General features: G+C 44.8%; 7 protein-coding genes across 8 annotated transcripts; 4 read left to right on the top strand and 3 right to left on the bottom strand.

Moving 5' to 3' along the window:
* Nucleotides 1–34,384: 34,384 nt before the first annotated feature.
* Nucleotides 34,385–35,461, bottom strand: LOC128710001 (innexin inx2). The gene has a single exon (XM_053805041.1). It carries the CDS (start codon nt 35,459–35,461, stop codon nt 34,385–34,387), a length of 1,077 nt encoding a protein of 358 aa, XP_053661016.1.
* A 1,394-nt stretch (nt 35,462–36,855) lies between these two features.
* Nucleotides 36,856–37,572, bottom strand: LOC128708356 (leucine-rich repeat-containing protein 57). The gene has a single exon (XM_053803331.1). It carries the CDS (start codon nt 37,570–37,572, stop codon nt 36,856–36,858), a length of 717 nt encoding a protein of 238 aa, XP_053659306.1.
* Nucleotides 37,573–38,123: 551 nt separating this feature from the next.
* LOC128707329 (lipid scramblase CLPTM1L) lies at nt 38,124–40,267 on the top strand. Its single transcript, XM_053802281.1, has 7 exons — nt 38,124–38,377; nt 38,446–38,638; nt 38,776–39,132; nt 39,195–39,263; nt 39,335–39,744; nt 39,812–40,063; nt 40,129–40,267. Exons 1-7 carry the CDS (start codon nt 38,124–38,126, stop codon nt 40,265–40,267), a joined length of 1,674 nt encoding a protein of 557 aa, XP_053658256.1.
* Nucleotides 40,268–50,678: 10,411 nt separating this feature from the next.
* LOC128709953 (homeobox protein unc-4-like) lies at nt 50,679–108,221 on the top strand. Its single transcript, XM_053804988.1, has 4 exons — nt 50,679–51,069; nt 89,558–89,736; nt 105,684–105,823; nt 107,873–108,221. The coding sequence occupies exons 1-4, from the start codon at nt 50,679–50,681 to the stop codon at nt 108,219–108,221; spliced, it is 1,059 nt and encodes a 352-aa protein (XP_053660963.1).
* A 7,653-nt stretch (nt 108,222–115,874) lies between these two features.
* Nucleotides 115,875–119,829, top strand: LOC128707425 (uncharacterized). The gene is made up of 5 exons (XM_053802376.1): nt 115,875–116,517; nt 116,579–116,655; nt 116,721–117,853; nt 117,914–118,346; nt 118,624–119,829. Exons 1-5 carry the CDS (start codon nt 115,875–115,877, stop codon nt 119,827–119,829), a joined length of 3,492 nt encoding a protein of 1,163 aa, XP_053658351.1.
* Nucleotides 119,830–121,868: 2,039 nt separating this feature from the next.
* Nucleotides 121,869–122,402, top strand: LOC128709252 (uncharacterized). The gene is made up of 2 exons (XM_053804239.1): nt 121,869–122,171; nt 122,262–122,402. The coding sequence occupies exons 1-2, from the start codon at nt 121,869–121,871 to the stop codon at nt 122,400–122,402; spliced, it is 444 nt and encodes a 147-aa protein (XP_053660214.1).
* Nucleotides 122,403–123,441: 1,039 nt separating this feature from the next.
* LOC128709027 (alpha-actinin, sarcomeric) lies at nt 123,442–136,059 on the bottom strand. 2 transcript variants are annotated; one of them, XM_053804011.1, is made up of 10 exons: nt 135,943–136,059; nt 131,701–131,862; nt 127,799–128,053; nt 127,569–127,722; nt 127,322–127,407; nt 125,793–125,885; nt 125,185–125,714; nt 124,315–125,119; nt 123,908–124,237; nt 123,442–123,832 (listed from the first exon to the last, which is right to left on the bottom strand). In XM_053804011.1, exons 1-10 carry the CDS (start codon nt 136,057–136,059, stop codon nt 123,674–123,676), a joined length of 2,691 nt encoding a protein of 896 aa, XP_053659986.1. In that variant the 3' UTR covers nt 123,442–123,673. The 2 variants fall into 2 exon arrangements, with proteins under 2 accessions (XP_053659986.1, XP_053659987.1); XM_053804012.1 differs by lacking the exon at nt 127,322–127,407 and adding an exon at nt 126,352–126,437.
* Between the last annotated feature and the right edge of the window lie 8,120 nt (nt 136,060–144,179).

Genomic DNA, 144,179 nt, shown 5'->3' with positions numbered 1-144,179 from the left:
CCACCGCCCGGGGGACACTGCACTCACTTTAAAGAATGTTTTCCCGGCGGGCGGAAGGAAAAGCTGTGGGGAGCAGGGGGGATTGGGGAAACCGGGGAATTTTCCCACCCTACCCTGTCAGCGATGTGGAGAAGGTGTTCCACTAATGCCACAGTCGGCAACTCATGAATGGCAAGAAACATGCAGCGAGACATGCAAGTCCTTCCTTCGTTTCTAGGTTTGGTTAAAGGTTGACATCGAAACTGACAATAGCAGTGTGGGCGAACTGATCCGAACGGGCGACTCCGATGGGACACGTGTCGGGCTGGTGGTGTTTGACATCGCGAAACGCGTCTCACAGCTCGAAGGCATTTCTGGAGCAGTCGACTGAGGTCGTAAGAAGTCAATCGTTCGTAAAACGGTGTCAATTGGCTGTGTATTTTCGATTAGTTACCGTTGCCGAAGGTGTATACCCACACACCTCAACCTATCGTGATGAGGTTTTAGATGGAAGGGTAGATGGAAAACGCTAAATAAATAGTGGCAGAATGAAGAACTTTGCGAAACGATCGCCCAAACACCTTTCCCAACAACACAAGGGGAGACGAAAGGGATTTACTGTACAAAGTTTACTTTTCTTTTGGACACTGTCACAGACGATGATGCACAAAGGATGATATCCAGTTGGGCAAAAATAGAATAGCTTGACCGAAGCTTCTTCCAGCCGGACATGGTCGCGTTCTTGCACACTGCATCCAACGAGAATGCACACAGACACACAGGCGTGATATCTGTCACCCAGCAGATGACACACGTGCAGAAATAAAGCAAACGAGCAACATTTTCTTCCCGAGCTTTGTCATCGTAATCACATGATTGTGACCGACAGGACGTGTGTTTCTGTCGCAAAACATGTTTGTATCTTAACCGTGGTGACGTACCTGGGGCAAGGCGTTGCTCCTCGGTTTAAAAAGGAAAACTCTTCCTGTGCAAGCAGTTAGCAGCTTTGTTTCCAAAACATTAATGAACCAGGCGAGCGAAGAACGGTTGCTCAATTTTTATGACACAGTTGAGCGGTTTCTTGCATCATTTCATTTCGGGACTTCCAATGCACACTCGCCGAAATTACCATTACCGTTTTCATACTTTGCATATCAATCATTTATGCACTCGCTTCGTCTGTCAGCTCCAACCATTTTATGCGAATAATGGCCGCTATTGCTATGCGCCCGGGGAAGAGGAACGCAAAAAAAAATGTTCGGTATCGAGATTTTATGATGCAGGCACGACTTGAATCAAATATGAAAGATTTCATTTTCGCTACCGCAACCGGTGCGAGACAACCAACCAAAAACCGAAACCAAATGTCGGGCGCACTGGCCCCCCCCCGGGCGAAATCGACGAAACGGCCAGGAAATCGTCGTCGTCAGCCCGTCTACCGAGACACCACCAACAGCTTGATTCTCTTTAACTTTTTATGGTACAGTAGATGAAAGAAGGAACTGGTGTGAGTGTGTGTGTGTGTCACAACCACCGGCCCCGAAAGGAAACCACCGTTTTCCATCAACGCTTTGGCACGGTGAAACCCCCCCCCCCCCCCCCCCTCCCGCCCCATCCCACCCAACCTGACCGTATCGCTATATACACATAGATATATTATAGCATAATATTATTTCCTTCATCGAGGTTTTCCGCGAAACCGGGCCGGATTTGGACGGCAGCATTGGATTTCGCATTTTTGTCCCCTCCTTCACACGGGGTGATTTTCCCTCCCCCCTACCCCCTGCAACATCGAGGCCCAAAACCCCAAACCAACCAAACCCAATCATCATCTCATTTCGGTTTTGATGTGGTCGTGAAACTCGCGAGTGGTCACGTCACACCAGAGCACGATTACGTTTTCTGATCTGATCTCAGGAACTCCATCCCTTGTAGGGGGAGGAAGAGGTAGGTAGAGGAGGGGAAGAGGAAAACACATTTCTTGAAACGGGTCCTTCCAGCGATTGGGGAATTGATTATGGCCGGTTCTAGCTGTCGCGGTCGAAATCCATATCCTCGGCGCACTCTCTAGAGGCAGGCTATAACTTCTCCATCATTGAGCAGACCCTTCTTCCTCCCCCGCCCACCCACTCAGTGTTCCAGTGTGTGTGTGTGTGTGTGTCTGCGTTTTTTTCATGACCACTTCCACAGCACAGTGCACCAAAGGTTCGACTCGAAAAACGTTGGCCTTCGACCGCATAACGGTTGCGGTACGTGCATTCTCGAGGCATCTTCTTTTCGCCAGGTCTGGTGCCGCGTTCGTTCGACCGCACTTTTAGACAGCTTTTTGGGGGAACACAGGGGGGGGTGTTTGCCGTTTCACCTACATTTCCTTTTCACCCACATTTTCACGATCGACCGTTAAGGTTGCTTGATTTTCCTGCACTTTTCCCAGTACCAGGGCCACGAACTCTAATGTCCGTTTGTCCGTTCTTTTTTTATATTGTTGAGTTGCGCTTCACGGACGTACTTCACGAACTCACTCACTCGCCTGACCCACCAACGCGTGCCTTTTAGACCACGTGCCTGTATGTGTGTGTATGTGTGCCTGTGTATGCACATGTGTGTATGTGGATAACACTGCAGGGATTTGCTCGCTTGTTCAACACTGTTTCAGTTCCGCTTTAAAATCCCCAAACGGAATGAGTTTCTTCCTGCAGAAATCCTTTCGCGAATTGTCCTTCCGCAGCATAACCTTTGCACTTTCAGATGCGTTTCCTTCATTACAGTTTTGACACATTTTTGGTAAGAAAAACTATCGTATAACATTTTGCGAAAAACGTAGTTAAAGCTACAAAAGCTCACACATTAAACTGCACCATGATATTCAGGATGTTCAGAAGAATTTGTCACCAAGACTGTTGGATCTCGGTGACCGGTCTTGAGGTCTTCTGCACTTCTCTCTCCATCTATCCTTCTGATCCTTGGTAACATGCACACACACACACAATGTACGCACACCTACGAACGCACGCACGCACGCACGCAAGGACCCACTGGACCGCCAATTTCCCTACCGCACCACGTGTGTACGGTTTTGTGTATATGTATAACTACGTGTGTGTATGTGTGTTTTTTTATTTTATTCAAACACCTCCTGGTCCTCTCCTTCTGCTCCTTTCTCCTCCGCCCTTCCCAAGCAGGGATCCTGGAGCCCGGTAGCTGATGACGGGATCGGTGCGGTGGAGGCGCGCGAGCGAACGCCAAAACGCAAAACGCACCCGGTTACGCGGAACGAACGCAAAAACCGAACAAACGGAAACACCGAAACACAACACACCAACGGACGACACAACAACGTGCACACACTAGAAGACCAAAAAAACAATATCTATGTACCGCATCGCACAGAAAGTTTCGCGCGGCCTGCTCGCCGTAACACTGCTCGCCACACTAACAACTTCTTCGGCCACCAGGCGGCACGGAACGGCACTGCTGCTACCGAAATGTCCCGCATACATACGGCCACCACACACACAACCGAACCGCGATCCGAGAGTGCCCACTCAAACACACACACACGTTTTACCTTCGTGAACGCAGACAAGGAGGGTACGATGCTGAGCGATGGTGAAATGGAAAATGAGGGAAACAATTTCACACAGAAGTCCACATCCTAGCCGTTTGATCCAACTCCTGCACCGACGGGTCTGCTCTGCTCTGCTCTGGCAAATGCGGTGTGGCCTTTGTTCGTGTTGCTGTCGGAGATAGAGCTTGGCACCACTGACCCCCTTTTTTCACCCAACCCCCGCGACAACGAGCGAACGGAAGGCGGGAGGAAACGGAAATGATAGGGAGCCGGAAACGGTACACGAAGGGCCCACTGGAGCTGGTGGAAAACATTGGGACGGCATGGGAGCGAATCCGCCAGGCGCTCGAACAGATCCGCAATGCCGCTCTCTATCTTTGTTGCACAACCACGAACCGCGTTGGGGTATCATTTCACTCGCTCATCCATCCGCAGGTGAGAAAAATGTCTCACTATGCCCGAGCGCCTTCTCACTTTGCACTTCCCACCTCGCATTCCCTGTCCCTTCGTCCCAAACAACCACGTCACGCGGTGAAATTCCATCACTGGATTGCCAAAAACTCGCTCTCTCACTCACTCTCGGTCGTTCTCACTCCGTTATGCTTTTCCAAACGGTTGAGTTTTACCGAAATTTGCTAGCTCCGGGGCGCCCGCTCACACATTCGCTCCTGCTCCCTCATTCCCGATTCCCAATCGTCCACGCTCAATCTGTGCAATTTCACCAAACACTCATCCTCACCGACCGAACCTTCGGGGGGGCTTTATTGGCTAAATATTCATGTGCTGGTGTGTAATGCGTGCCACGCTGCTCTACGGTGCTTGTCTCGCTGAGCGGAGTTTTGCTTACTCGAGCGAGCAAAAATAAAAAAAAAAAGACGGAGTTGCAAGAGTTCCTGCTCTGTTCACTGGAACTTAGTGGCATAGGTTTGGAATAGATCATTTGTGAATGGTTCCACATTGAACGGGCACGGTTGTTACGTGAAATGAATGTACCGTCGAACGCAAGCTCGATAATGGTGCGGGGAAATCGGATCCGCAAATCAAACAAAGTGAGAGAGGACCCAAGAGAGAAGCGGCCATATTTGCACACAGCATAAATAAATGGATAAATAAAAAATCAGCCCACCATATACGGTGGAACAGACGGACAGAAGTCTCCCGAATGTCCTACGGGGACATGCATTTTATGGGCGAAGGAGCCCGAAAGGCACGACTCCTCACACAGTAGCGCTGTAGTAGATCAAGCAGCTAAGCAGTGTGTCCTAGAGTACTACAGTAGAGTACAGAGCAAGAGCGCATCATAACATACCGAGCGGGAAAGAGAGCTACCGAGTGTGTGAAGCGAAGAAGATAATTAAAACGATCCTAACTACTTGACGGTGGAAGGTTTGCGAAGGTCCTCGGGAATATCTTTCGAACGACGTGGCTGCCGATGTCCTGGCAGAACTCAGGCGATAGTGAGACGGAATACCGAGCCAGGGCCTGTATGTTTAACGGACAAAGAACGCTCGAAACAATGCTCAATAATAATAAAAATCTCACGACACAATTGCTCGCTGAAGGGCTTCGGCTTCACATACTACCACCACTACCAGTGTGGTGGAATTAGTATCCTTTTTCACTGTTTCGCGTGCTCTCTCTTTCTATATCCCTCTCTCTCTCTCTCTCTCTCTCTCTCTCTCTCTCTCTCTCTCTTTCTCTTTCATTAATAGTCCTTCCTTAGTCCGGCTACTACTGCTCCAACAGTCGGGGAGGTGGTGAGGATGTCCTTTCATTCAAACTTCACTATGCACACCAGTACACCCCGTTGCGACACTACATCCAAACACACACATACAGAGCAGTATGTAAATACACAAAATATGATGCGTGATGAAAAGAGCACTAAGCCTGGTGCCGGAAGAAGACAAGAGAAAGATAGTCACTCCACCACTGGTTTGAAGCTACTCGTTGGTTGGCAACACTGCCACTGCCTGCACGATATACGCATACACGAGCGCTAACACACACACACACGTAAACAGATACATGAAAGCACGTAAGTCGCACACACCGAAACACTGTCCTTATGCGAAGAAGCGCATCACGCTGCATAAACGCGTCGGAAGGGGGCCATAGTAGCCGAGCTTAAATCGTTCTGCAAACTCCAACAACATTCCTCTGTCACATGGTTTCCCTGGGCACACAACGCACTTCACCACTCGTACATACACTCACACAAAAAGTGGGGGGAGGAGGAGAGATGAGCACATACAACGATCAATCGCGTAAATCCTTGTGATTGTCTGAGGATTTCCATTTTCCTTTAGCTTTATTACTTGTTTCACAGGTACTTCAGAAGTTTCGGAACATTCGGGGACCTCCGTTCCGCACGAAGCTTTCGGTGATGAGATCGAAGTTATCCCCCCTCCAACAATAAAAAAAAACTCAAGCGATGTACATATTGATGTCAACTTTTGTCCTCAAAGAAAAGTTTCGATGCTTTAACTTGCGCTGTAAGAGCTTACTTGGATGATGGCAAAAAGTGTTGTCTGAAGTGGTGTCGTGTGACGTTCCTCGTCCATACACACGCACAAGCTGAATACTCGACGTTGGTCGAAAACAGTCGTTTAGTAAATCTTGGATTACTTATTGGGGATGAGATTTGAAGTTTTGGTTCACTGCCAACAAAAAATGTTCCCATATGACACTGTCAGAAGTCTTTTGATTGTTCCTCACAGGTCGAAAGGTGTTAGGGGCCGTACGATAGACAGGTCGGCTTTAAACGAGCACTAAATCGTGGTCACGAATTATGACTCTGTCTGTAAAACGGGGTCTTGGCACTTATTCGTACGACGTGCCCACTGTCCAAACCGTCCGGAGCCAACGGGGCCGATCTTCGTTTGTTGGCGCTCGGTGTGGTGGACCTGGCTCGCCCACACTATTCGACCCCGCAACTGGCCAACAAGCGTGAGACCCTCTCGTACGTTTTGTTAGCCAAACGATTTATAATGCTGCAGCATAAACCCTCGCTCGTTTTCCCTACGCAGGGCGACCGCCCTACTGCAGCCTGCGAGCATGTAAAAAGCCAACAGCCATTGCTTACAGTGAGGGCGATTCATAACTAAAATCTAAACAAAACGATAAACCTTGGGACCGTGTGAGAGCTGGCACACAAAAAAAAATAATAATAAGAGAATAGTCACTGCGATAACATAACGAAACCTGATCGTCCGTCGGCAAGGCGTCCCGTCGCGTTGCAACGGGTGCAACACACGGCCGGGGCCGCGCGTTCGTTACACGACCCGAGCAGCACAACATGTCGAGAATTATAATTATTGATCCTCGGCCAACACGCGGACGGCAGCGACAGCAACTTAATCCAAACTGTCGTCATCGTGCATGGTCGCCGTCTTCATCGTCTTTGTTGACGGGGCGATAATATTTTTGGAACCCGAAAGGTTTCCTTCTCATCGCGGTTTCGAGCTGGCGACGTACGGGCAGGAGACGACGGGCTAGAACTGCCACTAAGGTTTGCCGTGCTCGGTGTATGCCGGTGCACCATTTGGACGTGGCGTTTGCTTATTTTACTGCACGAACAAAGCTGAACCGAAAAGACACAAAATCCCTTTTTCCCGATTACCCAACGACCCAATGGCGGCGATGCGAGCTAATAAAAACAGTGGACACCTATTCGTTTTTCTCGGATGCCTGCTGATAGCCTTTTGGGTTTACCGATGTAGAACGTGTCCAGGGTCCCACCAAAACAGACCCCTCGAAAGGACGTGGAGTTGAGAGAGAGAGAGAGAGAGCGAAAAAGTAAAAAAGGCAAACATTACAACGATTGACGACGATTTGAGTTTTCCACCCCGGGAAAACACCGTCCTCGCGCGATGGTGTCCGTTAGTGCGACACCGTTCGGGGTGATTTGTTTACCCGTACACCAGCGTTCCCCACACAGCGCCGGGCACCCGACAACACGCTCCGCAAATAAATACAGCAGCGGATGTTGTTGCAGCAACAGCAGTAAGTTGCCTAACGATCGTTGCATTTCATTGCTGCCATCCTGCCTCAGTCGTGGTCCTCCGCCACCACCGGAGCACGGCTGCCGGATGATGAATGTTTACACTTTTTTGTGTCCTGCCCCACCGGGAACTTTCCCTTTGGACTTGTGGTTCTGGAATGTGATGCTAGTCCGGCACGGTTGCGGTTAACTCGCGCGAATGCCGCAGTTGCAACTTGCGACGGTTCATCGGACGATGGGCAGTCGGCAACACAGCGAGCGGAAGGTGTTAATAAAGTACTGCAGCTGCTTCCCGGCTGGTCAGGGCTCTTGCGGACCAATGTGCAATGTGCAAAGATATATATTTCACCCCAAGAATGGGGGCGAGTGGGTAAGTGAGCAGTTAGTATGAAGTAACTGGTAACTGGTTAGTTGACCAGACGATTGGAATACATTGGACATGAAGAAATGGGACACATCGCACGATATGCAAGGGCAAATGTTTACTTCCCAAGCGGTGTCACAGTCTGAGCTTGATCACTCTCCAGTAGTAACGATGATGATGAACTCGGAGGACCCCTTACTCGGCTGGCTACAAATAAAACCGTATAATGCTAGCCCCTGCAGCAGAGAGCATCAGTAGTGTGCCTCTGCATAATCGCTCGGTCCCTATTTTTATTCGCCGTGTATGTACGCCTTTGTCAGAGTGGAGCTGTGGGCGAGTGGGTGGACACTCTTCCCCCCTCCCGGCCAGCCTCATCCTCCTCCTCCCCCCCCCCCCCTCCTTTGAGAACCTGAGAAAATTGCAAACCCGAGGCAGATGACCCGTAATTCGGGTGCGAAATTCATACGATCCGGGGTGAGTTCGGGTGTGGGTGATGGTGGGTGGTGGCCGGTGGTGCTGAAGAACGGGTTTGGAATTAATATCATAATGCCATTGCACCAAAACTAACAAGCGACCGAGTTAATGGGACCTGGGGACCGAAATGGGGAAAGACCAGGCGGTGACTGTGTCGCAAAAGAATGAATTATCCGACGACATGCTTCGAAAGTGCCACGTTTTATGCACCCGACAACCCGACACAAGACACAAACTGTGCACCGCCCGCATCCCCGGCACAACGAAGACACTTTGCTACTGCACGTTCGCCCTGTCTCGCTCGCTCGACTTGGACGCGTTCCATCTGTCTGTCGCTTTCTTTTTCACACATACTCTCGCACAGAAACACATCGCAATGACATCCTTTTTTTTCTTCCATCCTTGCTGCTCCTGCTGCTCCTGTTGCCGTTCGTCGTGTGCAGGAACATTTGCCACTGTCCCCAGGACACAAAAGGGGATCTCCCCACTCGCAGACGAACACGATGGAGGTGACATGTCGAATTTGTTTGGTTATGTTGTTCGATTCGATTGGAGCTGCTCGGTTGTCTTGAAGCTCTCGTACATTTGGCATTCTCTGGGCCCGGGGTTCAGGAATGTCTCAGCGGTGGCCAATCGATCGGATCACGTACACGCGCTGCTCGGGAAATTGGCAATGAGTGCAATGCAGTGCAAGCGCTTCTTCTCGTACGATGCGAATCGAACACACCGGAGAGCACCGGAGAAGCAAATGCCGGAGGAAATTCACCCCCACACACACACACACCACGGACACACCACGGACACACATAGCAGCATGGAATGGATTTTCTTGATTAATTCATTAAACTCACATCACTTACACGTCGGCTTACTGAAAACCTTTGACACGGGCAGAAACTACCCGGCAGTGTTGATACCAACAAGTGAACGTCCACTGTGTCCCAACTTTGGTGGAGATCCGTATCCGACTAGGGCTAGGGTCGTTTACAGACTGTTTTGGCTGTCTGTATCGTAGCTCAAAACCCAGCTTCTTCATGCTACGCTTTCCTTGAAGCAAAAAGGTACACAAGTATGTCCGTGTTTACGCTTATGTGTGTGTGTCTAGGTACAGCCGTGAACCCAACCGGGACCGAGATCCACGGATACGAGCACCGATCTTACAGACATTGACGTCTGCTTCGGTGTTTTCCCCGTTCATCGTACAAACATACACGCTCTATTCTAATTCTGCGATGGGAAAATGAAAATCCAAATGGGGGGTGGAAAGTGTTTCCACTCAAATTCCACTTCAATCCGGGACGTCATTCCACTCCGGCTTGGTCTGCGGTTCCTATCCTCCTTTACTGATGTTTCCTATTTCTCCCTCTCTCCCACCCATCGCGTTTACTGACTTTTCCGCGCCAAATGAAAAATCCACCCCCACACTCCCTGCCCGTCCAATGGAGAAACGTCCGAAACGTTGTTTAGTCTTTGGCAGCGCGTAAAATATCCAATGCGTATGCATGGCTCAAACGCCCCGGCCGCTACCGTTCTCGTCGATCACACGCCACCGATCGCCGTGCGGTTCCAACGGAAAACCAAAAGCTTCAAATCAGGAACGGAAAACACATTGCGTTGGCGTTATTTGCCGAACCAATTTTAAACCGCCGTCCATTCGCCGTTTACAAACCTACAGGGGCGCGAAGGGTTTGGAACGGTTGGGCCAGCGACACGGGCGCGGAAACTCGTTGGCGTTGGACGTCGTATGGCGATGGCCAATAAAATCATAAGCATGTTTTGAGATGTTTACATCTTCGTACTAGGGGTTGGAGGGGGAGTCGGGGGGAGGTGGGAATGGGGAGTCAGTGTCACGAGTATAGGAAACCACGGCAATCGTAAGTATGGATGTTCTGGCCGTGTGACCTCCTCCCCAACCAAACCGATCGACGGGCGGCACGCTTTCCCTAACAGCGACTATTTTCACTCCACATTCACACTCCGTAATGCATCATGCAGGGACGTTACTTTGTCGGTTTTCAGGTGTTAGGCAAAGAAACCCACCGGAGAAAAAGCGGAACGGATTGCCGCTTGAAAGCAGACATGAAGCAGATGGGATTAACGGTTGCTCCCTTAATGGGACGGAAAAGGGTTCGAACAAATTTGTTGTCCATATTTTACGGGAAAATGGTACACAATTAACCCACGGGCAAGCGGTGCATGTTTTGGACCCTTCCTATTCGCGCCGTAGGGGGGGGGGGGGGGGGACCGTCGTTAACACTGTGTCGGGAACTTTGTGCTCGGGGAACGGAAGTTCCAGTTCCAGCCAGGGAAAAACGAGCCAAATGAACCGCACGAACCAGACGCCCTGTGCCCAGTTAATTTTCCTGGATTACCTTGTGCCCTTAGTCCGCCTCTTCACCATTTACGGTCGGGCCGAGTCGTGGAAATGAACAGGAAACAAGGAAAAACAATAACAACAGCACGCGATTATCGGAAAAAGGGAAGAAATGACTGTCTGACCGACCGACCGACCGACCGAACGACCGACCGAACTGACTGACTGACTGACTGACTGACTGACTGACCGCCGGTCGTAGCACAGGTCGAACCGATGGAAAACCACAACACACCCACACCCTTCGCCCTCCCGCCCTTCCCACCACCTTCCCGCGGAGACACCACGACACCAACCTACGACACACAACACTACGCGAGCGTTTTTCGCGGCGGGACCCACGCAGCACCGGTACTCTCTGCCAGCAGCTCGAGAATGAAATTATCGGCAACGGGTTTTCGGTTGCTCCCCAGGCGCGATATCGGTCTCGGTTCTTTCGGTCGGTCGTGTGGAACGTCCTCGTTTTTCCTGCAGCTTCTGCTGTCCTCAATGCACACACGCACACACAGAGAGAAATGATGATTTTCCACCGACCTCCGCCAGGGCGTTCCATCGGTCGTCATCGCCAAAAGTGCCAAGGTTGTGCCCTATCCGTAAGATAAAGACAGAGCGAGAGAGTGGGAAAGAGAGAGAGTGAATAAAGCGAACCAAGAGAGCGGGAAGACGGCTCATTCCGTCCCTGTTTGACAGCGGCATATCCCAATGCGGTGTCCGGTTCTCTTGTGGTGAGTGCAGCATGCGGAAAACGCGCGACTCCATCACGTGTCGTGGGGTGGAGTCGAAGGAAGGGCAGAGGAGGGACGAGTTTTCCATCTTCCTCCTCATTAGCACCGATGTTCGCAGAGCCGTAGCGCCTTTGCGTAGCGCCGAATTTGAATCAAATGACCCTCGACGTCGCGTTTCGCCGCCGTGTGTGGGTTGTGCAAAAAGTCAATAATGTTTTTGTACACATCAAATTTTTCTCAAAGCAAATGAACGGTTTTTACTTCGTTTTCACTTGCTTTTAACGCAATTTTTTGTTTCGGGTGAATAGGTGGGAGAAACTTTTTGACCCACCTTACACGAACAGCCGCACGGCACCGACACGAATAGCAGCAAATGTCAATTCTCCTTTCCGCTTCGCCTTCCCCTTCCTCACCCACCTGCTCCCACCCATCAACCATCGTCACCACAAACGATTTTCCTGTTAAGTGCCCGCTTTACGACGGCTTTTCCACGGCTTTTCCACCCAAAAGGCACGTTTGTATTGATGCGCTTCATCCCCCGTGTACCGTTCCGCTTCGTTCCGGTAGCTGCCCGAGAATCCGGTGTAGTCGGAGCGAGTAAAGGTGGGGAGGGGTGGGGGGATGTTTTCCCGCTGCCTAGCGTATCGATTTCCATCATTATACGGCATGCTTTCCTTTTCTGGCGTTTTGCATTCTAGACTCAAAAAAAAACAGAAAAAAGCAACTCCCCCCCCCCATCCCCCTTCTCCTCCCTCAGTCAGCTTCCTTTTCACAACCGTATGTGGTCTTTTTCCTGCACGCATGTATCTTGCCTTATCTCACCAGAGCTTCAGAGGGTAAATATTTTCCCACATTTTGATATTGCAACAAAAAAAAAACAGAGCACACACACACACACGCTCACATACGACCAATTTCCTTCCCGCTCTGTCGTAGAACTCTCTTTCTGGCAGCGAGTTCTCCACTATTTAGCCAGTCAGGATACATCGCATTCGATAGGCTCGCCTCACACACGTTCATTGCATTTTGGGTTGCCTGCTGCTAGCTGTGACCGTGCTGTCTTGTCTTAAAGATGTACCTACCCCATGCCTTTCAGGCTACTTTAAGTGATAAGACGGCTTTTTTGTTGGATGGGAGAGGAGAGGCGATGTTTCGGGAGGAACTCCATAAAACCCCACCACGCCACCAATTCCAACCACCCGCTCCAGCACATGTGTGCTTAGTGTGGAAAATGAAGTTCGCATTGCAATAGGAAGTTAGCCTCCTTCTTCAACGGGTACTCTGCCCGTTGTCATTTCCTTCCACAGTTCCATCCTTTTATGAACTGGCCACTGTTTTCCATCCCTACCTTCGGGGGGGGACTCGTTGGGTGGTGGAAAGCTTTTTTTTGCTTCTCGCTTTTGCATGGACGGGACGTGGAAATTCCTATGTGAAGTTGGTAAAAAGTGGAAAATGATTCCGAGAAACACACATACACAGTGCACGATTTCTTGCTTTTCCCACCACCGTGCTCTGTTCCCATGCTCGACCGTGATCTGCATCACGTTTTTCCACCATTAGCAGGGCGAGGATGTGACTTTGGAGTTGCTGTTTTTCTTTTTGCTGTTCTCCGCTTCCATCAGAGTAGACCGAAAAGGAGATCCTGATTCTGTGTGTCTGTGTGTGTGTAACGCAGGGGAGGTGGGGTATACGATGCATCGTCATCTTTCATCGGTATATTCCGTCAGCGTTTGCTTCGCTTTGAAAACATGCAAGCTTTAATGCTCTAGCCCAGTAACTCATGTGTAATATCAACCGCACACACGGTTATGCATCACTGTTTCACGACGGCGAATATAATTGCTGACGAAAGGGAAAATTTAAAAAAACTGACACACACAAACTCACATTCTTCGGCAAGATTAAACGATGCGAAGCGCCGGCTGGTTTTTGTGCCATTTTCGCGCCTTACGATTTCCTTTCCAGGGGGTTGTTTTTTATCCTTTATTTTGGTCCAAATGTTTCTATTACCTTATTTTAATAATGCTCTTCCTGGGCCCTTTGAAGCTCGTAAAACAAGCTCTAATTAAGCTTCTCTCTCGCTCTTTGAAATCTAGCCTGCAGACAAAAAAAAACAACTCACCCAACAAATCTAATGCAGCTCCTGTCCGCAAGCAATTATTGCTTCAGGGACGCTGATATGTACATTTGCTTCGAACGAACTTTTAGCGTTTGTGAAGTATGTGTTTTTTGCTTTCCTTTTTTATGTTATGCTGCTACTCGTTTCACGTATGTAAAACGGTGGGTGGACGCCCTCCCAACCTCGTGAAAAAGGCCACGGAATGGTGGCCACGCGCAAAACAACGGTACGGACGATTATTAAACGCTGTTTGATGTTGTGCCCCACACACACACCGTCCAGGATTACGACCCACCCTCCACCCTGTTCCACCCAAAACCGCGTCATCAGCCCTGCGTAACGTGAAACCATACGCGCGTACAACAAAAGAAAAATAAAGCAGCACACGTGGGCACCAAAAACAAAACAAAAAACGGAACAGTTTCCCACTCCCATCGACCTTCTCACACTCCTCCAAGAAGAAAAGAACTGCAACCGATGCCGAAATCGGAGCACGGCCCAAACTGTCGTCGAAAGGAAGAAGCGAACATGCTCCACCGTAAATATTCTGCTTTCATTTTGCCTGTTATGTTTCGGCCCGGAGGTTTGAGGAATCGCATTTTGTGAGGGTTTCAAACAAGTCAAAACTCCGGGCAGCAGCAACGTAACAAAGATCCTACTCGAGCAAAACAAAAAAAAAAAAGAACACGAAAATCGGTCAACAATTTTGAAGCAGAAATTTGAACCAAACCCGCTGCAAGCACACCGTTCCCGAATTCATCGATATGTTTTCCTTCGTTTGACCTAAACAAAACCCAACGGCCCGCGATTTCGGGAATCCCATTTTCCTTGCTCCAGGGGTGGGGTACGAAAAAAAAGGCGAATGATCTTTTCACCTTCAGGACAACAAACAAAACAACGACGGCACATTTCGGTGGAAAAGCACACACAGCGATACGCGGTGGGACACACCGCATCACACCGGAATGGCCATGATGCAAACAACAGCAAGAACAATCCCTTATCCACCAGCATTTTAGACCGGCGTGTTGTTGTCCAAATGGTTCCGATTTTGGCGATCATATGCAAATGCCCGAAATGAACCAAACCGGAGATGGGACAGATAGACACACACACACACCCTGCTTTGTGACATGTGACCTGTGCATGCGGGTGGAAGATGGGTCTGGCCGTTCCAAACATCCCCTCCATACCGGAGGATGTGTTGTTTTCCCATCACCTGTATTTTAGACCGGGTCGGATGTCTTTTTTCATTTTTTTTTGCTTGTTGTTTTGTTCCCTTATGCTGCGGGTTTTAAAATCTCGTTTTATCTCGACACATGGTTTACCTGGCCCGGTTCCTCCCCCCACCTCCCTCCCTTCCCCCTCGCCCATCCTTGCCTGTTATGTGGCGAGGTTCATAGCACGCATTTTTTTTTGTTCGTCAGAAAATTTACGCTCATATCATCCGCCCAACTCAGAAAACTTGCCTTTGTTTGCTTTCGTAAATTTGCGCTTCTTTCGGTTAATAACAATTCTTTGCCGTCGAGCGTTCGGGTTTATTTCTCCATCCATCCGGCGTACGATGGACCGGTTACGTGGTTACGGTAAGTTCTAAAGACCACGGACCATGCTCACGAACAATTCCCAGCAAGGTGCTATGCTGCTTACCTGCCGGGGGATTTGCAGGTTGCCTCCACTTCCCCAACTAGTCTGAGATTGATATTTCACCCGAGCGTCACTTTTCGCTGGCTCATGCACACGGTTATGCTGCTGCCACTGCTCAGTTTCACCCCGTATCGTGTGCTATTGAATCGCTGTTTTTGCACCACACACATTCCACGAATGCCCCTTAATGCTCCGGTGCAGGTTGAAGCATAATTGTTAAAAAATTACTAAAATTAAGGCCATCTTCCATGCGAGCTGCTGGGTGCGGTGGTTGCTGGGTGGAACTTGGGCAGGCTTTTGTTCTCTTGTGCGCACGCTAAAGATCAAACGCCTTCCCTGTTGCCCCACCCGAACACGATGAAGGCGCAGATGGAGCGAAAAAATTAGAATACAAACGAGCTTTGCGGCAACAAGAAACGGTTTCGGGGGGTTTTGTTGGAAATCATGGCAAAAGTTGTTATTAAATCGGGGATACCCATGCTTCTGTAGTACTGGGAGGATTTTTTTCATTAATTATTTCTTTCTTCAATTCAAGCAATAATTAATATCTATTATTGATGTTTGTTACGTGTCGGCACATGTTATGGCGACCTACTTGCACGTCTGTTGGTTGCTGTTTCCTATGAAGATGTTAAAATATGTAAACTTTTAGTATAAATGTCGAACGCTACTCCATGGTCCTCAAATTGTCGATATTCTTTGCTGGCCATGCCTGAAAGTATGCAGTATTCGGAATTAACGCTTTATAACAGACTGAAACTACAACGAATTGCATACTTTCAGGCTAACATAACTCAACAAAGTCTCTTGGCCAATCTGAAGGATTATGCTACATTTCTAATTTTACTATAATTTCATTCCATGCTATTTTTAATATTATTATAATTATTGTAATAAAAAATTAAACTTTCATTGATAAATTAAAAGCTCAAGAACTTATAATGAGAAATTAAAGTTTAGCTTATATCACGAACGCATTTTAATTAACTTCTGTCGAAGGAAATGTATTCTTCATTTTCTTTAGCTGTAGCTTTCATTTCATAGCACCATATCCCCGCTTTCCGCGAAAAACGCTCGAGCTGTTTCACCAACTTCACCTAATTATACGTCATTGTTTGTGCACTCGAACGTCATTGTTGACGTCATTCGGCAGTGCATGACCCCGCCGCGCGCAAAGTGCATTTGCAAACCCGGAAATGCTTTATCGCTTGTACCATCCCCGTTACCCACTGCCCGACAACAACAAAAACAAACGAAACACCCCTCTGGCAAAGAAAACTTCAACCTCGTTACAGCAAAAAAAAAGCAAAAAAAGAAACATTACTGCCAAGTTTAGAAACGAACCAAACTTTTTTCCCTTTGAAGGGTAAACATTAAATAAAGTGAAAGAACTTTTCGCTTACACGCTCTGCATGTACTTACAGCTCCACACACACACGCACATAATGCAGCAAGAAGGAAGCTGTCTTCTTTCTTCTCGCTTTTACTACATCGTTTTGCACATTTATCTCATTGTTGGTTGGCCTTCTATACGCTCGTTCATTAGTGTGCGCAATGGGCACCAGATGGCGCTGTCCGTACTTTAGCTTTCCTTCCCGCGCGCTTGAATGGGAAGTGAAGTAAAACCGAATGGAAACTGCAATTCATGAGCAGCACACACACACACATGAGAGGACTATGGTTACTAACCGCAGCCTACCAGGGATGTAATATTTGGCAATGTGTAGCGAAAGCAGTGGCACAACGAAAACAAAGCAGCATGGTTTGGTCGGGTTTGATGTGGAAGTGCTTTAGGGCAGGGGAAAAAAGGCCTCTTTCATGTCCCTTCCCACCTCGGCCACCGGTTTCACTCCATTCCTGCTGGAAGCTGGGCTTTGTGGCGGGATTTACTACGCACTACGTAAGGAGCATTAAACCTCTTCATCAGCCCACACCAAACCTTCCTTGGCTACTACAATCCCTACACTGTTTCTTTCTCGCTTACTCGTGGTGGTAATCTCTTCTCGTGACGTTCTTTAGAAATGCACGTCACTCCACGAAGGAAGAGGAAATGGTTGAGGAAGTGGGGCTCATTATGCTCTTCTTTTCTGGACCATACACCACCACAACTAAGCATCGACATGCGCATTTTCCCGGTGCTTGAGTGTGACAAGGAAGGATACAGGGAATGCCACGTATTCTTCCATACGGCTCCCCTCGGTCCTTCCCTCATTCGACAAGCAGCTCTGTTCTTGTTCTGTTTATTTAAAACTTTCCTTCTTTTCTTTTTTAACTCATAAGACCTCGTGCCGAAAGTTTGTGCTTTCTGGGTTGCTTCACGATGTGCACGAACTTCCACGGCAATGCGTGCGGTGCCTGCGTATGTTCACCCCGTTCTAAGATGAATTCCCATTTCAATGCAAATGTGGCCAACAGTGGGAAAACAAACGAAATGTGAAAAGAATCGAGCTGGGCGGGAAATGATGGCAGCGCAACGCAAAGAGAAAGGAAAATGCACGGGGAACCCCGGAAGCGTGCTGCAGGATATTAGAAAGACCGCAGAAACTGTTCGCACAAGCGGGAGCCTTTTTGGGGGAAACCAAGCAAAAACCGTCCGAAGGAAGGGACAAACCCCTGAGGTTGGGTTAAATCAAAGTGAACTGCAAAAGGGACCGGTTTTCTTGGAACCGGAGCAGCTGAGGGCAAATTTAGTTTCTTTTCCAACTTTAACGATTGAAATAATTTGCGTGTCCTGCGCTGTTCCGTCCCGTACGGCACATCAAAAGCGATCGACACAGGGCACAGCAGAAGCGGGGAAGAAAGTATTGATTGGGATAATGAAGGGATGATCGTGACCATTCGCAAGATACGCTTGTTTCGGTGCGATTTAATGCATTTTTTTGTTGATGGAGAAGATGGCAAGGCTTTGTTTTTAATGGATTTTGTCTTTATCTGAGCTTCAATGCTTACCAACTTGAATGTACTTTAATGTAGCTCAAAAAAAAATCCAAAATACAAAAGAATCCCATTTGGCTAGATTGCGCTCTTCTTACTTAAACACTTCTGCAGCCACAGACCACAGACAACACGAAAGTTATTGCGGTTGTTTTTTTTCACTCCACCTTTTCTTTCTGTGTCTCTATTCAGCCCAACCTTGCTGTTCGCCGGTTAGCAACCGGGGCTGGAGAGTTTCTGTCCACTTGCTGGCTGGCGTCGGTGTCTGGATGGGCATGGATAGTTTTCGTCTTGAAAACCCATCTCAACCGTTCATTCCATCCCCATCTGTACCACGCCGAAACCCCCTCTTACGATTTCCCAAACGATGAATGTGAAAGTGAAAACACTAACCTTCACACGAACCACCCACTCGCACAGCACGGACGAAAAACTATACCCAACGTGGAGGAGGGAGTGGACGAAAAGCAAAAAGGAGAAAATGCAACCAAACCGACGCGGCGTTACCGACCTCAAATTCTAGGGCACGCTACAATAATTCATTTGTTTTGCACCCTCGAAAAAATAACAGATCGCCCACCTGTTTTCCCGCGCGGTATTTTTATATTTTCCACTTAAAGGTGGCGATGTCTTGTGTTATTTGCCCTTCATTTTTCTCCCGTTGGCCGCAAGCTAAACCCCCCCCCCCCCCCACCCGCTCAAGATGCCATTGCAGATGACGTGTCACGATCGGTGTTATGGAACACCTTACCGGCGATCATTGTTTATGAAAGGCCAGCTGCACAAGGGTGTGGAAATCCGGTGTTCCAAGCATCACCGTCAGGGCTGGCTGAATTCAATTCTGTGCCAGGTTGCGCCCACCTTTTGGGGAGGGTTGCGAGGTCTTAATCTAAGTGAAATAAATTAGACCCTCGGGACGACCCTCCGCCCGGTGCTAATGTTTGGCCTTAGAGCCGCCAAATGGTTAGTCAAACACTGCCCGCGTCTTTAATGTGGGAAATGATTTCTATCAAACTTTTTAACATATTTCATTGTGTTGGGTTGTGGAGATCGGTGAAAAACAGAGGTAGGTTTTCCCAACGGGATTTTCACTACACGTTGCGAAGGATGCGGCTTTTATCGTCATGCCTCGCGAATGGAAGCGAACTTTATTTTCCCCCCGAAAAGATACCCCTTGAACCCCCAAATCATCCCTTCCTCCCAGCCGGAGACCACCTGTCAAGAGCGGCATACGAATTGACGGCTGGTATCCATCCTCCATTCTTCTAGCTCATTCCAATCACGTTGACGCAACGGTACAAGTGTCCCTGGAAATGGAACGACCATCCACCCCGGCCGATAACACCGCAGCAACAGCATCAGAAGAGCCGTTTACCGTGATTCCATCCCACACGTAAATCATCACGAACAGAGGGAACCCCCCGTCTTCCCCCACGAATGGGAGTGGAGCGGAGGGCGGGTGGAGTAAGACACACGCAGACACCCGACCGGTTCCCCGAGTCGTTCGTGTTCGATCGTAAATAGAATCATTTCTAAAAATTGTTTCCATTTCACCGCTCTCTTGATGTACGCCTGGGCGTGAGATGAATCGAACCCATCGGGGTGGTGCGGTGGGAAGGGTGTGTTGGGCGAGGTGGCACAGAGTGGGAGGTAAAATGGGATGAGGTTAAATACATCGAGAAGATTAGATGAATTCAATACAAGACCCGCCTAATGGTCGACCTTTAGCGCCTCTGCCGCCATCCCTTGGCCGACCAGGCGTCTCCATCGCGCTTCCTAACAAGCTGCCAGGCGCCTCCATTAGTTTTGTTCCTTTTTTCGCCACACGCTGGTGGTAAAAGAAGTCGGCATGGGGAGGGCAACAAGGAATGGTGAGGCCACCAACCGACCGTGGGACTCACCGGAATTGAGATCGTTCTTTCATCAGTCCGCGAGTTCATAAGACGAAGCCGGGAATGATTTGTGGTTAGCGGGACTTGTGTGCGGCACAACTTTTCTGCTGGCTCTGATTCTACACCCCATGCTTCCCGCTTCCCCACCCGAATCAACCATGATTGATGAAAATCGGGTGTCAAGAAAACATCACTGGCTGTAACTGTCTCATCACAGATTAAGATGCTGATTTTGCCGCTCGCCGCTGTGTGTAGAGGCGCGCTCGCGTGTATGCGTGTATGTGCGCTCCCGTCCCGGTAACGGTGCTTCGCCGAGGATAATCCAATGAACGCTGCCTGGGACATTTCCATCAACTCGCTTCAACCGCCACGAATGCCACGCCACGGCGGGAAGGTCACACACAACCAGCACTTAAAAATGATTTGATAAATAAATAATCTAATTCAGCTATTCCACTCATCCGCTCACCTACAACGAGGCGTATCGATGTATGATGTTTTTTTCTTTATTGATCTTCATCAAAACTGATCGGCAGTATTGAATTTATCGTTTGTAATCAAATCACCATCTCTGTATAATGCATCCTTCCTTCTGTTTTAAGGTGGTGCAGAAAGTAGGGGCGAAGAGTTGAAGGGATGAGGGCGTGGGACGTCGGAGCGCATGGTTCAATAAATTTAAATTCAACATGAATATTAAACCGTCCCGAAATGAATGATTCCTTTCGCATTGAAATTTGATTTATATCCTCGCTGGAAGGGATGGGGGTGGCGCGAGGGTAAATATTTACATGCACCGTTTCAAGATTTGTTTCTTCCTCCAGGTCCGTTCTGCTTTATTGTTATTCCTTGAGCGAATACCTACCGTACCGTTTTTTTCTGCTCCCGACGGGATGGTTTTGTTCTCCATTTGCCATCCAACCTGACATAACTACGCGGAAGAAAAGATTACCTCAATAAACATTTTTATTTCACCTTTCACCGCAACCTTAAATCCCACCTACGCGCAAGCCAATGTGCCAACATTTATTCATCTCACAATTGATATCATAAAACATAAATTCCTCGGCACGTTATTCATTGGCCGTGGAAGAGGACGGGTGGATGGGTGGTTTAAGTTATTATCCTCATGAAAATTTATCTAAACAGTCCTCCAACTTTAAAAAAACAAAACAACCGAACGAACGAACGAGCGGACAAACAGGCAGGTGGAAATGGGGGGGGTCAGATTTTTGGGGATAAAAAGGTCAAGTCTTCCCATTCGCATTATGGGCACTTGAGAACTGCTCCAAAATGATTTATTTCACGGGATGGTCAGGTTGGTTGGAGGGAGAATAAAGAAAAAAACACTGCACGTGGTATGAAATAAAAATCAAAACCATGCTCCATGCCTAAGACGGCTGACAATCTTCAATGCATTTCCCGGAGTATTCCGCCATGTTTTATTGTGTTTCTTTAATGCTGGGAAGAAAATTTTACAAACACAGGAAAAACACAACATATGCTCAGAACGACGCATTAAAAAAAAGACAAGGGAAACAAAAACACACCAAAACCATTAAATAACGCACAGAGCACAACAGAAACAAACGGAAAAACGAGCCAAACAGTCAGATCAATAAACGTTTGCCATCGTGTGTTCCGTTGGCATTGGGGCACAAGCCATACAACCCAGCGAGGGAGAGTATCATTAAACGGCGAAGCACTTAAACGGTCATCTGCGGTGTGTCTTCTATTGAAAAACGAGGCAAATGGGTAAGCGGTTCTACTGTTCTTTTGCAAAAGGAAAACCTCCGTCACGAAGGAAACGTGTCCACCCTTCCGCCTGCTGCTACTCTCCACAGGAGTGTGTGGCAAAGTGGCACCGCACAGACATTGCGCCCCCACAGCTGCATTGGGCCGGAAGGGTGCAAAACGCGTGCTAGGGAAGCAAGGATGTTTTGTGTGTGTGTGTGTGTGTGTGGAAAAACTACATCCCCTGCGCGTTTGTGTAACGGGCGCGTTTCGCAGCCAAACAGGGCCACTTTATGAACGCCTTCCGTACACGGTCGGCGATGAAACTTAAAATGAAATAACGAAGCGGCACAAAACGTTTGCAAAATGTAGTACATACCTCCAAGGGGGCGGTGGTGTACGTCTGCCACCCGAATTCCCCCCCCCCCTCCACCCCCTTCTCCACCCATCGTGGTCCCCTTACCACCCCTTTTTTCCGTCCCTCCCCGGAAGTGAAAGCAGGACAAAGAAATTTGAAAATGTGCGACACATCGACCCCGAAGGAAAGGCGGTGGTTTTTGCACCCACCAGCATATTGTGTTGTCGCGCGAAAGAAAGCATGAAATTAGCTACCAAACACAATTGCCACTTGTCTCGGGCAACGGTACGGGTTTTTCGCCCCCGGGCTGCGACGACCCATGTTCTGGGCCACTCCGTCGGGTAACACTTGATTCAATGATGGCGAAGGCAAAATGGGTATGCCCGTTCGGTGCGGCCGACCCCTCGCCCCGGACAACGCTACGGACGCCATTTCCTGCCTGCTGCTGTCATCATCTCGCGCACAACATGCGCTCCGGCACGGCCACTTCACGCTAGACCCACGTCGGGCCGTCGGGTCTCGTCTCAATCGACAGGCGAAGGCTATAATCGACACGAAGTGGGCGACTGATGTCCCTTCCGGGATCGCTCGTCGGAATGAACGTCGGAAAAAAACCGCTGTGCCATTTTTGTTCTTTTGCAAATTCATTTCATCCTTCCGGTCCTGCACCGTGATAGCTTCCGCCGGGTGTGCTGGAACCGTGGAAGATGTTGGGCACAAATGTGTCGCTCGCAAAGGGAAAAGCAAAAACCCACCCTGACGACCGTACAAAGATGATTCCGTCCCGCACTACGTATGCTCTTCTTCAACTGTTCAACCGGAATTTTTTGTTCTGCACCTTTGCGACCGTTTGCTTTCTAACCTTTTCCTGGTTAAAAGCAACAAAACCAACAACAAAAAAACTACATCTTTCTCCCGCTAAACAAGTGGTGACGGTGGGTGGCAGTTTTTTCTCCTTCTCATCCAACCCATTTTGTCAAGTACCGTGACGTACCTTTTGTCGAACAACAATTTCAAAAGTTGCTCAACCCGAAACACCTGAGCGCAAACGGCAAAAGTACAACAATAGAGACTTGGTGCGGCAATGTTGGGAAGGAGGAGGGGGGACGATTTTTTTGAGAGGTAATACCGACAATATTCTGTGCCCTTTACACTTTGTCACAGCGGATGCTGTTTTCACTTTTGCGGACAGACTTTCCACTCGCACGTGTATGTGTTGGGAAGCTCTTTTTTCCCACCAACCCGGTGCTACAACCACCGGATACACGCAATTTTGTGCTAGTGCGGCTAAATTGACTCTTGACTCATGATGCCTGCTGAAAGGTGGGCCGCCTTGTGCATCGCCGCTTTTTCAGGTTTTCATCCACTCAACGTAACAATAATAAACAAACAATTGAGCATTAGCTTTTTGCGGTGAGTACACTTGCCAAACACTTGGCAAGTGAACGCACTATCTGCACCTACTGCCCGGTTGTTATTGATGTGAGACCGTCCTTTGATTATCCTTAGTTTAGTACTATCAGTAGCTTCAGTAGTATCAATAGAAGATCCTGTGAGTCTACTAGCACTCCTTCTATTACTTCAGTGGTATTACTACAACCTCAAGAAATCTTCCCTCGGCCTTATCTAGTTTTCTTGATTGCCAAAATCCTATTCGGACTAACCCCTTCCTATACAGAACTGAAAATCTATCTGAAGTTGGATTCATTGCTGGACGCTTTTCGAGTTACGGTGAATCAAAGTAATGTTGAACTGAAGGAGGTTATTCTTCTAACACTTTGTTGAACTTACTTAGCAAATCTAGCTCTAACGGACTGCTGGAGGGTTACCTCACGAGATCTGGCATAACGTAACGATTTTAAGTCAACCAATCGCTGGGCTATTGGTACTTAGACTGTTGCCGTTACCTTCACCACAAATGGGCCAACACCAATAATAAGGTATATATAACATATATAAACCAGATCGACAGTATGCAAAAGCTACAACCATTTGGAAGTTATCCTTCATTCTTTCGAAACATTAACTTCGATTCGATAGATATTCTCCAGAAGTTATCCGTTTCGGCATGTTTGATTACAGAAGAGCATCTACATAAAGAAGTTCTACTAATTCCCATTCGCCATGCTAGTAAATTATGTAATCGTTCCATTTTCGGATGTTATCTTTGGTCATGAGTTGAGATCTTGTATGCAGATGATACGACGACTTCAAAACCATCCCTTCGTCGGTTGAAGAGTTATAGAACATGGCGTCTGCTTATATAATTGTAACACATTTGTTTGATTGCGTCGTGTTTTTTTTTTTGCAAGATTGGTTTTAATTTCACGGATGCTGCTGCTCGATAAAGCTTGCGAAGAAGCATTCGTGCCTATATCCCAAAACATTACTACCGGCCCGAACCTGTGTGGTGCAAATCATAACCCAAACAAATACTTTATTCACGTAATCGTTCTTCATAGGGCAGCAAACCCCAACCCCCCCGATTGTTGGACCCAATATTTTAAACAATTTATTACTAATTTCAAATCCGCCTTGCGTTTTGCCGCAATCATCTATCTTCCAACCAGCAAACGGCGAAACAACGAAAGTTTCGTTTCTACAACAATAAAACTGTCCATTTTATTGGTTACCACATTTCATTCCCGACCCGCCATCGCTATGTGATGCGATTGTGTTCAGCGTGTGCTCGCTGCTTACAAACAAAACAATGCAGTTGCAGGAGGGCAACATTTGCTGAGCTCACAGTTTGCCAACTGGTTTACGTTTAAACGCTTGCACAATAGCAATAATTCAGCGTTTGGTGGATGAAAATTCGAAATAGGAAGAGGAAAATGAAAATTTCACGATATTTAATACAACTGCGTTCGTTCATCATAACATAATCAGAAGGAGAAGGAAGGAGACGCAATAACCACTATTTGCAATAGCATACGTGAGTTTTATTTAAGCAAAAAACTATCTCCAAATCCAAAGGCACTGATAGAGAAGAGTAGAACGGGTCCGACAAAACCGTGTGAGAGCACACAGTTTGCCAGTTCACCGCAATTTCACGCTTGTGCTACAGTTGATGACAATCTTCTTGCGCGCCATCATCTCATCATAACGTTAACCGTCGTTAGTTGTCTTACACTGATTGTCCTTAACATTTTAATGTTACAAAATGCGTTCTGTGTATCATATTGTTTTGTGCTGCGTTTTCGCTAGTAAATCTTCTGTAAAATGTCTCTCTAAAATATTCGACCTTTCGCTCATTATGTTACTACGTTTCGATAAAGATTGATTATCAAAAATATGCAAACTTGCGTGCGCGTTAAAAGCGTTCTGTGTCTTAAGATGTGCGAGATGATGGCAACGTGTTCTTGTAATGTAATGCATATACACATCTATCGCTATGCTTCTCTACAACTCTACTTGTTAGCAGTGTGATATGCGAGTTAATATCGTATTTTAAAAAGAAATAAAACGGTGCTTCTGCTGCCGCTATTGTTCTCTTTCTCTCTCTCTCTCTCTCTAGAGAGTGCCTAATGGAATGATGAAAATAGAATCGACCGGAACAGGCCGTGCCTATACTCTCCTCGTTAGGATCTGAACGATTGACTGGAAGGACTACATTATAATTTCCATCTCGTTTCGTCGATATTACCAATTACTACCACTCTGTTTTTCGTTTGTCACTCGTTTTGCCAAATGTTACAATTACATCCTAATGTGTTTTAGCACTAACGATTTTTGGACGCACCTAATGAAAGAAAACCTTACAATTGTCAATCCTTTTTGTTTTTCATAAGAATAAGTGGAATAGGGGTGTTTCCAAAATGGGAAAAAGGAAAAGTTTGAAGGTTTTGGCAGGAAAAATACGATTTCCCTATTAAATTCTATAATTTATACGTTTATCACAAGAAACTCGCTCTCTTCACCGTGCTTAAAAATTTAGCCTTCTACTCGATATTACATCTCCTCCCTATTAGTGCGCCGAAAATGTTTGGAAGCTAAGGATGGTAGATCTCAAAACGGGGTTGGTAGATATTGTAATAAATGCTGAGGTTTCATTTTAGGATTTAGCTTTAGGACCACATAGAACAACATATTGGCGCTATTCTATTAAATACTTGTCACAAACTGGATTTTTGTTTTTGTTTTCTCTCTGTCTGTACTGTTTTATACTTAAGTTCTTAATCACGACACCGGCTTGTGCTACTTCATGATTGGCAAACGTACTAGTACGTCGAAATAAAACTGAATAAAACAAATGCTGTGCGTACATCAAACACATGTATAAATAAAAGTCCACACACTGAATACAATAAGCTGTTACATCTCGAAAATATTATACCACGATTAAAGGAGTGTGTAGTTTTTAAGTTTTCAAAATTAAAAAAAAAAAGATAGACACATACATTTCGATTATCTCACCACGATAATCACGCGTTAAAAAATACGTTTTCAAACATCTTTCTTGTTTATCGTCCTATTTGCACCTTAAAATATCGTTCAATGCATGTTAAAATGGCGTAGCGGGACATTTTCACGCAAGGAAAAGGCATGCGTCCCGAACGCTTCCTCCATAAAATCGGCTGAAACGGTTATTATTCTTGTTCCGTTCCGTTCCGTTAGTTAAGAAAGTTCTGTGAGTTCTTGCTTCCCTATGGCATGATAATATCACGACACAAAACAATCATCAAACCGGCCACACACACCCATCCTACTACACCTTATTACGAGTACGTACCAAACGGAAATCAATCGTATCAACTATGATTTCACGCGCTGGTGCTAGAGATTGCGTTTCGTGTTCTGCTTGTTACATCTATATCTAATGTGTGTGTGCCTCGCTCTTCTTTCACTATCGTTCGCTACCTTCGCTACGTGTACTAACGTGCCTTACTCACTAAAATAGACCTATCCGGGAAGGTCTAGCTTCCATGCGTTTATAAAAATTGTAGAAAAACTATCAAACAGAATCATTTCATCGAAATCAAGTGTAAAGATCGTTTCATGGGCAATATCTATCATCATCGTTACAGTCATTGAGGTTTCGTCTTTAGGAATGTGTCGGTGCGGTATCGCGTAGTTGTGTTTTCAAAATATATAGTTTTACCTCGCGAGTTATCTCTTCATTCGCTACTGCATTAGACTGCTGTACTTATTGTCTTTGAAGCTTTCGCCTTTTTCTTCCTTTCTACTTTTTGTTTCGTTCTAGCAATTCCAGAGCATATTTTTAAATGTTTCGAATTCGAGTTTTAGGACATCTTCGTACGCTTCTCGTCTTTTTTCGTTCGCATTCGTGCGTTTTATACAGAACAGCTTCTCGATTGTCTTTTTCAGCAGCTTTACTAAAATAAAACAAACAGAAAATACAGTACACAGTATCGAAGGTGAATTCCAAAAATGACGAGAGCAGCCTGTGTTTCTGCTCGCTCTTTTCAAGGACGCGCATCGAACGATTGATTCCACAGTTGAACCATAATCCTGGCGATGGATTTCTTCCGTCTGCAGTACGATCCAGCCATCGGAAAGAAATATAAGTTGTGTGTGCGTTTTACCGTCTGATAGATAATCTGTAAGATAAAGGAGAAATAGATACATACAATACATTAGTCGTGTAGAATTCGATAAGATAATGACATTTTTGCTATTTTCTACGTTTTTGCAAGATAGCGGCTTATGCGGAAGTTTTGCTTATGTTATCATCGAGTTCCCGGGAACAGATTCGTATCCAATTGACGCTAACATGACTCACGTGTTTCGGTAGAATTCAACACTCCGCTTGATTGGATAACTTCGACGGAAGTGTTAGATCGTGTCATGGTACTGAAGTTACATTAGTCTGTCAGTTGCTATTGTGAAAACAAGAGAATGTATGAGGCAACACATACGCAAACGTGCAGGAAGGTGTTGATATTTTGCAAACACAATGTCCAAAGTACCATTCCCGTGGGTACTCTTACGATGCATTGTTGTTGCTCACGTATGGCAATAAAAAAGACACACAGTTATCGGCCAGGTGAAGAGGCTGCCATAAATCCGCAGTTTAGTCGATGATTAGATAGTGTGCACCGTCGAACGATGACGACAAAGTGATAAAATGTGTACGATGAGTTCGTCTATTCCACTGTACAGCTATTGGATTGGTATATACTTGGATCGGATTGGATTGGTATATAAGCAAAATACCCTTTGCTGAGACTTCGTTGAATACATTGCAGTAGGTGTGAACCAATCTCACCAGCATATCACCCAGCATGTCTTTCGACCGTACGTGATTATTTGCCCGTTTAGCGATAGAATCAATCTGGCCCCCTGAAACATAAGCTTGGTGTAAATAAATAGACCGGTTATCAACAAACACGTGTAACTATTTCGTCTATCAAAGCGCATGGAGGTTTTGCCTCCACCGACTGTTCGGTCGTGACCGATCGCGGGGCACTCGCGCAACACGTATGCTGCGAATAGGAAGGAATTCCTTTTATGATAACGACATTTATTCAATATTTACAGAATGATTTTGTCGCCGAGATAAACAAACCGTCACGCTTTTGTCTTTTTATCGGTACCGCTGCTCGGCAGAACTATGTGTGAAGTGAAGCATTTATCTGATTGGTGTGATGTGTCGTTTGATACATAATGTTTATTTAAAACAAAAAATAACGTCTTGAAACAAACCGACGCATTGAAGGTTAGCAGCAAAAGGGAGAACAATAAACAATGTGACGCTACAGGTATTTACGAAAGCAATTTCGTTTCATATTTCGTAAGCAAAAGTGTGAATTAATATAAAACAATCACATCTGCGTTTCCTTTCTTCTCTATTGGAAGCGTTACAACCCGGACAATGGATGGGACGATCGTTTGTTGATTTTACTTTTTTTCTGATATGTTGTTGTTGAGAATTGTTTATAGAGGTTTTTGGACCTGCGTCTGATACGTTTATGTTCTACTTTGTTTAAACCATAAGGCTAATAAATAATAACCATTGCTTGACACATGTGGCACATTACTTGCAATCAATTTGATTACAAACAAAAAAAAGCTGATCGACGCTCATTTGCACAATCTCGTGCAACTATTCTAGCATTGATGCTGGCATGCGTTTTTAGTTCCGTGCTCTCTTCCTCGCCGACTGATACATCTGACGGACTGGGTTTACCGGAGCCAGTGGCGAAGATGTGGAAGGCAAAAAAAAACAGTAAATAATTGATAACTTCCCATATGACCTCCCTGGGACGGAATAAACGAATGCTGGTGGAGACGAGACCGACGTCTGTAGGCGTCAATTAAGACACGCTGGAAGTGGAGTTCCAAACGGAATTGGGGTGGGTAGGGTTTTGTCCACGTCGTTATGCTTTCAACTGGGTCACACACACTGCCATCCAGCCACACTCACACAGCGCAACCCACCGCATAACAGCAGCCGCGCTTGTCGCATTCTGAGCGAGCTGGGCACTCGAATGGGAACACGACTGTTCCCCTCCCCTCCTCCATTGGGGTTCCCGTGTTCCTTCGTTTTCCTTCACGCTAAACTATACACGCGCACAATCGAAGGTCTTTGTGTGCCCTTCTCTGCGGGTTGAGGAGAAATCTTTTAATCGTAACAAATCATACCGGCGCTGTGCGACAAAATATTTGTAAACGTCACTTGCTGCTCTGCGAGAATTTGCTCAACTTCTGAAACGTGGGGGCCGAGTAGGACGAGGATGTTGCGCAACCGTGTGGCATTTGCAGGTTTGTTAATTACTCTTGATAAAGCTGTGGCAGAGTCAAGTAAAAGATAGATTTACGACTGTGGAAGTTAATGAAAATGACATCTTTGGTCGGGGTGGTTTAATTTAAAGGTAATCATCGAAATTACTTGCAATTTTTCTCAAGACATGCCCTCTACTAACTGGTTGCAGTACATCATGCAAAATAATTGAAACTCAGCTCTGTGGTCTATGCTGCAAAAACTAAAACATGGCAGACTCGCTAAACGGAAGGGATAAATTGACATCTCGTTACGACTCGGTGCCAACGTCAGCTACCACTTTACTTTCTCTTGCTAGAGTACATATTTTGTGTCATAGTAGTGCGAAGACATAACAATGTCATAAAGCTTGATGAAACACATGACGACCGCGGCCGGGTGAAACCCATTCCACTAAAAAAACCAGTTTCAACCGATAGCCACCAGAAAAATGGAAGGCAATACCCAGAAAGGAAGAAAGGAAAAAGTGCATCACCAAAATGGCAATGGTAAAAGAATTCCCCAACGTGCAACACAACGCATAAAACAAAAAGGTGCTGCGATCGATCAAACGATCGTAAAACATGTTCATCGCTACCGCGTGGTCAACCGTCGCCCAATCTATGCTCCGAAAACGGCCAGTAGCGGAGGCAAATTTATCGGTTCTCGTACCCAAAAGCGGTAAAATAATCGACCCCCAGGGTTACACGAGACTTGAGCGAGAGATGGAAAAAGCAGGTCGAATACTCTCATGCTATGCAGAAGCCTGTGTGTACTGGGCAGTGGCGGAGGGTGGTCGATCGGACCTCAAGAATCAGGTTTAAACTAGTTCCGTGCAAAGTGCGCAACCGTGCGACGGAGATAGACGCACTGGCATGGCTTCAGGAGTTAATTTTTTTATTTGCAGCTCTGGTTGAGGATTTTTTTCCCTTGGTTTGGTTTGTGTATGCAACGAGTTAATGCGTGCTCGTGTACATGTATGCATATCTTGAACATACACACACGGAGACGGAGATCGTGCGGTGGCGAAGGTTGGACCAATCGATTATTCAATTGGCCATGTTGCCCTCCCGAATGGTCCCTTTTTTTTCTTCTCTCGTAGCAAGCACTTTATTTGCTTTCTACATTAACAGGCCACACGAGAGAGTGAATGCAGATGAAACGTATAAAAATTGTATCGAGCAACAGCACAAGTAAAATAACTTGTCCCGCACAGGTGACGAACCCGCCACGCTCAACAGCTGTTGTTTGGAAAAAGCAATCTTTCGATTACATGGTCAATGGTGCTCTCGTCTGGCTAAATTGAAGTGATTTATTCCGAAGGGAGCTAAATCAGCTCTAAGCTGTACGAGTCGCAACAGTAGCATCGGCAGCATCGCAAGCCACAACGCAGTAGCAGCTTGTGGCAAGTAATTGACTGGATCCGAATTTAAACCAATCCCAATTTCATCCCCCTTGGATGATCATCGCTCCGTTTGACGATACCAACGAAGGTGAGGTGTAGTAGGTGTCCGAGAGAGGAAATTCCTCCCAACAACCATACCATAGAGGTCTCACAACGACGACGACGCCGACGTCGACCGTAGGGTCAATTCAATGTTAACCCATCTCCACTTCCATCCGTTGCTCTCTCATCCCCCCTCCCATGCCACACACACACACTCACCTCAACGGTGCAAACCCCATCATTTCATTGGTTTGTTGTTCAACATTGCTTTGTCCGATGGGGGAACAAACGGGGAGACAATGGCTGGAACGGAGCACAGCAGTCATTACGCGGCAAAACATAATAAGCCTCCTCTCGCGACTGACAATTGCGGTCGTTTAGAAGGAATGAAACAAACCACCGAAACAGACGCAACGATCGCACGTGAGACACGAGGCTTCGAAGGGTGCAAAAAAAAGGTGTCTCCGAATCAGTGCACCGCCATGCAACACGCATACAAAGCCAATACGCGAGGCAATGCTTTTTTTCACGTGTAGTCGCATTCCAAACCGATGACTTTCAAACTGGGTTCGCCGCTGACAGCATTACCAGGGACTGACAGCCTTTTAAAATGGTCGACCATCGCAGGCAGTCACGGTAGACCCAGGCCAATGTTACTTGTCTCACGCAGTTCGCTCGGGCAAAAGGTAAGCATAAAACGCACACAACCAAAATGTGGCCTGGCTTCAAGCATACGCTTTTAAGGCATGATCAATATGCTGCACAAACCTCACCTAAAATGAAATGAAAGAAGAGTTTGGAACAGGTAGCGAATGAGAGAGGTGAAAGAGAGACGGATTTGAGTCAACAAACCGCGGGTGGAAGAAGCAACAACGCAACGTCGCATAAAAGAAAACGCATACCCGAAAAAAAACCCCTAGGCAGAGTTCTTCGCTCACCGGTGGTAACGTACTACCGCTTCTTCAGCACATCAGAACTACCCCTCCAACATACACACACATCATCTATCGATCGACGGATGCACACACATACCGCGTGTGGATCCATGGGAACGCAGAGCTACCAACGCGAGCGGCCAACTCGTTGGTGTTATTTTTTCCCTCTACTCTTGCTTCCAAAGTCGTTCTTCACAACCGACTTTGCGATCGACAGCCGGGAACTGATCGGCGGCGGGCTGACGTTGCCCGTGATGTTGTTACTTTCCTCCCATCCTTCGCCACCCTTTCTTCGGTACCTTGCTCCAGTTGCAGTGAGAGGGTTCCCGTGTTCCTCATGCGCAAAGGCTCCACAGGTTCGCTTCTTCAATCAGTCGCGCGCGCTTCTTTCTGGATGCCAACTCCCAACCCGTGTACGAGAATGGAAATGGAAAAAGAACATAACAAGCTTGTGTGTGGCTATAACGCCATGAAGCACCACACCACCACACAGCATTGCTGCGCGGTCTATGCTCTCTATGGGAATGGAAATGACGGCAACAGCGCAAATGCAAGATGAGCGTCGAAAGGCGGTGAGCAACGGAAGATCGGTCTGCGCGCGCGCTCTCTCCGAAGGCTTCGAGACTCGACTCGACCAGACCAGGCAAAAGGCTAAAGTACGCCGCCACCGTCTAAAGCCGCACCGGGACAACACATCTACATGCAATGCATCTTACAACGCGTCGCCTCTAAAACAGGTTACGGAGATGCAACCGACGGCGACAAACTCGCGCAGAGTCTGCAGTGTCCCCGTTTTTTCGCCGTCCCTTATCTTATCCTTTGCTTTCGCTTCGAAATGATCGATTATCCAGGCGAGTTCTTCACTTTGTTCGCTAGTGTCTTCTCCATCACGCTCAGCACTTGTGTGCCTTTATCGGTATCTTATCTGCAGCCATGAAGGATTATTTGATGCGATCTGTCCACTTAAATGATGATTATACTACTTATAGCTGACAATTATCAGTCCATCATCAAAACAGGCCCCTAAGAAATGTCTATGTGCGATAGAGCAACATTGCCCGAGAATGTCACATATCCAAAAACCTTCCACTACTCCAAAATGTCCTCTACGCGTATGATTCATTTCGTATTTAAATTCTTCGCTCTCACTACGGCCCCACCATAATGAATCATTTTGCGATCGTGCTTATGCATATTCAAAGACAAAAGTGCGATCGAGCAATACCACCGATCGGGTCGATCTCCCACGATTGGAACGAGTGGAAAAGGAAATGCCAATAATTTAACCATCCGCGAACCCGAGGGCTTGCTAGAGTGCGCTTTCGCCTGCAGATCAATGTTTCTCCTCCTCGAGTTCGGTGGGGCTGTACCTCGCGCCTTTCAGTACCACCCCTCGCCGGTGGCACCAACCATTTCCTGCACTTTAGTTTCTCTTGGAAGATCGAGAGTAGTTGCTGTTGTTGGTTGTTTCATAGAGAATTTGAGCTGGGCAATCGAGAGTCGGATGCGCGTGTGTGCGATGGCTAATGGGTTTCAATGCTTACCTGAACTGAGTTCTATCCTGCACGGCACCACGGTCGGAAGAGATCGACGAAAGACGATGAAGCAAAAACGGCATAAGATGATTCGTGTGTTCAAGACGGTACACGTTGAGACGATTGCTTTAAGAAGATGCTGGATCTGGCTGGCTGGCTGGCTGGCTGGTCGGTGCGGGTGGTTTGAATATCTTCGACATCTTCTCAACCTCGCAAATCGTACTGCTTTTTCGCTGCTTCTTGAGACTCGGGGCATGATGTTTCGATACCCTACCCGTGGATTGGGGGAATATGACGACGATGCAGAGACGTTTGGCAGAGTAGATTTAAGTTCAATGATTCATTCGGCATTTTTCTTCTTAGGCTCTTCGACGCGATCGGAGCGGGTTGATAGGGAAGGAAAGGAAATGTAGCCTGTTGTGGATGTTGAGAATGTCAACGGGGGAGAAGACAGGGGTGAAAGAAGGTGAAAGATGAAGGTGTACTGGAGCGGATGCATTCTTCTCCCGAACGATGATTCACGTTCAGCCTATGCTCCTTTTGCTCAGTTCATCCTTCCGTTGATTTCCGCCCCCTTTATACGATCTCCTTGCCCTCGACCTTCTGGGCCAGATCGCAGATGATCTCCTTGTAGATGAGCGGATCGATATTCTTGCCCAGCTGATACAGTATGAACCAATCGCCCATCTGGCACCGGGAAGCGATCAGTTCCACCTCGTCGTGCGCCGACAGCCGGGAGCGAGCGCGCAGCATTAGCAGCCTCAGTTTGGGCAGCATAATTACGGCAAAGCGGTACATCAGCGAGATGCCGGTCAGAATGGTGAGCAAGATGAACCAGAACCACAAGAACACGTAGATCTTCTCGTTCACGATGTTCAACGGCAGCACACACAGTCCGTCGAATTTCTGCACGCTTCCGGAGGGACCATACTTGTGGAAGGTACATTTGGTTACCTTTGGGAAGACACGGGCCATCGGATCACCACGCTCTTCCGGTTCCATCTCAGTGAAGCGTACCACTTCGCTACCGTACGTCGAGAACTCTCCGTCGAGGAAAAAGTCCATAAAGTAAATCTGACCAAGCACGTTCACAAAATTCAACACCTCGCAGAAGAAGAACCGCATCGCGTAGAAGTTGTGGCCCTTAATGTTGTCCGCGAAATAGTCGACCAGGATCTTCTTGCGCTCCTTCGCCTCTTCGTTCATGATGGGCATATTGAGATCGAGAACCAGCATCTTGATCCGGCCGCCTTCCCACGTCTTCCATAGGTAGCGGGGTACGTAGAATAGCATGGCTTGGAAGAACAGGACGAAGCACACCCACTGGTAGTACTTATGGTACTTCACCTCATCGTGACCGTCGACGTGGCTCGCGACACCCGGCTGCACGATGTCCTTGCCGGCGATTCCGGTCAGGCGGTTCGGGATGGTGAACGTGGAGTAGATCCAACAGTATGTGTCCATTACGTTCAGCGGAATCTCATCGACGATGCAATCAATCGGATCGCCGATGTATTGTCGCGAAGTGACTAGCAGCGAGAACGCTATTAGGATGATGACCGTCGCTTTGTAATGGAGCCGGAAGATGTTGTTATCGATGCACACCTGGTCTAGCTTCAGCAGACCCTTCACGGATCCGAATACATCAAACATGATGCCGCCGTTAGGTGCAACACTTGGCTTTGGGAAACAAAGATCACACTCTCACGCTAATTAACGCCCAGACACACTTTCTTTTACAGTCAAAATACGCCAAATCAGCGTAAACGACGCGACGCTTCACCACTCACCGCACTAGGAAAGTTCTCCGGAGCAAAGGGAGGAAGGGACGTACTACGGTGTACTACGGAAATCACGGCGTGCCCTTTGTGACACGCATAAAGTAGCTACTACCGACGCTATGCACTGTAAATAATCACGAAAAGACAAAAGAATCGAAAATCAACACACGGATGATGAAATAAATAACGCGCTGTTGCCAATGGTGACGCGTTGTCAAAAGACGCGATTACTTGGCAACGAATTTAATTCACTGCGTGCACTAGTTCCACTGATTTCTACTTCTGAAACGATGCATTTCTAATCCTAAAAACACTTTCCGAGTTCAAACTAAAGATAAAACTTGTTTTTATTTTTATACCAAAATGTCCCCTTTTTCGAGGAGCACGCACTGCAACACCTCTTACCTTCACTGATGTCGTAAAAAAATGTCGTGCCTTCTGGATGTGTGTGTACCTTATTTTTGATGAATGTGGCCGATTTGAACGCACTGTTATTCTCACAGTGCATTATGGCCAGGTAGGATCTACACACATTTCCACTGTTTGATAACGGATAACTAAACAACGGAAAATTAAAAATGATAGCAGCAGAAGGTGGTTGGAAATAATTTTAAAATTAAGTTATTACTTATTCCACTGGACTGAAATGATTAAGTGCCATCGGATGTACAAAAATAACAATATTAGATCGTTTTGGTGAAATAAAAATCCCACCGTCATAGATTTTTAACTTTGCATCCCATAGTTCAGCAGAGATCATTTGAGGAAAAGGGAGACAGTTGAGTAAAAGAAAAGAGACAGAGAAATTCAGCGAATTCGAACATGAATTTAAAATATTCGAACTTGCAACAGACACGGAAAGTTCTTGCTTTTACCAAAACGGAGATTTTTATTTTGGCTGATGAATATTGCCCTTAACATTATACGAAACATTTAACACAAATACACCCTAGTTGAGGTGTCGATTTTCACTGAACATTTTACGATACATACATTTTATTTCAAAATATGCAAATTATAACAAATCGTTCTTTTACATCAGCAAATCAGCGTATTCCTGCTAGTCTCGTCTTACGCACTAAATAGATCTATCAACAAACGGTGTATAAGAACATGATCGTTGCATGCATTTCGATAAAATACGGTGATAGGTGGCGGATGCACAGATATCTAAACAGGATCGGATCTATCGTTTTTGAATAAATTACTTCCCAACGCGAGCTTCCTGGTCTCGGATACATCATGCTCGGATCAAATTGGACCATCTTAAGAAATCTTTTTCCGCACTGCTGTATACCGCTCCATGTATACGTCATACCCTTGCAGTTCATTAAACTGCTTGGAGTTGAAAAGGTTACCATCGACGCACAGATTGCACACTTTCGATTCGATTAGGATTCTCGGATTTATTGCGGATATCTGCAGACAGTTCTCCTCCAAGCGTAATGTCTTCAGTTTAGGACAATCGGCTATCTCTTCGGCGACGATGGTAATTTGGTTTTGATTCAAGTTCAGCTCGATAACCTGCAACGATTTCACCTCTGGCGGAACTTCCGTTATTTTGTTCCTCGAAAGGTCTAGCAAATCCAGCTGCTTCAGCTCGCAGAATACTACCGGAAACGTGTTGATCTGATTGTTACTGAGGATCACTTGCTTCAGGTGGGTGCAGCTCGACAGACTTCTTGGTACGGAAGTGAGCAGATTGTTCATCATGTTCAGAGTTTCCAGCTTCACCAAGACGCCGATGCACTCGGGAACTAGAGCTATTTTGTTTCCGCTAGCGTTCAGATGCTTGAGGAGGGTGAATTTTGCTATGTCGTCTGGTAAAACTGTGAATCGGTTTTCCGATATGTCCAATGTTTTCAACACATTCGGGAATGTTTTCAGCGCCGAAGGAAACTCGTCGAGCCGCAGTAGCGATATCTTCAGCACACCCGTTTTCTTTGCAGTCTCAAAATGTTGCTTCACTTGTTTGTTTCCCATTATTGCACACTGGTAGAAGGCTGCAAAATAGATTAATTTGGAACTTTTATGGTGCGATTTGGGTTAGTAGAAAATGGATAGAAAAATGATTTGTTGTTATTTTCCCCATACGATTTCCACTGTCAAGCTGACGTGTTCAGCCCAGTGAAAAATATCTACCATTCATACGTTAACTATCTGTTCGTCAGATCGCAATTTACATTTTATAGGACTTAATATAGGGCGGCTTCATATAATAAATGGATATCCAATGGAAATGGTCATTTTTGTACACATTTAAATGACTTTAGTTCTAATGAATGTATGAAAAGAGCGCAAGTAAAGATAAGTAAAAAACGTCAGCATGTACTGGGGAAGTCCCACTGTGCATTGGAACGTAAACAAACTGTGATTTGTTGTCAAAATCATACCGGGAAAGAAAAGATTCTAGCGCCGTAAAATAATTACTTTTCTCTTTTGCAAACTATTTGTGATAACATGTAATTTTGTGCATGAGCAAATTGGAAGATTGTTGTATTTGTTCTCTCCCCAGTACCTAAACGAACGATAAGATGAAGCTCATGTCCTTATCGTCGGTCTGTGGCATTGTTTTCCTGTGTTACATTTTACATTCCACGTATACACTTTACATGCTGTTTCGGGCACCGCAATGTACTGATACGCCCTGTTACCGGTCTCAGCTGACCAAGGGCAAGTTCCTGCAGCTTTCACTGTACACTTCCGCGCTTGCAAACCCTTCCAGTGCAGCAAAAGTGGCCAAGCTCGGTACCATCAATCCGTTCGATCCGTTTATTGAGCTTGATAAGTGAGTGGAACTTAAACGTCTGATAAAAAGATAATTATTTTCTAATCTCATCTTCTTGTTGGTTTTAGATCCTACACGATCAATTTGCCCAAAGAGACGCGTTCCAATGGTACGCTTTACATGTTTGCGGTACTGACGAAGAGTGCCAAATCGTTGGACTGGGACTCGGTAAGAAGCCAGAGCACATCGGTGATCAAAAAGTTTGCCTTGACGCACTATATGCTACCAAAAGCAGCTGCAATCAATTTGCTTAACGACAAGGTAAGTACGATTATACGGGTATAGCATCTGCTGCATCTCAGTAATATGTCTCGGTCTATGGCTCTTGACCTGAGGGTCAATTAGGCTAACAGATAACCTTCATTTATTAACTGTGCTGATTAAATACTTTTCCCCAGAGTACGACAAAACGGCCTAGTAAATCCATGAATCAAAAACGAGTCGCCCACATCCGGCAAAATGTGTTCATACACATCATTACGGAACAGTTTTCTGTGTCTCCAAGGGATGTACCAGCGGAACTGGCACGAGACATTCGCATCACTCCGGACAATTTGGTAATGCCAATAATACGAAATGATTTCGCCAAAGAAAAGCTAGCCGATCTGGTGGAAATCGACCCGAAAACAACGGAAGCCACCGTAACAATACATTACGCGCCCAGTTCGGTTGGCAAGATCAAGATGTTGGCACAGATCGAACGGGCTATGTCGGACCTAACGAGGTTTGGTTTTAGCGAGAAAGATATCGATGAGGTACCGAGCCTGATGGTGCTGTAGAACCTTTCAATGTCTTAGTTGTATGTTCTTTATTACAGGTGAAATCAATTTTCTCCGACACGAATGTTTATTTACTTTGTGGAACAATCATCATCAGCAGTGTCCACGTAAGTAGCGGACTTTGATTTCCATTTTTCACAAAGTGCAACATTTTATCTCTTGCTCATTCTTCTTACAGCTCCTGATAGATTTCCTTTCGTTCAAAAATGATATTCTGTTCTGGAAGCACAAACGTACCTATGCCGGGCTATCGATGCGAAGTACACTATGGCGAACATTCAGCCACATAATAATATTCTTGTATCTGATGGATGAAGAAACCTCACTGCTCATTCTGATACCAACGGGCATTGGAACGCTGATCGAGGTGTGGAAGGCGAAGAAAATCCTAAAGCTCGATATTAGTTTGCGCCAAGGCATTCGGTTCCGATCGAGCGAAGAAGACACGGATGTGTCGAGCGATATTCAAACGCAGGAAAACAATACGCAGGAGCTGGACAAGGAAGCGATGCGGTATTTAAGCTTTGTACTGTACCCGTTGTGTATTGCTGGAGCTGTTTACTCGTTACTGTATCTTCCCCACAAGAGGTAAGTCTTTCTGGTTCATTTCGGTAGCAAAGGCCCTTTATAATGATGTCTTCTGATGCGTCTACAGTTGGTATTCGTGGACAATCAGCTCAATGGCAAACGGAGTGTATGCATTCGGGTTCCTGTTTATGCTGCCCCAACTGTTCATCAACTACAAGCTGAAATCGGTCGCCGCTCTTCCGTGGCGTGTGTTCATGTACAAATCGTTCAACACTTTCATTGATGACGTGTTTGCCTTCATCATAACGATGCCGACCGCTCACCGGTTTGCCTGCTTCCGGGATGATATCGTGTTTCTGGTCTATCTCTACCAACGATGGTACGTACATCAAGCGAATGTAGGTGAATTGAGAAGAATTATGTTACATTATGTCTTTTTTCTAGGTTGTATCCTGTCGATAAAACACGCATCGATGAAGACGAACGCGCTCTTATGGGCAAAGAGGAAAATTCAACCGACGCTCATGAGGATCGACAGCAGTTGAAAAAGCTTGACGCTAAAGAAAATAAGAAAGATAATTAAACATCATATACCATCGCGCTATTACGTAGTTAAAGTTTCTAATATTGTAATTTGAGCCTTACACGAATCAACACAAATGGTGGTAGCCGTGTCCTTTCAAGCCAACACAACGGACGCACAACAAACAATATGTAGTAAATAGCGCACTGCGCGTAGTGTTTTGTACGGATACATGGTGCGGCCAATTGTACTGCCAGTTACGTTGACGTTATTCGCTCATTTACAAGAGTCATTGCGTTCCATCCATAGTATTACGTTTATAATTGAAAACTATATTTTTTTAATTGCTTTAATCGGGCAACATGTTTGATGCTGGTAGTTAATATTTCCCCATATTTTTTTTTATCTAAAATGCATTTCTGTATCGTTAGTAACGAATCGTATATCCATTCAAGTAAATAAATGATCTTAAAAGCTATCTTATAAATCATGTGAATAAAATAGAAGATAAAAAAAGAATGACTATTCGTGATGGTTTTGCTTCAGAGTGGCAGATAAATCGAATCGTTGCTATTTGCTTTCAGAAATATTCGTACCATTATATCTGATGTATGCAGAAATCAGCAGAAAACATCACGTAGAACGAACAAATCGGGTGGTTGCACAGTAGGAAACGGATCATATTTGCAAAATCGGTTCTGAAGAGCAATTTCCTTGCAGTTTGTGATAGAAACATGTATTGTACACGTTTTTCAAGCATGGTTCGTGGTATATGATACAGCTACACTTTTTCTTCTGTCCATCCGGCTGTAGTAACGAATGATTGTTTTACATTCGTCCCACAGTGGCCCATCCCAGCGTGTGGCCTCATTTTCAGCTTTATTTCAGCAAACAGAAGTCGGACGAATCTATTATGAAACCGAACCATAATGTACCAATACAAATGCTTTTGCGGCTCGCCATGTGTTTATCCCTTTAGTGCGGCTCTTATCTTTTGAATCAGAACCAAAAGAAAAGGAAAATTAGATGTTTGTTTCCGTCGTCCAGCTGAAGTATCGGTGGAAGTAAAACCCACAGCTAGTATTGAGTCCAGTTTGATTACACCAGCAGTGGAAATGGAAAAGCTCTTCATAAAACCATTCTCCTCCGTGTTCTGGGTGAATCAATTTCTGCTTAGACATATGCCATACTAAAACAAGATGGTCTGCAAATGGGAGGGCAATTTAGGAAGAATTTTATGCCTCTCCCCGACTCAAACCGGTAATGATCATGGGTCGAGATGGCAACAACTCGTATCAGATGTTTCCAGATCAATGTAATGAATTCAATTCGAGCAGAAACGACATCGTGCTTTCCCATGGCGAAAGGAACGCATATTCGTCGGCCATCAAAATATCATTCCATTTGTATTGGGTAAGCTTTTAATAGAAACTGGGGTGTGCTCGGAAGCATCCGTTTCAATAGAATCCCGCTCTAGGGGGGAAAACATGCCGGAAAGATATAAAGAACCAATCCGCACGGAATTATTAATGCCGCTTGTGTAAATTTCCATTAAAACAATCTCTAAATCACACTCCCAGCCACACCACACACGTTTCCAACGGCGTAAGGCGGGGTGAAAGACGTTCTTGCGGTGGTTTTTGGTCTTTTGATGTTGGAAAGTCGCCAAATCGTCCGATCAGATGCGGCATTTTCTTTCACCCTCGGTACACATAGCCGTGATACAGTTATATACAAACGCATCAAAGATGTATGAAATCAAGATGAATAATGGTGGGTGGGAAGAAAATTGCGTCGTGGAGTTTTTGGGTGGGTTGGGTTCGGAGGCGTTCACGGACCAGACAGAAGGCTGAAGCAAAAACAAAAAAAAAAACACAAACCCATCTAATGTGCAACTTTTCACCGTAATAATCGGAGAAGGGAACCACTCCCGCTTGGGAGGTAATGTGTTCGAATTAAAAACAATTCTGCAAACGATTGTTTTCCATCGCATGTTGTCATTTTGGGAGTTTAGTACGCTTCCATTACATTAGCGTGTAACTCATCTTTATTCATATGCTTTACTGTGAAAAAATAAACACTCTCCCAATCGCATTCGCTTGTAAATAGATAATAAACTTTAATGAAGTTTTTCGGTGTCAGAAAACGATTTGCCAAAACGTTTGAACAAAGCTAAGCGGGAATGGTTGCGACGCTTTTGTTACGTAGATTGTAGACTAATCATTGTAAAGTGTATCATAACTATTTAGTTACATCATTACGCGGGCCCACATTCGGGCTCAGCCTGATGGCTCAAGGGGTTGGATATTATCTATTTGGTTGACACGTGCTTAACATTTTTACTGGGGATCGTTCAAATGGGGATGATGTGATTGAACTGATTGTTTATGAGCAATATACACTCTCTCCTCTTTTTGGTAAAGTTCGTAGTAATTAAGGGGGTAGTAGACTCTGCCACAAACAAGGAATCAAGATTAAAAAACAGTTTGTTTTTGGACTCAAACAATCTTTGGAGCGTCTGCTTTATCGTAAACTTTGACCAAAGTTCATGAGAAACTCCATTCCAAAGTTACGGACCTAACATCAAGGCATTGTCGCATTTCCCAAGAAGAAGTTGCTTGATGCATTACTATGAATAGGTGCGAGTGTCAAAGACGATAAGCGACTCACTTGCATATTACAATCATTCAAAGAGCGAGGAGTTAAGGAGTTAGGGAGGTTGGTTAATAGGTTTTAATAACTCACTCACTCCGATTTGATTCACAATATTGAGTAGTTTTACGTATCATTATGTTCCTAGATACCACATTATTTAAGTGAGCGAACATCAGAGTTCCAGAGCTTGTTCCAAAAAATGGCTCTTTGGGACAAGGTTTTGTGACCATTTTTGCAACCTATTGTCAATTTTCCAATTTTTTTAACATGTATAAAAAACCCTTACGTTCGATGTCAGAAAATGAAGTATTGATTTGATTTCATCTTCAACAATTTGGTCTCTATAATGGTCGCCAATTTCCAAAATTTCGTCAGAGATGCCACATTGCAATTACAAAGAGTTAACCAAATGAGCAGAAAATCATCTTTATAAGGGCACCGGAGAGTTCTACCTCATCAAACAAAACTAAATTTAAGGAAGAAAATTTAATTAAAGAATTAATATCGAATAGTGTTACTTTTTTGTAGTTTGATATTTGATTTGGTACATGTAGTTAATAATAATTCACTAAACCACAGTTTTGTAAAGCTCTTCACACACACTAAACAACCAAATCCAATCCAAACCGGTGTAGAAAACGACGAAGCTCCGCTACACAACACGTCCTCATAAATGAAAATCATTTAGCGCAAAGCTGAAAATAAACTCCTGTAATAATCATCATCTGGTGCTGCTCAACGATCGTTGTTTCCGGTTCGGTGGGTTTACCCAGGGGCCGTATCTTTTCGCCATAATGGCTGTGCGCTTCGTTTCCACCAGGCCATTTATCGATTTTATCGCATTCCAACCAACTCCGTATGGCGAACATACGGTGGCCTGCGGGAAGGAAGAGGAATGGAACGACCCAAGGTAAAGGTGCCAACACCGCCGAAACAGCCCAACCAAGATTTGGCACACTCGGCATCAGCGTGACCCGTTATGGCGAGGGCCCGGGTTTGCATAAGTAATTTATGGCACACGGTAGCGAGTATATAACCGCGACTCGTTAGTAACTCTATTAGGCTTATAATTGTTCGCTAATTCGATTCCACTTGCAGCCGGCCGAGTGAATTGATAAATGCGCACCGCATACCAAAACGATGAGCGGGGACTTTTGGGGCGGGAAGTGGAAAGGGGGGGATCTCCCAGTGGGGGGAAAATATTAAATCAACTGCTCAACGAGGGCCACATGAAAATGTGGAACAGGACCTGTTCATCTAACATTTATCTGGCCCTTGATCGAGCGTCGGTTAATGGCAGCGGAAATGATAAATAATTTTTGATCATTATGTGCATTCGGGTATGATTCAATTGTAAGCTTTCGAAAAGCGCGCTACTGCCAACGACTGGCGCGAAAAGCATCGCCGGTCAAATTGCTGCAGCATAAATTTGAAAGTTTATCAAGTGAAAACACATCCCAGCGTACCGAAAGTAGCGCTTTTTATGCCGTACCGCCGTATGATTGAATTGTGAATCGATTATGTTACTTTTCCCTCAGCTGCCGATAATTGAAACGTCTCTATCGGACAGGAAAAACCAAGCCCCGGACAGCCTTTCGCCACTTGTCGTGCGATAATTTCTTCCAACACCCAACTTACGTAGCAAACCGACCGTTTGCGCAACGTTAAAATGGCGAAACATTTTTCATTTTGTTTTGTATTATTTTTTCGGCGTGGTTTGGGTTGCCATAAAACGTGAGCTATTTACTACGGTGAGCAGATGTTGAAAGTTTAAAAAGGCGCTGGGATGGTAAATAACACAAGGCGGCACCTTGCCTGCTTTCAACGCATCACTATTTGCTCATTAATCAGACTTTGCAAGCTTTAGTTTGGGTATTTTAATTTACTTCGTTCATTTGTACGTAAATCGGTCAGTGTAGTTTGATGAAAATAAATATAAAACAACCTTTTGGGTGATCTTCAGTAGCTACTTTGAATGTGTTAGTTAAAAAATAATATGAAAGGATAGAAAATATAACACATCGATGAATCGGTATAAGACGAGAACAGTCTTTATATTTTTAACTTTATTTAATAATATATGTAAGGTTTATTTAAAAAACAGTTTTTATATTATTTTCTAGAAATTGCAGGATTTGTTAAAATCTTATTTAAATTTCAAACTGATGCACTGAAACATAACATTGATATAGTTTGTAGCAAGTTAACTCAACACCATACAAAAACGCAACTTCTCAATGTACTCTCAAGGTGTATTTTTCAAAATTAATAAAAATTGGCAAAAACGGTACCCAGTTTACACAGAAAACCTGAATGCTGATCGACTTAAAGTTGTTAATGTGTAGCACTTGTGTACTATACCTTTTATATTCAAGTTCATTTCTTTATGCCTTGAAGACAAAATACTGAAAATTGTACTTAAAATTCCACGACGTGATTAAACATACGTTGAGCTTTTAACAGAATGATGAATGATAAAGTTTAAAATAAACCTTTGTATAATTTGTTTGACAAACTGTTTGAGATTTTAGCAAACCTACGGCTCACATAAAGAGCAATCTGGCTAATATAAAGGATCAAATTCATTTTTGAATCCATTTCATTATCTTGATATTTAAAAGAAGATTTCATTAAAATCATACCCCAAATTATATCTTTGTGGTCACTTTTCATTTAAGTCCCCAAAAAAAACATTGAGCCTTGAGCCTGGAAAATCTTGAAATCTGGATATTGCCAATGTATTTAAGTGTACAAAATGTAAACTATTTAGTATAAAATTTGTTTCTTTTATAAGTTTCCTCACTTTTCGTACCAGCTTCGTTACATCGTCTATACCGAACCATCATCTTCATCATCGCCCGGACCAGGAAGTGGCACAAAAAATTAATCAATCCTGATTAGCAGCAAAACCGTGCGGTGCTGCCGTTTGGAAGTGGCCGATGATTTTATGATGGTGCTGCGTTTCAGTGATCTATTATGGCCGGAATCGTTCGCTAAAGTACCGTACGTGACATCTGCGCACCTTCTTCCCATGCAGCACGGGCCCATGCGAAAGAAACCGTGCCGATGCTGTCGAGGAAACGGAAAGCATAGACTCTACCGGAAAAAGATCGGTGAATAGGAAAAGGGTGGGGGTATAAGAGGGGAGCACAGGGAAGAATTGGTTTGTGCTGAACATACATAAATGCATACATATACTCCCCCTTCCCCCCTCCATTCCCTCATGTACGAACCTTCTACGACACTTAAGGGCAGCCGAAATTGGGCAGCGAATTGTGAAATATGGTGCGAAAAAGTCAACGAGGAAAACGCACGTTTTTCCGGGATTGGGAGGATGGGAGATAAATAAAAAAGAAGAATGACCCCTACATAAAATGGCGCGCATGTCCGCCTGCTCTGGGAACAGGGGGCAGGGTGTGGAGAAGAAGGGGCGCGCACGGAGAGGACTAGAATCTCTGCTCAAATCAGGACAAATTTCGTATCATCCTAGTTTTTCTCGGTTGGAAAATAGAAAACATGGCCAGGGGGATGGGGGGTGCCGTTAGATTGTTTTCTGCTCACGACAGTGTGAGGAAGCACAAGCGAATGACCGGGCTTCGGGGGTAAGGGAGGTTGGCAAATATGCTGCAGCACATATGGGACCCAAAACGTATGGCAGACCCACCAGTTCCATGATGCAATAGCAGCGAATTGAAATGAGATGAATCATTGTGGAAGAGCTACACGAAGAGCGTTACATGATCTCGCTTTTCGGCATTTAACAAATTGAGGCTTTACGAGACTGAAACACTCGGCGGCATTGTGTGTCATCCTCTCTCTCTCGCTCGCTTACACGTTCAATCTCCAGCATCCACAACGGCTTTCAATATATGCATGGCAAATGGGGGAAAACTACGATGCAAACAAGCGATGTGTCCTTTCCGGTGACGCATTTACGTGACGAGGGCGTGGGACGAGGTCCAGAGGACCAGCCAAAACTTATGTACAATCTACTTAAATTCAATACACAGACCAATTCCCGAGATGTCAAAACGCGAAATTTAATCAAAGCAACCCATCGCATGCGGCTCTGTCCGCTTTGCTCCTAGCCAAAAACCCGCACGCATACAATTACAGAGTGAAATTGAACCTTTTAACCTCTCTCTTTCTGTCTCTCTTTGTCTGGCTCTCGTTATGTTTTATGCGGCCCCGGGAAACGTTTGTGACGAAGTGAGTGAGTGTTCGCCTATCAAACTCGTCGGCTCCATGCGATGCATTATTCAACGGTGGAAGAGTCAGGGGTCAGTAGGTTGGAAACGTGGGGAAGCGGCGAGGAAATATTTATGTACCAACATTATTAGCCAGAAAGATGATAACGATACTGTTGGGAGACCGGGTGCTGGGGAACTTGGTTGGCAATCATGCGCATCAAGAGAATCCGGAAGCCCGAGCGAGGACCTGCGCAATGACCAGGACACAATCGAGAAAAGGACAGCCTTCGGAGTTTCGGAGTTGACGGTTCTGACGGAAAATCATGGCCCACTTGTTGAGAAGCTACGGACTGCGGGTTGGACAGGGGAGAGCGGCAACAAGAGTGTCAATTATCAATGGAAGTTGCACTCAATTGAAAAGGATTGATTTGGAAAAGAAAAAGCCATTTATTTTTCAATTAGCCGCAGATGCGAAACGGTTTGGAAAATGAAACGAGTGTCCTTAAAAGTTTTGCAACGCGAAAAGTGTCACCAATGAAGATGATAGCTAGGCGTATTTACGATTAAAATGGGAATTTTGGGCAAATATGAAGAAAGCTCATGCTTGAAGATGATGGATTTTAGCTACGAAATGGTGGAAATTCTATTGTTTTCGATAGAGACGACGTTCTTTGTGATCTTAATGATATTCCTCTGTTAAGGTAGTGACGTGCGGCCTTTTATTTCTATTAAAAACATTAGAGAAATTGAAATTAAATTGTGACTAACCACTTCAAATCACGTTTCATTGTTCGCGCCGTCGTCCATGAAACATTTCAAGCGCGAAATATTTCAACATGGCACCAGCTGTAAGATTTTCACGTTTGTGATTGGCTCGCGCATCTCACGAAACGTTGTAATACGCTCCTCCCCCTTTGTGGCGCGTTTTCTCGAAATTCTCGTCGATTCTTCTTCTTCTTTTCTACCGAAACATCGTGGGGAAACATCGAAAACACATCGCAACCCTCGAGCCGCCTCTCGCGAGCATAAAAATTTTTCATTTCCAAGCAATCCAACGGCCGAAACCGATGTGTGCTGCTGTGCGCGGGACCTGTAGCGATTGTTTATACATTTTAACGCGAGTGATTAAGGTGACGTGGTAATAAATTATGTGTATGATTGAATTTTTTTGTTCGCTTTGTTTCGTCACATTGCTTTAAATCAATTTCAACAACTGCGTCTATGATACTGTGAATGTAAACATTAGAACGGTGTCCTGATGAGATAATTGGTGTATTTATGTGTGTATCCTGGCGTTCTAGTGTTTTGTAAACAAATTGCATTTCGGCATTACAACCATTTGGGAGTGATTAAATCCTAGGGACACATGTACAAAGAACACAAGTGCATAATCATAAAATACGTGCTATAAGAAAAACAATCATTTCTCAGTGAGTGTAAAGTGTCCTGTCTGATCCGGTCATCAAACGTAGTTATAATTGCACTCATTAGTATAGAATGACTTCCACGTATTTTTTTTATTTTGTGATTATTTGCATAGTTAATCGTCTTTCAAAACTATTCATAAATTAGTTTTATTAAATATATAACTTTTTGACAATGTTCACAATGTTTTAATATTGTTTAATTTACTTTGAGTTAATATCAAGAGAAAATTACTAAACTAAAGAAAACGAATATAATTTAGTAGTAGTATAATTTAGTAGGGAATAGTAAATCAAAAACTAAATTAATGTTATAAAACATTAAAACGTAAACAACAAAACATCAAACAGAACAAAACCAATGATTGCAATATTTGACAATGGATAGAAAAAAAACATGTGAAAGGGATAAAAAATATTCATAAAGCATATTAAAAACAATTCTAACATTTTCTACACAAATCAAGTAAATGAATTTACAAAAGAATAGTTGTTCCATGATTAGTTAAAATATATAACATTATGTGTAAACATTTGTTAAAATCATACATTTCGATAAAGAAATTTGTCTGTCATTACAAACAATACCATTCTGTAAAGATTCTCCAAAAAATATTCAAGTTTTAAAATTTTCCTCCCACGAACTGAAGGGACAACGCTCCCTCACGGTACGGTTAGTGTCGAGTGCAACCCAGGTGCATTAATGTTTGCGTTTTTTGTGTAGTATTAGTTTCTGCTGAAAAGGCACTCGTTCGACGGGGCCATCAGTGTATGTTTGGTTGGTGCGGTGAGTCGTACTGGGTTAGTTGGGAAAACTCGATTCCCATTTGGAGACTTTTCCGGTGTTTTGGTGAGCGAGCGATCGGCGAGTTCGCGTTTGTTGCCGCGTGGTGGTCGTGGTGTTTCACCTATCGTCATTGGGAACGCGGAACGACTAGGCGTACGTACACACATAACCAGCACGGCGTATTTGCGTGCCCGTTGCAGTTCCTCCGTTTGCCTTTTCATGGCTGTTGGTAGAAATAAACAAGTGGTACACAGTGGAAAAAAACCTTTGGCGGCCTGTCGATGACTGGAGGTTATTTGATGAGTGTAAGGAAAAATCGAAGAATTGTACCATTGCCTTCGTTTTTCAGTGCGTTGAGACCCAATTGGAAGTGATTTGCCGGTAATGGAGTGTTATTATTCCAGTAGGAAATTGAATAATGCTTTACACAGAGCTTAAAGCAGAAGTGTACATAAAACACGTGAAAACTGATGTCCTTATTTGTTTGCAATCGATTGAAGGGTAATTATTGCAAACAAATAGAATTGAATCCACCAAAACAAAACAGTCGGACAGAAAACAAAATGTGAAGAGAAAATTATATTAAATAAGATAAATATGTTTTAATTACATCAATTTTACAAAACAATGTGAACTGTGCATAGGTATTTTTTCAAGTGCAACGGACCACGAATGTACTCACAACTGCATTTACCGACGGCATATTGACGTCTTGCTAATACAACGTTCAAAACACAAGAGAAAGCGAAAGAGAACATTTGCTTATTCTCTCTTCTCGTTATTTATTAGTTTTATTTACACTAAAATCTAATTCATTTTTATTTATATACTCATTTCCGTGTTATATCCCCTGGAAAACAGCTCTTGAAACGCTTCAGTGTTACATTTGTGCAATTTATAGTGCAATAAAGGTGAAAAGAAATGCCCCAAAGTGTGTGTAAACAAACAAAGCACTAACAGCGACATGGCAAAGGCCACACAAAGCAATATATGTTTACTCGCAATGCAGCAATCGTCAGATAATGGTGAAAAGGATATAGTTTGTTAGGGAAAACATAGTGCCCGACCAAAAGAAAACATCTTGTGAAGTGAAAACGCTACTGTTTGCATGATCCATAGTGGACCCGGTGATTAATCGACGCTGTCGTTACCGATCGTGTGTGCTGTGTGCGTGTGTGCTCGTGATCGTGATGCGTTGTTGTTTACTGCCCATTTGGTGAACAATAGCGCATAAGTTTTGTTTTAATATTCAATATTGTGCGGCAGTGGCTGTGGTGGCGTGTGTTTTTCCTCCGAAAGACCCCTGTTTCGACGGAGTGTCCACTGTCTCATCCTCGCCCGTCCGCATGTGGGTTTCGCAGCCGGCGGCGCCCCAGTCGGTTGAGCCGTTGACGTCACCGTCATCGTCCTAGAAGATGGTCCTGGAGCATCAGGGAATGCTGCAGAATCTGCAAACGCTTGGCTCGCAGCCAGCCCTGCAACTGTATGCGGCGGCCGCTGCCGCCCAGCTCGCCCCCCGCAACCGCACCAACGTTCCCCCGCAATGGGCCCCCTTCCTGCAGTTCGGTGTGCCGAATGTGTTCGGTGGACACTTCCTGACGCGGCCCCGGTTCGGGCCACCGGGCGCACCACCCAACCTTACCGGGCTGGGCGGTGGCGGTACAGGGACGGGCGTGGGCGTCGGGGTGGGTGCGGGCGGTGGAGCAGGCTTACCCGGGGGGCTTCTGAATGGGGCCTCGCATCCCAACATATCACCTCACCGCGCCATGCAGGGACCACCGAGCGAGGATTCCAACGATGATCGAGGTAGGACCTTCATTCTAGGAAAGCTAATAAGAAAAACACACGGGAGAGTTGGGCAGGGGGCAGCACTTTAAAAATCATCATTGAACAAAGTATCGCATACACGATCGCAGAAAAATAACCAATTATTAGTGTGTGTTTTTGCCACGGTAGTGCAGCGCAAACGGGTGTAATTGTTTACACTTTTTGTTTGCTGCTGCAAACTAACGAGAGCAACATCTCTCGTGCAATCAGCACTATTAGCGCCATTAGCATTGGCCGTTGTGGCGGCGTCTCATCATTTCGAGCCGATTGCAATTATTCAGTCAAAACCGTCTCGAGCTCGAACGGGCGGCTGCGAGCATCGGCAGCACCGACCTCGGTCGGGGAGACGTCGCTTAGACACTGCTAGACGTGTAGCGTAACACCGCATGCACCCGCTGTGCCGTCGATCGTGCCCGGTTATTATCATTTTATTGTAATTCAATAACAACCTCCGCCCAAGCCTAACGGGTGACGGATTTATAATTCAATTATTTGTTGTACGACGACGATCGGCTGCCTGTCAATATTTGCCAGCATATTAGCATCGGCGATCGTGATAATGGGGCAGTAATTGGAACGACCGATCGACGGATGAGGGCTCCTGGACCTGAGGAGGTTCTCCCATAATCTCATCTTCGCACTCTAATTAGATCGTTGTGGCGTGTTTGATGGACGGCATGGATGGAATTAAAGAATAAATAATGAAAAAACCACAACAAAAACAGTGTTCTACCCCTTTTACTCATTGATAAAACTCGCCTCACTCCAAAACGGTAGTTTAATTGTCTACCGGGGGTACTCTAGCGATTTTATGCGTTCGGGAAAACATCATAATACGGATTCATAAACAATGTTTCAACAAAGAAGAACGGATTGGCACCATAAACCATCTCAAACCGCTCGAAAAAGCCCACAGCATCCAAAGCATCCAAAGCTGCCCATGAACACCAGGAGTTTAATCGTTTTACAGCTTAATTTGTGCCCATTTGTTATTGGCCAGAAAGGGCACATTTTCCTGTCGGGGAAGGGGGGGTTTTACCGCTCACTGGCCGGTCGATTTTTACACGCGGCGACCCGGGGGTAGTCATCCAAACATCATCAACCGCGTGTAATGTCGTTCAAGTCCAATCAAATATAATAAACTTCAACGTTTCAAACGCCTTGCAGACCGCAAAAGGTTTGATGGTAGAATAAAAAAAACAAACCTCTTTTCCTCTCCAGTTCCAGTAGCGCAAATCGTCTCGGAATATTCGTACGGGCGCGCATACCTTCCGCTCGGTGTTCGTGGTTGACCATTTCGCATTTAAGATGTGTCTAGTTTTTTGAAAGTGGTGAAATTCGAAACCCATCCGAAAACGATCGTTTTGTGGTGATTTTTACGTGTTTTTATTTTATTTATCGGGTCGGGTCACCGGTTTTCCGCTTTTATGGAGCCCCGTTACGGTTTATTGCCTTACTGCTTGAGCTTGAATTGGACCTACATGTGGCCGTCGTTTTACGATGTCCTTTTGTTTTGGGTTGGGAAAGAACGATTTTCCGTTTGACCACAGTGCATTTAAATGAGCGAAAGTGAGTGTGAGGATTCTGACTGTGATTGGTGGTTAAATAAGTTATTTGTTTATGAAGTACGAGACACTATATTGATCGTTGAAATTATTAAGCATAATTTTATAGAAATGCCTCTGATGAAACGATTTATTTTTACTGACGATTGGAGAAATAAAAAACATTTAATAAAGCATCATATACCACAATATATTACAACGACTATATAATTCTCGCACAAAATACAGAAGTAGCAATTGTAAGATCGCTCGGTCTAGACATTGCTAAAAAAAATTGATTGCAATAAAACTAAGAATTTGTTCATCAGTTCCAATGCAATTTATTCATAAACATACACATAAAGAAATCAACACATTCACAAGTATAGGTGACATGTGTCAGAAGAGTTTCTCTTCTTCTGTGTGGGATTTTACCCTTTGATCTCTTGGTCAGCAATTTTGGACCTTTCTTGACTCCTTATGATCAGTGGAGTTGGATAGTATATCCAGCCTAGAAGCGAATGGTTCGGTTGGGAGTTGCTATAGGTTCTGTCCTATATTTTCATGTATAAAAAGTCTAATATAATAAGAAAAACACTTGATATGATTTTTCTAAAGGTTTTCCCTGGTGATTAAATTATTCATCCTGGTTGAAACCCCATGGCACATTTGAAATTTACCCAACAGTACATCTTGGTTGAAGGGAAAATTTAAGTTGGTACTAAATTAACTAATACAAAGCAAGTTATTAAATACAGTGCTTTTGATCATCTTTAAACCCTCAAACGAATCCAATCCCAACAGTACACACAGCCATTAACATCACAGCTATTCGAAGCATAACTGTGCAGCATAGCACATTCCTTTCCAGCGCCAGTTCGCTGATTCAGGTCACTCACGCCAATAAAATCATCAAAAAATCATCTCCAATGTCCTCACCGATTCCGATCGATAACATTTGCATATCGATTGCTTCATCGCCCGACCGTCCTGTCCGTTCGTAATCAATCGACAAATTATTGAAATCATATTCTAAACACACAACGGCAAGCGACCAAGCAAAAAAAAAATGCATCCGCACAGCCACCAAACGCGGCGTGAAATGGAAGAATCTTGCGGCTGCCGGTTTGAAATGTCGTCAACGGGTGTAATAATAATCGTAACTAATCGGATAATGGGAAGCCGCTGCCGATGTGATCCGAGAGTGGATTTCCACCCGTTCACTTCAACGCTCCATTATGACCGTTGGCCGTGGCAAAGGCCTTAGGCAGACCTCGTAAAGTGTTTGAAATTTTCATTTGGAAGCTTTTAGGTGCGTGTTATGTATTCTCTCTGCGCTTTTTTGTTGAATTTTTGGAATCTGGAAAGAATTTCCTGCTGGTGGTGGTTTATTTATTGATAGTTCTCCGGGCTTCCCCGCTGTTCGGTTGCGATGTAATGTGTTTGATCGTAATAAAATGGTACGATCACCAACCTCATGCTGTTCTGCTGTGCATCAGCTCTAAATGTCCTTTATTCCGATGGGAATGCGCGTTGGAATTAGGTCCCCAAAAAATAATCGATTTTTTCTCACCAACTCGAAGCTTTCCACCCGAATGACCTCTGATTGGCAGAGGTGATTGAAATTCGTGCCCGTTTGGATGCTTCGCTACTCGTTCGTTTGCTTTTTCTATCCAGCATGTCCTAATTTGTTGATAATAGACGAACACAGCCGCACACTCCATTCCAGGAATCTTGCAATCGTCATGCAATAAATCATTTCGCTCGTAAAGAACATCAAGGCTCTGGGCTTATCACAAACTCAATGTCAACCATGTTCCATCGAGCAAGAGCGAAGTGTCGTGTCCAATGATGTTCTGATGGGTTTTTTTAGCGATATCTGTAATTAGCGATCCTCTCGTGGGCTGACACGCAATAAACCGGTCCAAGTTGCTGGAATTGGGAAGAGATGAAGCTTCTTCATGCCAGTAAACATTAGCATTCAAATACGTTTCTAATAGGCAATAATTCTTCACCAGGAAACAAGTTTTGGACGGATGATAATGAGGATAATGCTGAAGATCGATTGGTGTTAATTGTAGTTTTATTTAATATAAAGATTGTCATATTTCTCATGCATTGCAATGGGAGCCGCTTGTTAATATTGTATTAAAAACCCATTTATCTTCTGCGCAATGTGTGTCCATAGCAATTGAATAGATTAAGCAACGATCATGTTTAGAGCGTGATAAACGCATCAAACGTAAAGGCGCCAATGCTACATTGATTGAAAAAACAATGGGGTTGTACAGTTGAGTTTTTGGACTGGAACTTTCATCATAAATCTAACTCCGCCGCAAAGACCACCGCAGTCAGGAAATTAAAAACTCCATCCAACGATCCGGTTGAAACAAATCGGTTAGTGAAGCAGTGAAGTGGCCTTACCACATCGCTCTCATTAATTCATTGTTTACATGATCATGCCCGGTTGGGTGGTGATGCAGTGATTGGAGCTGATGGCTGAAACTAGTGTGTGATTTGGACGGCGCCGGAAGTTGATTGGATTGACCCCGGGCGTAACCTCCGCAGCAGCGATAGCAGTCTGCACACGGAACACGACGATCTTCCTTCAACGATGGTATTTAATTTCGATTAACGTTTCATTTCACTTGCGGATGGTTTCATCATTGCGTTTCGCTATCAGCAAGTAGGGTTTGGCTTCGCTCTACCTACACTCGCCAAGAATGAAGGAGTAAACTAAAGCAGTGGGATTTAACAAGCAAAAAATGAAGCGAAAACAAATTCTACAACACACTACCATGAATCAACAATAGCAATTAAGACAGTTGTGCTCCCACCTAAAGACCACCCCGAACGGGTGATTACAACTTCACGGTATAATTCATCAATTTTGAACCTTTTCTTCTGGTGATTCTTGTGTCTAGATGGAATTGTTGTTTTTTCCCCTTTTTTTAAGATGATTTTGATAGCTCATTCCTTGAAATACCTTTCCTTCTTAAAAGTCATAATATATTTTAATCATTATATTTTTTAGACCACGTTGTCAATCAAACCAGACGTAAAACTTACTTACTTATCAGCTACTGTCTTGGTGTGTTGCAGAAATCTTCTAAGCCGCTCACGGTTGAGTGCCGTCGTCTGCCAATCCAATATCCCGGGGCTTTCTGGCGGACATTGCTCTAACGGCAACGGCCACACTCTATCTCAATTTGGGTCTATCACATTTATTCTATCCATCCAAGAGACTTTAAAAGGGCAGGGTCGTCATGACCACTGCCCACCGGTGCCTGGCGAGTTTAATTCGTTGTGCGATAGTGAGTTAATCGCACAAATCATCATACATGTGGGGTCAAACATCCTTCTAAGCATCTTCATCTCAAGCAAATAACTAAAGGAAGTGCACCAACTTTGGAGGGTGTCCATGTTTCAGAAGCGTATGTGGATGTTGAAACTATATTATGTCAACTTCGGCCATCACGACTCTTCGAGATCTCGATCTTTAGAAAGGCCAATTTTCGGTGATGACTTTGGACATTTCGACGACATTTTCTACGGCTCGCAAAGAGTGATGTTTGTATATCAACGCTGCGTAGGTCAGGGTTCTTTAACAAGGCAGCTGATTTAGTCATCATCATTTTGGGGCTTCACCGCCCCAATAAATTCCACCCCGCATAATGTCACATTTCCCGGCAAATCAATAAAAAGCCTTTATTAGCTCTATTACAATTCAAAATATGTACACAATTTACATGACGTAGCCAGCTCCATCCCACGGGCTTGATGTAGTTCCAGATTGTAGCAACCATCTATTGAACCGCGCAATGTTCCCAATGGGGATGAGAATTTGAATATGGTGATTCGAGCCAATCGGCACATTTTGCCGAACGATTTTCACTGTTGGGATGTATTCAAATTCGAGCGTGTTCTCTTCGGAATGGAAGATGGGGAAAACCTCCGATTGTGTAAAAAAGTGTTGATGTTACTAAAGCTACATGAAACAAACATTGTTCCAAACACTTCGAACCATTTGTTTTGTTTACATACGTTTTCAATAAAACCACATAAACGTGCACCGTGAGGCGTGATCACCATCATCATCATCATCGCCATGAGGCGCATAATAATCATAATCAGCATCGAATCCAACGGATCAGATTTCATTGCGTGCGAAGCGAACGGGGAGCATTCGTGCATGGTTTTCTTACGTTTTATTTGGCAACGTTGGTTTGGGGATTTTGAATGAATCGATGAAAATAAACTTTGTAAATCGATTTCTGATTGTGGTTAAGGGAGAAACAGTGCACGAAGCGAGTTTTGTGCTGTAAAATAGGTTTTCAGCACGGGAAGATTAGGAAAGCTCGAGCAAATAAGAAATGGGCAGCGATGAATTTGAAAATATAGCTCCTTGTAGTCGCGTGCACTCACACTTTCGAAACACAGTGAAACACGCTTACAGAACTGTGATAGTTTTTACTTTAGCATGATCCACTTCGCAAAAGAATAAGTGAGACACATGGAGCCCATTATAGCGGCCTGATGAAGATTTATGAGCAGGACGTGTTGGAGTGAACGAAGAAGCGACGATAAGGACCCGTTAAAGGATGCTCACAGCGTGCATGCGTTAGCAGAGGTAATGCAGTGGAAGAAAGTAACGCCAGAATAGTTTTCCTTTTTTTTGCGTGCGTAAAGAACCATTTTCTTAACCGTGCAGCAATTCAAGCCAAACGAGAATAATTGCCCACTTCGCAACCCTTTTCCATTGCTACCCCAAAAAACCGTCCTGCTATTCCAACTGCAAATCACGCTTAGCGACACCAGCGGTGGTGTTGGTGGTGGTTGTCGTTTATACCGAACCCATAAACATCCACCCATTCGGTTTCTAATGAGTTGTAACGAATGTAATTTAATTCATTCCGGTTGACAATCCTTTCCCCCGAGTTTGGGTCGGGTCTTCTCCGTCTCGCCCGTTGGGCGACGAATTCGAACAGATTGCGTACGGTTGTTTTGCGTGTGCATCGTTTGCGGGTTGCTGTTTGCCCCGGAATCGAGAGCGATCACGAGGGCGAGGTTTTTCCAATTATAACTCTTCCGAAAGATGAGCCTGTTGGTGATGATGAGTTTGAACAATTTGAACATTGCCCAAAAACTGAGGTGCGGTGTCTAGATGGCATCCTGGCGGATGCGCGAACAAGGAGAATTCAAAGGGAATCAGATAAGAATGTTCCATAAGCATCCAGCGGTACCATTGCCATGGTGCGCGGGAAATAGAATTGGACCAAATGGAACTGTCAGGCGAGGCGACAAACAGGAGGCACGATAGCAACAACCACACACACACAAAAGCCTGGAAAACCGGCCCGAGTTATCGGTGGTAGAAAATCTGAAATTAAACACTTCCAAAATAGAGACAGCATTTCGTTTGTTGCCCGTGTGGAGACGACCGTCAGAGGGTGTAAATTCGTCAGAGGGTTGCACACTGATTCGACCAGCAGCAGAAGCTGGTTGCTTATCAATCCGTGAAATTATTTCAAAACCCACACCACAGTAGGCTGTATTTTAGCGGAGGATGTGCGCTTTTACGTGGTAAATGTTTACACCGAAAAGGATCTTTAGAATGTAATAAACACTTGCGCGAATTTGTGTGAAGCGCTCATAAATTTGCGTATTCGTTTTTGCAAGTTATATTGCCGAACTTTGTCCGTCGTAAAAAGTGTCTTACTTTAATCGACAATATGCCGGTTTACCTTTTACACACTCAGCACAATCCTTTTCCTCATACGCCATTTGCGTACGAATTCGAGCCGGAACTTTACACCCGCTTGACACTTGCATCGTAATGCGGTTACCGAATTTGGGAGTCAAACCATCCTTACGATTTTACTGACCTTTTTTTTTTGCTGTTCACTCTCACATGGCAAGAGGAATATCGCTAGGACACTCCACATTCTACCACCCCTTGGAGGATAAAACACGAGGATCCAAACCCGACCCAATAAGAACAAATGCCAAACACCGAGGGTTTTGATGATTGTGCTGATTCAAATCCAATTCGATACACATTTGTCTAATAAGCCGTGTCTAAACCGTATCCGAACGTGAGCCCTCCATAAACAAACAGAGGTTCACAGTTGCCATGCGTGAAAACACTGGAGGCCCGCAAGGCAACTCTGTCCCGGCTCGTGTTGGCGTGGTTGGAGGGGAAAGAGCAATCTCCTCGTTGTTGGCCCCCTCCCCCCGTACGGTTGGGGTTAGGGCGGTAAGAGAAGAAACCACAAGAAGAAATCCCTCTTTGGGCTATGTGGCTGTGCGGCTACCCCTCAAGACGGTTGCGGGCGGACATTACGGGTGCTTCCGGAATACGAATTGGCTTATTTTGCGAACGTTTTACGGGTGTTAGCAGGAAGTGGTTAAACTCGGAACGACTCCCACCCACACTTCGGTCGAGCAGAAGATGGTGGCAATTGAAGAACTGGATGTTGCAGTGCAGACCTTTCGCAAAGCAATTTACATTTGGGAAAATAAAATCTTGGCTGGCAAAAAAGAGAGTCCTTCCTTGTGTGAGGGTGGTAGGGTGAGGCTTAACTTTACATATGTGCACACCTTGCTTTGAGCAAATAAGGAGTTAAAATGTATTCGAATGTAAAATACGGTCAAGCTGTTCCGTCTTCTGGGATATGCATCCCTAAATTCGTCCCCAAAAAAACCCGCCACAGCAAAGGATGGATTGAAGGCAATTTACATGAAAAGGACAACCAAACATTTACGATTGAAATCAATTTTAATGCCAATTGGAATTCGATTGCTTTTTTTCCTGTTGGCTGTATTATTTAATAGAGGAAACCAATGTGTAAATATTGGCTGGTGTTAATCGATAGAAGGTTCGTCGGTCACCCGATGCATTGGGTTGGAAAATGGAGGGTGACGAATGCGTGGAAGAGAAATGCAAACCTCAGGAGAAATTCTAACAGAAGGTTTTGAGGGAACACTTGGGTCGATTTGTTGTCGTCATGGACCGTATGTTACAGAGGATCATTGGTACTCCTTAACTACTCCTGTTTTAGCACTAACCACAACCTATTTTAGTATTTGAACATATGAACGAATGATTTTGATAGTAACCAATGAGCATATAAAAAAATATATATTGCAGCTATTACTTTTATATACAATCCATAGAAAAAGACAGAATTTCATAAGGCGTTTTGTAAGTGTCCAGAACGCCTCACTTATCTGGCTGGTCGTTAATATTTTTTTTAACCCGGTTCATCTTGTGTGACAGGTGCAACCGTAACAACGCCAAAAGCCTTCATCCCAAACACGGGCTACAATCATATCACACTCACTTACAACCCTTGTATTGCCACCCTTCCGAGGATGGCTTCCCTTAGCCGTGCTCGATCATCTCATAAATAATCCCAAACCAGATCGGCGTTTCCGTGCTCATTCAATTACGATTGGATTCGGATTCTCTGCGGTTCTGCCCCCTATATAGCAACCCTTCCTTCTCGTTGGCGTCCCTTTTGTGATGCTGAGCAACAACAAATGGAATGAAAAATCAACCGGTAAAGTGGTCAATTGCGAAAAGGGAAAAGGGTTTGACTTTTCGTGCGCCTTTTTTTGTTTTGTTTGGTGGATGCTGCGGAACTAGGAGTTATGTTTCGTTTTGTGGCAATAGTTTAAAGGCGACCCCTGCTTTTTCTTTTGAATTATGACAAGGCAAGAGATATTTTCGAGGGCTTGGATCAGATGTGATAAGATAGTGGCTTGATATTTCGAACTATTTCTCGGTTGAATTATTATTATAGAAATAGATCAAAACGATAGTTCAATTCCCCCAAGGACCAGTGAGTTAAAATTGAAAAACAAAACCCAATATGTCTCCCGACATCAGTAAAAGATCGAAATTTGTTTACATTGAATACATTTAACATTACCAAAAATAAAAACATCAAATGATAAAAATATTATCAAACAAATTCACCATCTGCAATGTGTCATCTATGCCGCACACAGAAGTTATTTCCTACTCTCCAAGGCATTTTCCAGCACACTCGAAGGATCAAAGGGAGCAAGCGGAAAGCTGCGATCAAAATGCGGTAGCCATCATGCGCTACACGCTCCACAGAAACATGAGACGAGATGAAAGAAATAGATTGTATATGAAAATTTAGATTAATTGGATGCCAAATTGGATTGCCAAGCCAATGATATCCGCTGCTGCTTCTTGCTGCTCCCCGGGACTGTTGGGTGAAATCGTCAACTGCTAAGCATAACTTTTCGCTCCCGGAATTTGTTTATGTGGCTGTCCGGGGGAAACAAGCATTGTGGGGGGCTAGCAGGGAAGTTTTGAGTGTGTTTGGCTTTTTATTTCGAGACATTCGCTTCCAAAGACCAATCAAACTGTTTGTGGTTTTAAGTTTTCGTTATTACCGTCAGGTTGGTGGAAAAGTGTCCCCACGAGGTTTTTTTTTTCTCTGCGATGGAACCACAACAGGTGCGTGGTTTCCGCATAAAAGCTAACTTAAACTTTGAGAAGTAGCGGCAATCGGAATAGGCGAATCATGCCGTAAAATGTCCTGTGTCAAATTAAATTAGCTACAAACCGTGAATTGTTCGTTCGTTATGGAACAATTCGACGAGTGAATTCGAAGTTAAAAGCAAACAATGTACTCAAATGTGGAAAGCTGTAGACGTGTAAATATATTTAGCTTTAAAAAGTAGCATTCGTTTGCTATTGAACACGAGGAAAATTATTTTAAAACTAAATTACAAACTTTCAGAATCGTTCGGCAAATTGTGCCATTTTGCGAAACGTTGCCAATCGCCACGTCTAACCCGCTACTGCACTTTCTTTGCTGTCAATGGTTGGAGCTTAATTTACTTTCCTTTTCGTTTGACGTGGCCTCAAAGTTGCGAAAAAACTCAAAACTACCTCAAACTACCAGAACTCAGTGGCAGTCGGGTTTTTCTTTTCTGCTTATTTTTGTTCACACCACTTTGTATGACTGTTGAAGCGTGAGTTCTTTGTTAATAATGACACTTTAATTGTACTGCGGGACTCAGGCAGCCGACCAAACCATGGAGAGGTTTTGTGGATAATAGTTTGGCACAAGTTGGGACGGAATGGCTTACAAAGTTTAATTTCAGATTAACTTTTCACTTCTTTTGAAGCATATTGATCGAAATCGTAGTACTTTGAGATTTTGGTAACACAGCAAAGTCTCAAATTTATATTCAAACTTTTATGTTCACTAGTTCAACTATGGAAATTAAATGATAATTCATTCAATCGACATATCTCAAATAATACCCCGTACGAACCGCGGCACTTTCAATGAGCCCCGATTAATAATGCATAGAAGAAAGCTCTCGTTTTGTTATACGCTTTTACAGGTCAGAAGGTACACTTACATTATAACCACTCTACAGCACGCAATCGCCATCGACGGCTGGAGTGACGAAGGAAAATTGAATATAGATTAACATAATAACATATTAATTATGGGCCAAAATGGACGCTTTCAAACGAGCTTCAAGGGGCAGTTCGCTCGAAAATAATCACCAGTTTTCCCTTTTTTTCTCCTAAACACAGACACTACTTCATTTACAAACATAAAATAAACAAACGGCCGGATTCTATAAAACACCAAATATAGACACACATAACACCCGCTACGTACTAGCCGAACATACAAGACACCTATTTCCAGCACAAACCGCAAAACTCACAACACGCTCGAGTTGATAAAATCTTATCTTCCCTCGGTGGTGGTGCTGCTGCTGCTGCTGTTGTTGCCGGAAGTGACACATTAATTTTCATTCGCCCTTTTTTCCCCCTGAAGGGACGCTTGCACATGCTGTTTTTGCAGTGAGAGCGAAAAAAGAAACGGGTTTTCCCGCGCGGTTTTATGTTTTTGAATGTTAATTTCCCCGACGGCTTGGGACAGCAGCATTTCGTCCCGAGTTGTCCGGCGTGCGCAAGGATTCGTACCGTGCGTTGTGGTGCATAGGTAAAAGTTCACCTCCTTTGGAGCTATTTTAAATGTTTTGTGTGTGTTGGGAGGAACCCGATATAAAAAAAAACCCGAGTTGATAGAGCAATTTGGCACACCTAATGAGCCTAGGCGTTGGAAGGAAACCCAGAAATGTTAACGCGCGAAAGGACGTCGAAGGAAACGTTTAAAGGTAAGCACACTGAGAGTGAGATAGCGTGTGCTCTGGCGGACCGAACCATAGTTGCCCAGCATTCGCGACCATGGTCACGCTCGTTATGCTGCCCATGTTGCTCATTCGATTCGAATCTTCAAACAAGCAGACAACAGAACCCTCCAACACCTCCCCTCCCCCAGAAAGGGAGGTAACCGCGTCTTAACGTCCATCCATCCATCCGCCGAACGGTAAATTATCTTGAAATTATTTCTGCTGTTTTCAATTTTCGGTTTTACTATCCTTTTAACGTTCGTTCTTATTATCTCTTCACAATTTATTGCCCCAAGGGGGATGGGACCGACGGGTTTGCGCATCCCGGTCTGCGCATACGCGTCGTTTTTGCTTCGGTGCGTCGACTTTAGCAGTCGGCGTGTCGGCGTGTTGTGCTGAGGCTTTCGGAACCTCGGGCACTCCTGGTGGGGCACGTACGGCGATGGAGGCCTCCGTCTGTTTGGGCATCAATTATAAGCTTTCGTGCCGGCTCTGACGGCGACGACCGCTGGCTTTTCGGACTCCATTTATGGCTGGAGCTGCTCTTCAAGGTACATACTTGAGGAGGTACGGCTAAAGACGATCAATTTGTCGGTAGGTGCGACATACAACGGGCATATGGAAAAAGCGCATTGAAACACGAAAGACTAATGAAGAACAGTGCGTCCTGTTAAAGGCTCACGCGACTAGTTTCAATTATTGTGGCTTGTACGTGCCGAATATATTTATGAAAATGGAGGGAGTGCAAAGGAAAAAAAAACGCTAATTGGCTTTAAATTGTTTAAATTGATTTAGTGAAATTTAATTCAACCAGCTTATTCGCCCTTGTCGTTGCAAAACAAGATAAGCTTTTAGAGAACGATTTTTGAATTAATTTTAAAATATTTTGTTTCGAAACATTTAACCAAGCACACTCTCCACTCTCAGTAGGCCACTGTATTTCTCTTTTTATATGTCCATTTGATCAAAGCGGTGCTTGCTACCCTTCTTGACTTGACTTGCCGAATCTCCATCTCTCTATCTCTCTCCATTTGGTTTGTGCCTCCGCATGTCCTGCAGCTTATCAACGCTGGGGAGCTTCATTAATTTCAACCAACGTCGGACGAAAACGACTTCATTCCCGACGGCTTTTTCCAAAACCCCGCAGCCGGGACAGCGAAAGGAGCAGCACTTGTTTCACGGGTCGAAGAATCCAAGGAAACGCGGATGAAGGAAAAATCCACCCCAAAAGAGAAAGAAACAACAAGAGAGAGAGAGACAGAGAGAGAGAGAGAGAGATAGAGAGCGAGGAAAAGAGAATAAAATTTAGTCGTTGTGTTTGTTGGCATTTTTACAAGCTTCCCTCCCCCCCCTCCCTCCCCTCCTCACCAACATTAGGGTTCAGTGGGTTCCTTCAGCCCACTGTCCGGATAACACAAAACAAAACCCTACCCCCTCCCTCGAATGGCGGATAAAATAAAAGGCAGCCCAAAACCGCCACCTTCACCCGCCACGTACCCCTTTCAGTGCTGGTCGGTTCCCGTCACGCCGTTACGATTATTATTATGCCATCATGCGGCTCTCGCTTTTGCGGCGCGCACCAAATAGAGCCGCCTTTTTGCTTGCGTTGCGTCAGGCCAACCAGCCAGCCTGATGAGGGCTTGGGGATGCAGTAAGTTTGGAGGAGTGTGTGTGTGGGGGGGGGGGGGGGGGTGAAGTCCTCTGCCGCGAGCTTTAAGAAGCGATCGCTTTACCGTGGACGTTGGTGCAATAAAGGAAGGTGATGGGTGGAGTTGGGCTAACTTTCAAGCTTCCTTCGCTTCCCCGGGCTCCAAAAGGCAGGAGAACGAACCAAGGGGCACCAAGACGGACGACGGACACGTCGTTTATAATCGAATGGCGAACGAAAACCGACCGATGGGGCGGAAGGGCACGGTTAGGAACACGAAGCAACATTTCACGAAAGCTGCATAAAATTGGAAGTGAGAAAATGTCTTTATTTACACGTTTTGTAATTGAATAGTCGGCAAATGAATTATTTTCAACCTGAAGTGGATTTTCTGCGCTTCTTTCCTTTGTGTTTTTTTGTTGAGCTTCGTTTGTTTTGCCTTGTTTTCGGCTCTTTTGTTTTGCTTTGTGTGCCGATTGGGGTGGTTTTTTTGTATATGTTCGTTTTAATGTGTGTTGTTTTCTTCGCTGGATGGTATTGTTAGCTAGTTTGTGGCTTTAAATAAGAAGAGCCGCAAAAAAATCGGAGTTATTACTGTGTCGATTTTTGTCACATTTATAATAAGTCATAATTTTCGTTAAATTCATAAACATATGTTTAATAAAGTCTTTCTATAACAGTTAAACCTCTTCTATGATAATTAAACTTAACACAAATGACTTATTATCGAAACATAATAACCTCCCTACTAATTGATGGCAATAGAGCAAAAGAGAGTGAAAAAAACAATCAGTATTTCATAAAAATTAACCTCAATCATCACTCAACAGCGTCCGCATGGGTTCTGCAACGATCGCGCACGCGGCCGCGGGCTGATTGATGCAGCGTGCACACGCTAATAAAAAGGATTCATAAGGCGAGATTGATTGTTTGCGGTTGAAACGAGCGCTAGTTGAAAACCGATTCAATCCGATCCGATTCCGAACCGCCAGCCCGTCCTGTGTGAACGCCGAGACGAGGTAGAAAATTGAGATTGGATTAAGCCGCGCGAATGGAGACGCGATAATATGGCTGCTCGCGCACCGACACCGTTTGTGCTTCACCAGTAACACCCACCATTAGGCTCTAGCCGCAACATAATCGACGATCATCGACTCCCATTGGGCAGCATTTCTTTTTCTTTTTATTAATGCATTCCATTTTGTGCACACCGGTTGCCGTTCGTGTGGGACGCATATTGACAATCGGGGTTCGTTTCTTAATGTCTTAATCATTTTACCATATGGAGGCGCTGTGTTGTTGACGTTGACCAAATGGAAAGAAAGGCGCGATAATAGTACGATACTTAAAATTAGATTAAGAAAATGGTATATCCCTTTGGCGTTCCAGTTTCGCGGCCGGGCCGTTTAATCGCGCAGCAAAGGCTCATAATAAGATGTAACAAATTCTCTCATCCACGACCGCAGCCTTTGATGCTTTTGTTACGGGGGGCGGCTCAGTATTGTTGCATTCCTTCCCTGTTTTCGGTTGTGTGGTATCGTTTGCACTTTTTTTCACTTTACTCAAACGAGATGTTGGTTGGCGAGTTACTTATTGGTGAGTTTCCCATAAATTCACATCTTTTCCCTTCGTCCACCCGGAACCCGACGATCGGTCCTGCCGAAGATCGTTTCTTGTGCGAACACAGTGCCGTCGTTACAGTAACGATCAATAAGATTAAAATACCGAAACATAATTTCGTTGAATCGCGATCGGATGCGAGAGCGACCATCGGGAGACTGGGAAGACCCTTTCGGGTCAGCAGCTCTCAGGTGTGATTATCATCCTTCTTCTCCTTAAAAGAGCATGAAGATGTTTATTAACTGTACGTTGCAAGCCGACTGGTTTGTCCGGTGAGGCTTAACGGGTGGGGAAATCATAAAGGAACTTCATCTCGTTCGTGCACACGAGCGGACGAGCCTTTCTCTTTGCCCCTTTTTGTCTCACCTTAAGCTGTTAATACACACACATTTCCTCTGCGTGCATTCTTGCGACTTCCACAACAATAGCAACATATCAAAACACATACCGCTTGAAACCGTACCGACTGTACGGAGGAACGAATACATCAACTCTCTAAACTATCATTTGGTTCTGTTATAAATGTCTACCTTTTGACAGTTAATCATAAAACAGGCAATATGTTAAGCAAAACTAGAGGTAAAGAAAGACCTCAATGGGACATCCCTCCCTTCCCCAGCTCCTATACCCTCAAAACTCTGGTTGGGATCCACAGATTAGGTCTCATCAGCGACGGAGCCATCAACAACAAACGGCAATATAGTCGTGATCATGATCTCCCCGGCCACGATCGGCGTCCACGAGAGCGCTTCTTTTACCCGCTGGCGGTGACTAGATGTTCTTTTCCGAAAAAGGTTTGAGTTCCATTTCCCGCTTTGATTTTGGCTTCGTTTTATGAGACTTTTCTCCACATTCGTATGCGGCCGCTTCGTCCACCCCGGGGATAATAAGATGCGCAAGAGTGGACAACACAAACGCTTCCCTCGGCCGCTGGACTTGGCTCGAAGTAGGGCGGTTCTTCGCTCTGTCCGCTCTGTGTGTGCATGTTTACGCTTTACCCGTCCATAATTCCAAGCTGAAATGATAATTATTATTAAGTTGTTCATTAGGTTTAAATCAATTATTTTATTTCTTCTTTTCTCGTGCCGCTCGGCACGCATTTACACAAAGCCGCGGCTGGTGCCGTGACCAGGAACACGGTCACGAAAACCGAAAACACACGGCACGGCACCACCTTTCGGGGGTTTTTGGTTATGGTGGTGTTGCACTTCCTTCAACTCATGGCAACTCGTGTTTTTGGGTACGGGTTTAATCTCTTGCTTCGCCGAGAATCTCCCGCTGGGCAGCCGCCGTTACTGTGGATTGGTTTGGAGTTTCGTTTTGGATATTTTATTTTTCCTCCACGGGTTTTTTTTCTCTGTTCGTCCGGGAGAGTTAATTTAGTACCGCTAACGTTACGATTTGATTAATTCTTACCGACACCTTGGCCCATCGTCATCGGTTGCGGTGCTTTTCTTTCCCCGAGTTTCCATTGGCAATGGCCGGTTTACATTCTTCACCGCAAAACACTTTCGACGGGAAATTTAAAACGATATCGGCATGAGATCAGGGGGTTGGCTTTCTTCTCTTTCATGTGTGTAATAAAGTCGTTCCAACACTGGACAGTAACCGCACCACACCGAATGCCATTTATCATCAAACGTTTTGTAGACCGATCGGCTGGTTGCGAGTTAAATATTTTCCCTTCGCCACTGCGTGACTGCGTTTGTTGCCGATGGATTAGTAACATCTCATTATGGAGAACAATATGTTAAAAAGGATCACCTAGATGAATTGCGTTCAGTGCGCAAACGATGCTTTTGGTGGCACGATCATTATATTGTAATAAATCGATAATAGTAAACGGAAGACATTTGCTTTATTCGTGTGAACAAATCTAAAGCAATTAAGGACAATGTTGGTTACTGTGAGCCATCGCAAAACGCTTTCTGTGACATTACAGAAGGGCAGAAAATAGAGCAAACTCCCAACGCTAAACAACGCAATCTGAAATAGCGAGCGAAGCAAAACGGTGCTTTGTACCATCAAAGGTCGGCTTGAGGCAGTATGCTTTTCGTGCAAAATAAAAAAAAACATCCCCACTCTCTCGTTCGATGGGGATAATAATTACCAGTTAACCGACATTGAAGAACGATTACTTTATTCACGCATCGCAACTACGCCATCAGGGGTCTGCGGGTACAACAAATCGGTTGCTGCGACAAAGTTGCTCCATCCAATATGGTCAGCCACGGTAAAAGAAGCTTTATGGACTTTGGCCACGTTCGGTTTTAGTTTCCCAAGCAGCTCCCAAGCTTGCAAACATAGGCCGTTTGCCGTTGAGAAGCTGTGCGAACATTCGCCTTCCGACATTGCGGCTTCCTTTTGCGCTAGATGGAGTTGGACGTGGAGAAGTCACGCCTTAATGCCGCATATGGAACGCGAGATGATTGTTTCGGTGGTAACCTTTTTTCTCCCCCGAGGTGAATGTGGTAGACTTTCGCAAATGTTGAACAAAGATGTATCCATCACGGGTGGAGGTAAATAACGGAGGACATTGTTTTGTTTGCTGGCTTCTCTCGATTGCTGCGTCTATTCAGAAGAACGTGACTGTTGTGTGGTTTTCTATTTTCCTACCGGGGATCGTTGATTACTCGCCGTGTGGAGAGGAATGCTAAATAACAAGGACAACTTTGCGGCTTTCCAGTTGGAAAACTTTGCCATGCAGCTCGTTTGGGATTGGGCAAAGTTGATTTCCTAGGGAGGAAAAGTCTATGGAACTGCGAAGGACAACTTTTAAAATGCCGTATTGTTTTCCTTTCTTGGTTACAGTTAAATATCTATCGCAACAGTATTGGGTACGTGAGATTTAAGAATTGTTTGTAGACAAAAAAATATCGCAAACTGATGATCGTGAAAAGATGACTTTAAGAAATAGTTATTTTCAATAAGGAATGGAATATCTTGCTGTCATTCGAGCTTTCAATTATAATAACATTATTTAATTAACTATCATAGGCTTTTGACAATGATGAATGTAGCAGCAAAACACACACTCCAATCTTTCTGTTCAATGACACGGAAAATAGGACGACATGGGTAAGATTTGTTTCCTGTTTCTTTTTTCCCGGTATCCAACAGGACTACTGTTACGGTTTAGGGCCATTATTAGCATAAACCTTTCTACCCTTTTCCTACGGTGTCCATAGCATAAACGCAAAGAAACACTCCAGCCTGAGGTTAAACATTTACATTTTAATTAACCAAAGCCGAGAATCGCACCCGGAACTGACCGTACATCTTGTGTACTCCGGGAACACCAGTCCGCTACCGCTCCAATTTCCCAACGGGCCCTTCGCCTCGGAAACACCAGGACTACTTGCTATTCTTTCAACCCACTGCCACCTTTTTACGCCCGCTGGCGTGAGTTTTCCACGCGCGCGGGTGAGATGCAGTAATAAATGGCAGCAATTATTAGCCAAGCTGTCCGATAACAGAAGGGTTTCGGGCCGTACTGTACCTAACCCCTCGCGCCAGCATTAGCCTGCTTTCGTGCCCGGTTCGGACCAGCGCCCCAATCGCGGCTATCGATCGGCTCAAACAAGGGAGGGCACGTGAAAAGCGGCCCACGCACGAAGGGCGCCCGACCAAGATGCCGTGTGTTTGTGTTTTATAGTAATTATTTTGTTCACATATTTCTTTTTTCAATCACCACGTGACCGACGGCACGCAATCACGCAGACGGTCGTCCCGTACACGAACGAAATGGTGTTTGGTTCGGCAAATAATCGAACAAAAAAGAGAGAAAAACGGCAATGTTTATTACACGACACGTTTTTGTGCGGAGAAGTGTAAAACATTTCTTTCTCCAGTTTTCTAACAGGTTCCTCTAATGAAGTAGCGCAATAATTGAAAATTAATTAACGAAAAGAGAGTGTCATCTGTCAGACCGAGCGTAACATCGGTAGCTCTTCGAATTCTCCATGTATGTTTAATTATCAACCAAGTTCAATAGAGTTTTTGTATGGAAAAATTTACAATTTAAAACCCCCACAACACACTCACACCAACAATGCGCACCCACATGATCCTTGTCTTGCCGCAATCCCTGCCGATTATACACGGGACCATTCTTTGTTCGCACATCCCTACCCAGCCTGCTTTGACTTTTCATGTCGTGTGCTGTAGAACCCATGCACTCCATGGGTAGCTTTTCCCCCTCTCGCATGTGGCCGCTTCCCGTTGATTTATGCGTCCCAGCAGAGTTCGTGTTGCCGGGTCAGGTCGGGTCGGACGAACGAATGTCCTCGCTGTATCGCCATTCACGCGCTATATTTCACACATCTGTTCATCATAAGAGACTTGTCGTGGAGTTGGCTCTGGTTCCAGTATTTGCCAGCGGAAACTTCTGGGCTTTGCTGCAATCGCATCGCATTTTGTGGCGTTATTATGTTTTCCCTTTTTTGATAGAATCAAACATATTTGCACATGTAGCTGTAAGTAGAGCTGCAATTACGTGTGTATGCGCATCAATGCTGGTTAGTGAGGTTAGGAAAAGCCATAACACATTAAAATTCCATTTCGACGCGATAATGTTGCGCCTGAAGGTGTTTTAACTGTTTCAGACCATTTCGATCGTTAGTTACTCGTTCGACAAGTGTTTATCGATTGCCTAACATGGACCTTCATGCCGACACCGGAGATGCGTGAAGATTCGTACAAATTGTTCCACAGGGACACGAAACGACGAAAAACCGACGTACGCGTGTGTGGTGCAAATAAATCGTCCGTGAATGGGGGTTTCATTTGTAGCTCTTTTACCAAAAAGAATGGAACACATTGCATTGTCCGATGCTACCGATAAGTGCCATTTCGTAGAGTATTGTTCTAGGGAAGTAATGCAATTGCTGATATAGTGCAAATAAATAAAACCCTTTCGATTAAACACAAATTACCATCTATTGGAGGCGACTTTGCCTTCTTGTGCTCTCGCTGCATCGAGCCTACGGTACGACCAAATGTCTGCAACTTCACGGAACCTTGTGACAGCACCATTTGACAGTTGCGTCAGCCGATTTTCCCGTGGTGCCGTTTTTCATCGGTCCAAAAAACCGACAACGGGTTGAAAAACGGATGCTACCATGAATTGTGAATCATTTGCCACGACCCACACGCAGTACCGTGTGGACGCAATTGCGCAATTTATCGTACGCATGATAAAATGCCTGTTCACTCTCTCTCTCTCTCTCTCTCTCTCTCTCTCTCTCTCTCTCCCTCTTCGGCCATTTAATAGGGAAAATTTGGACGTCGATTGACCCCGTCGTCTAAATGAAGATGGCCTACGTACGGGGTAACGTCGGGACAACAAAAGCCGCATGGAAACCGTCGTAAATTGCTTAGAATAAATCACTCCAAATGTTCGCTCGAATGCTCGTTACCGCGCTCGGTAGACGCGGGATGTTTCGGATTAGTCGTATAAATTTTGGGCCTCAAGATTCGATCGCTTCTGCTTTGTGTGTGCCGGAAGTTGCGTCCTTTCCCGAGAAGCGTCCTAATGCAGGCACACAACTCATGAAGCGCAGCGATAGGAAGCATAAATTTATTAACTTCCGATTGACGATCGAGGCTCGGGCTCATAAATCGAAACCCGATCCAACCGACATTTCTGAGCCCAGAGCCACCCCAAACCATGGCAAAGTGTACAAAGGAGGAACGTAACGCTAAATCTTCGCTAAATAATAACCACAAAATGATCGATCTTTGCAAAGGACCGTTGAGACGTTGGATGGGTAGGAGGAATGGAAGAGGGAGAAGGGAGGAGGATGCAAAATACTGCTGCTAACCACCATTAACAACAGCAAATAATAATAATAATAATAGCGCGGACAGCAAGCGCATACTGCCCCGAGTGGAGCAACTATTTATTAGCAACATATTTGCGGCAGATCGACGGCCAATTACAACACTCACTCGGAGCATAAAATGGGGTACCTTGGACCAGAGCGAAAGAGAGGAATAAACGAAAACAAAACCCAAAACAATGAAAATAAATAACAACAGCAATGAAAACACACCGAGAAGAACACAAAAAGTTGCGTTGCGTTGAAATTGTTTTTAAAGGCGTGATAATGCGACACGCCCCTCCCGAAGACCGAGAGCAAAAATAGCAGCATAAAACATAAAACAAGGGGGCACAGCATAAAATGCGAGAGCGCGATTCGGGTGTGCGAGCGTAACGCAAGCCTGTTTCGCTCCCTTTCGTTTGCCAGTCGCCATTGTGGGAAATTATTATTGCCCCTTTTTTTCGTTGTAACGCGAAGACGGTGAATGCCTTTTTCCCTGTGGCGAGAGTGAGACATGGCGTGTGAGATGGCTCAAGTGAGGAAAATGTGTTGAGAGGAAAACGAAGAAAAGGCACATGCGTGGAGCAAAATGAACGGTTTCTTCTCGGCTCTCGGAGAGCGAGAGCAGCATTAAACAAAAATTCAACCCCTCCTCCCCCCCCCCCCTCCGCCCCCCACCATACAACGGCATCCCTTCCCAAACAAGAGGGGGGTTTCATCTTTATGTAGAGCCGCTAGAGATGTGTTGGTGATCACACACACCAGAAAACCCAACGAGATGAGCTAACGATCGGGGCTGTGAGTAGAAGAAGAGCATTAATGAAGCGATTGAAAGGATGTTGCTATAATGAAATTAGCTTAAGAACGCGAATGCCTTTTTTCATTTAAAGCCTGCAACATTCCAATCCAGGATATTAAGGCTAGAAAAGATCCGGTGAGAAAAACGGGAGAAGATTAACCTGCACACGTAGCAAAACAGAGTCGTTCATCTTAAAGACTCGCTTGTAGCAAGTGGATCAATATCGATTTTCCCAGCAAAATGTAGCCAGACAAAGATATTTTCCTAACCCAGGATGGCCTGAGGGGTCTGGCATGTCTGAATGTGTTCGTTTCGTCTCAGGCCATCTCCGAAAAGAAAGGTCCCCTGCCCCCCAGCACCAAATCTTTTGATGCTGCGCATAAGTTTCTTGCCAGTTCTCTCCGCCGTGTGTACACACAGATACAGACGCGAAAGTGAAATTGAGGTGGAGTCTTGGTTGGTACGACACCGTCCAGAATCCGCCCAGGATCCGTGGACTATTTTATGCAACCCAAGAGAATTCTCATTGCGCAAAAACGTGTATGCCATGTACGATTGGGCTGCTCTTAAACAATTTTGCGCCTCCCGTCACCTCCCGCAAGCCACCTGGTACCCCGGGCACTTGGCAAGTGGTCCCAATATATTGAATGGAATGGATACAATGAACTGATTCTGAGTTCGTTTTTTTGTCGCCTCGCTTTCTCTCTCTCACATCTGGCAATCGCTTTTGTGAGCGTTTCACGTTTTTCCTAATGGAAATAATCGATAAACGCCGAATAACCACAAATTGTTTTTCGTAGAATAATATCCCTTAAAAGACACACACACACGCATTCAGAAATATACAAGCTCTTCGCTAGGCGCCATTTTATGTTCTCCATTTAATTGGCTTTTCATGGAAATGCTATTAGAAATTAATGCCACCGAGTCTCGCCCGAGAAGGGACAACACATAATTCACCATTTGCGTTTCACGCGTGCTTTCGGGATGGCGTGTTTGGTGAGTATTTTTGGAAAATACAATTAACACATTCGGTAATGATGAGCTACAATCAATTATTCAAAAACTTCAACCCCAAATATGAACGCGCGCACTTGCTGGCGCGTTTATGTGTTCGTAATCATTCATCGAGTCGTAATTTGTGTTCGGGTTTGTTTTTGGCTGGTCCGTTTGTCCAGAACAGAGTAATCACTCTTAATCGATCGCTTATGGAAAACAAATCCTCCCACACACACACATACACGTGCACGGGAGAGTTAATTTGTGAACCCTTAACTATGCGCCCGCGTGACATGTGGTCAATCGATTAGCGTTCGATTTAGCTCACGGGAGCATTTACCGCCATTTGGGCTGTGAGGCAATAAAATATCCCCCCCTGTGTAGTTTTCCCATCCCCATTTTTCCAACCCGGTCCATGGGTGGAAGGTTTTTGGACGAGGGGACAGCCGTGGGGTATAATGATCAGGAATAAATATGGCCGGGTGCAACCAAATTGGAATTTTATGGACCACCTTTCACTGTAACAGCGCGTTTCTCGATTGCCGATCGGACGAGCGGTGTTTTATTCAGTGCAATTGCTGGGCTCATTTTCCACGGACCCCCAACTGTACCACCACTGCGTTGCCGGTTGTCAAAAGTTCATTTATTTTCGGGCTAACATTAGCTGGCGGCTCACATTGCGTTACATTGTATAAGGCTATGGGAAAAGGCACCCGAACAGTAATGGGCCTTTTCTACGCTTTTAAAGCAAACGTTATCGACGATAAAGTGGGTGGATAATGGATGGACATTCGGTGCCATTTTCCACCCAAGAAAACGCACTTGGCTTTCCATCTTTTTATTAGGTGCGAATGGAAACGATCATATTATGGTAATCAAGCTAAAAAAAACTGGGGATTACTTTTCGGTGGTGGAAAAGATCTTCGCCTGGTGGAAAACAATGGACAGTTTTTGTTTGGGGGTGTTATTAAATTATTTCTGCTCCCCCACAACAATGGTGGAAATGGATTTTTATGCCATCAAACGGGCCATGTGAAATGGGAGATTGTAATTATTTCAATTTAAATTATGTTTGGATACTTTTTGGTATTATGTGTGAATATGTAAGCTGAGCTATTTGTGAGTAGAGAAACATTGCGAGAAAAGGGATGAACTAACATGAAGAAAAGGCAATAAAGAGCCCCGTTTGTTTAATAATATGTCTCATTGAAAAGTTCTTTTATAATACATGAAGCTTTACCAAGCAGACTAATGTCCATTAAACATAAATTGCTTGTCTTGATAAAAACACTTTCTGTTTTCCACAAAATAGTATTTGTTTGTTTTCACCTCAAGCTCACTCCATCAAGTTGAAGAACAAAATGAACGGTCAGAGATGAGAGAAGTGAAGTAATACAGTGAAATGAAACAGAAAATATAGAAAAAAAACTTCAATTATGCCAACAGCCAATTTTCTCTACGGACGGCGTGTTGTTTCTCCCATTTTCTTCTCTCATACTTTTCAACACAATTATAATACATTCAGCACATTGTACACAAAGTGAATGTGGTGAAAAATTATAGCAAAACGAAACACAAACAAAAATGATTGCAAAACACAAAAACCTACAAAAAAAAACGAAATACAAACACACAAAGCGGGCGCAAGAGCATTAATAAACTCAACGCCGGGCTCTATTGTCGCGCTGGGCAGCATAAGGGCATTATTATGTTGGAGCAAAATTCCATTCCACCTCGGCGCACAACCGATGCAGCAGTTGGCAAGCGGCGGTCCACCGATAATAGAGCTCCGCCGTGTTATTTATGAACGTTTCAGATAACAAATTGATTAAATTAATTAACTTATTCGGAAAATTAAATTAAAATGTGCACATGGGCACACAACCATGGGCGGATAGGTAACTCGGGCTGATGGTACATAGGTGTGCTCCACCGGGGTCGTCATACACACACACATGTTCCTCATTTTATGTTACTTATGTACAGCCGCCGATGCTTTGTTATATTGAGTTGGGGTGGGGTACAATAAGCAGACACTGTGCGCCATGATTGCCGAAACAGCTTTATTTTTTGTTTCGAATCAGCCTCACATTGTTACACAGCTCTCCTGGTTATCGGTGTATTTCATCGAATTAACAATATGTGTTTGAAAAATGCACCATAATTGTGGCTGATCGGCAAAGCAAAGAGAAAGAGAGAACCGCTTCAATCCATTATGTAAACGCATCGCTTCTACATCATTCAGGCAATCAAAAGCAAACGAGGGATACCGGCCACAGTCTACCGTTACTATTGGTTCCGGTGGCCTCGTGGTATCCATTAAACATTAGAACCTCCATTTCAGCCCGCTCTGGACCATTTGTATCGTATACCGCCCAATCGTTTTGTTCAATTTGGTTTCATTTTTCGATTATTCGACCTTCCGTTCGATGAACGGATTCTCGTTCGCATTAATATTGTTTTGATCGGTTTTGGGGGGAATCGATGTATGTAAGCATGATATTTCAAAGTTTAATTAAATCAATTTATGAAACATTCTATCGCATCAATCAATCACACCCTAACGATAAGTCGAAACAGAACGTGTAAACTGTATAATTACTAATATTATATAGTCGAGGGGAAAAATCACTAAACAGAATAATAACACCAACCTTTATTAGTGATAAGGAATCACACCTTGTCGCGTCGCCTTCTTTACTACCATTTTTTTTAAATAAAAATCCACCCGATGTAGATAAAACTAGCTTCAGTCACATGCCGCTTGCCTCGTACATTGCAAAAAGCTCCCGGGCGTATCTTTGTCCATACATGCACTCAGAGCACCGCCAGCCAGCCCAGTTTCGACCGTGCAGCTCGTAAAGCTATGAATATTTTGCAATTAATTAGCTTATCTACCGGCTGGGCTGCAAGCCGCGTCGCGCGCAGCCAAGCAAAACGGCCATCTTTGGCAATTTTCTTTTAATAACTTTAAACGTTAATTGGAAGGTGTGGAGAGTCGCCGGATAGATCGGAACCGATAAAGCAACGTCTGGTGCGACGGCAAAATGGTAAACTAGCCGTTTTTGCGAAACAGGGCGAAGAAAGGATCTCGGAGGATCAGGTATTCATTTAATTAGGTTGCTCAAAGGAGTACCATACAGCATACACGTACATAATTCGGGCTGCATTTCACGGAACCCCATTTGTTGCGCTTATATTTACATCGTTTGATTATTGTATCACCGGCGTGTGCTTGATCACGAGAAAAGGAATGCCCACTCAGCATTGCACGAGATACGGCAAGACAGGGTGAGCTTTAAATAACTTAAATAATTAGATTCCTTTGTTGTGAGTTTCAATATTCATTTCCGGTATATCTGTTTGTTTGTGTGTGGGAAGGAGCTATGTTTTAAATTTCCTACCCCATTTATGATGTTAATGAACCAAGGAGTACAGCACGCCATCTTTGTGAGCGAAAGAATGGACCCCGAATACCCCCGAGTAGGTTGCAATCATTCGAAAGCTTTTGCTGTTCCAAGCACCCACACGAACTTCGGGACTGCTCGCTCAGCGCTTTCAGTGGGTTGAAGTTTAATTTAATTCACTTGGTTTTATCTGATTCGATTAGATGCGTCTGTTCGTGGGTGTGTGTGTGTGTGCGGGAGTGTGCAGCGAAATGTAATCTAACGCTCGCCGAAAGCGGGGAAAACCCAACCCCAAAGCACCCTTGGGAGAACGCGAATGGGTAAAGGGAAATGGCTTTTACCTTAAGCTTTAACCATTCCGCTGTCTCTTAATTAGTCGTTTTACGATAATTGGTCTCTCCCGGAGGAACGGCATCGCAACGGTTGTGTAAGGCATTGAATGGGGTAAATAAAGCAGTAACACCGACGCACATCGCAATGAGCAGCAACACATGTAATGTGAGTGTAATTCCCACCATTCACCACCATCCACCCAGTCGCCTGTACTCTGGTGCTTTGTATCCATCACTAGAGGTGATTATTCTAATTTGAGTTTAAAGTAATCGTACCTTTTAAAGAAGACGCACCCGTGCGGGAATAAATGCCGGCTAGTGAAGGTGGCTGTTATACCAAGCGATATGACATGTTTGCAGAGGAAAGAAATTCATAAAAACTGGCACGCAATTAAAGCGAGTGAACTCACGCAAGCTAGATTTCATCGCGATGAGCATGTAGATTTCTATCGCAGTACATCCGAGTCATATTTTTCGGAGAAGAGCAACTATTATGGAAGTCATCAAAAAAGATCGTTTAATGTGGCGATGGTGAAGTTATTCAAATAGAATTAGATATATTTAGTACAGTAAAAGTAGCAAACATTCGACATGATCTACTCCATGACGTCATATGCAGAGAGGCTCCATCAGACAGCACAGAATGCCCCAGACAAACATGACATCGTACAAGAAACCGCAGTTGATGCAGTCTGATATTTCTGATTCCCACCTATGAACTATGTATACCTTGGCAAGCAGCATAGAACGAGACGGGTGTGCTAACTGACAGTTCCACACTACTTCCGATTACTGTAAGAGCACCCTTTTTACAATGTCATGTTTGTCCAATACACGTGTTGGACTTAATAAAGGTATGCCCCCAGGACCTTCATAAAGGGGGGCCTAGATAAATGAACAAATATTACAAGAGACTTTCTGTTTTCATGATCAATGAAATGTCTTTTAAAATTAATAGGCTTCATAAAACATGTTCAATAATAATGGCCCTGTGTGTTACTTATTTATTATCTAATGTGGAATATTCAGTCTTGATGAAGTGGTGGATTTTCAATACAATGTAATCATTACCATGTAAGGAAAATATTGCGAGAATTCATCATAAGCATACTACAGCCTGTTCAACAACTCAATAATTATTCCCACGCTCTCTCAACGCCAAAAGAATCTTAGTTACCCAAAACGAGAACAGATTATCCTGGCAAATGTTGCTGTAATCCTTTAAGATAGCACAACATCCAACCAACCACAGCTCGTTTCTGCAATCAGGACCCATACTCGATTCCCCCAGTAGACACGAGAAAGATTTGCCAGAATGTTCATATCGTTTGTCACACAACGCGAATGGCAAGATAACACAAATCCCTGCCACACTCATAAGAGTAATGTTGCTACCAGTGCTGTAACTACCTTTGATGATCAAAGATCCTGTGATCATGTTACGCCCATCACCGAGCCGACCGCAATCATCTATTCCCAAAAGCCCAACCGTACAATCTGCATGCCGTAGAGTCGCGTCGACTTCTATCTCGATCCTGTCAACTCGGGATGGTGTACAAAAAGTCAAACCAATCGAAACGGGAAAGCCGATGCTGATGGTAGTATGTAATTACCCAATCGCTACTGCAGGGAGGAAGGAACTTAAGGAATAGCGCACGCTTCCCTTATTTTTACCACGAGAACAGTCACCACAAGCGTTCCATTCACGGGAAGGTGCCGGATGTTGTTAGGACTAGTAGCCAGACAAAAAAAAACCAGAACTAAACCATTCACAACACAATTGCCAAACCCGCAAAGCCCACACACACACACTTCCCATGCATCGTCACCCTCCTGGGGGTTGAAATAAATTTATTTACTTTTAATGCCTTTATCCCGTAAAATTATCAAATGCATCACCATTCATCGGGACAGCAGCAAAATGAGACAAATCGCGAACTGCTTACCTCATGTTGGTCCCTTCGCATCACATAAAAAGCCACCCCTATCCAAATATTACTCCCATCGCATCTTAATCGCTTATCGGAAATTGGCTGATCGAAGCGCACGGGAAAAATGTTGCCCACGCGATAGTAGTATACAGCGGCGCTTCTCACCGGACAGGTCGCGTGCACCGTGTTACCCCTTGTCGGAACTAATCCGATCCATACGGTACGGATCTTCACCCTTCCCCCGTATGGCCAACGTCCCCGGCCGTGTTTAGCACCCGCTTGGTGCAATAACAACAACAACGCCGGAACACAAAAAAGGCCATCGAAACCTTTTATCACTCCCGGGTAGCAGGGGCACGACACGTGGCTTCTTCACAGCTCGGCATGAAAATGGCACCCAAACCCATCTCGGCACGGCACGTGACCGTGGACTTAATTTTCCACTTTCTTTGTGCAAATATTTATATCAATTTGATACACTTGCTTGCTACACACGGGGTGATGGGGTTTGGGCAAAACACACTAATATCGTTGCCACAGGCACTCATAACGCTAGGGAAATTTCTGTCCGAAAAATTCGGCCTCTCTTAGAAATTAATCGAAAATTAATAAAACCACCTCAAGTTATACAAACTTCTGTGATAACACTATTTAGCATAAAATTGTAAAATTTTCCCCTTGCTTTCATTGTTCCAATCACAGCCTCATGATTTATTCACCATTCAAAGCAGGCGTAACAAATTGGAAGGATTTACACCACGATTCGCGGATTTAGAGCCGTTTGTCGACTTCCATTTTTGCCGCTCCGATAAAGCATCTCAGATCTTGGAAGGGCGCGTGGCACGACGTGGAAGCGAAGGAAAAAAAGGCCCCGTAACATTAGATGTCGATGCATCAGCACCGATAAGCTCGTTGCAGGAGATCGTACGATAAATCCTCACTTAATTTAATGCCAAACGAATAGGTTTGCGTGTGGCGAATGGGAGGCTCTTTGATAGCCGAAGCTAAACGAAGAATTGCATCATTTCACTGTGTGTTTTACACCACAACACAATATTTCATCATATTGAATAGCAAATTAGGTTTTTCGGGTGGAAATTATCTCGAACATAATTTAATTTTTACTTTTGTTTGGTTAGCCTAAACAACAACACGTCGCTTTCGATCCCTTGACCCATTCAATGATTCCGCTGGACGCGTTGTTTGGTGAATTTGATGTCCGTGATGATTGTTACCGATGGATCGGCCATCCGGAGTTAATGGCATCTAAATAATTCCACAAATTAGCTGACGCGATAACAAAACCAACAACTCGGCTGCGATTGCTCCAGCGCTGGACTAGTGGGGGGTGATAAGGGCACCCGGCACCCAGAATGGGAACGAGAGCAACAACTATTACAACAACAAAAAAACTGCAACCACAACGCGACTTCTTCGGTGGTCGAGTGGAAGTGATGTTGTCATTTGTTCGTTTTCACTTTTGCCTCGCATTTACATGGCGTGTTTTACCGGAACTCCCGACCAGTTGGCAGCCATGTGCCAGCCCGCCATGGGTGTTTGTCCTCGCCAAAAAGGGCAACGAGAGGGCAACAAGTGCGACCGTGTCACCAGCCTATCTGCTGTCTGCTGCTCCTATTGCCGTTGCTGTACCATTTGATTAAACCAAACTGCAACGGTTCAGGTTCCCTTCGTGACAGCGTGAGGTGACACACGTTGGGTACGGGTACAGAGGAGTAGGTCGAAAAATAATTGATAATTTTTCAATTTACTCTGCGTGTACGGAGCATAGAAAAATGGTGCCCCCCCCCTCCCGAAAAAAGGTCGTACAACAGCCTCATTGCTCGATGGTTTCGTTTTGCTGTCACTGTTAGTTTCGAATCAGGCACGACAGATGATTTATGTCGCAAGTTGCCAAGTTGGTGTGCTTGCAGGAAACAGAATGGTACGAATTCAATGCTATAAAAACATTACACTAACCCACACCCACCCACACCCGCACACACACCTACCATCCAACTGAGGGGACATAACTCATAAAAAAATATATAACTTTTCAAATAAAAATCCGGATGCACAGCCACAGCCAAATTGGAAAGCATAATCAGCACACTGTGTTATTGTGATTCTGATTTATTAATGGTTCTCTGGTGGTTCTGTACTGCACACTACACGCCCATTCTGCTACGTTCGCACAAAATCGTGCAAAAACGGTTTGCAAATTCGTGCAAAAGTAGCGAGTGAGTCGAGAGCGATTGCTATAAATTATCAGCCAGAATAGTAAACGGAGTCGTCGAAATGAAAAGAACGGCCAGGAAACAAAAACGGCTGCAGGTCAAAATGGTTCTGGCAATGTTTTTTTTTTCTCCATCAAGTGTCAAATACGGAAGGACCGACAGTATAGGTAGAGCTTTGGTAGCATCCCAACCGGATGGCATGGTGCTGTTCGCTTGCCTAGGGACATTTCTTATCTTGTATTTTCAATTGCAATCAAATTGGAAACGGCAACAGAACGAAGCTGGAATTGGGCACGTGGTGTGATAATTCGCAATTTCGCTCTACTGATAAGGGGGTGAATTAGATTTGACTGTTTTTGCAACTACGCACTGGCGGGATGGCCCAGTGAAATGAAAATTCAATTACGAAAAGCATAATGAAGAAGTTATCGTTAATGCTGGCAATGATTGTTGTGTAGACTTGTAGTTTGCAAGATGATACCCTCAACAGAAGCTTATAAAACGAAAAAGAATTTTAAAAACCTTTTGGAATAATTTTTCGGTCGTGTATTGCTCTCAACTACGACTATGAGGTTTTCGACAGTTTTGGGTAAAGTTCATGTCTAAGAGGCGTTGGTGGTTTCTAAGACTAACCGAGGTTCTAACATATTCTCTGCATTGAATACAGATTGTAGCAGGTGATTTAAGTGCAGAACAATGATTCTTAATCGGTGCTCTCTTTGGCCCAAGATATGTGAAACTTTGGACGACTTCAAAAATTCCTCTCTGTATGTCTCCTCTACGCAACATCTTGCATCCGTTAGTGGTGTCATCATCAGTTTCATCTTTGTCCAGTCTAAGGGTTTCAACAGATTGGGTGATCCTCTGGAAAAGTTAGCACCTACTGCGTAGGAGTGCCGAAAACCATTCATCTATGTAATCAGCAGATGGATTGACTTGTGAAAGTTGGTTGACTAGTAGACAGGACAGCCTACTCCGATCTACAGGTTCCACCTGGTATAGACGTTTGGTGGTAACAAAGGTCCCGGAAAGTTATGTGAAGTTGGAAGTAGTTATTCTTCGATTTAGCCAACTTGCCGGAATTCTAAAAGAGCTCATAGCATCAGAAAGAGATAGGAAGATGAAAGAAGTGTTGTTGCCGCTCTATTCTACAGGATCTTCTGCATTGAAACTCTTTTAATGACCGAATTCATTAGTATATTACTCACAAACGGACTCAACGCAAATGGGGGTTGATTCACTTAAACTTAAAACGCTCCGAACGAACGTTTAAAATGTATCCACTACCGTTCCTTTCTCACCTTCTGTGCAACGCAACCACAATCGATCTCAATTTCTGGTACAATATCTCAATTTATGCTGAGAAATCTCTCTGCCGTGTGCACCGTTTCCTCGCTGCGAAAGATAACTGCACACCCTAAATGCATGATGAATGGCCGATTTCGCTTATTGGCCGAAGTTGTTCTGGATGCAGTTTTACTCCCCTTTAGGCACACTTGATTCGACCTTAATGCAATCCTTTTCCTCGTACGGGTGTATCGGGCCCCTCAACGAATTGCGTGTTTAAATTTAATTTACCAAATAAAACACAATCGATTGCTTACGGAATCTGTACCGGTGAACGGTGAAAGCTATAAAATAGCACACGATAATGAATAATGCACAATCACTTAAAGAAGTGAAGTTATCCTTCTCTCATATGGAGTCTCCGTTGAGGAGGCTTCAACTTACGCAAAACCATCTGCTGCGGATGCGGCTGGATGGTGAAATGGTGCTGACATTTGTGAACCAAATATGGAGCCAATAATTAAATCCATTCGGCAACACGGAACCGACCATCAAAATGACAGCAATTTTCGCGTTCTGTCGCGATCTTGAAACCCTTCCTGAAATGAAGTGTTGATCATCAAGCGAGTCTTTTACTTCGATCGACCGGCCGTGATGCCTGTCGAAGAATGAAAAAAAGCGCTACCTTTCGACAAGTTTCATCAAATCGCTGGTGTTGCGTGATGTTGTGTCCTTTCGACGCTGTATTTATTTACGCTTATTGTTTCACATTCGAACCACAACCCTATATTTACCCCCGTGGTGCATTTTAACTTGTTGCATGACGATCATCATCATCGGGCAAAAAAAAGGGACAGAGAAAGGCACTGCATAGTTACGGGCGCTAGCAACCTTCGCCGAGGTACAGAGTCGCATACTTTCGAATCAATTGCAATCTTTGCGGGCCAATTGAGTCATTTTGCTATTACGCTAAATGTGCTCGCCATCATCGGCTACATGATCATCATCTTTGTGTGCGCAGACACAGGATCGATCGCGACGCGTCGTCGTTGTTTACGTTGGCAATCGTTTTTGGCTTGGGTTTTGGCTTTGGGGTTCCGTGTCCGATCATTTCCATCGCTTCATTCCATCCTTTCGATTGAATAACGTGGCGCAGTCGATGGCGATCGGAGGATGCTTGATGGTGATGACTGGACCATTCAAAAACAGTTAGCGAACGCCAAGCACAAAGGTAGAAAATGAGCGAACGCGCCGGAGTGTAGTAACCGCTCATCTCTTTCAATTATTTCATCCATCACCGAGGACCGACTTAGGGCAGGATCGATTTAAACCCACCGAAAACCCGTTGCATTTGATGAAGCTGGTCCCAAACAAGGATGACCTCACGTCGTCCCAGTGTGTGTAGCGTTTTTGAGGTGAAATCACGTTCGCCCATTATTTCTTGCGCGGCCCGTAATCAGTGGCCCCGCACAAGTGTCCTACGGTTCGGCGCGAGACCATGTTTTCCGTACCAAGGTAGCAAGCGCAACCATTAACATTTATTAGTTTTCAGTTTGCGTCCAATTTGGATCGATAAAAATCGCATCCATTTCCCTCTTGTGGTCGGTCGGTCGATTGTTTTGGAGCATTATTTCAATAAAGCGCAAGGGCGCAAGCGCGAAACGTACCACACCATTAAGGCGATGGGGTATCCTAAAGTGGGGTTGGAATGGGAGGTAAGTGAGAAGGGGTCTCAAATTGCTCAACCAGCGAGGAGTTTGCGGTACGAAAATGGATTCGATCATTTCCGTTCACTAAATGGCACACAGTGAAGCACAAAGTTTGTTGCGATTAAACAATTAACCGATCCCAAAATTGAATTTACCCTTACAAAATGATACCATGGTCGGTACAAAATGTCAAATTGAAAGATAAAATTTAACAAAAAATATCCCCAAGTAGAAATTAAAACCTCAAGAAATATTCCTTATTCATTTACAATCACTACACGATGTTGAAAAACTCCAGCAGCTGCAAATGGTTAGCTCAACAGTGTAAAAAACACGAACGAACAATGTAAAAATAATGCATAATAACTACTATTATTAAGTGTAGGCAGCCAGTCGCAAGGGAGAGATGGAGTAGCGCAGGGGTGAAAAAATATTAATAACATCCAACTATAACACGGTCGCACAAACCCGCCAATCTTTAGAACACACAGTCGCTTAAGGTTGATTGTATTTATAATGATAATGGTGCTGCAGCGAGAGGTGCACATTTTAATTTAGCATCCTACAGATTTTCGGACGCGAAATTTCAATTCGCGATTTCAAACACATATTTTCGAGCATCGTAGATCGACCGTGGAAGAGAATGGGTATGCAATGAGAATGAAGAGAAGGAGTATGAATGGGCTGGTATGCAGTACTTTTGATTATTAAAAGTATCGAAAATACTCAATCGAGCAACGATCGCGGCCGATAAATAAAAGTAAACCCTGTTCGTTCGTTCTTCTGCATTGCTTATACTAACAGCCCTTAGGCGATCGATCGCCATCACCTCTCCGCCGGACGGTGCGAGAAGAAGAGATCGCTTCATCGCATCTTTATCATTATTCTGATCATTTCCCCCCACATTTTCCACTCTCGGGCGACAATTCGAACGTCCTTCATCCTTCAATCGAACGGAACGTTCCGTCGGCCGGTCGGGCGATCAGCAAAAAAAATGGGAATAAATGAAGTCATTATAAAAATTGAATTTAATTTGAGGCAGTTTAAATTTATGGCCTCGCGTTGCTGCGCTTCCTGCTCGACAGTGCACCCCGTTTTGCAAAAAAAAAAAAAAAACGGGGCACGAAGGATACCCCCGAGCCTCATCTTCGATCGACCGATCATTGTTGCGCTTGCTGTTGATATCCATTTCGGTCCGCCCCTGTGCCGTCAACAATTTAGTCTTCAAGAATGGAGAAAATTGATACCTTCGCAACCGGCCCGGGCTACTCCCGGGTGAGGATCTTCTCCCGGCGCAGGAACCCGTACGCAGCTGGCTAGGGCATCAATTTGGCGCACCCAGAACCCCAGCTGAACGCGAGCGGCAAGGGAAACAAATTATGATGCGTCTTGCATGAGCATCAGTGTGCCACTGTGCCACGAAGGTGTGGGTATGCTCCAAAATATGAGCACAAGCTTGTACTGCTTGTAGACCTATTTGAACTGATCTCGAAAACATTAAGGATGCAAATGAGGAAACCATTTCTGGGGCTTTTTTTTGTTGTATGCGAAAACTCGAATTGGACGTAGAAATTGATTTGCTGCCTTCTTTGACTTGACGAGTATCCTCCAGAAACAGAAAATTGAATTGTTTCCTAATGGTTTTAGTCACGCAACAACGCACCCAAGCGTGTGTACCACTTTAAGTCATTAATAATGATAAGGAAATTAACGGAACACAGGCACATTGAGATGTCGGAATGTCAAGAATGTGTCTTCTTATCCTCAAGAGTATTCAACAAGATAGCTTAAGACCGATCTATCTCAACAATTAATTCACCAATGGCAAGATATCATTGTCGCAATTAATACAAAACTTAGCCTGCGTGTTTCCACCTGATGCTGATCCTGTCCAATTTTAGTCGAAACGCCCCTCAAATCGCTCAGCTTGACAGTGAAGCAACTTCCGAACTATCTAAACCCCAAAAGAGAGAGAGAAAGGAAAGAAAACGACCTTCACGACTGATGGGAAAAAGGATCGCATAGATTCCCAGCAGGGTTCTCTGTGTTCCGAAGAAGGATACCGGGAAGGATGTCAGCCATAAGGCTTCCGGGCATCGTCCCGTTCCGGATTCTGGCTCGGTTGGTCGGGGATATTGAATCAACGATAGAGGGAATTTAATTTGGCTAGGTTTTTGATCGTTTATAATAACACCACCGCTTGGCTATCATTATGTATTATTATGTTTCCCGTGCGTTGTATACACCTCATCCGATAGGCTAGAACATTTGGGTCCGACTGTAGCGAATTGATTCTGACGGTCGGTGTGCTCGAAAAGAAAAAAAAAACATCGCAAGGAGCTAATGAAATGAATGGCCTTCTACAGGTGGATTTCTTTCCTCTGTTTCGCGGGATGGGAGCCGTACCGCCGTCAGAAAGGATCGCGATCAGGATGTAGATTGAAATGAAGTAATTTGCTGTGAGGCTAATTAAATCATCAATCTTTCCGTTTGTGAACACGGGCAGGGTTCAAATTGTTTGCTAGACCTTGGAATTAGGGATCATCATCATTATGTTAGGCAGCTTTGCGTGCATCAACCGGTCCGATGAGATGACCTGTGCGAAGAAGAATTCAATCAAACGATGTTGTAATTATTGAAGGGAAAAAGTTATTCTATAAAATAAAATCATAAAATTGTTATTGTGTCACCTTCATAATATAATATTGTAACGTCAAACCGAGGATGATACGAATGTTTTTTCCAAGGCTCACCAACGCCTATTCCTATTCAACCCCAATCGTCACGTTATCTATGCGTTACTGCATAAAGCGTTCATAAATAAACAACAGCTCACGCTTGCCACGTTCATGACACGAAACGTGGAAAATTATCAGTCCACCCGGATGCTCACCGTACGACATTTGATTAACACCTGTAATTGTTTGATTTATGGTACGATGCACACACTGGACGGTGACAATTGGAGAGCGTGTCTGGGGCCTACCTAACCTAGCTGAAGTTCACTTTTTCGGGGGTTCCGTGCTGTCGTGTGCTGTCGCACGCAAGTTTGTTTGCTTTCATAATGGATGAACGTTCCAGTGCGGTCCGACGAAATTAGCGTGCACTGTTGTGAGAGGATTGTAGTTTTATAGCCCCAGTAAGTCGCTACAATATGACGGCGAGTCGAATCAATCATCCGTTTGCATTTATGCTTGCGAGCGAGATCGTACTACACAGCTTATCGTTAATAATCCGCCCTTATCCATTAGGGATCGTTTATTGCACAAGCGATCGTAATTTAAGTAATAACACAATGTTACTAATGGAAGTAAATTACTAGCGATGTCAAACGATTGTCTCGATCTCGAATGCATGGGCACGATCGTAATGATGATCCATTTGCCGATGATCAACGCCAACGATGATACGACCTGGAACTCACCACCAGAGCTCCGGACGAAACATCGTGTGGCGTGACGATAATAGTAATTAATAAATAAGTGATAATTTACTAACCAGTCGCTTCCAATTACACGATAAGTGTGGCCGTGTGTGTTCAGCTGTGCGTACGGGAGGTGATTCCGTGTTAATACGTGTGTTTGTACGATCCAGTGCGCTCCTCGCCACGGTTCAGTGATTCGGATCATTACCCGTTAATTTCCGATGTACACTTCTTTTTTCCGCACTCATATGCGTATATGGTTGGCCGGATTTCGGTCCTAAGCACTATCGCTAGTGAACAAATCATACCCTGATGTCCCACGTCCGAAATACCAAAGCTGTCAGATTGAAGGATGTTGTACGAAGATTTTTTTGTTGTGTGTGTTTGAGCCACTCTTTCTTATGCTGCTCATTTTTTCACCTATTCTGTCAGATTGTAATTTATTGCTGCATTTGTTACTCTTTTGACTGGTGCGTGTCTGTTTTTGTGATACTAAACAACTTTAAACTATCAACCCATCGTTTCTTTGGGAAAAAGCGGATGATTATCATTATCAATTTTGCCTATTACCCTGACAGCGCTGTGTGAGACACGTCAGTAGATAAGCCCGAGAAGCAGCGACACAAGAGCATTTAACAATCTCGTTGCCATTTCCAGAACTTAGCGATAAGGTTGCCCGAGTAGTGGAGCATAATGAGAAATAGATTACGCACTGGATGAAAGTTGATTTATATGACAAGTGTTTCATTAAGACAATTTTTTTATTTCTCTCGTCTCGTTAGAAAAGAGGCTTTCATTGAGATAATTGTTTGTTCAGAACAAAGGGTGTTAAACATAATTTATTACACATTTTCCAAGTGTAATAATTTATATTAGGAAACTATCGCTGAACTCTCACTGCAAGCGACTAATTATTTTCCGCCCTTTCACATTGATTCGTGAAAAAATGGTCTGTGAAATAAAGGAAACTATTCGAACCGAACCGAGTCGGATGAATTATGCTACTAAATAAAAAAAATGCAAACAAAACATTTCCCGTCCCTCCCTTTATGCCGTAGCTAATTGGTCACCGGGTAGGCCAATTTTCTGTCAACTCATACATTGGCGAGCGGGTATTTTTAAGGCCACTTTTCTCGAGAATATAAAAACCTGATGAAAAATACGAATGGTTGATGTGAAAACTGTGCTGACAGCCGCGTGCTGTAATCCTCCATGTCCAATTGTGAGCAGCTTTTGCTATTCGTCACGATGATTCAGGCTAACCGTTAGCCCTGTTACCGTTCAATAGTATTCGATTGGAAAGCCTAATGCGATGAAGATGCTTCATGTTTAATCGTTGCTCGTTAGTTGTACCTTACACGATTTCTTTCCGTTAGCCTTTTATCAAAACTCCAGTACTCCATTTTAAAGTTTTGGCTTGGCTCGTTACCCGTTTCGCAGCAAGTGAGTTCCTAGTCGTGTTACTAATTTTGTACGTTATTTCTATCTCCCTTCTTACCCAAATGGAACAGGATCCGCGGCCGATGGGGACGACGAAAGCAGCGCATCGAAACGAAGACGCTCGCGAACGAACTTCAACTCGTGGCAGCTCGAAGAGCTGGAACGAGCCTTCTCCGCCAGCCACTATCCGGACGTGTTTATGCGCGAGGCACTGGCAATGCGGTTGGATCTCAAGGAAAGCAGGGTAGCGGTAAGTAAGGATCATACGCGGTGAAAGCGAAAGAGCAAAATAAGGGGCGTGCATGGGCGAACGATGGGGGAAAACTTAAATCATCCACCAAACAATCTTCCGCAGCAGCACTGGCAAAGGGTTTTTTGGGGCGGGAAAGCGTTTCGCCGGGCGACGCGAAAGGGTCATTTCGGGTGAGATATTTCGCTGATCTTTGCGACTCCGTGCACATCCCGCGCAATAGATGCGAAGATCGTATCGCACTAAGGAGCAGCTAGCGATTTAGTAATAATTCATCGCCATAAGCAATCCCGTGGAGAAAAACGATGACATTTTGTGACATAAATTATGCTTTATGTGTGCGTCGTGTCGCTCGTGGACATTGTATTAATATGGCCAATCCCGTTCACACATGCAATCTCATTCATGTATTCATGTATTGTTTTGCCCCATTCAGCCGTTCGGTGATACGGACAACGGGAAAGGCGGCAGCAAGAGAAAATGCATTTAATTTCAATTTGGAGCCTCATAAATTTTGATCGTATGGAAAATGATAGGGAAAATGTATGCTCGAAGGCTGCTGCGCCGGGAAAGGAATTAGTAACAGATGCAATTTTTATTATTTTTATTAAAAAACATTTCCCCAAGAATGTGTCGGGGGTTTTTTCACATTTTGGATTAAAATTTCCCAGTTTGTGGTTTAATGAAAATTGATGGTTTATATAGTTTTTATTATTATTTGAAGTCCTGCATATGAAAGTGCACATTCCGGTGCATGCAATCCATCCAAAAGCTAACCAGCTAAGTGCATCTTTACGATCATTTTATTCTATTTTAATTAACAACTTTAACGACAAGGCCGATTGCACGCAAAATTATACATTTTCAACCCTCGAACTCATTCAGACACAGCAACCCCGTCGAGTTTAGTAAACTAAACCTAATCTAATTACAATGAAAAAATTAGCTTCTTCAAATAAATTGACAAAACCCCTGCAACATTGTAGTTTGCTCATCTTCCAGCCTAAGCACCACCACCCAGCAAACATGGCAATAATAATAAAAATAATCATTCCTACGTTTGTCACAATTATTGTAAAGCGAGTGGGATCATTCAGCAACGGCATCCCTAACAAGTTCTGTTTTGCTCAACACCCCCCATGGTTGAGGGTTAATATTTTCAACAACAAACGCGCGTATCGCAACCCCGGATCGGTATGGAACAAACGAACCATCCACTACGCGTCCCGCTGTTTGGTAAAGATTTTCCAAATCACTTGCCATCATCTGCGGCAGCGCTGAACAGTGCCGAAAGCATGCCAGTTGGTTGGAAATCGCCCCGAAGGAATTCGTAGGCCCTAGTCTCCGTGCACGACAAGATTTTCCCCCAATGCTAGGCAAACGCTCAATGAGGCTGTCACACCTTCGGTGTAAATCCCAAACAACAACCACATAAATCTGTTCCCGTCGGCTCACTCGAGGCTGGTGGAGTTTTTCGCGGAATCAAGCCCAAGTTCCTCGGATTGCCTCCGAGCGCCCTAACGATGTTGCGCCTTTTGCCGGTAGGATCATTTCAATTTGAACAGATTCGCTCGTCCATGGCAGGCGCTTGAGCTAACCTCAAATGTGCTATAAATTATTCAACATCTTTCCCGAAACGAAACGAGCAAAGACGGTTCGGGATTCAGCCCGGGGAGGGTGTAAGCGTAGCCTGAAGGATAGACTTATGGTAAAAAGGTTCCAAAAGCGGACGAAGGACTGAAACAGGGAGGAAACATCATTTGTTACAACAATCGGCGTCACAGGACCGCCAAACAGAGGCGCATGCTCGACATTCGAGGAGGAATGTTCGCTTGCCCGGTGGTTGCCTTTCTTCGGTATTGTGCTGTAATTATGACTTTCTATCTTGTAATTATATTGTTTTACCAGAATTATGTTTCGGATACTTTACTAAGAAGACACAGGTGCCGATCTTTCAACACCAAGTGTCCACAAGAAAATGGTTCAAGAGTTTCAAAATTTATAGTACATTAAACAGATATAATTTTATATCTTTTACTTTCTTGCAAATTCCCTTGATTTCTGTGCCCTGTTTTGATGATACAACATTGCATACACTTCACAAGTCACAAACCAGAAGCTGCATTACAAATCCCCCGAATAAACCAACCCTCCTGTGGAAGAGAACCCTCGCTGGTAAACAGGAGGTAGGACATCGTGGTTGCACCAGACCAGAGGAAGGAAACTTCATTACCCCTGTTTACTTTTCACTCAAACTCTCCGGAGCTCATTGAGCATTCGGTGATAATAAAATCTGTTCCCATTTATTCAGCTCACCATTCTCATATCCTCCCTGTACGTACTGACCACCAAGTACACAAGTGGCAAGTCCTTGCTGAAAGGAACAAGTCGTCTGGTACAAGAGCGGGTGGTAAAACTCAAACTGTTTTTCTTCCCTACTGATATGATGCTATGCCTCCCGCTGATTTTTTCATTGACTTTCATCAACATCTACAACCTGAACATCCCCGGTTTTGTGGTAGCAAAAATGTAATAATCTAGCATAACAACAATATTATTATTACTTAAATCCCTATTGAGAAAAACGCAAGCTTCCGTGGGCAAGTTTTGTTCGGCTCCCTTGTACCGGGAGCGTGTTTGAAGTTGCTTGTAGTTGGTTGTTCCTCTTTGTGATATTTGCCGAATTAATTCTACACGGCTACCGTCCCTTACGTGTACTTGGGGGAAAATTGTCGGTTAGCATCGCGAAGGACATGGTGAGTCCCTTATTGAAGGGCGCCTTTAGGTTTGGTGATGAATGCAACACTCTATCGCACAACACTGGGATGACTTCTGATGAAGATCCGTAATTAACTGTTTCACGGGAAGAAAGAATACAAGGCGGTTGGAAATTTGTTGTAGAAAACCATACTTGGGTTCCTACAAGTTCAATAACATCCACGGATAAGTAGCAATTATTCCTACTACTCCTATAAACACCCAATGTTGCCCATCTTGTAATCTGTATTTAAAACCCATGGAATCTCATTAAACCTCACCCAAAATGGTCACCAAGATGAAGCAAGAAATCGACCATCAAGCAGGACATTTACTCGTCTCAGATGTACCAGCAAGTACACTGACGATGTTGTTGATGATTGTTTTCTTGCCAAAATCGATCTGTACACCATCGCCTCCGCACCAGTGCGCTGTTGGCATCAACTCCAGCCAGTTTCCTCATCATAACACCCGAGGGACCTTCCCTCCCTTATCAAACACACAGCGAAAAGGAAAATGAAATCAGCCTCATTGACTTCATCCCAACACCCCATTCGGTTGCTGCTGCCTTTGTCTCTGACGTTCGACAAATGACCCTTGGCATTGGACGGCTTGGCGCGCAAAGATGCGAGCCCGTGCTATTCTTGCTGGTGGTGCGTTTTGCGGGTGGCTTGTGGTTTCCCGTGCGGCAAAACACTACCAATATCATATCATCTCCCACACTCCCTAGCGCCCGTCAATTGACCGAATTGGATAACGAGAATTGAATGGAAAAGGCTCGACGGACTCAAGCCCCTGAAGAGCGAATGGAGGACCGTACCAAAACGAATCAACGAGCGTAATGTGCTAAAAATCTGTTCGAATTAAATTTAATATCTGGAACATTTACGTTTCCGTCGGTGATTTATTAGAACTTGTTTCGTAATAAACTGGGGAAAATGAAACTCCGCAGGAAATATCAAGGCACACCAACTACAGTTTTCCTTGGAGAGGAAACCATCCTTTTGTTTGGAGTCGGTCTTCTTTCGGTTTTTGGTGGAAATGGATGATTGAATGGTTCATAAACTTTTGGCTTTTCGGTAGTAGTTTTTGTGGCTCGTGTGCAAGTATCGTTTGGGGAGCTTTTAGGGCTAAATCAGAACAAAGGTTGCTTGATGCGTTCAGTCTTCTCAGCGTAGGTACCTTTTAATGGGATGCATAATCAACATTTTATTTGCAGTTTTTCCATTTAATCTTGTCCATGTTGCTCAATTTTTGTTACTATAGTGATTAATCTTCTCAGCGAATGAATTGAATTCAAATCGCGTATTTAGCATACAGAATTGATCGAACAGAATATGACGGAAATATAAAATATTGCTGGTATGGTTTTCTGTTTGGGATGAAGAAAACAGAACTTGTAGACAACCAGCTCAGCGGTTACGTGCTACGATAAAAATAGGAACGTGATCTGGGAGTTTAGTTTAACGCGAATCTTCCATTGCACGAGCAACGAAACCATGAACCACCAAGGCAAAGAATGGAAATAAAGAATGTAAATTGAGTCTGCTTTTGTTAATTTTTAAAGAGAATGTGCTAAATGTATTGTACAAATAATGGTTGATAAGGAATGGTTATGAGTTTCCTACATCATTGTTAAACTCATGGTGATCTTATGGTTGTTACTTATGTTTAGACTTATGTTTATCACATAGTCAGATAGTCAGGACTTGCTCTGAGAGGTTGGTTGAGATGAGAATAGATCCACGACCTTCAATGCACTCGATCTAACATCGAATCAAAAGGCTATGGGCTTTTTTCATATTTATTTTTGGTCCAAATAAATAATTAATTTCTGCCTTAAAATCTCATTTATAGTAACGTGTTTCTACTCGTTTGCATGACACTTACCTACGTGTAATTAATCCTTGTTATATTATACACATACCATTAATCAACTTTTGTGCACAACCAGACCCAGAAACGAGATATAAAAAAAAGTTAAAAGTTTTGCAAAAAATATTCCACCACATGCAATCGCGTTCCTGTCCGCTACCTTCGTTATTAATTGCTACAAATGTTACTCCTATTGTACTACATCTTGTCTTATGGTCGGAAAATTAACATCATATAACAACGCCTGTACAATACAATGGATCCACACTTCGTTCGTCGGTTCGAAAGAGTTGCAACTATTGAAAAGCATGTCCTCATGTCCTCATCACACTCGTCATCTATTAGATGGCGACGCATAACAAACGATCCACCCACAGCCGCCGTTTACTATTTACAGCGCAAACCCAATTTAAAAGCGATATTGCGTACCCCAGCGGGAAGGGAGCACTTTACAAACCCGAAGCGCTTCCAAAGTCCGATCGGTCGCCTATTTATCAAGATCAGTTGTCATCGCGTAAATAGTTAAGTTAATCATTTCTTTTGCGCTCCTTTGTGTTCCGCCTTGTCTGGCCGGTCGCACCCTTGATGATTATATTAGTGACCGATGAGGCGGCTGAATTCTTTGAAAGATGTAAATTAAAAATCAAGAAAAGGTGGGAAAAGGAGCACGGTTTGGCATTCCTTCCCTACCTTCTCGATACAGCACCGGAATGGGTCATTTTACATTTTTTATCGCTTTCCCGCATATATCCGCTCGTTAAAATGTGGCTCCATTTTATAGCCACCGCTGTTGGTCGGTGTGTTGGTTGGGTATCGATGTGCTTTTGTGTCTGCACGAATTCAATAGACCGCGATCAGTACCAGCTCATAATTCATGTATCATTCCTTTCGGTGATTCGATCCGTGGGCTAGTTGGAATTAAATTAAAAATCGATTTTTTTAATCGCCTTTTGACCATAATATGTTGGCAATAGTTTTACAGACTTTGGGTTTGCTTGTTGCCAGCATCATTAAAAAAAAGACCATCTTAATGTTCGTTAACACCGGCGATACAAATCGGATTGAATCGCATCGTATTAGCGTAGAAACGATGAGAAATAGAAGAATTTTCTTTTTCATTTGGGGTTTGATTTAAAATTTATGAAAATTTACAAGAATGAACCGAAAAATTGGGCGACTTAATCGTTATCCATCGCATTTTCCCGCACACGCTTTTGCTGTAACTAACCCACTGAAGAACCAGAGGAACAATAGAAAACAATTTTCAACACCAAAATATGCCAATTTTGAGGTCGAAAACGTTCACCATCATCGTCGAATAATTTTGAACGTACGTATCAAACACCTGGACCTGGAGGCACCAGATATAGAAGGTTCCCGGGACACAACCCCCGGGACGTCGAACGGCGAAACGTTCAGATTCTATTCCATTGATATCCCGACGAGATGCGAACGAACATTCTCGTATGAATAATGATAAACATAATAGCAATAATAACGGCAACATGAAGCCCAATCTCTCGCTCATGCCCGGAAAAAGGCCCCGAAATCATCTTGCTTCACACAATCGAATCATAAAAAAGCAACAACTCTGACCAGGCGGCGGCCGAACAGTGCGGCAGAGTTAGAAATGTAAATGAGATTTTGTATTAACAGATATTTTGAACCATTAATCAAACTCTCAATTTACTTCTGGTTGGTGCTGCTGCTGCTTCTGCTGGTGTGCCGTCATCATTTGCCAGAAGACATTTCATTTTCATTTTTGTGCACACGGCTTTCGATACTTCTATTTCTCAATTTACGCATCGCATCCCGGTTCCAGTTCGGCTGGCGCGGCTGACGATTCCGAGCGGCTTAAGGATCGTAAATTGTTTTTTATTGTGTTTCGTTTTTTTTTTGCCTTCCTTCTGGCCGCTCCAAACGCACCCAAGGAGCGGTTTAAATTGGAAAGAATTTTGATATTCGATTTGGTTCTTCATATTGGGCGAGGATTGAACAATGCTAAGCAGCAGAGCAACATTTTAAACCAAATCATCTGAAAACGGATTTTCCAAATGTTTTCGTCGGCAGATCGGGCGAGAATTTTCAAGAAAATTAATAAACCCTTCCTTTTTGTTATAACAAGCTGTATGGCTTTCTCCACGATATGTGTGTATACATTCGAATCGAACACAAACCACCGTACCTTGGTTCCTTTTTTTCTAAAAAGGGAGCATGATGGCTGCAAAAGGTGTAAAATATTCAATCTACCCAATGTAACAGAGCCACGGAGCCTCCAGCCCTGGGCCCCGTGAAACACACGGACAAGCCAGCGCATTCGACTTGCGTGCGTGTACCCTTATACCCTCCCGCGTGTATAACTTATGAAAGCCGTCAGGAAAAATTAGTTTCTCAATATTAATAGACTTGTTATACATTCACACCCTTCCCGCTGTGAGCCGTTCGGCGGGAGGGAGCCCATGCCGAACCGTTTTGGAGGAAAACAGAATTATCGATCGATCGAAAGGAAACGACGCAAACGAGTCGAACGAATCCCGACCCCCGACTCCGAAGCACCGGAACGGATCGCGCGCGCCATTGTGTCTTGGGATAGTAACTTCATCATCATCATCATCGTCGTCGTCATCGTCTTGGGTAACAGGGGGCAGTACTGCTAGCTGCTCTCGCACTCCCGGGAACAGGGAGACGGAAACGGTGGCCATATAATATGATCTCATGATCTCATGCTGATCATCAAAAAGCTCGGGATCGGCGGACCCTGAAGCGGATTCGCAGGGGCTGCGGCAAATGAAGACGTTAGTGAAGGTGTGAAGAAAACAAAAATCGGGAGAAAATTGATAAATCTCGACCGCGCAGGGAGCGGTAGAGGCGTTAGGAAGGCGGACAGCTACGGCTGTACACGAAGGACCAGGCACAGGCAACGCAGTAGGAGGAAAAAAATAAAGTCATCATCCTATCGTTTGGAATTAGCACCGTTAGGTAATGGATAGGAGCAATTGGAAAATAGGCTTAACGCCTTGAAGAGGTTTAAGAAAATAAAACAACCTCTTGCCCTCTTGCCGTGCGTGGCCGTGCGGTCCCACACCTCACCTTGAAGAGCTGGAGGAGTTCTGGAATTGGCCAGATTTTCTCACACGAATCTTTGCAGCGATGCGCATCGCCCGTTGTCATAACAATATGCGGCACTCCACACAAGCAACAACGGACGAATGGAGCGATTCCAAGTCACAATGCACAACCAATGGAGATTAATTCTCGATTCATGTACTACAAAAAGGGATGTAATTGAGCATAGCTGTGGGATTATGTATTGTGTCGCTTTGTTTGTTGATATTATTAATCGCAAATCTACACCATTGTAGCACCAAGTGGCAGTAAGAGCACTAACAGCAATTTTACGTATTACGCGACCTCCTCGAATTTCTCCTGGGTAAGTTTCGATTTTTTTGAAGTTTCTTCAGATCCTGTCTAAAGTGGAGCTGCAGTTGATAAATCCTGAGCTTTCCTTAATACCTATGATATGGATAACCATTTTATGGCCCTTTATTAAAACCGCATAGTGTAGTTCCCAGGAAGCTTCGAAGGTAACGTAAAACAGGGTGTTAAATTAGCGTATTACAACACAACGATCCATAATTAATTTCCGCTATCTTCTCAAGATTTTTAAGCTACACCTCCAAAAGAAGTGATTCATAGCAAGACTCTTCCATTGCGAACCATAAAATAAGATGGGATAGTGTCGTTTGAGTAGGTTAACTATTTGTGAATATCCCGCAGCTTAATAGAAGATCTTCGCTAGAGAGGGACGATCATGTCGGGATCTGAGCCTATCATAGTAACATCTCACATTGCAAATTCAGGAATTTGTCAGAACATTATAACAACTTTTAATCAACTCTTTACGCATTCAAGTCCAGTCCAACCCGACACCCTGTGCAGGTGCAGGAGCAAAATAATTACGCGTTTCCGTTCCACCCAAGAACGGTTTGCATGCGTAAAGAGTTGCCGGCGGGTTTTGCGAAAGTGCGAATCCATATACCGCTGAACGAGACGTCAAACAGAGTTGGACACACGTTGCCAGAGGCTAACAAAGCCCGTTCTTACCGACAAGTTCCAGAGCGTCTCAATGTGTCTCAGGAATCCTGCTCAAGATGGGTCGTAAATTTACGCGCATACGTCAATATCATCACACCTTCAGTTAGTAAGCAAGCGGCATCATAACTAACGAAAGCACGTTGCCACAATGGCACAAAAAGCGCTTCGTCCCTTTTTTTGGGGAGAAGGGGGGGACTTAAGTCCCTCGGAACTCAACTTCATGAAAGGGCGTAACGCAAATTTGGTTGGTTCGTTCGACCGTTGGTAGCTGGTCGAAACTCAGTTGTCTGCAGCATCGTAAAAGTTCTCCGCGTGGATCGAAAGTACATCTCCGCAGCACCGTTGCCCTTGTTCTTGATAACTCTGCTCCACGTTGCTATAGCTTCCTCGGGTTATTTTTACGCCAAACTCTTCGGTCGGTTCCCTCTTTCGAAACACCCAATCACCCTCCGTGGAGTTGGTTTCTTGTGTGCGCTCCGGTTTCGTAGACACCTTCCAATTTATCCCCGAGGTGTTGGGCGAGGCAGTGTATGTGTGTGACTAATGAGATGTTTCAGTTCGCTCAACTGGGCGAACTCGGGGTTCAAAAATCGAAACTTTTTCGGCCACATTCGGGATTCCATTTGGGTATAGAAAATTGATTAAAATTAATTACCTTTGCGGGTACCGTTCTTGGGCAAAAGCGAGAACCTACCTTTCCTCGTAGGCGCACGTTCTCTCCGGTGGTTCGGCTGGCACACTGAATGCCCGTTGAGATTTGGGAATGAGCGTGAAGCTAATGATTTTTTCCTCGCTTCCAGCCTCTTTGGCGCAGTCACTCAACAGTGCTTTTTTCTTTCGTTTTTGCTAATCGAGACCGAAACCGAAGCCTTAACAACTTAATTTTGAAGAACGGCTTCAACGAGCCAAATAAGGTACGGTAGGGCTATTTCTTGCCCTTCCAGCAAACGCCTTACACCGTACAAAGGCTGCCCACAACTGTTGCTAAATAGTTTTGCTGAGTTATAATAATGTTGTGTGAAGGTTATTACTCTGCCCACTGCAGGCCTCCTTCGGCCCCCCCGTCCACCCTGCGACCATCGCCACCCCAGAACTCCACACGGTCGAAACGAGGCTAGTTTTTAATCACATCACCCTGGTTGGAGTATTTCTTTCGAAGGGTTTCCACTGCGCTGTGTAGTGTCCATGTACGTCTCCCCGACTATCAGATGCCCTTTTCGGCACCTTTCGGAAGATGAAATCTGCGGCTCGAGTTTTTCTTGCCTTTTTCACCGTTCCCTTACGGACGCACTGAAGATCGGGATCGATACATGAACGTCGGAACTGTGCTGCATATTTGTAGCCTGCGGGTGGAAACTGTTACCACCGCACCGACGCTCCCTTCGTGACCGCTCGCGCCGGTGTTCATTAATTAAAACACTTAATAAATCATTTTCGAACTCGATTTAAAGTTGTAACCGATTTCTGACACCGTGTGCGCATCCCTTCCGGCGGGCTGGGTAATGCGAAACAAGCCATATACGTGCAATTTATCCTCATCTTTCGAGCATTCCTCATGTTCGCACTCCCTTTCAGCCGAGGTGGAGTGTGGTGCGAAGAAAACAGGCGTTGTATGGCGAAGTTTGTCCCTTCTGCTGCACCGGGATGTGCTGTATCCCCGGAGGGTGGGAATCGTACCCATAGTTTCCCGTATCTGCACTCGGAAAAGGACGATGCAAATGTTTTTTTTTTTAGTTTTTATAGCAACAAGAATGGCGTAGTCCGTTGTGGTGTACGCTTTCACAAGTTTATGACAAACGTGTCCCATAGGATGTTTAATGGGGGAGTTTGAATGCTTTGCCACATTAACGGACAGGTCGAATCAGTTTAAATAACTTGTTTTTTTATAGCTGCATCTTCAGCAACGATCGAACCAGTTCTCCCTTCTGAAGCTGAATGGATGTATTCTTCCTGATTCCAATGAATCCTTCCACATCCGATGGGCTATTGAGATGAGAATGCTATCGGCCTCATCGCGTTTCCCGCCAATCAAAATATTACTGCTTCCATATTAATAAAAGCCAACTCCCATCCCAAATTATGGCAAGATAAAACTGTCAACCGAACGCATCCTACACACGACCGGACAGGGCGCATCGACGAACGTCCGATAATCACAACATCGCCAGATGTGCGGTGACGAATTGGGAACCATATTGAGGTTATATCGCTGTGCCCTCGGACCACAGTTTAATGTCACGTTCAGCATCAGTGTCTATCTTTTGATCCCGGTTTGGTGATTAGTACGTTCCAGATAACGCATTTATTCTTGTCCTGGTGGTGCGTTCGTGTAATTGTGGTGCATAAAAATTACATCAACAATGGTGCGAAGGAGGATACACCACCAACCGTAACATCTGCCGTGAAATATTGGAGCATAATTCGATTCGGTTCCGGTCTATGCTATTCTCATAAAAACAAGTGAATAATTCATCAGAAACCGCTAGCAGGTCCGTTGAGGATAATGAGCGAAATATGGATATACAATTAAATCTCAACCAGCCTAAGATATCAAATCGAAGCGAGGCACAGAGTATTCTTGTATTATCGTCATCTTCATTATTTTACTCTCTTTTACTATAATTGCAATGCATTCTAACAAATTTACAAGCACAACTTTTTCTCTGAATGATTTCACTTAAACATTCCTAACTACCTAAATTGACCTCAATTATCGACCCGAACCATTTTGCCACTTATTCTTTGAAACTATGTGGGCCAATTACGCCGATTCCGTACGATCCAAGTCCACTAAATTGCACACTTTTCAGGCACATAAAATTAGATACACAGAACGTGTAACGCACACGTCCAAAGCTCGCTAAACAATTCTGTCAACTCGCTCGACGAAGGGCAAGCTGGCAAAGTGTTTTGCGGTGACAATACAACACACGCCGTATCATTCGACACAGCCAGGACACGACACTCCACTTCCTGACCCGTCAAGGTTTCGGGGTTCGTCCTTGATGGTCTCTGTCAGGCCCCAAACCCCCGAAAGAAGAATGGGCTCCGTCCGAGCGGAGGTGTAATAAATAATGCAGCAAAAAACAATACGCATATCGGTGGTTCAAATTTCGAGCGTAGAACACCGTTTGCTATGTCTCCTATGGCCGGATGTAATCACCATCAATCATTCACCAGCCGGTAGACGGTCATTGAAGCCGTGCCGTCCAGGACGATGCTTTCCAATTGCAGCGGACACAATTCGTTAGGCACCGCTACTACACCTCGAGATGACAGTGGAATGATTTGAAGGCATTAGAAAGCCGCTACTCTGTTGCCACTCGTTAGAACATATACACACAACGCAACGCTACGAGGACGGTTGAGCGTTTGTGAAAGGGTCGGCTAAAGAGCAAAAAATCGAAAAGGCCCACTGTACGGACGGACACGTGATTTGTAAAGGTAAAGTCAACCAATTTAGAGCGACAATAGAAGTCACTCGCCTCGGGAAAATATTTACTTCAATTAAAGGACACTTGCAAGGACACGAACCTTCTCCTGGCCCCGGGGAGGTGGGAACGATTGCTGGGGAAGGACAAAGAAGAACTCTTTCACAGCCACTTCATCAAAGCCAAGAACAGGAAGTATTAAATTTCCTGCCTCACTTTTCCATTTTTCCATTTCCACCAAAGGATAACGCCGTGTTTCTTACACCTCCATCTTCACATCTTCACGATCCCGATGGTCTGTCAAAAAGTGCCATAAATCAAACTGCTGTCAGCATGTTCGACGGAAGAACGGTCAATCAAGAGCGCACCGTCAACGAAAGTGTCATGAATCTATTTTCCTGCTCGGGAAGAGGAAAAGCGAAGCCATCTTACCATTGCATGTTGCACGAAAATGATTCGCGAGAACGTAGAACTACTTGGCCATTGAAGATTGTTTGCTAAATAGTTAAACACTGTCATGTGTCGCCTACGTGTTTGTCAACGGAACGTTTCCTCCTTAAATGCACACGAAACGGCCTCAGGCATCGAGTGGATTCAAAAGCATTTCCTCGTGGAATGAGCAAAGCAAATTTCCTCTCCATTCCATGGGGGCTCATTTTTCGCCGTGCTTTTCCCTCGGCAGCCATTGCGGATAGAGCATCGAAAATCACGTTAATCAGCACCTCTATTTACCCATCAAGTTCATGTGGATGGGTGGTGAAAATCGAATCGACCTGCTGTGTCGAATTGCGCTAACTAATTCGAAGGTTAACAGTTAACTTGTTTCAGATCCTCTCAATACCGTTTGGAAATTACAACAAACACACAAAAAACATGCTGATTTCCACGGCCAACAACCTTCTTGTGGTGGAAAAAAAAAACACTCGCACCGTTAGGAAAATTGCATACAAATCCTTAGCTGTTTTACACTCGCGCGATCAGTGATCGTGCGTCATAAGCTACCGTTTCTGTGGCGTTCTACTAGAATAGCCCCAAGGTGTGTGACCTCGGTACCTCGGTGAAGTTGGCAAACTGCGCTCCATTCAAGCCCCTTCCGGAAGTTCAATGCCAGCAGCAACAGCAGCAATCAGCATCGATTCTGAGGCTTTCCTTCGCCGCGTCGTCTGTCGTTGGCTCGTTGTTAGCGGAACGCTCCGGGAGGTCGTCCGATTATTTTTCCCAACATCCACAGCTTCCGACGGCGTTTGACACTAACTAGCCCGCCTATTGAAGCAACGCGGTTAGCAAAGCAGCATCAATTGCAACATTTTTGTTGGCCGCTTTCCACCCAGCGGGAAGAAAATTGCAAACCGATTCAGGTGAGAAGAGCACATCGTGAGAGTTTGTTTTGATTGATGAGCTTCTTTATTGAACTTGAAGTGGAAAATTAAACAGTAAATAATACAAGACAATTGACTCTTTGACCAACGTATGATTTTCCGTCCGTTCAGAAGACTTACATGTTATAAAAACAGTCTTTAAATTATCTTCTAAGAACTCATTCGACTCCATCACAACGATTATATATGTTTTTTTTTCCATAACCCAGTTTTTTCTACACGAGCAAATTTAAATGTCACAAAAAACTGCTGCAAACTTGAGTTTCGTAGTTTCGTCATATGTAAATAACATCATCATGACAATGTTGTGAATGTGAATGTCGGGTGAATGTCGTGTAGAAGCCAAATTCTATTACTCAATTTCTAAAATTAACGAAAATAAATTAAATCCAACGATGGAAAAATCGTTATCAGCGAGTCAATCTCAGTTGTTGCTAAAAATATATATCAAAAGAACTAGTAAGTTTTCCATAGTCCTACAACAAATAAAATCAAAGTAAGTGTTAATGTTAGCGATAAAACTATTTGATTTACTTCTATCGCGCTTTATCAATATGCAAACCCTTTCCCACCATCGGATACGGAAGCAGCAGAAGTGCAGTTTTCATAAACAAATACTACCTGCACTTCCGCACTGCAATTCAAGTAACGTTATGAATATTTCATCCGCGTAACATCTGCATGCGATAAGAGAACTGTTTGGGAATCAAATGATGTTTGTATTTTTACCCTTCTTTGCTATTTTTAAACCTGTTTGATATTCCGTCGATAATATTCATGACGTCAGGCTAGAGCTGTGCTAGCCTATATACACCGCAGTGCCCGATCAACATTACACTTCAACGTACTTTCTTATCAATGATCCTTGAAGAAGGAACATGTTTGTTAAAGAAAAAAATCCCCCTTCACATATGACCCACTAAACACACCAAAATGGTGTCCCCTTTGGTGTTGCTCATCTTTAGCAAAAAAACAGGAAATTAAAAACACAATCGTCATTAAATTTGTTTTTCCTTGGCGGTCCCTTTTGATGAAGTCGTTGCGCATTTCACTAGCCACGTAGTAAAGCCTTCGTGAAATGAAATTTTAACGCTTCCGTTTGAGTTTGTCGGGGTTATGTGAAAAAAAGGAAAGCAATGAAACCATTAGGGGGAAACATAAAAAAAACATGAAACAAACTAGCTAGCAGATCGTTATTTGTTGATCAAAACCTATAAAACAGCTCTTCTCTTCCGTTGCACTTGCAACCATCTGACCGGACTGGTTGTAAATGGCTTACGAAATGGCGAAAACATGCTTACAACAACCATTTTCCGTTCACGCTCGTTTGCTTTCCCTCTTAGTAGCGACTTGTAATATTTATATTAAAATTCGATTCGATCGAGGATTAACAGTGCAAGGTGCGCACCAGCAGCAGTTAACAGTCTGTCGGGGTACGTTTTCAAGTGTCCAACAACTGCTAATGGGCTTTGCATAATGAAAACCCATCCCGTGCGGCGAAATTCGGTACATAAATTCGTGCCCTAAGTGAGGACCGAACCGTTCGTGGACAGAAAGAAATAAAACACAAACCCGTAAAGAAAATGCACGCGCGATCAACGTGTCCGCACGGACAGGGATACGCTTTAAAAAGTAACTTAAATGAAGGGAATAACAAGAAGCGTGAAACCTGCGTGCCTTTTCGCTTTTCCCGGCATTCTGCTTGCGGTGTCTCGCGATGAACAAATTGAGCCATCACCACACTACGCGAGGTGCAGCCAAGTACCGGGGGGGAACTACCTTCGGCACGGGAACATAAAAACAAATCATAAGTCAAGTGTTGCACACCTTAATCCTTACCTTTCCGGGCATTCCAAGCACCCGCTTCCCATGGCACGATCTTCGCTCTTGTGTTTTTTACCCACCACAATATCCTTTCGAAGATCCGTCCGTTTTCCCTTTGGCGGAGAGTGAACTAAGAGAAGAAAAGTACCGAAAATCACCCCGAAACCCAGCGGCAGGCCAGTTCCGGACCAAATAATTAATGGCCGCTGGTTGAGCTAATACGTATATTTACTGTTCGTAAAGGCTCGACATGAACTACGGACAGGTTCCCGGTTTTTTTCGTCTCTCGCTTGAGTTTCAGAGGTGATTTTCCCATTTTTTTAGTTCCCGACATCTTTCACACCGTTTAGGATCGAGTGGAAGAATTTAGGGATGAATTCATTTCTACAACCGTCCGTCCCTTCACCTCAACCGCGAATGCGACAGCAAACATTAAAAAAATATCCTTTTTCTTTCTTCCTTTACAACGGCAAAAACAGATTTTTCATTTATTCCTCAAAAGAAGTGCATTTTTATTATTCATTAGGCGTAATATTTCTACTCACCTTGACCCTGTTTTTTTCATGCTCTGTCTTCACCATTCCAGGTGTGGTTTCAAAACCGAAGGGCCAAGTGGAGGAAAAAGGAACACACGAAAAAAGGCCCCGGCAGACCCGCGCACAACGCCCATCCGCAGTCCTGTTCCGGTGAACCGATCCCGCCAAGCGAACTACGAGCGCGAGAAAAGTAAGATCACTTGAAATGTTTGGGTTTTTTATTTTCCGCCACTTATCACAATCGTACGCAGGAGGAAAATTTTGCTAAAACCAATAGTTGCCACCCTCAATGCAAACTTAATAACATTAAATCCACATCACATTCTCCACAGATTAATGGTGGCATTATTTCCGGCAGCTTCAATACAGTCCGCGAAAAAGCGGTGGCGGAAGACGATCAGTGCATTGCTAGGGTTATGCTTCACAAACAGCATAATAATTTGTCACTGCAATCTGTGCCGTTTTCCGGTTCTTTATGGTGGACATATTCGTCCTCCGCTTCGGTCCTCGGGAACACGTAATTGCGATTTTCGGGGTATGCTGCATTCCCAACTCCAGTTGGACGTTTGGTCAATATCCACACACGTATTGACTGTGTGAAATTTATTATACACCTCACAGGCTTACTAAATTGCCAGTCCGCCCAGCCCGGTCTAGGTACTAGCGGCTCAAACTGCCATACTCTAAAGCGATAAGCGAGTGGTTGTCCCCGTAGTGAAGAGTAGTTTTAATTCGTGGTAGGTTTTGTTCCATTTTTGCTCGCTCAATGGTGAGTAGCTACACAAATTCAAAAATATGTGATTGCACACGAATAAAAATAATGCCTTTTATGCCGATTGAATGCACGTTTTTCTATTAGCTGTAGGCTACGCCTTTCCGTTCCTGTGTGCCACTGTGACGCAATAAAAGGAATTGCAGAAATCGTTTCTGTTTATAGTTGAATTTATTTGGCTGCGTAATTTAAGGTCTAAAGAGAAAACTTTTGAAACTAAAACTAACTTAACAGAGACGTCTGTAAATAAGTGCTTTCAATCCAATTTTGAACAGCTTTTAAAACGACTCAACAGTTTGCTTTGTCGTCGAAAGGATCTTAAGCTCATTTAACAACTGTGGCTTCCAGAGTTCCTATTAGGCCGACTGTATTCACTAATGAGACGCGTTTAACTCGCGAACTCACCACAACATACCCGCCAGCTTAGAAAACAGCATTACGAGTTCGGTGGTTTTCGTCTTTCCCAATTGGTTGTCGTTTGGAAACGACCCCGCCAAGCGCCAGCCTCGGACACCTCGGACAAAACAGATGTGTCTTGCGTGTACAAATTGAAGCGCACTTCCCGGGCAAACACGGAAGCCCCGAACTGATGACAGAAACTGGAGCCATTTTTCTTTACCTCCCGCGACCGTTGTTCAGTGCTCGGGATGGGTGGGTGGGGAAACTTCATTCACCCTCGAGGAAAAACCCGAAACGCTCAAAATGGCGCAAGGGGTTTTCCATTTTTGTTTATGGTTTTGCGTTTGACCCGGCGGCAATTGACCGTCGTGCAATGGGAGCTAATGTTTGCCCCTCGATGGCGCTTGACAGGTGGTACCCGATGGATTCGGCAAGGAATAATTTGAACTGCTAGATGAAAAAGGGATTCCGACGGATTTTAATTAGTGTATGTAATCAAATTTAAATTGCTAGCTTGCAGCGAGGAAGGCGGCCAATCGGTGACCATAAATTGGCCACTCGAAGCTATGCATGATTCTCGTTCAGAAGTGAAAAGTAACAGCCGTTTCCATGCATTTTGCGGTATTACCTGTTTCAATTGCTTAGCATAGTTAGGAAATTATTCGCGCTTAAGAAATATTTCAGTAAAATGGTTGAAGCAAGCCTCTCACTTATGGTCAAAGTAATAAAATAATCCGGTTATTGCCTCACTTATAATAGCGAAACTTTTTAATACATCTGAAGCGTAATCACACAATGAGAATTAAAAATAAATTTGACCACGACATGGTAGGTAAATAACCACTGTGGCAACCGCGAGCTCAGAAAGTGCACAGTAGCGCCATCTATCGCTCCAGGGGTGAGCAACGTTTCTTAACCGATTTCGACCAAATGGTGCAGACTTTTGAAATGAAATACTCTATTTACGATTAATTATTACGATTTGGACACGACTAATGTCAATGAAAGCGATACGATTCGCACGAAAGACTCCAAAGCTAACAACCATCTCTTCATCTATTTTTCCAGAGCTCGTCGCCGGAAGAAGATAGCAAAGGCACTCGAGCGACAGGCCCGAAAACTACGTGCCAAGGGCATCACGGTCGATCTGGAAGCGCTTAAGGCCGAGTATCTGTCGCAGCACCGCAACAACTCCGGCAGTGACTCGGAGGATGACGACGACAACGATAACGACGACGAGGATCCTATCGATGTGGTCGGTGGAGCGGAATCGGGCGACGAACCGGAGGATTGCTCGATGCAGCGCCGGGAAAGTGTCGATGGCGATGCACTAGATGATACGGGCAGTGACACCCCGCGCAATAGCATAAGGCCCAACCCATTTAGCATAGAATCGCTTCTGTACAACAACACGTGAAACCGCCGGTAACCGAACGTTGTGGTGAATCCGTCTAGGTACCGGGGTCGTGTATCCCTTGTTCTCACCAACAATCGACCCGAAAGTCGGAAAAGTAAAGTCTGTTCCTAAATCAATAGCCAGCGAAAGTCAGAACGCAGCTGCCCAGTGAAATGCAATTTTATCCTTCCTATCCTTTGGTCCCGAAAGTATCCAGCCAGTAGGTAGAACGAATATTGCACAACGAATCCTTCATCCAAGCCCTGTTCCGAGCTCCCTGGTCCACATCCTCAAACCACGCGTTGGCGCGTATGCATTATTTATTTTAATTAATATTTTAATTGTAATTATTGTTTAACGAAACTAGTTCAAAGATGCTTTCCCCGGCACACGGCACGCTCCTGAAGCCTGAGCCACTGATTTCACTGGCAACAATTGAGGGAACCACTGTGTGAGTCTCACTTTTCCCCTTTCTCTCTCTCTCTCTCGTGAATGATGCATTTCAATAAGCCACCACCCATCTACCAAGGGTCGAATGGCGCTAGTTAAAGTAAAGAGAGTGACACAGTGGCACAGGCAGCGATAAGGAACGAGACATATACAACCAACAATAAGTTAAGAACGGTACTGCATGGCACGGCGGCATAACTGGTCCCAATTTTATTTGTCCCACTGCGAGCTATTTCATTTAAAAGCCGGCTTATTTTAAACAAAACCATGAGGAGAGCTATTTGCAACATATAAAAGAAAACAAAAACTATCGTCCCATTCTCTACTAAATCCGCTAAAAAGACACACTCGTAGCGTAAGAAAGGATAGCGACAGGACAATGTGTACAGTAAACTTGGACGAGTGTTTGTTTCTCGGAACAAAACCCGGATCGGCAAGCCGCTGGAGCCCTCTTATCACGATATCAGGAAAGAACAATGTATATAGTACCCAGCAACAATAAGAGGCCTATAAGTATAAATACATATAAAGTAAAGACATACTAATAAAAGAAAAGCCCATAAGTTTCGCATCGACTAGAAGACAATGCCAGAATATATCAGCCCTACTGTGAAGTGCGTTGCGGTGGGTCAAGCACTAAATTGCATAAAATATCATCCCGTAACCATGTTGGCAGCAAATCGTACCGATGCAAATTGGAGAAAGCTCAACGAGATGCACAAACATAAACAAAATTATCCAGCATAAGAATCGTTATTTTATCAAACAACAACAATAAAAAAAACAATGCTACGCCAATGCAGGCATCAGTTGAAGTTGAGAGTTCGATGCGAAACGCAACCCATTCGCTTCTGGAGGCGGACATTCAGTTCCAGGGGAAGTTTTGCGCACTGACGGCAAACTTCAATATTCACAGATCGCAAAACACCGATGCAAACAGTCCCTACAAGCTATACCGATACGTAGCAACATTTGTAAAGTAATGCACAGGCGAACCCCGGGAAGATGATAAACTTATAAATGCATATGAAACGTGCAAGCAACAAAGCATGTTCTATCGAAAAGGAAAAAAAAGGTCATGAGGATAACAAGATCCAGCAAAAGAGATTGAACTATAATGTTAAATATAACGAAAAGAAGTGTAAATTATTGGTTTGTTTTCATTCAAAACTACCATCTAAAAACATTACCCTTTGTTGATATTTTGTAAAGCCTACCGTTGGTCAACGAACATTATTTTATTCCTTTTTCCATATGTTTAGCAACATACATGCTCGCTTCACAAGTCTAAGCCGCGACAAACAAACACATAACAAACCCCCGGAGTGGAGTTGAATAGTGGCGAAGTTGTGTACGTTCCTGAGGTCAGGATGATTTTAATTCGTTTTATTTTGTTTTGTCCAGCAGCGTACTCCAAAAATGTGATTCCTTTTTAAAAATAAATCAATTCAAAGTAACATATTATGCATTGCTGCGTGGCTCTTCTGTGCCTGCGAATGAGGAAGGCTGAAAGAAAAGAACTAAAAAAGAGATTATCGAGGGGGTTTATTGGATTTTTGTTTTGTGAGTAAAGTTTTCCAAAAGTTTTTTTGTTTTGTGAGCAGGTGCATGAACCTTCGAGAAAGTGTCATATTCCAAACGACTTTTCTGACTGCCTTTAACATATTCTTCCTTTGAGCAGAACTCTGATCGGTTCAATCAAAGGTGTCATAATTGAGTTGTGAAAAAAGTCAATCTTATGTAGAAATAGGCTCGTGACATGCAAACGAATCTGTTTACATAATGCTTATGTTCATGCTTAGCGAATGTGTTCATATGGAAATCTTCAAGAATAACACGGAACAGTCCGGGTCATGCGAAGGATTTTACACAGTGAAATTTGGAAAATTTGTTCGGTTCTTCATATCGTGTTGCTACTAATAACGACCGATACGATTAACCCCGTGAAAATATGCTCCAACGTGGAAAACGTGGAAAGACATCATAACAACTTCCGATAGCTAATAGTTGATACCTACCACTTAGTCCATCTGGCTCTTTCGAGCTTGCACAACAAACCGTACCAAATCACGCTCAACAACTGTTTTCTTGTAGAAAAAAAAGGTGAAACCACAAACAACCGTTATGCGGCTCTCAATCAACACACCAATCAAATTATGGTCGATCAGCAACGGGATTGTGGTTAGCTTAATTCATTAACCAAACTAATACAAACCGACTCCAAATACGGGGTGAGCAAACAACAAACCCTCGAATTTCAACCGGAAGTGATGCCTGCGCTTCATTTATACACAGTTTTTTTCTTTGTATGTTTGTCTGGCTAATTTTGCCACTCACTTTTTTATTACCACTCTTTCAACATTTCTTCTCCACAAATCGGCGTTGTGCAATAAAAAAAGCTCAGGAAAGATGTTCAAAGGTTCCTGGTGCGAGCAGCAGCAAACGCAACAAAAAAGGTGATGCTTTCGATATAAAATTTACCACAAAGTCGATCCTACATGCTCCCCGTGTGCTTTCCCGCTGTGCCCAGGAAGGATATGCGATGTGGAGTATGCCGCAGAACGATGGTATGAAGATGGAATTACATGAAAAAAGCAGAAATATCTTTATACATGACTAACGATCGTGCTGAGTTGCTGTGTACGAGCGCGTGAGTAATATCTATTCGCCATGATATGGTGTCTGAAGTTTTTCACTTTTGTCAGTTTCAAATTAAGTTGTTGTGTGTTGGGTTTTGTGGGACTATTCCATTCAAGTCTCATCACAATTATCACCCGGCGTAAGTCGTCTCATCTTCACCCCTGCTGCTAACGGGTTTAAGGGGGCTCCAGCTGTCCACTGGCGCTTTTGCAGTATTCCTCAGGAATTCCCCACGGGTTAATGGTTTTATAATGAACACTTGTCCCTTTTCTACTCTATAATCGGTCGCGATGATCCGGTAACCCATTCCCTTTATTAGAATTGCTGTAATGAGGAATATAATATTTGAACCGAAACAGCTTACTAACAAAGTTTAGGAACAGTTTATGTACAGATACCATATTCAGATGAAATAAGAGTCTTTCAGTGTAATCTGAGCAGTAATATCCAAGCAACCAAAACAGCGAAGAGTATCACGAAGAATTAGTCTTCTTCTTTAACGCCATAGCACCCTCAAGTGATCTAGGCCTACCATTTTTAGCTTTGCTTGACTTTGATTCCCCGTAGCTGGATAGTCAGTCTTGCGTACGGTCGATGGGCCCAGATGGGATTTTGTACCGGTCCTGTCGTGTGAAACCGGCGCCGCTACCAAATACATTCCCAGGCCTTCCAAATTAATTCTTATGAAATAAAATTAAAATACTAAAAATAGAATCTCTTTTTCTTCCGTTTTCTAACTCCCAGTTCCAAGCCTTTTGATGCTCACTAACAACACTCAACGTAAACAAACTTTGTACAAGATACAGCAGAAAAGCACACCGAACAACAACACATTCCAGCCGTCCAGCGTAAATGAAGACATCCTCAACTGTAACGAAAAAAAAACGCTCCTATCCCTTAAGGCCCCTTCAGACTAATGCTTCACGGAGCAGCCTAATAAAAGACAGCAGCAACACTGCCTGAAACATAACTTATTGTTCGCGTGAAGAAAATTGGAAACAGGGAATCCGGGGCTCCAAGGGCCCTGCAGCGAATTAGCGGCCGTACACCGACGGGTAGCGACAAACCCCCATCCATATCCGATCGCTTCTTCTTCTACCTGGAGCGATCCGAATAACCGTCTGCCTTCGTCTCAAATCGTCTGAAATCACCTGATCTTTGATGATTTATTATATTTAATAACAGAGCGCACGGTTCGGTGAAAATAATAAACAAGTGTAAATGAGATTGATGCCGGAGCGCGTTGAAGAACAAAACAAAAAAAAACACACACACAGCCCCTCCCGAAAGGAACGGGGAAACTGAGGAGAAAGAAAAGATCTTCCATGGTTGCGGTTTTTCCTTTGCACGTTCGCTCTCTTCAGTTCCCGCCCTTCGCACAATTGACACCCGGGCGACACGATCGTCTCTGGCGAGTTGATTCATTTCGTTTCTCGCTGCCCTTTACCGATCGCTTTCATTGATGTGTGTTGCGGGCTCGTTTCGGGATAAATTAAATTAAACTGCTCGGCTATGAATCTCTGCTCATTGATTATCCTCCCTTATGTGCGTGTGTGTGTGAATGTACCGGTCCTCGCGAATGGGAAAGGATCACCTGACAAAATACCGAATGATCGCGAGATCGTGGGAGCTGTACCTTTGTTACTTTGCGATGGTCCAAATGATTTTCTAATGTCTTAATCATGGACTTTAAAACAAAAGCGGGTGAAACGTGGCGTGGATGTAGGGGACCGGTGGAATTAGGGGGAAAAGTTTCACTTCGACATATAGGTCGTTCATCGTTCATCGTTCGGCGGATAATCGTTGATCTTGTAGAGGAAAGTTTGACTAACATCGTTATTAACTAAGTCGGGGCTGTCAAACCCAAGTAGAAGGAAGAGCAAGAGGATTTTGTTGAGAAGTTAATGACAAATCTTGCATATTTCATAACTTTTCGAATATTTGCAAGGATCACTAAGAACTACCTTATTTGTGAAGAATCGACACAAATCAGTTACTTATTATTTAAAAAGTAAGGTATTTCTGGAGTACCAGCTTCAAATGGGTTTTGTATCAGGGATTCCTATTTAGTTCCCGCTGTGTTCTGACTTGTTGATTTGTGTTAAGCAATAGCATCCAGTAAAAATTAAATGCCATAAAGATACTTCTGTCATGAAGTACCTCCATTCTCCAATGGATGTTTGACATCTCTGAATTTAATGAATCATTATCTATAGGTTTAAAATTTTAAACTACCCCCATGCTTTCTATCACAACTAATACTATCGCTTTACGTCTAAACAAACCCTTATAAAAATCTCTACGAATCGTACAACAGTCTCGTAGTCTGATCGTACAACATACTGCTCGAATCAAGTAGCAATGCTGTCCCACTGATGGTTCTGATCTCATAGCCAAGCGTAATTCTGTTCCTCCACAATCAACCGGCACTGCACTTTTAGCAAAGGTCAGCCGTTTACGATACAGTGTGTCGCAGTGGAATGCGCACAACGATTCTTGGACACAATTAACTCAAATAGTATTCATTTTCATTTATCCACGGACAGGCTTATTTGCCGTTCGGTCCGGCACTGAAGATTGCTCTTGTTTTGGAGTTATTCCCCTTTACTAATTAGGAGATCCAGTGTGAACACTCTCGTGCAACTCACTGTATGAGAGTGTGTATGTCAATCTAACGCTAATACGCTCTACCAGCACGATTCAACTGTTTGAAACAACGTACATCCCAAACAAGACGTGCGCTTATGCTTCAAACGCTGGCGGTCTGCTCTAACCACCTCCATGCATTGTGTCACCCTGTTCCCTCCCCTATGCCTGTGCCATACGAGAGAAGCGAGTGCGCGTAATCAAGCGAGTGAGATCGTGGTGCCTCGCCATTGCCATGTGCATACATGTGCATCAATGTGTGTGGCGCTCGAATGCGCCAGAGTGGAGCTCTGACGCGTTCTCGCGTTCTCGCGGAGACTGCATCGCCCGTATCTAGTACACTCGGGCCATGGACAAGATACAGATGCATTAGAATAGTCGCGGACTCGCCCTGTCCATTGTGCCTGCTCTGTGCGGTGCATGAATCGGTGTTGTGTAACTGCGTAGAACAGTGATCTTCATCTCCAGCGATACAGTTTGCCAGTTTTCGGTGGTGCAGAATCGAAGCGTAACATCTGCTTTCGTTCGATGGTTAGCATATTCTGCAACAACGCTAAAGTCCGCTTGTCCCCTAAAAGCATCGTTCTAAGTGAGGCGAATTAGTTTGTTTGCTATTTTTAGCCCCGATCCGCGCCACTCAAACATTTGCAATCGTGACAAATTGAACTAACGCACGGGGGTACGGTTGCTGAAGTGTGTTTGCGTTCTGCAGGGCCAGCAAAACGGTTCGTTTCGTGCTTATCAGTGAGCGTTCGGACCCGATAGAGCGAGTGCTGTTGTGCAACAGAAGGGCAACCCATCAGTTCTTCGGCTGGTGTAAAAGTGATTAGAAAGACGATTCTCTGTTGCGCAGCAGCAGCAACCGTAACGGAAGGAAGGCACCGTACACATGGTCTGTATGGAATCTCTTCAGCATGCACGCTCACGATCATGGGAGAAGAAGCACACACATGTACAAAACAAAAAAACACACAGCTAAGGTCGCGACGCAACAGCGACTCATCTGTTTAAATATCTTCCTGTGCTGGGTTGTGTGATCGAGCGCTAGTGCTTGCAGATCATGCTTACCACCGACGACGGCGACGTAACAAAACACCGCAAACGCCCGCAAGGGCAGAGAGGACCAGCGGTGACACACGTGACTGCCGTCAATTGAACGTCTGGTTAGCCTTCGCGCGTTAGTTTGCGTTCTTAGCGTTGGAGACGGTGATCTTGTAGGGGTTAGATCTCCGCAACTCGGGCCGCTAGACCGAGACCGCGATCTTGGGAGCTGTTCTTAAAGCTGCCACACAATCGAGAACGGATGTGTGTGGATGGTATTAATTGGTAATTGTTTCTGCCTTGAGGACACGAAACATTGCAACGCTAGTGCTAGCACGAACGGCGAACTCTTGCACAGTCTCACCGTGCTCAGCGCCTTGTGGTTTTGACAAAAGGCATCATTGTGCGCTGTTACGGCCCATTTTCTGTAAACAATCTAACCCCTCGAACTGGCATTTTCAAGCGTTAAGGTATAATTCAAATTACGACTCCTTATCTTGAACGTTGTCACATTCCATCAGCTGACGAGGGCCACCGTCCGCGTACGGTTCTTCGGCTCCGGATATCGTACGCATGCGCTTCAAATGTCATCCGTACGCCACCGGAGACATAACACCGAACGAACCGATATCGGAGACGGGAAAAAAGTGCGTAAATAAGTCGATTTCCATCGTGAACAGTGCTGAGGGTGGCATTTTTTTTTGTTCGACTGCCATTACTATTAGTCCTCTAACGAGCACGACAAAAGCATTTGATTCCCATAATGGTACGAGTTGCTGTTGCGCGCCGCGGTGCACATCCCCTGTACACTTGTGCCCTTCTTCGAACAACTCGCATTATCTAACAGCATTCCGGGTTTCGCTTCATTCCAGGACAACTTCCCGTCTTCTCACCAGCATGGAAGTACCCTCCATGGTACGACGCTCCGGGGGCAAACTCATAGTGCGGCAGGTAGTCAGTGGTGAGCAGCTGGTAGTATTGAACGAGAGCATCAAAACCGAGCAACACCCAGAACACCAATCCCAACCCGAGCACTCGCCCCTTATCGATGGTGATAGCCAACGCTCCGATAACGCCACAGTTTCGTCGGACAACATTGAACCGCTCGCACACCACCGAAAGCAGCAGCTATTGCCACAGTGTAAAATAAAGAGAAACTACTCGTGTCGCAGCTGCAACTACTTCACCCAAAATCCCAGAAGCTATCTCACGCATCTACGCGACAAGCACGGGGAGAAGATTAGTGTGAACGAGTGTAAACGATGTCTATACGCGTCGCGACACCACCAGAAGCTGGCACGTCACATGAGAATGGTACACGGTGTTGTCGCGGAGTCTAACAAAACGAATGTGCCTGGTAATCGTGATAGGAAATTGATTGAAAAGCATCGTCCCAAACAGCAGAGACGCGCTGGGAGTTCTTGCTCCTCGGAGACGCTCGAGACGAAGATTTTGGATGCACTCGGTAACGTATACGCACAGCAACTTGTTGCATCCTTGTTGAGCAACATTGAACCGTTTTGGAGCTCGTCTATACCCGGTAAGCTACTTTACTCCTCAAGTTTTCCTTTTAACCATTCGTATAATTCACTTCACAGTAGCGAACACTAATCTATTAAAGCCAACAATCAAGTCCGAGATGGATGACGTACAAAATGTTTTAAAAACTCCTGACAAGGTAATCCTAAAACGAATGAAAAGTCTCATACCAATAATACCAATCGAGCAATCCATTTGTTCTTCAACTCAATCCAGGACAGGGAAATGGAGAAAAACACCCGCAAATCATCGGAAGACAATGAAACCACACCGAGAAAGCGTGCCCGACCGATACCCAACCTGATTCCGTTGGCTGCATCCACTCCAGTTCCAGCAAGGCCGGAAAAGGAACTGCTTAAGCCTGTGCCGATGTCTATGCTGATGCCGCCGGATGCTGCATCGAAGTCATCCGACACACCTACATCACCTGTGCGCTTATCGTCACCACAGACAAAATGTACTTTTTGTGAGCTCAGCTTCGAGTCTACGATGGATCTGGCGAACCATATCGCATCGTCACATAAGGAAGATCTTATCACTTCGCTGCTGCAGAAATCGATCGACGAATCGAACCAAAACATTTTCCCCCAAAGTGACGCTGATAGTGCGTCGAACGAGATGTGGAAAAGCCTGCTGGAAGTGAATATGTTCAGTACGGATCCTTCCGCTAGAGCGGGTAGTGAGTCGGATGGAAAATCCCTATCGAACGCATCCAAGGAAGATGATGATGTGGAAATACTGGAAAACAAATCGGAAACGTATTGCGGAGTTGAGACGGCCCCAGGCTATGGTGAAGTGACGAGCAAGCTAAGCTCCACCGATCCCAACGCCACGGGTTTGATGAAGAAGGTGTTCAAATGTCCCCACTGTTCGTTCTGGGCCTCGACGGCTTCCCGCTTTCACGTGCACATTGTGGGCCATCTCAACAAGAAACCGTTCGAATGTTCGCTGTGCTCGTATCGCTCCAACTGGCGATGGGACATAACGAAGCACATCCGCCTGAAGACGATTCGTGACCCGAGCCACAAGAATGCCGGTGTGCTGATGAATGATGAAACCGGACGGAGAAACTACACCAAATACAACAAATACATTACGCTCATGCAAATTACCGACCACAGCACGAAGGAATCGACGAGCTATGCGAAATCTTTCGCCGAGAGCAGTATGTCGGATTTAATGACAGCGTATAACGCGTATAACATTGATTTGAAAGCGTTGACCAGTATACCGGAATTCAATCTTTTAATGGAGGATAAGCAAATGCACGATGAGACGGGTGTCGGTATGAAGGTGGATGACAACGGGCACTTTAAATGTCAATACTGCGACCATAGGTAATGAAGGATCCAATCGTTAGAAAACACACGTTTTAATAACCCCCCTTTTTATTTTAGAACCACAACCAAGGATGAGCTCTTGCAGCATACAACAAACGCCCACACGGGAACAAACACCTCTCTTCAGCTGCTGGAGGAGGCAACGGAGCAGGATGGGCACTGCAGCACTGCAGCCCAACAGCCCAAGCACAGTAGTACGGCGAATAATATTTCCACACCCTCCAGTACACCAACGCCTCCGGCTTCGTCCGGCATTTGTAGCCTTAGTAAAAGTGCAGCTAACACTAGCAACGATAGTCCTACTAATGGAACACTACTAACTGCTAGCGGTGCTGGAGATAAAACGAACCCGCCGGAACCCGGTGGCGATAGAGCTGGCGATGGTGAAGGTAGCTCGCAAAGGATGGCGATGCCCACTACCTGGCGCCATAACGCACCATACCGTTGTGGCCATTGCCATCAGGTTTCTAACTGGAAACATGTCATTCAGGTATAAATTGGAATTTGTATTGCGGAATGTCTTTCGATTCCTGCTGTAGATTAGATGCTGAGGGCTGGTTAATGTGATTGTGAAAGTGGTTGGCCAATTAACATGGAGCTTTCAGTTTTTCCTTCTCCTTTTCTCTGTTAATACCTTTAGGATCGTTTGATGTTAGGATAATCTTAATTTAGCTTCTAAAGGACAAAGATTTTAATTTTATCTGGAGTACTAGTTTCGTTCACGCACATCAATGCCTTAACACCATCCTCCACTTTCCTCTTTGCAGAGACACTGTCGGCTGAAACACAACGGGCACGTTTTTATTGAGCATGTCAACTCGGAAAAGGACGACCCTTCCGACAGTGATAGTCAGTTGCAGCGGAATAGCAAACAGAACCAACATTCCGTGTACGTGATTGAGGATGTGCTCCATCATCAAGCAACCGTGCCGCCGTCGGATCAAACGCGAAAATCGATCGAAGCTCTAGCGGGCTCCTCCATACCTCCGCCACTAGCGCCCTTCAGCATGGATGACGTAGGCTGTCCGGCAAACACACTGGAACCGATCGTGGAAATCCTCGACAAAGACCCGGCAGATATGATCAATTTCAACGGTAGCATTATGCCTTCCACAGTGCTAGTGGACAGTGGAACTGTGGCTCCAGCAGTGCCTAGCGAGCAGCTAGAATGTATCTCGTGTCAATTTCGTGCCGAAACGGTAGAGCAGCTTACCGAACACTTGGAACAACACATGAGCGGCAGTCAAACTGGAACATCCGGTAGTTACGACCCATCAGGGTTGATCGATCCCGTGCCAACGACCATGTACTACTGTCCCCGCTGTCCAGCACGGTTCTTCCACGAAAACCACATTTTGGAGCACGAAGCGAAGCATGCTGCTAGCGCCGAGGGCAAGCCGTGCTCGTTTTGCTCCTTCACCACCACGGACGATGATGAGCGGGGTCGGCATGAGGAGGTCCATTCGCCTGCCTACAATATCAACACCGACAACTTACAGATCTTTCTCGCCGAAAGCAAAGAATATCCCAAACCACAGTTGACACTGAAGGAAAGCAATGGAGAGCAATTGTTTTATGTGGAGATGCCAGGTGAAACTAACCCAAATCACTCGCCGGAAGTCACGACCACCAGAAGGGGAAAGAAATCCAAGCCCCGTTTACGAACACCCGAGTCGGCGAACGGGGACGATGAGCAGCTGAGTTCCATCTTTCTGTGCGAATACTGCGACCAAACGTTCGACGTGGAGTCGGATTTAAACACCCACGTAAGGACACACTTTTCCTCCATCCTGTCGCCGCAAGGTGTATCGTACTACACCTCGCTCAGCAACACACTGGACAAGGAGAAGAAGCTGGAGCTGATCGTATCGGGGTCCCAATCGACAATGGCACTGCACTACGTGTACGATAACGCGCGCAAGAAGGACTGGAACGTGTACTCGAAGGCGGAGAGTGTTTTGTTGAAATTTTGAGTGCAACTTCAAGGTTTGTTTCGACTTTGTTGGATCTTTTGTCGTTTAGCTTAGCGCGGTAGAATTAGGCATGTTCTAAGAACGTTGGCCCTTTCGTTCAAGTTGTGGTAAGGAACCAATTTCATTTGACAGTTTATCACGTGACCATAGGTTATGTAGCTTTAGAACGATCTAGTGCAAGAAATAAAAGTAATCATTGTTATGCCATTATGTAGCTTTGCTGTAGTTTGCCTTCTCATTCTACCTGCAGCAGCAATATTTTGTTAATTTATTAGAGCGTAACGCATTTCATTGGGATGGAAGGCACAGGATATCCTGATCTTGGTGGATACCCTTCAGACCTGAAGCTGGACGATCTCCCATACGGACACGTACACCAACAACTGGGGTTTTTTTTTAGATTCTTTTCTCGGACGCACAAAAAAACAACATTGCCATAAAATAACAAGGCTTTCACGAAGATATACACCCACCATTCCCACGTATCCCTCCTGTGTACCGCTCTAGTTCTCCGGCCATTCCCCGCCCATCCTTCTTGGCACACTTTTTGTGGGTATAAAACGGCGCTTTATCGATGATCACCACAAACCACAATGGTCTCGGGACGTTTCGTCACCTGGAGAACACAAAATTACATGCTGAGTGTTTTCGTCTACCCGCACCTTCTATGGCCCATCCGGGGCCGCACGGGCGCTTCTTTTTTTTTCTCGGGACGTTACGGGATTTTTGTTTATGTTTTGAAAAGCGATAATGCGACCACAGGATAGACAGCACTAAACGATGACGACGACATTGGCCGTTTTGGACCGATGCACTTGCTCCTTACCCCTTTACGCGAGGGCTGAAACGCAGGCAAATTCTAGGCTATCTGGGTCGCCCGAGGGCAGAATTTATCAATGAACGGGAAATACCCTGCTCTTGTTCATTGATTCCCCTGCACTGCTATTTTTTAATGGGTTTCCCATGTACCCATAACTTGGTGCTCTCTAGCATTCCCTACCTGGTACAACAGCCATGGTCATATGGAAAGTTCTTTAAAAAATCATTCCTAAAGCGAAGGGCTAGAAAGCCAGAGTTTAACTAACACATAGAAGAAACTATGAAGAATCGTGTGTTTTCCATCTCTTTCAGACATTTAACTTGGAAAATATCACGAGCACGGGCTGTATGCAGAACAAGGTAAACTGTAGTTAAACTCAAAATATCTATATCACTCCGCATCCTTTTTTTGCAGTCGTTTACACATTTCCCTATTTTGCTACGATCTTTCGTTTCCGATCTCGAACTCAATCTTGGAAAACACACGCATCACTTCCCCGACGCCACCAATTGTGTCTAATAGTGTTCTAGCACTTCCTGTCTCCTTCAAAAGTTCCGTTTTCTTTTCCGTCCCGAATATGACAAGCGACACTATGTCCCGGGTTTCCCATCGCATGGGACAATTTCCGGCCGTCGACTTGCAGTTATCAAACGTAGACCGTTCCATATGTCTTGTTATTCAGGATGTCTGCTAGGACAACATTTTCTGCACGTTACAAACGTTGGCGCTGAATGGCGGACAGTTTACCCTAGTGCGAGTTACCATCACGCACGGCAAGGTATTCTGTACGTTGATGCTTCCCTACCTGTTTGCTCCCGTGTGTCAAACAGCCTCGCAAACAGGGACGGCCAGATGTTTCCGGTATTTTTGTTACTTGCTGTTCTGCCTACCCGCGCTTGGGAAGTTTTATGAATGAAGCTACCAACCCTTTCGATGCGTTATAAATGCGTCCTTGTAGGAGTGTACCCCGTTGCTCTAACTTTTTTTCCACGTTCACTCGTGCGGGCTTTACCTTTAGTCGTAAGGTACCATAGAAAGGATCGCTTCAGCAGCCCCAGTGGCTCATTAGCAAGCTGACCGTTGAGGTGTGAACACATTGTCTGAACATCTACCGACTACGAAACAGTGTGCTGAATTCCGTGTGATGTGTACTCGACCTTTGTGAATATTTAGAGCTAGCATTTACGTGACGCTATCGGTGCCCAATTCATTCGATAAGATGAAGGCCGAAGTAATTCGCTCGTACACAGCCGTACGTCTAACTGTGTTCATCTGCTGCATTGGAATGGCCGCAGGGAGGATAATTCACCGGATTAGTGATTACAATGCCCCGATGGCGGAACCAGTGCGTCAGTGTCGTGCAATCTGCTTGGCAAACCATTTGCACGAGGAGATCAACAACATCGTCGTAACGGATGAGTGTACCGATCGACCCAACTGCTTCATGTGTTGGGATTATTGCAAGCTACTGCACGAGGAGAAGCGTATCGTGCGCGATTTGATGTGCAGTGATGTGATTTGTGTAAGTAATCCACAACTTTATCCACTTCTAAAATGCCAAGCGCTCCAAACATAAATATCTAACGCGTCGCTTCCTATACGTTCTTTACAGTACTCGGGATGTAAGACAGCCTGCAAATACTACGGAGGTTTCTTTCGAAACGTGAAACCGATAGCTTTGTTAAGGACCCTCGCTATACCGGCTATCGGACATCAGACGAGTCGCTACGACGTCGAACCCAGTGCAACCTAACCGACGAAAGCACCCCGTACTGCTCGTTTCTAATCGTTACTACCTCCAACAAAGGGCTTGTTCCAGCGTACAAAGCATTGTACATACGTCACTAGTGCTTATTTAATACCTTGTTGAATATTATGTAGGATAGATAGATTGTAAATATGGATTGGAAGGACGCAATTAAATAAAGCCGTGTTTTTACTGGTTAAGAAACATTTGTAAGCGAAACCTACCCTTGTTTTCATTTCGCAGCTGGTGGTTGTTTGAATAGTAAACAAAATATTTAAAAAATATCCGAAATAAGCGCACAGAGGCAGTTCGAGTCTTGCAAAATACTCTAACGAATTTCCTTTCTACATATCGCAGAAAAAAAGTTATACAACAAACAGAACAATGAAATTCAAGACTTTGCACACTTTTGGTTTGTTAGAGTTGTGTTTGTTAGATTTTTTGTAGGTTTTTTTTTACATTTTTGTGGTGTTCTTTGTTGTTTTTTGTGTGTTTCTTTTTATTATATAAATAAGATTTCCAAAGACTTCATCGATCGCTCCCTCCATGATTGTGTGTCGACGATCACTATCATCATCATTATCATCTTCTTGTCAAAGAAAAGAGAAAATAATAATCATAACCATAGCGTAATAATCGTAATCGTAATCATAATAAATATGCAATAAAATAAAATGGTTTCTCAACATTATCAGCTTGCTCGAATGGTGGTTCTTCCCCCCTTTGCTACGCACTGTTCTATTCTCAACCGATTACTACAATTCTCGACGCGTTCCTACAAGAGAACGCTCACTCGCTGCTCCGTGCGTATCTGTCTAGTGTTTTCTGATGGCTAGCACGCGTTTCCCAGTGCTCGTGCTCCTTTCTACTCGCGTACGCCCCGATGCAACCGATTTGCATCGACCGATGTTGTCGGATTCTCACGCACCAGAATAATCCTTGTTCTGCTACCAAGCGAATCAAAAACAAAACATATAATTTTACGTTCGTACACAAGCTGCTTTCACGATTCTTGTCTGTTCTGTCCCCACTGCATAATGACTACCATTTTCCATCTCAGCACTTTACGTTCCCAGGTGGACAGTACAAATAATAATAAAAACCAGCAATAGAGACAGAAATTGAAATAACTGTTGATGGCGCGGTAAGGGCATGCGATGCGCTTCGTGACGCATGCACATTGTTGGCATTTGTTGCGTGATTGTGTGTGTGTTGGTGTACTTTTCGCCAGCTCGAGATCAACGATCACCGGTGGCTTCGGCTTCGGCGGGAACCGCTTAAAGATCACTCTCGCCATATAGCGCCGTACTGAAGGACATGTAATCCAGCGCTCCGGGGATGGCGTTCGGGCCCTTGTACGGTGGCATTCTTTGGATACAGTATTCCGCCTGATCCGGTGGCAATTCACGGCGCAGCTCATCGGGAAGAATGTAAGGCTAAATGGGTAAGAACGCGATTATTTCAAACTGCTTTTTTCCTACCCGGAAGTCTATTTTGCTGACAATACTTACCCTGTCGGATGCCAAAATTCTGAACGAATCGATAACCTGTTCCGCCGTGTCGGTATCGGTGCTTTCTCGCGTCATGAAATCGAGGAAGGCATCGAACTGCACGTAGCCCGATGCGTTCGGATCGACCACGGCCAGGATGCGCTGGAAGTCCATATCGCCTTGCTTGTCCTTGCCGATCGAGTAGCCGAGCGACACGAGGCAAGACTTGAACTCTTCCGGTGCCAAGCGGCCGGTTCGGTTCTTGTCGAAGTGGTTGAAGCTCGAACGGAACTCGGTCAGCTGTTCCTGTGTGATGCCCTTCGAGTCACGGGTAAGAATCTGGTTCTCCACCTAAAAACACAAATCAATCCAAGAAAATATTCAATTATGTCCGTTCCCCTGAACATGACCACGTTGATCAAACATACTTCATTGATGTTTCTGTTGATGGACGTAAGCAGCTGCTCCCAGCCAACGCGCAGAGTCTCCATCGTGTAGTGCGTGTATCGGTTCTCGAAGATCATCGATTCCTGCACGGCCTGGTGGATCTTCTCCAGCTCCTCGATGCTCGGCTTGTACGCGTACACCGCCTGCTCGTACTCCTTCAGACGGTGCAGCTGCTCCTCGAGCGAGCCCGAGATACCCATACCGATGGCCGTGACCGCGTCCATTTGCCGCTCGATCCATGGTCCAACAGCGTTTGCCTTTTCGGCGAACTGGCGACGCAGCATCTCGTTGTTCTGCTGCTTGCGCAGTTCGTTGGCCAGCGTCTGGTCACGCTGCGGCACAAGCGCGCGTACCTCCGACCACTTGCGGCTGATCAGATCGGCCGACAGTGTGGTGTAGGGGTTCACCAGACCTCCAGGTACCTGTTCCTGTTTCACAATTGCTTCGGCGTCGCGCACCAGCCCAATGATGACATTGAACTCCTTATCCGCTTCGCCGAGCGTTGCCTTGAACTGGTCGTGCGCCTGAATCAAGCCTTGGATCTCCTCCATCGTGTGCACGATGAACATGTCCACGAGATCTTCGCGCGCACCATCGAGCCAGTTGTTGAACGGTGCCGCACGCTTTGCGAACTCCAGATGGAGCAGATCGATCTTCTCCAAGATACGTTCGGCTTCATCCAAGCCCTGGCGACGACGCTGGGTAAGCGCACCGAGACGATCCCACTGATCGCAGATGCGCTGGCAACGAGAGTTCACCGATGCGCAATCGTGATACTCCAGAGTGCTAAAATTAAAGAACATGTGTTAAAACCCTCCGTTCAGTTCCGTGATCACGATCTTCATTCTAACTTCAACTCCTGAGCGATGGCAGCAATCTGCTCGACACGGTCCTGGTGGGCAGCCAGGTCGGATTCGAATGCTTCGTGCTTCTTCTTAAGCGCCTTCAGCTCGTTCAGCTTGCAGTTTCGGAAATCCTGCGACTGGAGCATCTCCTCCTTGCCCTTGGTCCAGTCCTCGTGCGTATCGGCCTTGTGCTTAAACTTCTGAGCCAGATGCTCCAGACGCTCCAGGCGCATCGTTTCAGCCAGCAGCCACTCCTCAAATGCCTTCTCGGCGTGCTCAAGACCCTTCCAAGAGTTGGTGATGTCCGACACCATCTTACCCTCGGTCGGCATGTACGCCGGACGGTTCGACAGACGCAGCTTGGTTTGTAGCGTGTTGAAGTTCGTCTCCAACTTCGCCTTCTGCTCCACACGTGGTGGCTTGTGCTTGCGGCGGTACGTTCTGTACTCTTCCAGCTTCTTCTGGACACCAGCCAACGTGCTGTCCGATTGTCTCGAGTTGAGCCACGGCATCGTGCGTCGGATCCACTCCAGGAGCTTGGGTAAACAAATAGTAAAGACAGCATGTTAAGAATGCTCTGACAACCTTAGCTAAATGTAACTAGTAATACTTACATCGCTGGCCAATCGCTCGTACTCCTCCATGAGACGCTCATTTTCCTGGTTGACCTTCAGTACCTTGCAGATACGGTTGGCAGCGGTCTCAGCCTAATATATTGCAAATATGCAATCAAAAATATGTATTAATACGTTAACCATCCAGGAAGATATTGCATACAATTCTACGTATGCTCAATAATCCGTGATTGGACCAAAGAGTGTTAAAAATATACATATAAAAAGTTCTTTTAATTCAACATTCGAAAGTAGTAACACAATTGGCTTTCTTTTCTAATTTTGAATCTATCATCAAACAGGAAAGAGTGTTCTTCACTTCTTTCACATCATTCGGAGGGAATAACACAATTAATCATGAGAAACAGTTTCAAACGACAAATTAAAACAAACAAACATTCAAACAACACTGCTTTAGTATTAGCAACAGAATTAATGAAGTAACAGGTATTACTGCTTTGTTGTATGTGTTTGGTTGGCGAATATATAAAAGAACGTTTGTAACGGAAACTTCAAAGAACTTTAAGATGTATGATGTAAAAATTCAAAGGCAACAGACCTTTTGAGCCCCACTGAAGCAATGGTAGTAAGATGAAACGTAAGTCATAACGGCGCGTTCATCTGGCATGGCGGTGTTTTGTAAGTCTATTGTGTCGGGTCGGGATTGTTTCGTCGCAGTGGATGTATTTCGTATTGTTGTTCATGTGTTGTTTGTACGGTTTTTGTATTTTATTGTCAACGGACAATAAGACAAGCCACAGCAAGTCAAAGCGGTAAGAAAAAGAAAGAAAAGAGAGAAAAAAATACACTCACAACACTATTTGCATAAAATGCTGGAATTAGCATTATTGGAGCATCTGGATGCTTTTAGTATGTTAGTAAATACATTGCGCTTATAAGTACGGTTAGGTTATCACATCAATCTGGAAAACAAACAGAGGCAATTATGTTCCTTTCTGCGGTGACTTAACGGAAGAGCAGCGCGTACATTTGTTTGCCATTTTGCCCTGGTTTGGCGCCGTTACTGTAAAAATAGAGCTAAGCCCAGGCAAAATGGGATCGACGAACGGAAGCCTCAACGGAAGTATGTTACAGGAAAAGCTGGGGTGCTGCTATTGCCACGGCACGATGCATTGATGAGTGATTGTTGTAGCGATTTTCAAGCTGAATACGTCAACGGCGAACGTCATACAGTCACCTTAATGTGATCCTCTACAGGGAACAACTGCACATTCACACACTAGAAGGAATTGACAACATCTTGTAGCAAGTGAGCAGCAAAGAACGGCACACACAATCCGTATCCTTTTCTTAAAACATATTAATCCACACAAAACACGTTAGTTGTTTAGACAACAGCAAACAAACGAACAATCGAAAAGACACAACAATCAGATCGTTAGGAGACCCCCAATCACGGCTAGAAGGGGACTGTTTCGTATGCATTCGCCCTTCGAAACGTGTAAAGGATAAGCGACATCATTTCTTAGCAGGCACTATCTATCGGGTTCTGAGGATTCGTATCCAACCTGTTGGGCTCCCTGGAAGGCATGGTAGTAGCACGACACGTACGTCATGATGGCACGCTCATCAGGCTTCGGTGTGTTGATCAGATCTATATGTTGGTAATTTAAAGATATTCGTTAACCATTAAACCATCACCATTATGGTAGATCATTTTTTTCTGTATACATATTCCATCTGTTTATGCTATAATATCGACAGACGTCGTCAACCGTTCGATCTCATCGTTCGACATCACCGAACCGAACTTACCGTCTGGATCAAGCATTCTTGGAATGTCGAGATACTTCTCAGCGACATCGAACGCCGTGTTGAGGTTCTCCAGTGGATTGTCCTTCGACAGCTTGGAGTAATCGATCAGATCGGGTCTATGGCGATGGATGAGGGCACAGAATGCCAGACCATCCTGTAGGAAGCGAGCAAGGCACAAGGCGATCAGTAATTGCACAGAAACCCCCAAACCATCTCGGCCCGTCCATTACCTTGAAGCTGAGATGGAAGTTCTGCACGTTGACGTTCTTGTACGGTGCAGTCTTACGCTGGCACCACAACAGCAGACCCTCTTTAGCAGTCATTTCCTCGACCGAGATGTCCTGGATGGCGAATCGCAGGATAATGGTCCAGATCATACCAAGGGTCATCTTCAGATTACCGTCAACGATTTCCTCCGCGCCGATCGACACCAGCTTCACGCCCTTCGATGCAATGAAGTCCAGTGCCTTGTTAACGTTGGCAATCTGAAATATGACGAAAACAAAGTGACGGATATTATTATCATATTTTAATCAAGCGATGCATATCTCATTCTATACCTAATTAATGGGTGTGTCTATTAAATACATGTTGGTAGTAAAAAGGGCCGTGCATTTCGTTGTCTACAAGCGAAGACAAATGTGTCTGCTCGCTGTATCAATAATCGCTCCCTGTATCCTACGTCTCCGATCCACCCCGCAAGCCGACATTCCAACAAATAAATCCAAACCGCCGCATCCTCAACGGAACGCAATCCGCATGACAAAAATAGCTTCGATTACGCAAAGCAGTTCGTGCCAGATTGCCCAACTTCGGCGATGGCATCCAAAAGTCTGGATATGCAGGCAGGACGGCGGGTCGCTGGTTTAACAACCGGCAGCGATTACGAAACTTGGTGGCCTGTGACCGAGGTTTACATATTAGATTGGATGTCACGGAGCAACGCGGGAGTTGAACCAGGATGTCAGCTAACGTTTGCGGTTTGGGGAATGTGAGAATCTCATCCGCATCGTGGCCTGGGTCGTGTGGCTATAAAGTAAACGCACTCTCGACTAATGTTTCTCGCATTGGCCAATTGCCCATGGCTGTTCATGGATTGTTCAATACGCCAGGCAAATGCAATCGTAGTAGTTGCGGTAAACCAACGAGAGCACGATCGTTTTCACTGTCCACAGTGGTGGAGCGTACCAGGAACACTTCAACGTGACGCATACCGGCCCGGCCTGCCGGGATATCACATTGCATTGCCTCTTGTGCTACACGCAAGACTCGTCTCTGAATCAGTTCATGCGCATTCATTCCCTTGCGGGACAACGATTAGCTCCAACATAGTTGTGCCGACACAATGTGCTTCGACAAGCACATATGCCTCATTCCTTCGACACAAGTCTTGCGATGAAATCAGAACCCAAAAATGTCTCTCACTGCCACGAGCGAAAGTGTCTATTGCTCGACTGCAGACAATTGCTCGCAGTGGAAGCGGTAGAAGATTGCAAGAACGAAACCGTCTTCTTCACGCAACCTATATGCTCGCCCGGCATGGATGTGTGTGCCGTAACGGCAAACGGCACCGGTATCCCATCATTAACCTAACAAACAGGTGGATGATTCAGATGTCTTAAAATATTCGCTACCACAGTTGCCATTTTCGCTCCGCTACGTCGTGTTTGTATTTTGGGGTCGCCGCGAAACGCTGCTAAATGTTCATCAATGGCGCAAGCGGTGCTGCTGGTGCTGGCTTGTCCGCCCCCTATACACCTATACCACCACTCCCGGCGGATTTGGGAATGTAGTTTGACGAATCATAAGGTTATATTTACCATGCCATTCTTTCGTAGTGCAAATAAACAACATTGATCGTACACATCACACACCGTTGTGTGTATATGATCGCACAACTTCGATTGATTACTAGTATACTAGTGAAATATACATTTTAAAAAGCTTTAAACTAACTGCCATATCGGTTTACAACCATATTCTACCGAAATGGTTCTGTTTTTAGATCCCTGTTTGTAATCAACTGCGGCAAGAACACAAAAACACCCCACACGCAAGACACTGCCCTTCATGTATTCAACAAATTTGCGTCCTTCGAAACGATACGCTCATACGGTCTCGTGTACTTTGCATCTCGAATATTTACCTCGCAATACCTTGCTTTATTTTTACCTTTAAAAAATGTATAAATATTTTCACAAAACCGCTTTTGCTCCGCGATCCTTCGTTGTGTAATTGGTGAGCAAAGGAAAAAAAAACACACAAGACCTTCGTCCAATCAAATGTGGCCACAAGGGAGCGCGACCACGCCACCGTCGTGCGGTAGAACATCTTTCATCTGCTCACTTGCACTAATGAGTCATGGACACATTTTCATTGAACAAAAATATTCCCTGCCCAATCCCGCTGTTCTCTCCCACGACCCCTGGCGAACTCCAAGATGGAGAGGGCCGGAATGCCTGTGCCCGAGGGTAAGGGGTGTCATTTGGAAAAATATTTGTTCGTACTGATTACCACTTGGCAGATAGGGTTCTTGCTTTTGGATGCATCCCAAATCACGGATGATTTATTAAATTATAACATTGACCACACCCGACTCCCCTCTCTTTCGGCGCTAGAGCTCGTGCGGGGTTGAGCGATGGGTAAAGGATCGTGCACCGCAAGGACGATCTATCTTCAAGCCAAGCCGAGAAGAGCTGGCACACGGGGAGAACACCATCATCGTTTAAGCATGCATGGCCCAAATAAACAACACCTTCGGCCCATTACACACTCGTCCATCACAAGCGTGTTGTCGTCGCCATCAGCTGTCCATACAGTTTTCTTTCACCATCTCAGGGCGAACCCTCCCACTGACTGGTTCAGTGTGGGCACGCGTCACAAAGGTTGCCCTCTCTTGCACTCCCCCCACCTCATACTCCTTCTTTTGTCGGATATCTGACTGAAGGTAACACAAGGTAGCAGTAACTAGCAAATACCGTGACAGTTTGTATGCACTGCTCCCGTACACATGATTCACCCTGCAAGACGAGAAACTAGAAACGTCTCCAATCACTGGATCTACCTCACCTTGTGTGGGGGTTCACGGTTAGGTAAGAACGACGACCTTGGCCAACCTGCTGACCTGTCAATCTACTGCAGTAGAACTGTTAACTCAGCTGTACCGCACATTCTGAAGGTAGAAAGACCTTCCCCCCCCCAGGTTCTGGAGATTCTTCGTGTAGCTTGTTGTAGCTACACACACTACAAGCAAATAGCAGGGTAACGTCATATCTGCTTCATTGCTTTACATGTTGGCGATAAGAAAAGACGATCCATCAATCAATCACATTCGCGCGATTAGCTCCATCGTGGCAGTACAACAAGTTGCCGATCAATTTGTGATACATTAGTTGAAGAACAACACGTCAATCGCGTTTAACAGGTACGAATGACTGTCTTCACGACGTCTGATCCATCAAGCATGACTATACAGGATCTCTGAGCTTGAGCGAATAACATAGCCATCATTGGTGCCAGAGCTCATTGGTACAAAGTAAAGAAATGCTAACAATTCACAGGTCTGTACAGTGACTCAGAATTACAATGGGAAACCGAATTTAAGCATACGATACACTCGCCCTACGATTACGTAGAGTCCAACACAGATCATTTACGAATTTGTCAGAAGTGAAGAATTCAAAGTATTTAAAGCTTACACATATTCCTCCGCCGATTTAAATGTAAAAATATAATTAAACTGTTCCTCCAATCAAGTACAACATCCGCCAGCAACATTGCCAACCTCTTTTTTTGATATCTTGCCCTAGTTCAGCAAACATCTGCAAGGACCTAAAATAATATTTATACCACCCCGTAGGCGTTCATATGACACACATATTTGATATCTACGCGCGTTTGCTTGATAAATTAACTGTCTCCGAATCGCACCCAAGACAACGTGTGCACACGTAGAAGTAAACCTAAAGATTTGCTGCAAAAAGATGCTATCTATCACTAGTGACAGCTATTTATAATACATGCTTTGGGGTATAAGTTATGACAGGATATTAAACGGAATTATCAAAAACAGTTGTTCGACGAGTTTTTTTTTTCATTTCGTGCGCGAGTCGTACGGTGTACATTCGCTTACCTTGTGGAAACGCATCTTGCCGCGGTCGGGCTTTGGCAGGGTTTCCCCGGAGATGACCTCCAGCAGGAGCATGAGTTTGAGTCCGTTACGAAAATCATCCTCGATGTTCTCGATCGAGGTACCGGCTTTGCGCAGATGGCTGTTACACCAGGCGGTGAAGGTCTGTTTTGGGAAGATAAGAAGAGAAATTTGCATCAGTATTAGGAAATATCCAGCGTCGTTCATTGTGCCGATTGTACACCTACACCAACACTAATAGTTCTTCAAATTGTTGTATTTCCTTCGAAGGTTTGAAGCGTTGCCTTTTTTCATCCCACATTTCCCACAGTACACACAAATGACCCGTGTATGATCGTATCGTAAAGAGGATCAAGGTAAAACCAACACACCGGGGGACACATATGAGGGCAACATGAGAATTGGCAATGAGAAAAATCTGTTTGCTTGACGATGGTCGAAAAATTACGGCATCTTGCTTTCATTTTTCATCTCTTTTTTCCCTCCCCCCCGATTTGCTTGTTGACCCAGCTACACTTCGTTCAATAGGATCGTTCTTCTCCGTGGAGCAACCGTTTTTCTCGAGTTCTATAAATACTGAACGTGTGTAGAGCTACAGCAGCAGCAGTTAGCAATATGTTCGAGGCATTTTTTCGCTGTTTATTCATGGTTTCATGGGAAAAGATGTTTTCCCGCCACTCCTGTCGCTGCACAGCCGTTCCATGGTCATAAACACCCACCTTAATGTTCACGATAGTCCAGATCGAGATATGGTGGTGCCATAATCGAATGGGGCCTTTTATTAATCCACACGTCTCTGCTCCAAAGCATGCTCCAGATCAGATGGACGCAGAGAGTTCGTCTTTTTTGGACGAATAACAGATGAAGCACTTCCAGCTGTAATATGATTGCTCTCCAATGCTTCTAAGCTTTACAACAGGAGATCTGCAAACAAGATGATCATTTGCTAATATCCACAAACTTCCAACCAACTGAAAGGAGCCCTGGAGTGTCCAAGTGGGACAAATGCTATTTTTTTATAGTTCAATGTCAGAATTGACCATCGGCGTCCGAAATATGCAATATGACGAAAGCAACTCTTTGCCGTGTGTATGTGCAGCGTTTTTGTTGCGATGTATTCTATGCGAAAAGCAACATGATTGGGTGGTTGGTGAAGGAACGCCTAGCGGTGCCAGGGGGACCTGGGAACATCGCCGATGACCACCGGCAGATCGACACGATGATGTGCGGTGATGGGAGATATTTTTAGGTACACCCATTGCCGAACGGCATACGATCTATGCAGTGGAGTACGCAAATAGCACGCACGATCCACCGGAACATGCGCACTGACGCGCGTTGCGAGAAGGATGCTTGGTGCCGATGCCAATGATACTCCATTTGCCACATAACCTACACACGCAACCACCTATGCGCTGGTATGGGTATGCTCTTGCGCATTCTCTCTCCGATGCTCTCTCGCCGAAACCCTCGAAAGGGTCACCGTTCGTACGGGCCAATGTTTTGAGGACGGCCAGTTCGTTCGGCCGCTGATTGTTGGCCAAATTTTAATGTGCCCAGCACCCATCTGCTGATGCACCGAGGCAACTACTGCAAACAAAGTTTCGAGTGAAAGCCGATGCATTTGCCTAATCAGTTTTGCTCAACAAATATTGTGTAATGCCACTTCATCCATCCAATGTTTCTCTAGCTGGGGGTGGATCGCGCGGAAAACCCCCCTTTAGATGGGCGGGTCGGGCGCACATTCCCGAACAATTTCCGAAGCATTTGTGAGCAACAGTTTTTTTTTGTTCCTTCCTTCTTCTTACCGTACTTCTTGTAGTCTAATTTTAGTTGTCCTTAACCACATTTTCTCGAGGTGGCGCGGATTTACTTGTTCCCCGCCTGGCCCACAGCCTCCGCGCACATGCACACATGTGCTTCGTACGCGCTGTGCTTCGTCGATGCGTCTAGCATCGCTGCTGCCCACAACCCATTATCCAATTTATGTGCGCTTTTGCTACCTACAGTAACCGCCAGCATCATCCGTCCGCATCACACTCAACAAAGCGCCAAAGCGTTTTGCAGCGATAGTTTACAATGGCAAGCGAGTGAGAGTCGAACAAAAACAACAACGAAAAAAAGAGGTTATGGCAGGCGCCAACAATCGACGGAACTTTCCTGCCTTCACCAAACACGGCTGACCCCTAATTATACCCCGTGCGCCCTCGGTACGATAAGACCCGCAGCATTACATTTCGACCGCGACATGCCTGGCACCACAGCACGATCGATGATCCGAATTGCCATCGACGGAGCCAATTAATTGCCCTCGCGTCTAAGTCAATTGCATGCCGCAAACTTTCCGCCACAATAACTGTCCCACACCACGATCTGTTCCCATGAGCCGTTTAATTATGTGATCAATTTGCATTCTACATTGCATTTGTGCATTGGCGAATCCGTCATTATTACGTATATTTTTACTAGTAGCATATTTCGCTTAGTGTAACAGATATGTGTTGAAACATATTTGGCGATTAAACTTGTAACTTTCATCCAACGATCACCCGACCTTAGAGATCTTAGAGCTCGATCTTCAGAATGCTTTTTAGAAGCTTTATACTCCACGAGTCTTTTTCAAAACTGAATGGCCTTTTCAGTTAACTTTCCTTAGCAATATCGATCTTTTCAACCACCTTACGCCGATCGTCGAAGCAAACAACCGTACCCGGTGGTTTCGGAAATGGAGACGCACAGTAGTTTTCTTCAGCATGAACAACCGCAAGCATTGGCGCCACCGTTGCGCGTGCGTGTACACCTACGGCAGCATTACGAACGCTTCGACCAACAGCAGAATGTTGGGCGGATTTTTCGTTCGAAAAACCTTCCGCCGACAGTATGCAGGGGCCACAAAACTTGCCAAGTTAAACTGACAACAGCTAAGAAAAAACAAGCTAAAACGCCCAACGGAACGTACTAGAATTAGGATCACAACACGGGACGGTACCTCACACGCACCGCACGCGAGAGTAGAAGGGAAGTGATGGGAGGGAAAAAAAGAAAGTTTTCTTTTTGCCAAAACAAAAAGAAAACCCAAAACACACAGATACAGCGAATTTGGACGGCGACGATCGTAAGATACCATTCGTGTGGTTACTGTTAACGTCGATTTCGAAAATAGATCAGTCCTTCCCACCCAGAAGTGGAGCAAAACATTGCTTAAAAAAACACACACACAACGGGAAACGACGACGGGAATGCTTCAGAGCTAATGGATGCGTAAGAGATCATCCTCCACATCCATCCACACACTGCATCTCGCTCTCTCGGTCTCACTCTCCCCAACCACCATCGTGAGGGTTTTCCAGCTCGTATTTCATTCGGCGTTGAAAGTGGTTCTCGGTTCGATGACATTTCCACACGTTACGGCAGTTGGAATGATTTATCATCCGTTCGACAGTTACGGTGCCGGAGTATGTGTCTCCGTTTTAGAATAACTGATCGAATGAAAGACACCGACATCTGGTTCCGATTTTCTGCTACAAGAAAGTAGTTAAAATCAGCCTGACAGGTTGCTGTATCGTGGCACAGAATACCACGTCGCGTGCAAAAAGCATCTACCTAATATGCTTACGGCTAGGCTACCCACATGTACTCTGGGAGTTCGCCCGCTCAATGAAACCCCCCAGAACGGGGTCACCACGGCGCAACAATGTCACGGCGATGATCGTGTGTTACATCACACAATAATCTCGCTAAAGTAGTTCGCTCGGTGCTCGTGAATACTTTCTACATCCTGGCCAGCAATGTGGAGTGCGAATCGCTCCCGTCCGAGTTGCTGCACCGTAGTGATCAGCAGGTGTTCAGTCGTGGCTCTCGCCTTTCCAATCCAATGCACAGACATCGGGAGAGTCGAACATCCGCCGACGTGCTGACGCATGAATGGATTTGATGCGCCGCTCCCGGATCCGGGACACTGCGGCGACTCATCGTCCGAGTGGGTCAATGGTGAGCCCGTCGGGTCTCCTGTGCGAGAAACGTTTGCGTCATTCCTCGACGTCACTGTCACGCTCCCCCATTCGTCACCTTCCACGACGTCATCGATCAGGAGCAGATCAGATCAAGCGATGATCTTTCATCTTGATCATTTTCTGAGACGATCCTCATAATCTTGACCCTGAATTCGACTCCTCTTCGGCTGTCCTCTCACCCCAACGCTTCCTTCACCCGGCCGAAACTCACCTTTTTCTGCTGCTTCTCCCAGGCCGGATCGAGCAGTCCCTCCCGCTCCCATTCCTCTTCCTGCTCCATGTAACTGGCTTCGTCGTACTGGCCGACGTATCCGCCGTTCTCCATCATCTTCGTAGTGGTTCGTTGATCACCTCGATACTCGGGTATGGCACTCTACCGCACACTCGTCGTCGAACAGGCACTGGCACTCGCTATCGCGCACACTAGCCAACTAAGTAGACAACACACTGTACCACCGCGCACACACCTCGGGTTTTTCTTTCCACGGTGTGGCTTCTTGCTTACTTCGCTACTTGCTGCTCTTTCCACACGAGAGAATCGATCCTCGGCTCACACGACGAGGGGATTTTCCTCAGTTGCCTGCGTGAAAAATAAGGAAAATGGTTTCACTGAACACTAGCTCTACCGCTGCCAACTACTGCACCAACAAGATCTCGCTCTCTCGCGCGCGCTACACACACACACTTCTCTTTGGATCTCCCGATCCCTCTCTCTCTATCTTCTCTCTACTACTCAGTTGCAGCGAGACAGAGGGATAGAGACGGTTCTTGTTTTCCTTTTCGTACTTAACCTATCGCTCAATCTCTCAACACCGCGCATAAACGCACCGAGAGGATCCTGACAGTTGGGATGATCTTGAAGTAACGACTACCGAGGCTACTTCTTATCGTGCAAATAAAGGGAAGAAATTGTCGTATCACAGCGGTACACACTGCATCACTCGAACGCACCAAGCAAACACACAAAGGCCCGCAGAAGATCGATGTATTTAGCGCGCGCGCGTTTTTACTACAAGCAACACTTGGATGTCCCGCTCATCGATGAGTGAATACGTAACACGCTCGTCCCGATAGGACGTAAGACAGCATTACGGCACAGTGACGAAGGTTACGATCTACAACTTATGTGCAAGAGAGATAACTATTCACAGACAACACCGGACATTAAAGGATATTATAAAACAACAACCAACTAAAGATGCTAGACTTGAAGATCTACTTCATGCACATTAAATATTACGAGAAATTCAATTTCATTTAGATTCCAACTTTTGTACAATCTCCCTTTAGACATCCGACATCGACAAACATCCAGTCTTGCTCTTATGTAATTAACTGTACCGAAGTCAAGTGTGTTAACGGATCAAAACAGATTACTATCAGTGGTAAATATCGGTGCAATAAAAAACTCGCTATCGATACAATTCCTTAGACATTCTTGGATGTCTAAATCCAACGGAAAAATTCCAGATACACTCCAAGACTTTCAAGATACTTGCGATCGTACACATGCTATGGTACCCACTTCAAACGGGAACAAAATTTGATCCCTAATTCCGATCCCTTCGTTCAAGTCCACAGTTCATTGCGCGATCATTCAGAACAGAATCAATATTTGGAGCTATTCTTTTCCTCTGTTTTGAGAGCACATGCAGTAGTATCAGTATTCGACAGTAAGTAACACTAGATCGGTTGATCGCTCAGTAGCGAGATAGGGACACTCCGAGATCAAGAAACGAACTTTACGGTTAGATAAGGTGATGGAGATGATTTTCGTTCGTCGGACTGATCGCGTCGATAGCGAACCCAAAACTAAGGCTAATCGTCACGTCGGGCTGGCCGTGTGCGCCGCCTATACATTTGGCAGTGGTCTGCAATATTCACGAAGGGGCGCGCATTCGCACTAGCAGTTCAATGCAGTATTCATCTCTTTCCCACTGTTGCACGCAATCGCTCTATTGCTTTCCTCGGTTTCTATTGCTCTTTTTTACATATATCTTGCCTACGCACAAACACCAGCCCCACTAGCACGGTTTGCTTCTCGTTCACCACGGGACCACTACACCTGGACGACTGGTGCCTGTAGGGTACGCAAAATGGGCCAGAGCACACCCAAACCACCAAGATAAGGCATGCCAGCCACTGTGTGTGAAGGTGCTGATATCGCAAAAAAGAGCGGCACCCAAGTCCGTACTGTACCGTGTGTATATCCGGAATAGCGGCCACGACTGCCGACGGCAACAGCAACGTACGGACGTTCAAACGGAACTGACTGCTTGGGCGGGCGCGGCATAGCCAAGCCAACAACAGCCGAACAACAGGCAGATAAAAACCTATTCCCTCCCCATCGACAGACAAAGCGAACGAGCGAGCCCCGAATGAGTGCATACCCCGTGTGCGAGAGCGCCTGCGTTCCCAGATTATGCGAAGTCCTATCGATTGCTTCTAATCGATGCCTTGCAGCGCAGTGTTTGCCCTGCGTTCAATAACATACAACATATTGTCGCGGCCTTTCGAAGATGTGTTTTGCGTCTTCTATTATGTATTTGTATTGTTTTTTCCCTGCACGCATAGCAAACGTTAACACCTTCCCGACAGTTAATTGAGTCGTACAGGCAGATCATACAAACGATCGTTTGTCGTCTAATTGGAACCATCACGCGGCACTTTACGATAGACAGAGGATTCGTCCCATCGGCGAACCTTCCGGTTCGACCAATTAGTGAGCGCGTTCTTCAAACATGCGGATCAAGTAACGCACAAAATATGTGCCAACAAAATAAAACGTTTCGAGTCACACGCACCGGTGTTGCCACCGCGAATGCACGCAAAACAACACGCACACCCTGTAGATCATCCATTTCGGGGAGGGGAGGGGAGAACTCTCACGCGCACGCAGTGTCTATTTTTAAAAAAAGAAGAACCTTCAACACCCCGGTCTCGATCGTGAGCCAAGCTCCCCGAACCCGATACCGAGAGCGGGGTGAATTAAACCGAACCGACCGAGTAGATGCATCGGGCGGAAAATCGATTCGTTTCATTCGGTCGAATGCACGGTGTTACAGGGGGATGAAAAAAAACATTACGCGGAGATGACAATAAATAAGCAATAGAAACGCAACTGAATACAAAATCTGACAGATCATCTCTCGATCAGTTTGCCGGTTGTCATAATGTCGGCGACTTCACCGGCTTGCTATGTTCAATGTACTTGCGGGACTAATTGCGTCTGCTTATCATTCATTCGATGGTAGCTTTGCCACGCTGGAAGTGACGCTAGAACTCGCAAAAATCACCTGGAGTGTATAAATTCTAGATCCTTCCTATCGTTTTTTATCCTCTATCCATCTCACGGTTAGCACCGAATTCCACTTCCGATCGTTTGCGTAGTTCCGCTTTGGTGCGCACCGATTGTTCAATGGATGTGTACAATTCGTACGCATCTCGACGCACTTCACGCACCCGGAATGTGCCACACGCACTCAATGGCGCGTAAAATGTTACACTTTTGCGATCGGTTCCTTCCCTGCCTGCAGCTTGCCAGTTCCCAACGATCAAATGATGGCCAAATTTCATCCAGATACACGCAGACATCCAAAAGAGCGTAGTGGTTGTGATGTCGGAGCTGATAGTAGGCCGGAGCTAATGGATTTCTCACGTCGGTCGTTCGCCGGCGGACTATTCACAGCGGCGGAAAGCGAGTCGGGTGTGGGCAGAAACGGCACAACGGCCTGCTGAAAGAAAGATAATTTAATGAATTGTCATAATTGCTGATGCAGCTGGTGGCCGATCGGGTGGTGGAAGTAGACGCAGACTTTGATCTTTGTGCTCCATAGGCACGGGGTGATTTAAGTCTCCTTCAAGATATGTACCTGTTTTACCAAGTGTAACATTGTTGTACAGATACAATTATTTACATTTCATGCAGATTGAATGAAGTTTTCAAAGAATTTCTGTTTTACAAGTGTAAGAAATTCTTTGGCGGATCGATCGATTTGGGTTTACATTATTTCTGTTGATCTTCTTTGTTCCTGAAGATTGCGCACAGCGAAAGAAAACAAATCCACCCGATTGCTTTGGAGAAAGTGGCCAGTTAAGTGCATGCTTATTACGGTAGATGGAAACAGAACGAAGAAGCGGAGAAGCGGAAGTTCAATCAACTGTTGTTGTTCTTATGCTAACAAGCCTTCTCGTCAGTTGCCCAGCAAACATCAATTACTAGGTATTGTTAGGATTATTGTCTGCTTCAAAGCTCAGTAGGAAATCTATCGTTTTGATCGATAGATGTTTGAAGTTAGACGAAAGCAAAGGGTTTCTTTCAAACGCAATTTGTCTAACTTTTCATTACGTCTACAGCCCAATTTGATGTATTAGTACTGTAAAGCCTTATAATCGATTTAACAGCGTTACTCAATAAGGGAAATTACGCTGTAGAATGATATTCTATCTCGCAGCAACATTATGCCCATAAAATAAAACCAATGATCAGAGGTTTCATTTAACACTTTCGACGTTACTTAACACCAGACGGATGCTAATGATCCATTTACACGCGACGGAAACGGACACTCGATCAAGCCACATTTGGAAGGCGCCCGGCATTTCGATGGTTTCGAATTGGTACGATCGACTACAATCGATGCACAAATTATGCATTCGTCAAACGGCCACACATCAAGTGTCGCAGTTTATTGCGTTGCGATAAGCTCGTTGGAATTTCATTAGCGTTCATCTCGACCAGTACTTGCCAACAACACGCTCCGAGGGTGGTATTTTTGATAGCAAGGGTTTTAAATGCGAAGTCAAGTTGAAGGTCTACATCTACCTTAATCTACAAAAAAAAAAAAAGATTAGAATCGTAAATGCCTCATATTATCTTCCACCACACTGTAATGCTTGCGATGAATCATTAAGTATGAATCACGTTTCGTGCTTCTGCAAAACGCTTTCTCACACATTGCGTAAATGGCACGGATTCGATCTTCACTTGGATGACTACTGCATGCCAATTATTGCATGGAAAAGGATTCATTTTCTCTTCCATTTTCTACATTCCACAAAACCAGTCGGTGTAAAAATACTCTATTCTGAGACGGATTTTTTTCTGCATACGTTTTATTTTAAAATTAGGACGCTTTTCGGGGACACAACTCCTAGCATAAAGCCAACGACATTGCCAACAGTAGCAGGAGGTCCGCGGCGCGGTACCGATATTGGCATGAGCCGAGAGGAACGATTGGCCATGGGCGATGATGATGGTTCTACAGATATTAACCGACGGTCATCACAAAAATCGAGTGCGAGAAAATCCACCCAAAACCGACCGTTCAAGCGAAGAGGAAGGAAGCTAAAAATAGATGGTGGAATGATCATACGCGATATCACGATACGTCGTGTCACACTCCTTCCTCCTCGATCGGTTTTGTCCTGTACTCATGGATTTTCATGGACTTTCATGGACATAGATGGGGTCAGCAATGGATGGACTTTTTTTTGTTGCTATCAATGCTGATGCTGCTGATCGTGTGGGGCTGAGAAAGGATCGTTTACTACTGAGAGCATCTGCGTAAAGCTTATTGTTCCATTCATCACTTCAGCTAATTATTAACGGCACGGTTTACGAGGAAGGAGAGAGGGGGGAAGGTTTACGCCCCAGCTAAGAACTTAATTCCCCACATTAGTTGTACTGCAAAGCTTTAATCTGATCGATGATAGTACTTAACGTTTTACAGAGGTTAGAATTCTAGCAGCATCCAGACCCGGTGAGAATTTTTGAGGAAAGGAAATTATGAATTCATGCTTCCCACCAACAACAAATCAAACCTTCTACCCGTACTGATCCACACCGAAAAAAAAAACAAAAACCGCCCCATATGTAATACAAAACGCAACCCTATTTTTAGTGAGCGATTTTTCTTTACTGGCACGCAAAAATAGAACATCTTCTCAACGGTGGATACTTTATGTGGGATTATTTATAGGACGCGCGCGCGGACCGGTACTCACCGTCACAGATATATGTACGCAAGCAAAAACATACTACGGGATAAACAAAAAATCGGTAAAGTAAATAAGAACTAAATTGTACAACAACAATACATTTTGCTAGCAAACGTTCGGGCATCCGATGCAAAAGAAAAAGGGTGATGGCTTTCAGGGACAACAATTGCTTATAAGGCTGCTGCTTGTTTAAAGAAACATAAATTTGTCTTAATTTTTATTCAAATAAAGACAACGACTCACTTTGATTGGTTTTCGTTCCATAACTCATTGTTTAACTCTTTTTTGTGCAGTCGAGTGATTTGTATTCCCGGCACGTATCAATCCAATAATAATATTCGCGAAAAAACATAGAACGGAGCTGCACTCATTCGGTGCGCAAGGTGGTTCCCTTACTTAACAACTCGACAGGGTAAATTGTGTAGGTTGAAAAACAAGGGGAATCGAAGCACGGCGCACGGACAGACGACGAAGGCCAGCGGGACAAGGAATTGTGTTGGATATTGTAAAAACAAATGTAATGCTACACGGGGAAACGGTTCGAAGAGCAATCCGGATACTGGTCGGGTGCGGAAAAGGTGACGGAAAACTGCGTGGGGAAAATTGGATCGGAAAGGAAATCCTATCGCCGCGTTGAAGAACGACAAACCTAAACCTGTCGGGAACGGTTCGGGCGACCATGGAGGGAATGGACAAAAAAAACCGGTACCGGCAGTGAGCGACGGGACAGTAAACTAACAGGACAGACAGGTTAGAAAGATGATTGGGGTCGGAGGAAAAGAGGTGCGTGTGTGCGTGAGTGTTGTGATCCCAATCTATTTTTGCGACCATCAACCGTTGCCAATTTGCAAACCGTTACTCGGAGGATGATCGAGGCGGTAAGCGACGAACCTGTACAGCAAATGGTCCTTAAGCGACAAACCCCCTCGTCGTTCGGTAATAAAACCCTTTCCGAATGTAAGTTTCGTTTTGGGAGGTTTGCATGTTTTTTGTTCGTTTAATTGTATTAAAGCCGCTCGTCTTTCGCACACACGCACCTGGGACACATACGGCTAGCAAATTGCCGCAACGTAGGCAAGCGCAGAAAAATGCCTAAACCCTCCTGCCCATAGGAAAAACCGGCTAGAGTGCTTGGATGAAATCAAGAACGGCAAATGGCGTCAACGTCGCCAAAATGCGGAACGCGTCGTCGCAAAAAGAACGCCGCGTTCGGTGCACGTAAAGATGTCTTCTTGTTTTTTGCGAGTTTTGTCCATTTCCAGGCTACCACCACGGTACACAATCTGCTGACAATGATGTGTTTGTGTTTTCGCTTTCGCACTGCTTTCGCGTGCCCAAAACATTATGCGCATCCACTTTTTCGGATGGGAGCGATTTAAAGAGACGCCGTTGCGAATTATGACTATGCGTGGAATGGGGTGGAACGCCGTGGGGAACCCGCCGCGCATAGAAGCAGCAAATTGGAATGAAAACAAACCGTTTTACTGCCGATCGTACGAAATGCTTCCAGCTTGATCGACACTCGCAGCACACATCAGCAAACCGGCTCTGCCTAAGCTGCTCGTACAAATTCCGACCATTTAAATAGGTCAACTAATGGGGCGCTAATTTTCTCCCTGATGCACCTTTTTTCTCTACACCAATTCACCAGTCACCTTACGAGCTTCTGCAACTGGTACCAACACTGCAACTGCACACACTCCACCAACCCGATGTTGCACGCACCACGCTTTTCGATCAAACTCCTATTTGAACTGCCTCACAATGGGCAACTGAATTTCGAAGTGAATCGCAGCTTCGCATCAATTAGTCAGCCGAGTATATGCAGCGGAATAAAGCGCCACTTGTTAAAATATTTACACTCTTTCTACAAACTATTCGCTGTACACACAAAACTGGAATCAACGGTATTATGGTTTCACACACAAACAAACCGCAGCTACACACTCGGCTCGGCGGCTGTCAAACTTTCGTATGCCATTTGACGTTTGTGACAGGCGCGGCGAGTTTTCGCCTCGACGAAAACAGAACAGGAAACATTTTTAGAATCGTTTTATGAAAATTTCTGCTCCAATTCTGAAGCTTTAATGTCCTTAGGTGATATAACAGGCAAATAAAGCATACGTAAATTATAATATAACATTTATTTGGACCAATTTTGACGACAAATGGTGCCTAGTGAAGCCGCGTTGCAGCACAGTGGTCGTGCCTTGAACTCATTTTCAAGTTTCAAATTCGGAAATTATTCAACGGAAAAAGGAAACAATGTTGAAAAAAAAACGCAATCCGAGATCCATTTAAATTATCATTTTTTATGTTTCGAACAAAAGGCTAATGAAAACATGAAGGTGATAAGATCCACATACATTACCCAACCATTGTCACATGTAATTGCTTAGTTTTACTAGAAGTGCACTTCTGTTAACGGTCTCACCAACAATACACCAA

Source organism: Anopheles marshallii, chromosome 2 (assembly GCF_943734725.1).
Source record: "Anopheles marshallii chromosome 2, idAnoMarsDA_429_01, whole genome shotgun sequence".
Lineage (NCBI taxonomy): Eukaryota > Metazoa > Arthropoda > Insecta > Diptera > Culicidae > Anopheles > Anopheles marshallii.
The sequence above is the reverse complement of the archived record's forward strand: the minus strand, read 5'-3'. Positions and strand labels throughout refer to the sequence as shown.

Bases quoted from the DNA above. Each gene is read 5' to 3' on its own strand.
- LOC128709252 (XM_053804239.1), top strand. From the start codon at position 121,869: ATGAAGGCCGAAGTAATTCGCTCGTACACAGCCGTACGTCTAACTGTG. The intron at 122,172-122,261 runs GTAAGTAATCCA...CGTTCTTTACAG, and splicing joins TGTGCAGTGATGTGATTTGT to TACTCGGGATGTAAGACAGC.
- LOC128707329 (XM_053802281.1), top strand. From the start codon at position 38,124: ATGAAGCTCATGTCCTTATCGTCGGTCTGTGGCATTGTTTTCCTGTGT. The intron at 38,639-38,775 runs GTAAGTACGATT...ACTTTTCCCCAG, and splicing joins TCAATTTGCTTAACGACAAG to AGTACGACAAAACGGCCTAG. The intron at 40,064-40,128 runs GTACGTACATCA...TCTTTTTTCTAG, and splicing joins GTCTATCTCTACCAACGATG to GTTGTATCCTGTCGATAAAA.
- LOC128709027 (XM_053804011.1), bottom strand. From the start codon at position 136,059: ATGATGGAGAACGGCGGATACGTCGGCCAGTACGACGAAGCCAGTTAC. The intron at 127,408-127,568 runs GTAAGTTCGGTT...ACCAACATATAG, and splicing joins AAGAATGCTTGATCCAGACG to ATCTGATCAACACACCGAAG. The intron at 123,833-123,907 runs GTAAGTATTGTC...TTACCCATTTAG, and splicing joins GAATTTTGGCATCCGACAGG to CCTTACATTCTTCCCGATGA.
- LOC128708356 (XM_053803331.1), bottom strand. From the start codon at position 37,572: ATGGGAAACAAACAAGTGAAGCAACATTTTGAGACTGCAAAGAAAACG.
- LOC128710001 (XM_053805041.1), bottom strand. From the start codon at position 35,461: ATGTTTGATGTATTCGGATCCGTGAAGGGTCTGCTGAAGCTAGACCAG.
- LOC128707425 (XM_053802376.1), top strand. From the start codon at position 115,875: ATGGAAGTACCCTCCATGGTACGACGCTCCGGGGGCAAACTCATAGTG. The intron at 116,518-116,578 runs GTAAGCTACTTT...ACTTCACAGTAG, and splicing joins TTGGAGCTCGTCTATACCCG to CGAACACTAATCTATTAAAG. The intron at 116,656-116,720 runs GTAATCCTAAAA...CATTTGTTCTTC, and splicing joins TTTTAAAAACTCCTGACAAG to AACTCAATCCAGGACAGGGA.
- LOC128709953 (XM_053804988.1), top strand. From the start codon at position 50,679: ATGGTCCTGGAGCATCAGGGAATGCTGCAGAATCTGCAAACGCTTGGC. The intron at 51,070-89,557 runs GTAGGACCTTCA...CAAATGGAACAG, and splicing joins GGATTCCAACGATGATCGAG to GATCCGCGGCCGATGGGGAC. The intron at 105,824-107,872 runs GTAAGATCACTT...CTATTTTTCCAG, and splicing joins GAACTACGAGCGCGAGAAAA to AGCTCGTCGCCGGAAGAAGA.